We start from the raw sequence: 143,196 nt of genomic DNA on the forward strand, positions 1-143,196 counted from the left end.
GCTGGGCTGACTGCTCTGTGCTCCCCCAATCCCCATAACCACCCAGTTTCTCAAAACCTGCCTTGGGGTCAAATTATAATTTGTATTGACAATTTCTCTGCAGTCCTCCTCCAGTTACTTGGTTACAGAATCCCTCTGTCGCTCTCATGCTGCTGGCAGAGTGGTGATTTAATTTCATCAGAGAGATGGTGGCACACAAGGGCTGGATAAAAAACCTTCTCATGGAGGAAGCTACATGAACTACACTTTAGATGCATAAATTTTCAGGGGATGTCAGGCATGCAAAAGGGTAAAGCTGCTTTTGCACTTTTAATTGCATATGCAGCTATTTTTGTTAAGATTGGCTGACCTAACAGGGGATTGTTTTGGTTCTTTCTGAAGCAATTCAGACCACATCATGAAGAACAGGGCAAGGTCACCTACAAGGATATATATACAAAAAGATGTGTATTCCATCTGAGAAAATCAGAGTGGCAAGATACACATTCTTCATTCCAATTAATGCTTTATTTATTACCGACTTACATAAAACACTGGCAACTGGCCGATGACAAGATCCTAGATTATCTGCAGCCAACAAATGTACTAAAGAGTCTGAGATGGTTATAAATACTCTACTTTTTGTCCTCAGTTTGCCGGGATTGGTTATTTTTAGCAAATAGCCAGTCGACCTTATCAAAATGAAGAATCAAAAATAGTCTGGAAAAACACTGCAAGGAAAGGCTATTTTTAGCTCTCTATTCCCTGCTGCTATCCAGCAAGGTCTGATGGCACAGCTCATGCATGAGCGCTTAGTTATTCTAGGTGAATGCTTGTCATGACCTGTTCTTTCCCTGAATACCTCACTGCAGAAAGCATTCAATTGATTAAAGATTAATGCATCTGCAAACCGTGACAGCTGAAAGCTTTAGGGAGGGGGGGACGTACACTGACAGAGCGTTTCTACCTGCATGTTTCTGCCACATTATAGTTTCTTTGATGGGAACCCTTGCCTAACTGAATCTCCTCATGTCTCACACCCTTCAGTGGGAGCTATAGCAGCAGACCTCCGAAGTATATTTACATTTCTTTTTCCTTTCAATTCAGGAAGGCAGTAAAGGATGTAGAGTTACAGACGTCAGGCAGATCACTGTATTGACCAGTGCCATCAGTCACAAACCAGCAGCACTGGAGGTGTATGATGGACTGGCTCAAGAGATAAAACCATGCAATTGGCTGCTAGATACAGTTTATTGATCAGACTAATTATAAATTCAGCAGCTATAAATGAGGGTATCATTTGGTTGTAACCAAAACAGTGAACCGAAGCAATGGCCTGGCTCTTACAATATCCTGCTTTCTCTTATACTAGAAACTCTTTCATTTAGGCCAGTACCTTATATATTGGTGGTAGCCATAAATAAACCTTTCAGAAGAAAAAATTGAGCTGTGATTTTTTTAGTTATGCTATGCCATAGGTTGAAAATAAGGTGGGAAAGATGTCCCCAAGCCATCAGTTTTCCCCTTCATATTTGCCTTTTAAAATTATGTCCTTTTGTTATAAGGGTGTTTTCGGAATGTGCTGCTTCCAGCACTGCGTAAGGTGCAGCACAGAGTAAGGTGCAGCACAGCGTAAGGTGCACCACAGTCTCGCATGCAGCTGCTTTACGCGTGGGGAGACACAGTAGCAGAAGGTTCTCGGAGCATTTCTTTCTCTTCTGTATACTGATCATCCCAGCAGAAAATACATGATGCTGTATGTGACAGCAGGCAAGTGTATGGTGTGATGGTAAAGCCCTTAAAAACAAATTCCCAGATAACCCCCAAAGAGTCATATAAGGCAGGACATAAAAGGGCAAAGCAAAGAGAGGTAAAATATCTGATTTCTCTTGTGCATTTATAAAAATTGATAGCCCGTTATCCAGATGCTGATGAATACTTTTACAAGCTATAAATGGCAACGTGGAGTCTAAAAATAGACACTGTGCTGCAGACTTGTCTGGCTTAGCTACATCACTAGAATATAAACAGGCTCCCTGATGTGGTTTCAGGGAAATCTCTATCAAAACAGGCTACATCCTCCATTTTTCTTGCTATTTTGAAATAAAATAGCTGATGCTGCTTGCATTTCTTTAATTCTAGCTTTTAATAAAATTGCACTGCTTTCCAGATTTCCCTACAGGGATGAAACAATCATCAAGCCTCCGTGAATATTTCAGCTACAATTGATTCGATGCACTTTCTTCTCCCTGGCAGAGCAGGGAGGCAGAGGAAGTGCCTGTGGGCACTGCATGGGCTGGCACAGGCTGCGTTCGGCAGCCCCCAGCCCTCCTAGCCACACGTGAACCGCCAGTGTCCCTGTCATGTGACAGGGCTGTGGACCCTCTCCCCGGCTCAGTCACATCCAGGCACGACTCAAGCTGATGAGTCCCATGGCTGCAGAGATCCAGCGCTTGTCCCAGCAGCCTCAGCACATGAATGGTGCCCCTCCCGATTCACAAGATCAGACACGGTCCATTCACCCTCCAGAAGGAGAGTTCCTGCCTCTGATTTATGAAAGGGGCAGCTCGCAGCAATTTCAAGCTGATGAGTTAAAACCAGAAACATCATGTGCTATAACGAAGCCTAAGAACTTGTGCTAGGGAGGAAGAAAAAGCCAGTACCAGCACTCAGAAAGGATGCTTTAAGATGTGTGAGTCCTTTCTGTTGGCTTTGAATGATTCAGACAGGATGAAGAAGATAGCAGTGAGTCTGAGGAGAATGCTACATCACCTGCTATGCAATGTGTGTGAGAAGAGGTTGAGAGAAAGAAGAGAAAGCACTGCAGTGACAGCATTTCTCCTTTCTTGTGGGAGTACCGAGCTGTCTCTGTGCGTGCATGTGGATGGCTTTGCAGAAACCAGTTTTCCCAAGGGCAGGCAAAATGAAAGAGAACTAACCCATTGCTGACAGTCAAGACTGCTTAAGGACACCGTACTCTGTGTGTGTGTGTGTGTGTCCATGTGAGAGAGAGAAAGAGACTCAGTTTAGAGGTTTAGAGCAGGGACAGGTACAAACCCCCCATCTTTTCACAAACACACATTATAGGATAGTACACCATCACCTCACCATTGTACGTAAGATACAAATAAATAAAAACGGATACAGGAAAAATTGAAGAGGGGAATAATACATTTCAGGCCAGCAAAAGATGACACTGTGAGATACACGTGGTAAGAGTCTTTTAAACAACCAAGGATTACAGGATAGGACCAGAGCTGGCCTGCCTTGTATCCCAGGCAGCAGAGAGCAGGTAGCAGACTGGAGATAGTTCTGGCCCAGATATCAGACTGCTGATAGCTTCAGCAGCTATCCTGCTGAAGGGGCTGCAGCAGGAGAAGTTAGCATGGCAGGACGTTGCTGAGCTCTGGTGGCTCCATGGTTCTTGCAATGTTCCCTGGAGACCTGCAGCTTTACAAAACAGAGAACTTACTCCCCCAACAGCCCAGATCTGTCCTCAAGTTGGCAGGAGAGGAGAGCCAGTAAACAGGTGCGAACTGTTTACAGGTGGGAGATGTAAAGTCGTCCTTGTTTCCACTACAGTGGCACTGAACATAGTCAGGGTCTGCTGGTATCAGCCCAGAGAGCAGAGAAAGGTAAAGAACATGGGTGCTACATGCAGGGACACTGCACTACACTACACTGCTACTGCTGAAACGTCTCCACTGCACCGTTGCAGTGTGTGTGGTTCAGCTGCAGCATTTTACCTACTTGTTCTTTTTTGCAAAGGGTCAGTTTGCCTACAGACCAAGTCAGCTCCTGTTTTTGGGAATGAAACCAGTGTCTGTGATTCCCGCACAGCTGGAGTTTTGCGCAATAAATTTGTCCTGCTCTGTATGCTGTCAGGAGAGGGGTTGGTTCAAGTTACTCTTGAGAAGGGTTTAGGAAAGGTGTGGGTTTGCTTTTTTTTCCTCACTTAAGTAGTGTGATCCAGCAGGTTGGAAAGTGACACATGACCCAAAAGTCCTCGGTCAATGAGAAAGCCCAAAATAGTTTTCGAAGGGCGCACAGAACTGGAAGACAGTAAGCCAAGAATGCAAATGCACAGAATACCAGGGCGGTGGTGACTCATCGGTACACATTTTGTGCACCCAGATAATCACTAACATTGTCCCAGTACCCTTTCTGACAGTAGAAGCATCCCTTCAGTGGGGAGAGGCCTTCCCAAATCCTGCAGCCAGCCTTCAGTCACCAGCGTGGGGCTAAATCCGGCGCAGTGCTGGAAGGAAAGTCACCAACAGTCAAGAAAATTCCCCAAAATGTAAAGCAGGCTTCGGAGGGGAGCCAGGGCGAGGAGCCTGCACGGCGTGGTGGGGTTGTTATGCGGGTGTAGCTGCCGAGGCAGGGACGTGAGGTAGGGGAGGAGGACAGGGCACGGCCTTCGCTGGATAGTGTTTGCAGTTTGGCAATACTGGCTTTCTTCCCCTACAAAAGGGCTAAAGTCACAGGTAAATTCAAAAGGGTGTTAAGCCCCTGCACCCGGCGGGCGCTGGCAGGGCCTCGGCGGCTGAGCAGGGCCCCGGCGCCTGAGCAGGGCCCCGCCAGGCCCACGACCTCGCCGAGCCCTGACCGCCCCTGCAGCTGCGCCCTCCCGCCGCGGGGCGGCGCCCTTCGCGGTGGCGCGGCCGGACCGCGACGCTCTTGGCCGCGGCTGGGTGGCGGCACCGGCGGGCCGCGCGCGTGCGCAGGTCGCCCCTACCAGGTCGGGAGGCGGAGGCGGTGGTGGGGGCCGGCGCCGGTGGCCGGGCGAGCCCCGCTCCGTGGGGCCGCCAGCGAGCTGGCGGCGCGGGCGGTGGGGCCCGAGCGACTGCGGGCGGAGGTGAGTCTGGGCGGCAGGCGGCGGGGGGCCCGGCCCGACTCTGGCCCTGGCCCTGGCCCTGGCCCGGCGCCGCGTGGGGAGGCCGGGCCGGGCCGGGTTCTCGCGGGCGTTGCCGGCAGCCCCGGCCGTGCCGCCGCTCCGGCGGGCCGTGTCTCCTGCCCCTTGCCCGCGGCGGTTCCGTCCGCTGGGTGGGCAAGGGAAGCAGGAGGTGGGGGAGCCGCGGCGGGGCGGAGGGCCCGGCTCTTGCCGGTTGTGTTGCGGGCTGCGCGGCAGCCGGGTCAGCCTGGACCCTCCCAGGCTGTGGCGTCCCTCTAAAGGCGGCTATTACCGCGTCTGTTACATCTCATTATTTTTTTGCCACCTCTTTGGCTGACGTGTTATTCCTGTTACTTCTCCTACTCCAAATGGTAGTAGACCTTGTCTTGTGCCTGCAGGTTGCCCAGGAGGATTGTGTGCTGCGTAAAAGTGATTAAACGGTTCCATGGATGGAGAGTTACATTTCATTGAGGTTTTTTTCCCCCCAGGCTTAGGTCTAGACAGCTTTGCTGAGTGACTCAAATGCTTGCTGCAAATGTGTAATCTTTGTCATTAATGCAAGTGGTTTTGGCACTATATCGGGAAGGAGGAATAACATGGTTAACAGTCAGAAGCGTATGGAAAGTTTTTAGTTATAAAACTGATAGTAATGTAGCATCTGGCATCTGTCCTGATAACAGCATCATGCGCATATTGTCTTGTACAGTAGGCTTTAAAAGCTGTCTCCAGAATCAGAAAGTGAAGGTAAATGGATGACAGCAACTGTTGAAAGTGGAGTATTTATTAGCATCTGTTTGTGGGGCTGTATTGAGATTATGTTTGTGGTGCTGTAAGTGCAGTCATTTCATGTGTTAGCCACCCCATCCTAACAGTCTTTTGTTAAGAACTGCCACATAAACATAACCCAGTCTGTTATAAAGACCATTTATACCTTATTGATACTTCTTGTATTCATATGTGTTATTGTTGTGGTTTAACCGCAGTCGGCAACCAAGCACCATGCAGCCGCTCACTCGCCCTCCTTCCCCCTGGTGGGATGGGAGAGAGAATTGGAAGGGCAAAAGTAAGAAAACTTGTGGGTTGAGATAAAAACAGTTTAATAATTGAAATAAAATAAAATAATAATAGTGATGATGATGATAATAAATTGCAGTGAAAAGGAAAACAACAACAAAAAAAAGAGCAAGGAACAAAACCCAGGAAAAACAAGTGATGCAACTGCTCACCACCCACCGACTGATGCCCAGCCCATCCCTGAGCACTGATCGCTGCCCCCCAGCCAACTCCCTCACAGTTTATATACTGAGCATGACGTCATATGGTATGACGTCAATATCCCTTTGGTCAGTTTGGGTCAGCTGTCCTGGCTGTGCTTCCTCCCAGCTTCTTGTGCACCTGGCAGAGCATGGGAAGCTGAAAAGTCCTTCATTTAGTATAAGCCCTACTTAGCAACCACTAAAACATCAGTGTGTTATCAACATTATTCTCATCCTAAATCCAAAACACAGCACTATACCATTTACTAGGAAGAAAATTAATTCTATCCCAGCTGAAACCATCACAGTTGTCTACTGTACAGTTGACTGTCAGACTTTCTTTCTTGCTCACAAAGCCAGAAAACATCCCATTTGTCCAAAAGGAAAACACATAATTATACCATCCACATTCTTCTTCAGGAAAAACATGCTTACTAAATTTAAAAAGCTCCCACTGTGGAGAGTTCAAGTTGGATTTATTTATTATGGAAGCTTCAGCTGAAAACCTAAACCTGTTTTTGCAAGCAACAAGTAGCTGATTCTTCAATCTGTAGTTAATATAAATTGAACATAGAACACTTTTTTGCCCCAAAAGGCATATTGACAAAGGTGACAAATTAATTTCTTTTTCTTGCCAGAAGTAGTTTAGCATCATTCTAGTCGGATATGGTGGGGCTCCTGTAATATTCAGTTTGAAAGCACCTTTACATTAGAAGCAGTATCATGATCCTAAGTTGTGTGTGATGCTGTTATAAGCCCTTTGTGGGATATCCAGGTTGTTTCTCTTCACCTGTAGATGAGCATTTTATTTTTTTATTAGTATTCACTATGAATACACTTAGACCTAGATGGAGTGGCACCTACGAGGGCTCACTACTTCTGTATTGTCTGAGATTTCTTCCTCCCCTCGTTGCCCAAGCCATGTCCTTTTCTGATTTGTGGTTGTTAACTGGCCAACATCATTCCATTACAACCAGGCCCAGCAGATCAGCCTCATGTTGTCCTTGCCAAGTGGCAGTCTCAGTTGGCATCTTACGTTCTGGTGGGACATGTGAGCATCTGAAGAAATTTGACTGTAATCTGCTGAGGCAAAGAACCTGTCTTGAAAAGGTTAACTGGATGTTTCTCTGTGTTGTGATAACTATGTATCTCTTCCAGAGTTCAATCCTAAAACCTCTCTCTTTCTATTTTGCAGAGGCAAGAGATAATTGATTCCATTATGTGTGCGTCGGCCAAATATAACACCCGGGGTCCAGCCCTCATCCCAAGGATGAAAACCAAGCATCGCATCTACTACATCACTCTCTTTTCCATAGTTCTGCTTGGCCTAATTGCCACAGGTATGTTCCAGTTCTGGCCTCACTCCATTGAGTCATCCAGTGACTGGACCGTTGAAAAACGCAGTGTCCATGATGTGCCTGTGGTCAAGCTTCCTGCTGATAGCCCGATTCCTGAGCGGGGAGACCTCAGCTGCAGGATGCACACCTGCTTCGATGTCTATCGATGTGGCTTCAATCCCAAAAACAAAATCAAGGTATACATCTACTCACTGAAAAAGTATGTGGATGAATACGGGACGTCGGTGAGCAACACCATTTCCAGGGAATACAATGAGCTGCTAACTGCCATCTCTGACAGTGAATTCTACACTGATGATGTCAACCGGGCCTGCCTTTTTGTGCCATCCATAGATGTCCTCAATCAGAACGCACTCCGTATCAAGGAGACAGCTCAGGCTTTGGCACAGTTATCCAGGTACTTACTGAAACTTCAGTATGTGAATTTAAAGAACAGAAAGTGGAAAAAACTAAGGTTAATGCAGGAGGAGAGGATGCAGTGAGTCAATGCCAGAGCTAGGCTTTGACAGAACTTGCCATCCGTATGTAGAGAACACCTTTCTAATTGTTGTCTGTTTCTTCTTTTGCCTTAGGTGGGATCGAGGCACAAATCACTTGCTCTTCAATATGCTGCCTGGAGGGCCACCAGATTATAATACTGCCCTAGATGTTCCTAGAGATAGGTATGCGTTTTGCTGTGTTTGAATGCGCGGATCTGGGTTTAAATGCCATTGAAGAAGCAACAAGCTCAGAAGTGCAGTTGATAGCTAAGGATGTGCTCCTTAACCTTTACAAAGCTGGAATATGACTTCCTCTCTTCTCAAAAAAGGGAAGTAGAGAAGTCCCTGTCTTGTATAGGACAAGTGTTTGCTCCTGCAATCTGATGGTTTAGCCCCATCCTTAATTTTATATGGGATGTGGCTGACAGCGTTTGCTCTAAACTGTTGGGCTTGCTGTAAGGATGGCGAATCTTGAGGTTAGACCTGTATCTTGTGTGTTACTGAACCTGAATGCTTTACAGAATGTCCCGTTTGCTGCAAATTAGAAGTTCAAAGATGATTGTAGCTGCAACTTTCTGATAGAAGTCAAGTGCTTCAAGGACATTTTAAAGCAGCTGCTGTACTTGACAAAACTATGGTGAATTTCAGTAGTTTTTGTTATCTTAACAATTACACTGTATTAGTAATAGTTATTCTCTGGCAACTGTGTTTTGAAAATATTTGCCAGAAACTTAAAAGGTGTGAATCCTGAGCTCAGTTTTAACTTGCAGAATAGTTTACTTTTGGAAGAGGAAAGGAGATTGTAAGGCAAAGAAAACTGCAATAGGAGTAAGACAAACTTATTTAGCTTAGATACTGTTACTGACTATGTTTCTACTGGATTAGGCTGTATGTGCTTAGTTCTGCTGAGTTAGGTCCTGTGTAACCAGTCCCTCTCTTGAAGGTCAAGGTTAACTTTCTTCTGCCAAATGTCAACAAAATCTTGCCTGAGATATGGGATCTTTGCTAAGATGATTGTGTATGGAGTATACCTTGATTTCTTTGCACCAAAGACGATTTAAAACATCCTTCAGTGCCAGAACAGAACATGTTTTTTCTGGACATGTTCGAAGAGTAAGTTTACTTATTGTAATTACATCACTGACTGTGAAGTAAGGCGTTAGTTTTTTATTTCCTGTATGAAATGTTATATGCATGTGGGTTAGCCTGAAGAGGGCAGTCAAGCATCATTCTTACATAACCTAACCTGTTAATCTGTTAGTAAATACTTGTATTTGTTATCTTAAGATTTATACATCTTAAGGGGAATTTTCTTTTGACAGTGCTCTGCTTAATGGAATGGACTGTTCTGGGACTGCGTGTTTGTGAATGCATGTGTCTATCGAAGAAGTAGATTTATTAATTGAATGTAGTAGATTTCTTACACTGCACAATTTTTTTTTCTTACTTTTTTTGTGTCAAATGTCCATTTATATTTGGCCTTATGTGTCTTAGCTTAGTATGCAGGAAATGTATTATTTTGGTAGGTGTTTATTCTAAGCGTTTGTCATGCTAACATGGAAAGCTGAGTAATTTGAATTAAAAAATCAAATCTTTTTTGGCATACAGCTGTTGTCGTAGCTTGCTAAACTGACTTACCCTGCAACTGTATGGTCACTGGCTGTAATACATGAGAGAGGCAATAATAGTGCTTAGGATGGAGAAAACGTGGAAACTCCTTTTTGTAGGCAGCCAAAAGTTAGACTGTATTCAGTGTAGTGCAGAACCGGTACTGCAGGTCACAGGTGCAAAGACAAGGGATCTGTGAAAAAGTCAGTAGTGTGGACCTAGTCCTGGAAGGGCCTGAGTGGTGCAGTATGAGGTTACAGTATGATTCTGGAGACCTCTGGAGATCTTAGTTCATGTCTAACAGAACAAGTGACCTGGGTGTGTTTTCTTAATTTGAGAATGTCCACAGGTGTTACAGAATGGGTAGTTAACAAAGTGTGAAGGACAGTTGTTTGTAGTGTCACAGGGTGAGAGGCTGCAGGCCAAAATAAAGGTACATTGGCAGAGTTCAGTTGGTTTTGAATGACTGGTCTGAACTGTATCAGTACACCTGCAGAAAGACTGGATTTGTGGGATTTTGTGGATCGCTTGTGAAATACATGTGTAATATTTGTGAAGTTTGCACAAGGAGTGTGGCTTGCCTTCTCTGTTCGGCACATATCAGAGATCGTACATAGTTGAACGGTAGTGGATCATGAGGTTTGATAGAGTTGTGTTCTGTTGATTTGCTGCAGAATATTAATCCAGGTAAAATAAGACCTTATACACAAAGGGGAATTCAGTTATATGATATTTTTACATCTGGAAAAGCCTTTAGCTAAGTTACCTCACTTAAGGGGTTGTTCGTTTATTAAATCTTTAAATCTGATTTCCAAAGACAGTGTAAAAGCGCTTTATTCCATAATTTCAAAGATGGAAGTCTGCCTTGTGGGCATGGAGGCTGTGTTGCTGGTATTAGCTGCCATAACATATGTAATCTTCTGCCATAAAACTTAAAAAAATAATCTCTTTGTTATTTGTTAGTAAGTTCTACTGAATTTGGTACAATAATGAGGATGAAAGGATTTCTTTTGCAAAGCTACTCTGTAGCTGTAGAATTTAACATATGAATTAAGATTTTTTTTTTTGTTCTGCTTCAGTTGATGAATTGGGTTTCAGTGACGAAGTTTGGCAGAAAGCTGATGATGATGGCAACTGGGCAGAAACATTTAGAGTACAGACCAGTTGGGGCACTTCCTGGAGAGAAAGAAGGATCAATATCTGAAAAGTGGTGAAAAGTTGCTCAGGAACAGGCTCATTCTTCACTGACCAGTGCAATTTAAAGATTATTTGTCTTGAGTACCTTAGGAGTTAATATCTCTACTCCCTTACTGCACCATACAATGAAAATCTGAGTGGAGTTATTTAACTGGTGTTGGTTCCCTGTGGGTTTATTTAGGTAAAAGTCTGCATGACACACACCTGCTTCCTCAAGGCTGATGAGGTGCTGTCATGTTTTCAACCGGATCCAATTTAAAAAGTCTGGTTGTAGTTTCCCAATTGGGGGAGGTTAAAAAAAGAGGAGGGGGATATGAAGTGCAAGAACAGCAACATCCAAGCCAAATTTTTGTCCCTGCTTGTAACTGAGTTAATATGGATAAGACACGGAACATGTAGCTTCAAGGGTGAGACCTAGTCATAGCAGCATTGTACATGCCACCAAAGAGGGGAGCATTGGAAAGGAATCCAAAATAATCACTTTGATTTGGAACATAAATTATCACTCAGCGCGTACTTGATTTATCATCCTGTTCTCAAGCTGATTTTTGTTCCTAGCACAGTTTGTGTTCTGAGTAAAGAGTAATAAAGGGAAAGTTGTTTTGATTTTGTAATTGTCATCAAGCTGAAATGCATCTCTAATCCATATCCTCTAATCCAGAGCCTAGGATTTTCAAAGAGCTTCTTAAACAACACTTAAGCCTGCTTGCTGAACTACTTGGGTGAAGTCACATTTATGGCAAAGTGTGATCGTGGTGTTTGAACACTGAATGACTGTGCTGCAGGACAGAGAAGGAAGTGAAGTATCCCATGGGACATCTGACAAGGGTTAGAACAGGCAGAACATACTGGTGTTTATCCAGGGTGTCATGTTCTGATGGGAAAAAATGATAAGTCTTGGATGATAATTAGGTATAATGATAAGCTGTGGAAAAAATGGTTCTCCAAGCACTATACTAAGGATTTCATTCAGTGATATCTGAAAACAATATCAGTGAATGGATTGTCAGTGCCTTTTCCAGTCTCACCTTAACTTTTTCTTCTGATGTGTCTGTTCTGATTACTGATGAGACATGTGCCTGCTCTGAACTGTGACAGTATGCAAGCTTGTGATAATAAGGCTTTTGTCTGTAATTATAGCTGCTAAAATGGGTACAGTTCCTCAGGATCCTTTCTGTAGTGCCTAGTATAGTGGTGTATTTGTATTCGGCTTCTTTCCATAGAGAAGGAGATTCTCTATGGAATTGGAATTGGAATTGGAGAAACACTTTTCTCCAAACTACTTTGTATGGTACCTTAAGCAGACCCAGTATCTGTGGGTAATTTAAAGCATAGCACACCGTGCTGTTTGGTGACAAAGGACTGAAAGTTTGATCAGCTGTTTGCAAAGTCTTGCTAAAGAAGCTGAATCTGAGCTTCTTTTGGAAATAGGATGATGTGTTCATGGTGCCACCTGGTCACTGGAGTTGAAATGGCAACTGAAAAGCTGATGTCCTCTACTAGCATATTTCAAAGAAGCCTGATTTGGGGTAGGAGATGGTAACAAGCCCCTTTTTTCTGGCATTGTGAATGATGCATTGCTTTCTTCTGTACACATTGTTCTCTTCTGTTTCTTAAAGCTCTTCTGTGTGGCAAAAGGTCGCATCTAGGAAAAGTAACAATCAGGATCATCCTGTTGGGAGGTTGAATTACATCTTAATTTATCAATCTTTGATGATTCCCATGCTCTCTAGCACGTAGTGTCCCAAGCAGCCTCTACTGTTGGAAGTTAGTTTCAGAACATATAGAGTTCTTATTGTCATGTTTTCTGTTTATAGCATTTTTTGTGTAATATAAAAATGAAATAAATTTCACTATTTTGCATGATCACTTTGAAAATAGAGTTGCAAATAACTCCATTTTATTTTCCAGCCTGAGAAGTCCAGAGTCATTGTAAGCTGCCAAAATACTGTGTTATTGTACCTGGACTTGTATCTGAAATATAGCTTGTCTCTAACACTTTGAGAGCTGTGCTATACCCTATTTTAGCGCAGGCATCGAGGAATATGTTAACTAGCATAAATAAAATTGACTTAGGACATGTAAGCTTGCAAAAATGCAAAGTTATCATAATTACTACAATAGATTAAATTTCCCTATATTAATGCAAAAATGGTCAATTTGTCAGTGATCATACACAATCGTAAGCAGTCTGTTGATGATGAGATCCAACCTGGCAGTAAGCCCAGTTCACGAAAACTGAAGTGAACTGAAAAACTGCATGAAAAATACTACCGACAAAAGCTGAGGGAAAAACTTGTCTCGGAGCATGCATCTTCTTGATGTTCTGGTAATGACAATCAGTAAATCATGCTCTGAGTTTGAATGGTATACATACTCTGTTTAAAGTCGCTTTCTTGTATTTTTCAGAGCTCTGCTGGCTGGTGGAGGCTTCTCCACGTGGACTTACCGACAAGGCTACGATGTCAGTATTCCTGTTTACAGCCCGCTGTCGGGGGAAGTGGATCTGCCAGAAAGAGGACCAGGGTAAAGCAATTCCCATGAATTGGGCAAAGTATATTCAATATCGTGTTTAATGTTGATGCTGATAAAATATAAATATAGCTACTAACTTGTTGGTGGGCTTGGGCAATTTTGTAAGAGTTGCTTTTAATAGCTTTTGCTATTAAAATATATGATGGTTCCAGTGCTAATGGCCTTGGCTCATCTGCCAACGTGTAGTTTAGGTATGAACTGAGGATTTTTTTGGAGTGATTCTGTTTTTCCCACTCCAGAAACTGAACTGTGAAATATGACGGCATGACAGTGTTTCTAGTAGAATTATATTCAGTATTTCCAGTGAGCTGACAAGTTATTTCAGATATAAATAAAAGTAGTTGTTAATATGTTTGGTTTCTTTAAAGTGTAAGTAAAGCAGGGGAGTAATTCAAAGAAATATAGATTCCCTAATAAATGATCGCTTCAGACAATTTATTTTAAGATACTTAAAAGCAAAATAATGGCAAAAGATCACTACTGCAATGATAAAAACAGTGTGCTATACTTTCTTTGTGACTTTAAAGAGATAGAAGGGATCATGGGGATCAACACAAGTGCCTCAGGTAATATCAGCCAGTGCAAACTTTGAATGAATAACAGGAGAATAGGAGCAAGGATGTGATCTTTACCTCTGTATGTGTTATGGATACATTCTTTGTAAATCAATTTAGATGTTTTTGTGGTTCTGAAGTCCTTTCAAAATGACATTGAGAGTTTGGAACAGGAGAAGCCTGTAAATACAGCTCTGAAGGGAAGAAGTTCTTGCAGAATGAATCTGAAGGAGGTTAGTGTGGTTAGCTCATGAAAAAGAAGACTGAGAGCTGATTTGATTATGGCTTAGAATACTGATTTTATTTTTTTCTTTTTTAAAGTAATGGAGTAAGACATCAACGCAAATAACCCCCCCGACCTTGTAGTTGGAAGTAAAGCAAGACAAGTGGGAAATAAAGCACTAATTTTAACAGGGAATGTAATTAGACATTAAAATGAGCTACCCTGGAAAGTGGTGGTTTCTCTAATCCATTCATGTCTTCAGAATAAGAGCAGTTGAAGTCTGGAAGACATGTTTTAATTGATTATGGAAGACTGCTCTTTTAATATTTCATAAGCCTCTTAATTACACAGCTGAAAACATTTTGCTGTAGCAAGGTCTTACCTCTGTTATGGTATAAAAAATGGGCAGACTGAGCCAATGGGGTAAATGACGTGTCCACTGATCGTGAAGATCAAGTTTAGAAATGCAGAAACTTTAGGTCCTTTTTTCTGACAGCATCCTGTAGAGATTTATTATTTAGAGAATTTAGAGCTATTATTTAGAGTATTATTAAAGTTGAAAACTGTGATTGAAAGGGTGCTTGCACTATTGGACACAAAAAGTTATTGTACTTTGGCTTCAATTGTCTTCTCCTCTGGTAAGGGCAATGCTCTTGCTGTTGCTCTGGGCTGCTCCAAGTAAGATACTGCAGTCAATTACAGGACAAACTTGTGCAGCAGTGGTTTGCTTTGCTCGCACCCTTTATGTTCCTGCTTGTGATGCTCCTGGACCAGGCCAGTGTAAGGGATCTGGTTGCATCCCAATTGATTCTTCATAGATCTCAAGTATTATTACAGTCCGACACAGAGTGAAAGCACGCTTTGTATTTCTGTCTGGAAAGCATGAATGTGATGATAGGCTTCAGCATGTATAGAACCAATTGTAAAGAGAGATGCAGTCATATTGTTCATGTTCATGTAGTCAGCTAAATGCTATGTCTGGTTTTAGGTTGGATAAGAGAAACTTATGTGGGAGCTGATGCAATGCATGAGTCTGTGTTCAGTGAAGGTGTTGGAGCTTCTGTGTTCTCAAGGGTTTTTTTTTTTTGTGTGAGGAACAGACTGTAGTCTCCGGAGTACCATCTAGTGGCCAGTTAGCATTACTAATTGAAACACATTCACAAGTTCGATCGCTTTACGCAGAGTGTGACAAGGGAACGATGTTCAGAATTCAGGCTTGCTTGGGATAAATTATTACATTTTGCTGCAGTAGTGTGTTATTTCCTGGGAGATGGGATGCACTTTCTTTTGTAGCAAGATTTGATAGCTAGATTTTGAGTGTCATAGGATGATGACAGTTTCAAGACAAAACTAGGTTTTAAACATATACACAAACCAACCTGCATAATTTTTACCTGGTTGTAGGCATTTATTATCACTCATTTACAGCAGTATTTCCTTTTTTTAAGGCAAATCCTTTTTTATTCCTCTTACAGAGCTGAACTGAGGGATTTTGATTTACTCTCCTTTTTAGTTGGATTGTTTAAATGTTTTAAGTCCACCTCTGCTAAAAATATATATTCTGTAGAGCTGCTGGTAGCAAGTTGGTAGCAGCTGGAGGCTTGGGAAAAAGAATATTTAAAAAAAATTCTATGCAAGTCTTATCTGTTAATTGGAGCAACTAATGACCAGCATGAAAATGAGTAAAAGAGGTGAGAAGAACAGCAGGAGAGGTCTGACTTCATAAAGTGTGTGTTTGTATGTGTTTTCAGAGCTGTAAATTAAAGATAGCATCACATGGAGTAGGTTTCCTGTGTTCTTTTGGCAGCTTGAGGGCAGGCACTCGCTGTGTGATCCTTTCAGTGGGGAGTGGTGGAATAGTCTGATTTAGCTGACCCGTTTAAAAAGGAAACCAAAGTAGATTAGAATGAGTATCACAATTATATGACGTGCTATTTTCCAACATTAACACAATTCTTTAAAGCAATGAGCACCTTATTTGAGACTCTATTCCTGTGTGTTTTACCTCCGATGTTAAATAGGGTCTTGAAACACTTCAGTATTAAGGCACATTTTAAACATTCATGTTTTTGGAACATGGTAGGAGTGAGAGTGAATGGGATAATGGGCCTTCAACTTTGTCCTGGAAATGTTGCCTTTATGTTGCCCAAGAGTGACAGAACCGAATCACAGCTAATGAGATGAGCTCGTCCTGTTGCTGCTGTCACCGAATCAAGACTAAATAAGCACAGGGTAGCTGAGTTGTCAGTTCAGCATCTTTTTTCAATTAAAATTGATGAGAAAATATATGGGAGGAGAAACTAGCAGGAGCATTCAGTGTCCTATCTACTTTGTTATAATACACAAACACCAAACAAAAGAACAAACAATCCTGGCATCAGTAGCAAGCTGTTTTAATATGTAGCTAAATAATGTTTATTTCAGTTTACAATAGAGGTTATAATGCAAGTGCCTATTCTAATGTAATACGCACTCTTTCCAAGTACAAATTTATTCAAAGTTGTAAATCATGCTGAGCCACTTACTATCCAAGATTTAATTATATTGCATCATTAGCCTTTCCAGCCTTTTCTGAAAATACGGTCTTGGCAGTGTGTCCACATTTAGTTAATCTTGCTCTGCTTTTCCAGGATGGAAGGAAATGTGTTCTAGAGCATCTTGGAAGCAAACTTAGAGTGTGTCAGGTAACCTTGCTGTGGTTTTTCAGTCCTCGCAGGTATTTCATTCTGTCTTCTCAAATGGCTCTGCACCCAGAATACCGGTCTGAGTTGGAAGCTCTTCAAGCTGAGAATGGGGAATCAGTGTTGATCCTAGACAAATGTACAAATCTGTCAGATGGGGTCCCTGCTGTTCGCAAACGCTGTCACAAAAATCAAGTCTTTGATTATCCTCAAGTGCTTCAGGTAAGGCTGTCTCTCCTGCAGACTTCTCTTCCCCTTGGTGACTGTCGTAGCTGTGGAGCTGTTCCCGTTTAGCACTGGTAGGGTGCTTCCTTGTATTTAGTTAAGTTGCTGGCTATGCTTTGAAACTGCATAATTTGTTATGTTAGCTTGGATATTATATCCTAACTTTATTCTTAGTTCTTGGCCCTCTTAAAAATATGTACTCAAACTGATATGCAGACTACGCTGCAATTTGAAAACACTGCTTATGTGTAACAACTTCATGAGATTGGTCATGGTGGTCTTCTAGTAACACATGACAATGTCACGTAAACTTAAAAAATGATACGAATATACTGTCAAATCCAGCAGCAATGGGAGGAGAAACTTTTGGAGGCCAGACAAAATTGCTCACTTTAAACTTTGGGAGGAACATTGGAATCTGCACCCTCCAGAATAACAGGCAAAATGACCTTCAGCAGGCATTAATTTGGAATTGATTTCTCACATATGACAGTCCAGGCCTTGCTAGATGAAGCTTGGAACAGAGGATCGCTTTATCAATTGGAAGGAAGATTAAAATGAACTTTGAGGAGCTTATGTGTGGATTTATTTGGGGGCAAAAAAGAGTGCTACATTTAAGGAGAGTTGGTCAGATTATATTTTTTGTATGCAGCTTAATAGTTAAACCCTGCAAAATTATCTGTATAGATATGACAGACTGAGCTAGAAGACTTGTCAGCATGCAGCTATGAAAACATCTAGGTGAAATGTGTTTCATGGCCTTAGCTCAACTTCCAGAGGCCTTTTGATGTGTCAGTGAAGATAAAACTAGATAGCGTTCTCAGACCCTTGTGTCTCTTGGCAATTCACTAACAGAGAGGTGCTTTGGCATGCAGTGTGGTGAAGTGAGTTATGCCATAGGCCACTGTGCTCTGTCTGTGGCCACCAGCACATAATCTGTCTTTGAACTTAAGCAAATGATGATAAAATAACAAACAAACTGAGGAAAGGCAAAGTTTCCACTCCTCCTGTTATGTTTTGTAGGAAATATGTTTAAAATTCCTTGTGGCGGAGGGGGAGAGGGAGGAAAGGGTCACCCTGAGTCTTAAACTTTTAACCAAAAGGAAAAAGAAATATTTGTTTGCTTTATTTCTTTAAATACAGACTGGATTGCTCAAGGATAGCAAGTCAGGGAAATCTATATCTATATCTCGGTATATACGATTTTATAACTCAGAAAAGAGCTGGCACATGCAGAGATTGTTAAAATACTTTCCTTTGCAGAGCCCTGCATCTCCCTTTGGAATGTCTGGCTGATAACAGTGGTGATGCGAGGAGAAGTATTTATAGTAACCTTTGTCTAGACAGGAAAAATGGTTATCTGGGCAGATGAGCATGTGTGTCCACATCTGGGCTTCTTTTTTTTTTTTCTCTCCCAGACCTTAGTAGAGTCTCTTCCACCTGCTGCTGTGAGATCTACTGAGTCAATGGTTAAAATGTGTGTTCATTCTCTCAGCTCCTTCCATTCCCTGCACCCTTCTTTTCCTTCTCTTCCTGTCTGACAGTGGGGGAAGGGGGACTGCAATCACAGTTCATCCTTTCCAGCGCTGCCTTTACAGGCTTCCGACTACACAGGCTCTTGGGCTTCTGGGATGCTAATGCTTCCTGTTTGCAGTCTTCTCTTGGATGACATTTTCAAGGCTTTTAGTACTCAATGGGTATGAACACAGGTCTTACGATTGCATTAGGAAACAAGTGAAGAGCCAGCAAACCCCCTTGTATTTCCTAGTTCCATTTTGATGTTTTGCTGCCCTGCTGAGCCTCCTGGCTCCTTTTCCTCAGGCCACAGAATGCAAGCTGGAAAGATGTTTTCTTATCTGTGAGAGCCCCTGTATGAACTTTATAATTTTTCTTTCTTAGACTTAGGGATAATACTGACTTGGGCTTTTTCCTTGTTTGTGTAGCTGAACTCTACAAGCATTTATTTTGCAATCTTGAATCTGTAGCAAGATTCTTCAGTGGCAGTGAGAACTAAAGTCCCTATTTACAGGGTGAGTGCAGCATAGTCAAGAAGTCTTCTCTGCTGCAGTTTAAACTTGTGGCTTTTAGTCTTGTGTGTTATGGACATGAGTAAGTGGATTATATTCTTCCTTTTTGCAACAACTTTTTATATCTTTGAAGCTCCCTTTAGCCATCTTCCTCCTGCCTCACCCCTTCAGAATAAGTAGTATTGATCTAGTCAATCTTTCCTTGCAGATCATACTTTCAGGGTAAGTAATCATCCTTTTTTTTTTACCCCTGGAAGTGCATTGCCCAAGACTGAAAATACCACTCTGTCTGAGGTCTTTTATTACTGAGAAGAGTGAGTGATTCCTTCAGGTCTCTTAGATTGTACTTGTTTTTGCATTCTCATACAACCTGTGGGTTCGAGTGGTTTGTTTTTTCAACAGCACAACCGTGCTGACAGGTGAATACCCTTTCTTTTCCTGTCCTTTTGTAGGAAATGTCCTCTCCTGCAAAGTGCAAAACGTAGCCAGTTACTTCATGCTTTATATTTTTGCAGTTAGTTATTTTTATCTAAGTGTTAAACCCTGTATGTATCAGTATTTTTTAGTCAATTTATCCATATAATGTCAGACTCTAATCCCGTTATCCATTATGCTTGCAAATCCTACAAAATCATAGGTATTGTCAGATCTAATAAGCATGGTCTTAATTCTGCTACTTGGTTAACTAAGGGACACAATGAATACTGTTACACCTAGGAAAGATTATTTGGCCCATCACTGTTTTACCTGTGAGCCACCACTAACTGCTTTATACTTAGAGTTCTGTAACTATAACATGTGTAACTATAAAGCCTATGAGGGCTTTATCTAGCCCATGATTTCTTAATTTGCCTATGAAAATGCTATCAAAGATGTCAAATACCTTTTAAAGTTGAGATATGAAATCTACTACTTCTCTGCTATCCATAGAGCTGGATTGCCCTATAATGGAAGAAAATTAGGTTGGCTTCATACAGTTTGTACTCAATAAGTTCATGTTGATTGTTGCTCATCTTGTTATGCCAAACTTTCAAAATGTTTAACTTATTTTTTCCCTTGAATTTTCTCAATTAGAATTCTGAAGTTCAGCCATTAAAATAAAGCATAGAATAGTCCCATTAGCTGATTTCTCATCTCTCCAGTTATGATATTTTTGAGTCTCTGGAAGATAAAGTTGTGTAATTATTTTGAATTAGCTAATAATTTAAATACGTTGGTTGCACAGAGCAAGCCTGTTTTCCTTTTAACTTGTGTTTTTACAAGGGGGAGGGCAGGAAAGCATAATGCATATATACATACACACACACACACACACTACAAACCTAACATTTCCTATTTTTTGTCATCTGTGTGTTGGATACCATTTGTTGACAGGAATCTACGTTCTGTGTTGTTCTACGTGGAGCCCGCCTGGGACAGGCTGTGCTAAGTGATGTTCTTCAAGCTGGCTGTGTCCCAGTCATCGTTGCTGACTCCTACATTTTACCTTTCTCTGAGGTTCTGGATTGGAAGAGGTCTGTACCCTCACTGTTGTACATTGAACCACTGCATAAGAGACTTCATTGCATTCAGTGATTTGAATAAAATCTGTGTGATAAGTGAAGTATGCTGGGGGTTACAGGGAATAGAATACAGAGTGAGATACATGCAGTCCTTGCCCTTGGTATATTATGCATCAAAAATAGGAGAGGAAAACAAACGAGGCAGAGATGACAGAGCATTTGGTTATCCTGCAGCCAATCATATTTTTTCTAAAACAGACTTGCTTTATTATTTTGTGCTTGAATTCAGTGAGGACTGGTCTGCATTCAGGCTCTTTTAAGGAAAGTATATGCTAAAAATTGCATCACATAAATGCTAAATTCCTATATTGTATCATGATTCCTAAGTTCATCTGAGACTGAAAGGTATAATTATTTTGTAGCTGAGTACACTGTGTTAAGGGCTTAGATTATTTTTCCATGCCCGGTTATGTGATCTTAGGAGAATACATACAAAATTTACTAGTTTGTATACATAGCACTGTATATGCTATTACTGTTTGGTCACTCCAAAAATCTCAGCTGACAGCAAGTCAGTGGCAATCCAGAGATGAGAATTCAGGATTTCTGGGTCTCTGTCCCTTCCATATTTATTAGATTGTCTGTACAGATCAGTCCACAGACTTTTGTGGCATTATCTGTGGGCAGACTGGCTGATGTTGTGAAGGAACTGCTACAGAATAATTAATTACACTGAGAGAAGACTGCTTATTTCTGCTAATATCTTCTGAATGTGTCTAATTAGAATAGGACAAGATTCTGGGTTGGAAAAGCTGTTGATGTCTTTTAATGTAGAACTTCTTTCTTCTCGTCTTACCATTTGTTTTCTGATTTTTGCTTATAGGGCTTCTGTTGTCATCCCTGAAGAAAAGATGCCTGAAATGTACAGTATTCTGCAAAGTGTCCCCCAGCGACAGATTGAAGAGATGCAAAGACAGGTAAAATAATGCCCTGTGTTTAAATAATTTTCCTTAATTACAGTTGGAGTGTAGGTTCATACATCTGCCTTACTATGAAATTTGTTGGAATGCAGAAGCATCCCTTGTACTCTCATGTTAATATTTTGATTATTCAACCTTCTTCTTTCTTTATGCTAAACATACGCATTCACTGTTACTTTTTTATGTTGTGTCTCTACCCATCACTGGTGCAGCTAAATATGTTGAACAGCAGCTGTTGATCAGTACTACATTACCCATCAGGTCAGGAAGTAAAGAATATTGCATATGATTGCAATTGCAGAAGAACACTTAAGTAGGCGGACTTCAGTTACTCAAGAGTGGGTTTTCTCCAACCTACTATGTTAATGTACATGCTGTTGTGAAATATATTATAGGATCTTTAGCATCCACAGTGATCAATGCCTCCCCATCTTGGGTTGCAGCAGATCCCCTGAAATGTGAAGTTGAGGTTTTGACTATCTGCTTTTTCATGTAAAGATCTTGTGGTATTTGCCATGAGTGGAGACTGCCAGTTTCTATCAATGTAGTCAAAGTCCACTTTCATTAATTTCACTTTTTCTTCTGTCCCCTCGGCTTTCTTAATGCGCCCTGGGATGGAAGCTCTCCCTTAATGCAGGTGTACTGCCTACTCTTATATATTGACATATTTCTGATGAAATCTCAATGTGTATTTGTTTTTTTTTCTACATGGTATTTAAATTGTATTAAAGAAGAAATTCAAGAGTCTGTCTTTATCTCAAGAGAAGCTTTGGTTTGTAGATAAATTTTAATTGCTCAAAATGTGAGAGAAGCATTAAGTCCAAAATATTTTAAATAACTAAGTTGACAATTCCTCTGAGAGGGAAATTTTACTTATTTGTTGACTGGAAGAGCTGAGATCAGGAACTGTCCAAACTGATGAATGAAGTCTGTGTTGGCTGGGTATATAGTCGGAAGGAAATGTCTTCTAGTTTACTCCAGTTGATGCTGATTCCTGTTTAGCTTTGCTGTTGTGGGCACTATCATCATCGGTTGCTTTAATTCTAGAGTTCACACATAAAGTACAGGCTTAACAGATGAAGACTGTTGGCCGTGTGAGGATTTTCACAAAGCGTGAAGAATTTTGTTGTCGGATTACGGGGTACGATTCAACCACGTTGTTCTTTTGGTGATTGGAATATATAGATTACATTTTTGTGCCAGAGAAGAAGTAAGATGTTAACATATATTGTAAACTTGTATGTAGGATCTTTCATCCTTGTCACCTTATTGTACCTGAGTGCCTATAGTTATAACATAGGGAGATACTGTTACTGTTTTTCCTGATGAGGAACTGAGGCACAGAGAAAGTAAGAGCTATGTATGTAGGGGAAAAAGTAAACTATCTGATCTCAGTTGACTTTTAAAGATGCATGGGATTTCTGTAGTCGAATTTCTGCAAGAATTGTGAAGACATGTTTCTGAAATTCCCTTACCCAACCTTAGTGACAAAGTCCTCTTTTGTGTGGTCCTTGTAAAAAGTGACCTAAGGCGTGGTTTTTCAGGGTGTAGCCTACAACACTCTAGTTATTTCTACATAGACAATGCTAAAAGCTGTACAGTGTATATTAATACTGGATATGTGTGGAGAAAACAGACTTTCAAATTTAGCGGTAAATATCTTTTCATACCTGAATTCTGTTGCCAGCTTCACTTCATTCTCTGTACAGAGAGTCTGCAAATATCACAGCAGCCATCAGGGGTCTCCTTTCTCTTTAGTCCCTTCACACAAATGAACCATTTTAGTGGGGCCCACTGGCAGCACCAAGTTGCCACCAGGGATGTCAGGTGAAAAAGTAGCTTTGCTGTTACAGGTCCTAGAAACATGATTTTGCTTTATTCTCTTTTTTTCTCTGACATGAAAGTAGAGGTGTTAACACTAGGGAGTTTTGCCTAATAAAGCTTTAAAACTGACATTAATAGTCTGTTAAAGTGTGCATTGATTTTCTTGTTGTCCATTTTACTAATATCATAAAATAATCATTTCAGGATAGTGTTCTCCTACAGAGAATGCACTTGACATTATGGACAGCTTAAACAGTAATTTTCAAATATGAAATCAGGAAATAACACTAATTTGTAAATAAACAAAGACACCCCCCCAAACCCTCACCAACCAAAACAAAACCAAAAACAAACAAAGAAACAACCCCCCTAAACATTCACAATGAAACAAACCAAACCCCCCCCCTTAATTCAGATTATCTATAAGTTATCTATATTATCTGTAACTCCATAAAATTAAGTTAAAATAGAAGATATTTTAAAACCCAGAATGCCGTTCTAGTCTGTGTCTGGAGTGAATTTTGTTGGATTATAGGTAGTTTGCAGTAGTCATTGTCATTGGGTCCAAAACATCACTGAATATGTTGGAAACTGTGATTCTATTGACTGAAGGTGGGAAGTATGTTTTTTCTAAAGCTTCCTCTCTCATCTTGATGCTTTTGTTGAGAATATAGTTGTGTGTTTTGGTAGTAAGAGTATCAGGATGAAATCACAAGGTCTGTCTTTCTCTTGTCTTAGTGAATTTATTTCTGTCTGCATATTCAGGATACTTAAACATGTTATCCATACATTTAATGTCCTGTCAGCCTTATTTACAAGGTAAAGTCCCTGTGTAAGCATCTGTGAAATTCCCTTGCTGATACACAGTTCTGTGTTCTAGCTATCTGGTACGGTGAAAAAGTACTTAGTGACTGATATTGTGTGGACTACCAGTAACCTGATTGCTTTTCCTCATTGATAAATATGCAGTAATATTCCACCAGTGCTACAGATTTTTGTTCCCTTCCTCCTCATCAGTCTCACAGTAGGGAGCAGTTGCACACTTTACTTGCTGTCTTTCAATTTAAATGTTTGGGAAAGTATCTCAGGACTTTTTGGTTAGACAAAATGTCTTCCCAGTTTTTTTCAGTGTCTTCACTTCAGTGACAATGTCCAGGAATTAATGAATAAAGATTCACAAAATAAGGCTAAAGTGGTGATAGGGGAAGAGAGAATTTGAAGCAGGAATGAACCTTTTGAGGAGGCTGGTGCTAAAGGTAGTTCAGAAGCAAAGTGATTGTGTCATAAGTACTGTATTTTGTTTCCTGGACAAGGAATTACTAAAATGAAACTCAACCAATACCCATTTATAGAATGAATCTGCAAATGAACTGGAGTGATTTGTACAAATTTTCAGATGTGATCTATAGCAGTTGTTTATTCTGCTTAGCCATGGAAGGGCAACAAAAGCTTCAAAATATTCTGGTTTTGCAAGTAACCCTTATTTCTCAATAATATTTAAACCGCTTTCTTCTGCTGCTTCAAATTCAAGGGCTAATAACACTTGATATACAGTATTTTGATGCTTGTTTTTTGTAAAGTGGAAGAGGACTGACTGAAACTGGTCTTGTGGAATGTTTGTTTTTTTCAGTCCATTCTAGTTTTCACCATGCTCTTATCAAGATGGAAACAAAGATAGTTAGGTCACAATGATCATGTTCTTTCTTGTTTTTACATTGTGAAACGCTTGGAGTTTGATATAACAGTTACAAAAAGATTGGTCCACAACTGATGTTAAAATGATGAAAAAGTGATCTTTGCAAAGAGCTTTTATTAAAATTGGTATGAAAATTGTTTTACAACATCTCACTGTTTCCTTTTCAGTTAGGATGTGTTTAGGTTTTATTTAAAAAACTGTTTTTGTTGCACGTAAAATTCCACTAGGGGATACCATACGTTTTTGATAAAGACTTGTGAAACATGCTTTGCCAGTACCTGCCAATTAACGTGCTTTTCCAGTAAATTAAGAAAGCAGTTAACATGTTCTGACATGAGTATGGTTGAGATCATCCTCTTTTTAGCCAAACAGAACAAATCCTTGCTCTAAATTTCTCCTGGTTTTTAGTAGGATGAAGCATGCATTCATCATACCTATCAGACTTTCAGGGTCTGATAACCTTTGTGGGATTGGAGCCTTGCCGTCCGACTACTTTGGTTTCAGTGATTGTCTTGATTGTGACATAATTCTTATCCTTAGTTGGAAAACCTCATAATTAAAACAAATTTTATTGTAAATGTTAGCTTGCCAGTTTTCTTTGTTGATTAGGTACTTTTTTTGCAGTATTTTATTGCAGTTGATTCTCTGGAGATCATGCATCAAGGTTAAAATATATATACACACACACATATATATGTATATATAATTTTTTTTCAAGTTGAAATAGATTGTCTGCTTTTAATGAGTACAATTTTCTCTATGCTTAATTCTTGCTTTGTTTCTGGAAGGAGTTCTAGCCATACATCTGCTGGAGAAGAGAGGAAGGCTCTTAAAGAGAAGTCATTACATTTCAAATATATAAGAACTCGTATTTGAAAATATTTTCTTATAGTTTGTACACTGATCATGAGCATCACACAATACTGTCATGAAGAGAATGAAATACAGGTGCTTTAGCTTTGGAGTTGTCATCTGCTAGGATCTACGGCTGCTATGACCTGGGTTGTGATTTCCTATAATACAACTTTATTTTGCTCAGTTGTTTTGTCAGACAGTACATGGTATAAACCAGGAAGGAGGTTTATTGGTTTGAGCAGAGCTGGAGTATGGGAAAACAGAATTAATTTCTACTGTCCCGCATTATACCTGATTGTGCTGAGATCTCTGGAGATTAGCCATATTAACTTATGCTTTTATTGATCGAACTTGCAGAACATTATGCCGTCAACTATTCCTGGTTCAGTTTCCTGTCCTTCCTCACAAAAGGGAATAGTTTCTGTGCTCATAGCCTAGTCTACACTGTTGTGAAAAATTGTTACATATTTTCAATACTACATTTACAGCCTATGTCCATGAGAACTGGAGACTAGCATATGATAGCTCTTACAAACTCCAACATATTGACCATCAAAAACAGTCTGTGCTGGTTGAGCTGCTAAAATTAATAGCAGTCTGGATGAAACTTATGCATCTCTGGGATTGCTGTCTTGTCTGTTTTCTACAGTAATGGTGTCATTCTCATTTTCTTTGAAGCTTCCTTGAACCATCCCCCTCTCACAAATAGTTCCATATGGAGTCTGAAACACTGGCAGAAGTGCCCAGAGGCAAGTAGATAAGCAGCTCAGCTGCACAGCTACTGATCCAGCAGACTTCGTGCTGCATCCTTATGCTTTCATTTTCTCTGCACCACAAACCAGCACCCAGGTAATAGCAAAGTTCTAGAAGTGGAGGGGCAAGAAATAGAAGTAAATGTAATAGACCTATATGATAGTGAAATTTGAAATTTTGTCTTGCTCCTCAAGAAGAGTGAAATAGGTAAAGGAAAAAAGCAAAACAAAACTTTGCTGGTATCTGCTTATCCCAAGCCTTGTATAATTTCCCTCTCAATGGAGGTTTTCTAATGCTTTGCTTTGAAAGCCTCTTAATCTCTAGAAACATATTTCACCACTGTAGTTGATACATAAGTGTCTAACTTGTATGAAAGTTTTCCTCAACTTATATCTGAGCCTCTGTGCCTTTTTTCCCTTCTTTTTGTGAGATGAATCTCTCTATATACAGATGTCTATATACATTTTGTAAATGTTTTTCCTCACTAAATATCAACATACTTGCAAGTCTTTTAACACAGATAGGCTCATTAAGGCATAGGATCAGAAAATGAAACTACTATGCAATGAGAATAGAAGAGTTATTCTCTGTTTATTTAGGAATTCTTTCTCACTGGACGGATTTTAGGTAAGGAGTTTATTTTCAAAAGAAGGCTTTGTGTAAGTGTTCCTTTTTGACTTTATAACACTACCCACCTCCCAGAAATAAAATTTTTGAATTAATATCTAGTCCAGAAGACTGGGTGACTTTGTGCACTCTAATGGTACAAGAATGAAGAGCTAGTGTTCTTGAGTGCAGGAATTCTTTTCATCCTGGTTTCCTAGGGAAACAAGGGTATGATCACATACAATGTGCATGCTGATTTATCCTCTGATTTCTGGTATTGCCCAATTTCAACCAAACTTACAGAGAGGTGGAGATGTTGGAGCCAAGGAATTCCATAAAATTCTGTAGCTGTGTAGAAGGTAAGCACCCGAGAACAGCACAGCTTTTTAAGGGAAAATTTGCAGCTCAAGCTAACAGTAATAGAAAAACCCCTTGCAGTTACCCCTTATGAATGATTCTGCTTTGGGAAAGGTTTTATTTGGAACTGGCACATCTTAGGCCAAAGAAATTCAGGTACAGCATGATCAAATGATAAAGTGACAAATTAAATTCAGTATACAAAGAAAGGGGTATATATGCAATTTAAAACAGCCTTCTCGTAGGCAGTGATGGCCTCTCAGCTAGCTGCAATCACTTGGAAAAGAGTTCTTAGAGCTGTTATAAGTAATTATGTGAAAATATAAATTCCATGGTCAGTTATGGTCAAAAAAAGTAAAATAACGAATTTTTAGAAAAGAGGTAGAGAACAAAAGGGATAATACTATGCCACTACGTAATTCTGTTGTATGTCTGCACCCTGACTACAGTCCATAGTTGCAGTTCTCCCATCTTAAAAAGGATATAATAGAACAAGGATGATCAAAAGTTTCATGAGAAGAGTGATTATTTAATAATAGTCTAACACTCTTCATTTTGAAAATGAGTGTTTGGGGATGAGCAAGAATATAATACAGAACTATAAAATAAGAAGGTCAGAAGAAAGCGAATGGATATGACTGTACATTGTTTGATACAGTTTCATTTGATGTTTCCTAGGACTTGTATTATTTGGAATCTGGTCTAAAAAAAACCAAAAAAGGAGATGATTCTTTCCCGGAACTAGTAGGTAGTCTGTAGGACTCACTGCTTCAGCATTTTGTGTGAGTGAAGGGTTTTTATTGGCATTAAAGGGTGAATGAAGAAATCCAGAGAAGGAAAATCTGTCAGAGATCAGTGCAGAGATATGCCCTCTGGCTTGGAAGTTCCTGAGTTGCAGACTTCTGGAAGCTGGAGAATGCTTTGCGGAAGTGGTGGCTTATACTTGCTGTGTCTGTGTGGGGGAGTTCCTAAGGTACCTGCTGCAGACTATTGTCAGAGGCAGAATACAGGAGCAGAAGGCCATTTGGTCAGACCTGGTGCGGTTGCAGTGGTGCAACTTCAGGACTCAGGTTTGCAGGAGTCCTTGGTATTATAATGCCTTGTGGAATAACCTTGTCAGATCATCAGTGATTTTTTAAATGCATCTTAACTTCATTGGCTGCCAAACACTTCAGTGAGAGAATACTGACTGTGATGTATAGTTTCCTCCTTTGTATGAATGGATAATTCGCTTTCCTGAAGCACCACAAGATACTCTCTCAAATAGTGGCCATGCAGCATTCTTGATTTTTATTAATTAAAGTTTTAGATAATCACAACCTCTTGTCTTTTCAGCCCGTGTGGACAATTAAAAGCTAAAAAGAGATGTAAATTCAGTTTAACAAAATGTGGATAGTAAACATGTAGCTTGCAATGTTTGTTCCCACAGTCGGAATACCTGGACAAGCTATTGTGGTTTTTCTAGTGCATGTCCCATGTGCCTCAGCCCTGACCTGAAGAAAAGTTCAGACTCCGGGTCAAACAGAGCTGAAGACACATGCATAAATCAATGACTTGTTTTAGTGCCACGTTAAAACAACATGAGTGGCTGGCTTTTCTGACCCCTCCTCCCTTTCATTTAATGTGCTGCTTTGGCTCTTCTTTAAAGAGGCCTCTGTAGAGTAATTTCAACTCTTATCAGCTTGCTGACAGCTATATGAGCCTTTCTGCTGGCTCCAGGCAATCACTGCCGGCGTGTGAAACATCCCATTCTTACAGTGAAACGGTCCTGGATAGAGTTAAAGCAAATGGGTGGTGGAGTTTTCCTGTGGGTGGTGAAGCTCACATAAAAGAGATGGGATTTAGTTCTTGTTAGCCAATTAAACGGAACTTCATTTCAATATCTGGACACTGGAAGCTCTTTGAGCATACTTAGATTTTTACAAGTCCTTTTAATGAGAATATTCAACTTCCAGCTGCAGTTCTTTCCCTGACAAGGGACAGCTTCTGTCTCGGGGTTCTTTAGACTCATCATTATCAAATTTAAATGAACTTTCATCTGTCTGCCATTTGTAGCATTTTAAGGAGTGTGATTGGAGAGGCTAACCCTGCTTTAATCCTCCCAGAGTGCTTCAGTGGAGCTCCGGGTCCCCCATAAATGTCAGGCCTGGACAATTTGCCATCTTATCAGATGCAGTGAAGTTAGTTCCAGTCCTCTCACCCCTCCCCCAGAGGAAAGATTTGTTGCTGCAAACAGCAAAGGAAAGAGAAAACTTTTCCCTGGCTTACTGCCAGGATCACCAGGGGAGTTGTAGAATCCTTGGCATTTATATATAAGACTTTCATTGCTCCTCCCTCCTCTCTTCATTTGTTGCAGAGAGTATCCTTATTCTAGATTTTTTTTTTTATTGTTGTCTGTCCTGCCCTGTTGCTTTCCAGAATGAAGAAAACTGTTTTCATGCTTGTTGTATTACCAAGTGGTCTACATGGCATCTCTGAGAAAGAGCTCAGAAATTTGAGAGCAATCAGCACCTCAATGAATAATTTTTATAGGATGCAGTTGTGCTGCCTTTGTATCTAGGTTTGCAGCCCCTAAACAACAAAAGGTTAAGCTTCAACTGCAAGAGGGAAATTATGCTATTTTAAGACAATATTATTTTTTGGTTTTCAAGATTAGATTTTAAGAGTCTGTATTTTAAGAGTCTGTATGTTGTTGCAAGGTAGACTTTTGGTACTTACCCTTTGCAGTTTGCTATACACAGCTTGGATAGGCTACAGATAAACCCAGGTGATCCAAAAATTGGAAAGGCATGTACTTCTTTTAGAAAGAATATCTGAAAATACTCTGCGTCATGCGCATGAAGCAGTTAGCTGCAGATAAATAGATGGTTAAGCATCTCTCCTGGTGTTCCACTCATTCTTTGTTATTCTGTGCTGTCCCTCTGCTGCTGCTTAGTCTGTACCACATCACATTTCTTTATCAAATCCACTTGCTCCACTTACCCCTTCATTATTTAAAGTGTTACAAGTTTAGCATTTACCTTTATAGTATAAATACAATGCATTGCTGTACTAATTTGCATGTGAGTATATTAAATAGTTGTGGTAAACACACCTTGGTCTTGTATCCGTTTTACTGATGAGTGGATAGAGGCATAAATAACTTGTACAAGGTCAAATCATAATATTAGTAATGGAATTCAGAAGTCCTGGATCCTGTTTTAACAAATGTATCTTACAACACAGTAGGAACATTTGGTTTTTAAGTGACAAAGGTTTTACATGTTCTATAGAAACAATCTCCTTCCAGATAATCTTTAGATGGCTTTTCCTTTAATCTTTGTCTGTAAATTGTGCAGATATATCTAACAGTTTCTTAGATGCCTGTATATAGGAAAATTATGTATCTTTGTTACAAATTGAAAAGTGGGCTGTGCTAGGAATATACTGTAATGCCCTTTGGCTTGCAAATGGTGTAACTTGTATCTGGGGGTTGGCTCCTTTCTTTCCCCTGTGCTCCTCTTTTTTCTTTTTTTTTTTTTTTTGGTCTTTTTCCATTAGCTGACAATTTTGAATGCTTTTTAGAAATGAAAATGGCACCTGGCATTAGTTGTCTTTTAAGCCGCCAGGATAGAATACGTATTCAATCTGTACAGATGCTCTGGAGAGAAGGATTATAGAGGCTGTGCATATTCCAGGATACTAATAGTGGAGTAGGGAATCATGAATAAAGTTGTTAGATTACGGTTAAGCTTAAGAAATACAGTTTCCTGCAACCAGACTCAGCTGGTAATGGAGTTCTGGTCCCAGGGGGTCCACAGAATACTTCATCTTGGTTCCCCCCGCAGCACAGTCTACCATAAAATACTTCCCAATACTGTAGAAAACAAAAGGAAAAAATATCAGTGGTGCCTGTTGAGGCATTGGGAAAAACTTTTCCTGATCCTGAATCTGGTGGTTAGGTTAAGCCTGAGCATAAATGCAACACCCATTAACCAACTGTCTGAAATGCTTCAGTAAGCTAGCAGCACCAAGCCCAGGCTCTGCACTCTTCCTCTCACCCCTTGTTTTGTTTCTGATCAGTTGGAATCTGTGTTTAGTAGTCAGTGCTTCAGGGAATCTCCTGAGACATGAGTTCCATCTATTGCAGAGGCCATGTTATATATGTATTGAGGGGAGAGGGAAGACAGCTCCTTCCTCACATTTTTAATTGTTCAGCTGAAGCAAAAGATTGATGCAGAATAAATATGCAAACGCTGGTCAGTCGTGTGCTTTCCATCTTTTCTGGGGTAGCAAGGACTTCTGTAATAAGCTTCAATGTTTATCTTTGAGATTACTTCTCTTATTTACAAAATTTGGCTTCATGCGGTGAAGAATATTCCTCTTTAGCATGCTATTTCAGATGTTTGCCAAGAAGAAATAAATAACTTTTGTTGATGTCTTATCAATTATTTTGTCTATTATTTTCAATTATTTTCAATCCTGTTCTGTTGCAGTGTGATCACTACATAGTATTATCACAACCAGCAATTATTAATCACCTTATCTATTTCATCAGACAGCCATACAGCCATGCACAGTTTGAGTCAGGAAGGATGAGGTATTTTTACATAGCTTGAGCTAAGATCAGTTATTTTTAAGGTGTGGAGGAAAAAAGCAGCACCATGTCCTAAACTGAATTTTTCCCACAGATATGGAAAAAACCCCATGACTGCCAGTCCTTCAGCTTTTATTCTTATAGAAGTCAGTAAGATTGTCTGTATTCAAGCAATGCTGGCAGTAATGTCTGTGATTAAAGTTGTCCAATGTTGAGAACTGTGTGTATGGGGCTATGTGTATGTTTATGCTTACATAAAATAGAACTATATAGCTTACAGGAAACTGAGCAAAACACGTCTTCATCAAAAGGGCAAGTTCTTCCTGGTATAGAGCTTAAGCTCTGAAATTGAGGTATGTGCTGATTTTTGACTGCTATAATATGGTGGTAACCCTACCTACATTTTTTTTTCCTTGCTTCAAAAAGCTGTCCTTTCATGTGTGTGATTGGCACTGGGCTTGCTTTGTGTTTAGCTTCTCTAATCAAGGGAATTTAAGCTTCTATTCTCCCAGCATTAGTACAGCAGTCATGGGAAATCTCAAACAAGACAGATCTTGTTGCAGCAGTTGACACAAATAAAAGCAGTTGTGCCTTTTATTTATTTATTTTTGGTGCTTGATGCTGATTAAAAGTTTCCAAGCATCCTTTAGCCATGTTATAAAGCCAACCAGCAGAGAGCAGGGCAGCTGCTGAGGAGCGGAGATGCTGGTGGACATAGGACAAGATCACAGTGGGAAGCATCAGCGTATGTAACTCAGAAAGCTGGGAAAGGTGTAAACAGATCCCCAATTTATCTGTAGAGTGGGCTCTCCAAACACTGTTTTATTGGCCAGTGGCTCCTGCTTTACTAACCTCTAACCTCTGCAATACTCAGAGGTGCTGCCCACCAGCCAGCCTTGTCTTTGAACCCCCCTTGGCTCCTGCCACCTCAAAGGCTTGCAGTCAGATTCCTGTGTTTTGCTTGGGACCTCACTTCTCAGCAGGATGCCTGCAGCAGGGAAAACCGATCTACCCTGAGAACATAGACATATTTGAAGGCAATACCCCTGGGACTAGAAACCTATTGCTTTCAGTTTCAGGAGCTGTCCATCATTTGTCAAGAAATGTGGCTAAAATGTCCCCCCACCCCCCAACTTGTGGTCATATAGTAGCTGAATGTTCCCTGCAATTACATACACATACTTGTTTTCTATTATTTTCTGGACTGCTCTTGAATCAATGATAGCGTAAGTCTAGCTCACTGTAGGTCTGGTTTCATGTGGTTAACAGGGAGTCTGCAAAGGACAAACTTACCATAAAAAGGATCCAAGTAATTTTGACTACTCCTCAGGTTAGGTGTGCCTGCCCCTTCACAGAAACAGCCTGGTGAACTTGGAGTAATTAGGGAGCCCTACAAACTCCTGGAAACTGGAGGGAGAGAGAGTGGGCTATTTTTTGTGTCTTTACATCATTATCAATGATGATTATGTAGATATGACTGTCTGGAAGCCAGAGTAAGATCTATATCACTCTCTTACAGCTGTGTTATTTCTGTGGTGTCAACACATACCATTTGCCTGTAAATAGGAAGACAGAACTGAAAGCTCTTTGGGAGCAAAGGGAATTCAGTAAAGGGTAGTGATTTTTACATTACGTGTTTTTAAAGCTCTAAGTGCTTTATGAAACTTTGGTTTTTTTTCTCATCCTGCTCCTTTCTTTGCTGGCTCTGTCTCCGTGCTTTGCGACAGTATTCCCAGCCACAGCTGAGAACGAGGTGGTTCCTTGCTGCTCATAGTGCTGATACCTATTTGTTGGCCCCATAACTGAAATGTATTTTGGCAGTGGATTTGTAGGGTGCCAGGGCAGTAAGTCAGGTTTCCTGGCTGGTGCAATGTTGCCTTCTGCAACAGAGTTGTGAAGTTGATGTACTCATTAATCAAAGAAGCAAGTCTGAGGTGCAGAAATATATGGAGGGAGGGGAGAATGCCAGTGCTAAGTGGTATTTTTATCTATTCAAGTCTTGTGTTCTTGTTATTTTTAAAACTAAGTTACTATCACAAGGACTAGAAATAGCACAAATCTGTATTTTAGGGGTTAAGATAATGCAGGATTTCAAAACCATATAAAATATTACCATTTCATGAGAGAGGATGAGAACTATTCTGTTAAAAGTAGCTTCTTCTGTGTCATATTTCAGCCAGATTTTAAGCAGAATAAGGCTCTTGTTCGTAACAGAAGATGAAAACCTTAAAAAAAAAAACAAACAAAAAAACCCCCCACAAATTATCTGAAAGTATGGAAGAAAGACTCAAAATGTTAACTTTAACAGATATGTTTCAAAGAACCATTCTTATATATGCATAGTATGTGTTGTTGTACGTATGGATTACTATAATTGATAGAAGTGATTCTTTTCAAAACACTAAAAAGGAGAATCTAAGGAAGACTGCAGTGCAAGAAGCTTAAGATTAATACCTGAGCTTGCACTAACATTTTCCTTTACCCTTAGCTCTTATGAGTCAGCATTTGTCAAGTAGTTTACAGCAATAAAACTGAGAGCCAGTAGAAGTTATTCCCAGGCAGCTGGTATCTGAAGAGTAAGACTAGCATTTTGAACTCTGACCTCTATCCCCTTATGAATCAGCAGCTTCAAAAAGAAAAAGAAATGTGGATAGTGGAAAGATTTAGTTTTCACTCTCCATTGTATCTGAAGTAGGCAAATGTGCTTGTTTTATGGCTGAAATTACTACAATGGAGAATATTGAGCCAGGTGATTAAATCTACCTGCTGCTTTACTTTTGAAGAGGTATTTTTTGAGACTGAATTACAATAAAAACCAGCACCACAAATGTCTTTCTGGAATCTCTTTCTTAAAATGTAGGACTGTAATGATACAAATTATTGTTTTGGTTGTTCATCCTGCAGAAGCGTCTTGTAATTAAGGAATATTCCTCTATAGGCCACTCATAAGTTGTATAGGTTAAATAGATTAATATTTTCAGGGCTTTACTTGGGAATCATGCATAGCTCAGAAACAAGTGTTGAAAGATGGAATGAAAATTCAGAAACAATATTAAAAGAACGTTGTTGTGTTCCATTAGAAGCAAACCTTAGCTAAACTGGAAACAACTGTATGTGCCCCTGCATTGTTCTACTGCTCATTCCTCTTTTTCCCTTCTGGAGAAACTTCTGGTTTGAGCTTTGGGAAAACCCAATGTTGAATTATGGATTAGTCTTTATCTGAAGTGATCAGGCACCCCCAAAAGTGCAATTCCTTGCTACTCCTATTTTTTAGTCTTACAAGTGGCATGCTGATGTTATAAGCACTCTTTATACAATGCCTATACTACTGCTTTTCTTGGATAGGTCCTTGTTGACAAATAGACACAACACAACCAGCTTAGGTCAAATTTGAAAAGTGCTTTTAATCTGATCTTCTATAAAACATGAAAATAATTCAGAAAGCTTTTCAGTTGTAGGCAAGTTAGCATGATTTTACCAGTATTTCATTGATTTAATGGATTAACTTAAAATTCCTACAGAGTAGTCTGTGTATGGAGACAAGAATCTAATTTTTACTTTCAGTTTGCAATTTCTAAAGAGGTTACCTCCCATTTTGTGTAATTGTACTGACACCCCAAAAGTGAGCCAGCTTTTCAGAGCATGGCTCTTACATTTTTCCATAGCCTGAAACACATTAATTATTTTTGAAAAATGTACCCTACATTCTTGTTTGTTCTCATTTCAAATCTTCGTGCCTCTCTGGGAAAATGAGAGGGCCCTCAGATCATTTTTTTGAGATAGGGCTTTAAGGGAAAGAAGGGTCATGGCCCACAGCTGGTCACTTACTCAGTCCTCTTATGCTCCCTTAATAAGAGGAGAACGGATTGTTCAGGAGGTATTTTAAGGTACCAGAGCTCTAATTTCCTCTCAGTGGGGAAAAAAATGACCCTATTTTTTTCCCCACTGATTACAGAGAGAAGATTGAGCCAGCTAGCTTTAGGTGTGTTGAACTTGATTGTGTGACATTGCTAAGGGTCCTAAACCAAATAAGCACCTTTTTTTTTTTAACCCAAATTCTTATCACTTCCTACAAACAATAAATTACTGTCTAATTCTTAATAATATAAAGTCTTCTGAGGGTTTCTCGTAAGCCTGTGTAGAGAAATAAAGATGGCACTGGTTTTAGCTGACCCGGCTAGTATCATCTTTGCTGAAGAACTGCGTACTAAAAGTGAAATGTGTGATCAGCAAGGAAGTTGTTGGAATAGGGAAACAGCTGTAGAAACAGTAAGGCGGTCCAGAAGGAGGGGGCAGGCTACAATTCATAGGCAGAACAATGTGGGAATCTGGGGTTATAGGGTCCTCAGTCTGAACCCAAAATTTGTCTTGGGAAACTTTTTATAAAATGCTTTTTTCTCCAAAAGAAGAACTTATGCTCTTTCTTCAGTCCCATTTTACCTTGGGGCGGGGCGAGGGAGTACGGGGCTTGAGAGCTCAAGCTTGCTATCTGATTATCATATATCATCAGCTATACTCATATGCATCTTTAGTATGGGGCAAATATATAATAATTCAGTTTATCTTGAACCTCAGTAGCCTATCTAATCCTACTGTACAATGGAAAGAAGTTATGGGGAGGGTTGCCTGTGACCAGTTATAGTAGCTTGCTTGATGGGCAATAACTTGTTAGGTCTCAGTAACTTAAAAAACTTTTGATTGTATTACAGTATCACATGTAACTTAAGAGCCTGAAGGTCTTAGTGGACGAACTTCCATGCCCAGGGCTGTTAGATACACAGCAGAGCTGTAGGTATTTCTTGTAATATCTTTTGTATCTCTGCTGAAGGTACACATTTTAGCAAAGGGTTGCCACAGTCAATTACTTTGGTAGCATTGGTTAGCTAAATATTAGTTTTATTAGTTTAAGGTTTATTTTTACAAATAATGAGAGGATAAAGTTAAATTTTTTTCTCTTCTTCTATCCACCCCAAAATTTGAAAGGTCTAGAATGGTTAAGTCTCACAACATCTCTGTGAGGTGAATATCACACACATTGCTGAGAGGCTGAAGTAGAAGCAAGGAATCAAATGAATGTCAAACATTTGTCTGTAAATAAGTAACAGAACCAGGATTAAAAGTAAGATCACCAAGCTTCCAGACCAGTGCTGCTGCAGCACCTAGGCCATGCTCTTTTCTTTGGCCAGACTTCCCTAACCCAGCTGGTCAGGGAGTAAAAACCAGGAACACCAAGAGCCATTGAGAAGGGAAAGCATTTGAGTCACCCCAGCCAGTGTGAAAATGGTTATATTTCAAGGCCTCGTAAACCTTTTCCAAGGCATTTTGGAATCACTGAACTCCTGCAGTGGGGCAAAATCTTACAGCATCATGGCGCCTGACCTAAAAGCTGAGGGAAGTGGTGGTTTATGGGCAGTTAACTTTTACTACTCTTTTGCAAATCTTGTTTTTTTCCCTTTTGCTAACTTTACCAGCTCCCACCAAATCATGGGCTGTGAAAAGACAGGAGACTAGAAAGTTCCTTTCATGGACTGTTTTCCCCTTGGTCTAAATGTTACAGAAAGTATTCTTTTCCTTGCCTCATGCCCAGTGTTTTTCTTTTCACAAACTAATCAAAAGATTTACATTGATCTGTCTTGCACTCTACACCAGAGCACCATTAGTGGCATTAACACTAGAACTTATAAACATTATATGAATGGACTTTGTAACCTGATGCTATGCTGGCTTGTAAAGAGCTTATAAAGAGATGCTAGGCCCCCAAGTGTGTTTATTTCTAAGGAAAATAACACCTTACCTAAATAAATGTTACTTTCTGCGAGTAGGCTACCCTGTTGCTGTGTGCTGCTGCTTGTTGTCTCCTATGAAAATAACTGCAAATGCTTCCATCCCAGGCTCTTGCCTGTACCAGTATGTGCTGAATATTGTCAGTTTAGTTTCTTCGTAGTCCACCTGAACAAAATCCTGGAACTGAAAACAACTGGAATTGAACTTTTGGTTTGGATGCTTGCTTACTTGGTTGAAGGAACGCAAAATTTCCCATACCATCTACAGTTTCGAGGAAGAAAACTACACAAAGTTTCTAAACTTCTTCTTCTGTCTTACAGATATTGCTAGTGTTCCTCAAAGTGTGCATATGTATTTGTAGAGAGACATTAATACCTCTGCATTATATTAAGCAATTTTAGCCTTTACAGACAGTGGTGGGTTTTCATGGCCGATCTAATGAGGATGCACCAGTTGAAACTGAGATGTGGAGGAAGGAAGAGAAACAACTTAGAGCTACCTTCTGGCATGCCCATATTTGTGACCTTGGTCTGCAGAGCTCACCTCTTGGGGAGAGTTTGTTCTCTGATTCCTTCAGTCTTTGGCTTTCATGGTGAGGCTGTCTTGGCTTTGTAAAATTTTCTGCAGAAATTGAATTCAGGCAAATTGATTTCATGGGGAATCTATTGTATTATAAGAGATTCCAGTCATTTCCAACCCATTGGGCAATCCAGTAATATCACGTATTTCTCATTCTCAGTCAAGTTGTTCAGTACTCTACATTTGACTCTTCCACACATTGGTAAAACTGTTATAGAAAGTAATGCTTTTCTGTCTTTCATCTTGGATCTATCCTAGATTTCCTATTTATCTAGAAATTTAGAAGGGGAAGAGAAGCTGTGTTTCTTCAATACCTGTTTGCAATTCCTGGTAAGCTGTGCACCCAGAACAAGATTCCATAGGTTAACATACATTCATCTGTGTCATTTGGGGAGTGGTACAAAGTACACGTTTGATCTCTGTTTACAATTTAGATTGCCCATGACCTAAGCAATATTTAGGTGTATACAAAGTTAGCGTTCTCTACAAGTCTGTGGTCCACATAGTGTGTTTCCTTAGAAAATTCTGAAACCTCGTCAAGCAGACTACTAGAGTACTAGAAGTTAATTTCAGTTCAAGTTGAAAGGAATGGTAGCTTGACTATATCATAGTTGTAGACTGTGTATAATCAATGCTATGAGGAAGACAAGATCTGTAATTATGGATCACTTATTTCAAGATCCTGAAAGGCTTTCGGGTAGCTCTAATTAGTATGTTACAATTGCAGTACTTTGCAAACATTACCCATTGTAAACCTACTCTCGAGTATATAACCATTAGTCTTCTGAATTCATAGATACGGAAAAGAGAAATGGACAGCTCAGAAAAACTATGTAAGAATACTAAGAAAGTTGGCATAGGAGTCAGGAACAGATTTTTTTTTTTTTTTTTTTTTTGTGGTGGTGGTGGTTGTTCCTTTCTCCTGTATCCCAAATGTGTTCATGAGATTTTTATCCCTCCTAGGTATTTGTTACATTCCAACATAAGCTTTTCAACCACACCAAGTAGAGCAGAAAATACATTTCAAATGCAATTGACATACATCTTCCCAATAGAAAACTTTCCCAAAATGTTTAGTAACTTAGCATGCTGAGCAGCAGACACTAGCAAGCCATATTAATCAGTTCTGCTTTATAAAAGCAAACAAGGTGGGGAGGAAGTAATGAGACCCTGAAACATCTGTTTGGAGACTTTGAATCCCCTTAGAAGGTTTTGAGTTCTCCCTTAAAGAAACACAGCTCCAAAAAATTACAACCAACTGTGGGAACATTTTCTAGCTCTTTACAAAAATTAATTACATAAATATTAGTCTATAAAAAGTAAATTCCCTCTGCCCTCTTCTCCAGTTTTGCTTCTGCTATAAAGGTGTAATCTTGCCGGACATTGCAAACATTCTTTCGGCAAAGAGAAGCTAGATCAGATCCAGCCTCGTTTTGCCAAAGGAGGAAAAAGAGCTTTGATAGTAACGAAGCTAGATAATCATAGATGTTACAGTATTAATAAGCAATCTTAGAGTTAGAACAGAATAGGAATGCTGTCATTTAATAACAATGAAATACACAGTCCTGTATTTCACACAATAGCTACTTAATTGCTTTATAAAGTTATATGTTAAAAGGCTACATAAAATAATTTCTCCTTTCTACTTAGTGCTGCTTATAGCAGTGGTTTTAAACTGTTACCTAATGTGAAAGTGAAATTTGAAATCTGTTTTCTTACTCTTGTTTATTTAGGATACTTTAATAGAGAGAGGTTCACTGTTCTGGTCAGTTTTAATTCTTAATCTACTTCTGGTTTTCTTTTTAAATCAGTTGCTGCTGAGTTCTGGATAATACATTTTTCTTCAGAAATGGGGCATAGGGAAAGGAATACTTAGGTCTTTGCTTAGTATGTGGTGTTTACTTTATTTAGTGTCTTTTTGGTATTTTAGGAAGGCAGACATTATTTATTCTTACCTGTTTATATAATTCTTCTGCTTTTACAGTTGGACATAATATTAATTTTGTTTTATGTTCTTGGTAATTGGCCTGTTATCCAGCTGTTAAGTCCTACCAGGGAGAGAAATAAGGAGAGGGAAGTGATTCCGTTCTAGAGTGAAATTGCTTTGCGCTCTCTCTGAATGGCAGCCTCCAGAGAACTGTAATTTTTGGACATGCTCATCAGTCTCCTTAATAAAATTTTGAAATACTCTGAAGTAGTAAGGCTTATGGTTGTTAATGTTTTCTCACAATAAAAAGTGGTGCTCCAGAGAGCACTTATCTCTTTCCTAGTTTGCTTTTTTAATTGTAACATGGATTTTTTAAATCTTAAATATTTAACAGAACTAGTCTGAAGAACCTGTTTTACAAACTACCCACAGAGTAGAGTTTTAGGGCCAGTGTTTTGGCAACAGGTCTTCAGTTCTGAATCCCATAGCTTACACTCAGAGTAAAGTACAGGGTAGCATATGCATGAATACGTGCAAGTTTGCTTGTGAATTTGCATTTTCCCTACTTGTAAGCTTTCGTGTACACTGTTATTTAGCCTAGGAATGCTCCAGCACGAAGTGTACATGTAGGAATCACTCTTTGTCTTCTATTAAAAAGTAATGACCTGCAGAGTGAGACACACTGGCAACTTGTTAACAACAGCTAAACGAGAGTTATTTGTGGCTCATCTTAAAGTCTGTACCTCCAAAAGCTTGTTATTCCTTCAGTAACTTAGTATGCTAAATAATATTATTTAATATTCTCATAGCATGTGATTAAAACCAGCCTGTCTGTAGAGCCTTTTTGCTGTTTAAGGAATCCATAGCAAGAGTAAAATAGCACTTGCCCAAATTTGTATGTTTTCTTCAGTTGTATTCCGTCTCTGAAAGCTTCTTAAGCTTCCAAGTATTGAAAAAAAAGTCTTTTGTTTTAATTGTTCTACAATCTAGATGCAAACGCATACTCTTATAGTTGATAATGAACCATAGGGAGACTGCAAATTAAATTACCTTCTGGACACTTCAAGGTGATGGAGTTTCCTGAAGAAAAATTAGGTTGAAAAATTTCACATCTCTTGGGCCAAAACACTTGAACTACATTTATTGGCAAAACATGTTTCCTTCTGGGTTGGATGGGTGCCCTACAGGATCATTTGATGGTTCTAGGTATTTTAAAAGTATGTTTGTGTCTCTAACAGAGAATCGGATAAGTCAACATTTTCATTTCCAAAACCTTGCTTTTATTCCAGTGTTTCTGTCTTACATGAACTGGGACAAGATTAAAACTTGCCATACAGGACCTTAGCTTGAAAATGACTTATCTGTGAAATTCAGTGCATCTGTGTATAAGAAAACCACATGCTTCATTTCAGCAGTTTTGCACTGCCTGTGTTGTAAATTAGCCTAGATTAATGATTGTAAAAAATTGGCATATGTACTTTTATGTAAAAATATTAATATTTACTTATATAAACAATATTTGTTTTTTGGAAGACTTGGGAAGGTGTTTGGTAGAGTTCATGAGCACTGACATTCTCTAGCTGATCAGCTGTCTCCAATATTGATGTTAAAAGGTGACTTTTAAGTTCCACCTTTTAGGCTGTGTGCTTTTATTTGGCTATTTAGCTGCACTGTGGATTCCTCTGCCTTGGAAAACTGAGTATAACAGCAGTTTCTTCTCTTCTGTGGTCAAGCTGCTTTTGACATTTTTCAAGAGGAAAACATATGATAGAAGTGTGAAAGTAACTGATTCCTTCAAGTATTCTCATGCTATTGGATCACTTGCAAAGTAATGCTGCTGCTTCTTTTTATTGGCTGTAAATCTTGGTTTTTTGGGGGGTGGGGTTGAGTTTGAAGCCTTGAGGCTCTATGGAAATATGCTAGCTACAATAAACATGCCTCCTAATTTAATTTCCACCTGACTTGTAGACTGCATGGAACAGATTGTGCATGGTAAGCCAAAATTGATTATTAAACACTGGATCTGTGCAGTGTGAAAGTGAACTTTATTCTCTTTACAGGCAAGGTGGTTCTGGGAAGCATATTTTCAATCAATGAAAGCAATTGCTCTGGCTACTCTTCAGATTATCAATGATAGAATTTACCCATATGCTGCTATTTCTTATGAAGAATGGAATGATCCCCCAGCTGTGGTAAGTAAATTCGTTTGATTCACTCATAAAACAAATTGTGGGTTTGTTTTTTTTTTCTCATATAAAAGGTATGTGCTATGAAACTTGGTAATAATTCTGTGTATGTGTGTTTGTGAGTGTATGTGTTGTGTTGGTAACTTGCACAGATGAAGCTAATACATTTTATGACAGCTGGCAAAATAACTAGCGGTTCATTTTATGTCCTGGCAGTGAAATGCAAACTTTTAACTTTTGCTGTTGCACACACTAAATTGCTTGCTTGTTTATTTATTTATTTTTCATGCACGCGTACACACACACACTCTTCTTTATTTCTGTTGAATTTATTGTGAGTTTAGTGCTCTTAAAAATGAATAACTGCAGTGGAAATAGTCAGTGGAAATACTGAAGATCTTAAACAATCTGCAAGGCTCTTTCATGTAATTCTGATGAAATAGCTAATTATTCCTATACCTACAATTTTCTCCATATTATTTCTATGTAATTTCTCTTATACAGAAACTGATGATCAAAGTTTTGCTGTGGTTTTTTTTTTCTTTTTTTAAAAAAAAAAGTTTCACCAGTTGAACCCACTTCTGTTAAGAAGAAATACTGGAGTATTAATTAACCTTCTGCACCAAGCAGCTGGTTCTGATTTTTTACTATATAAAAGCCTGTGGATGATTTTCACTCATAATCAGTTAATTTTCTCTGTGTCAAAATATAAAAAATAGTTTTGTTTTACTAATAAAACCAAACTTGTTAACTGTCTCACTTTATGATGGTTTAGAGAGAGTTTCTCTGAAAGCTGGGTAGGAGTGCTCAGGAGTGGAGTGTGTTTTACTTTAAACTCTTCAGGCTGATAGAGTGTGAACAGTTGCTGACAAAGAGTTAGAAGCTCATTGCTGGGTTTCAGAAGATGGTTTTCCATTGCCTAGGCAAAGGCATTAGTAATCTGCTGCTGTCATTGCCTAGAGAGCAAACATGGCACTTTTCAATACTTAAGAAATGAAGCTGCACAAGAAGTAAGTATGTACTCCGCAAGCAGGGGATCAGAACATCTTAACACCTTCAGATGATGCTAGCAAAACAAGTACCTTGAAACACCTAGTAAAATGAAGAAAATGGCTTTAGGATTACTCAGCCTTTAAAGGGGACACAAACACATCTTCTCTTGGGTTCTCTCCTATACTGGAAACCCATCAATTTCTGGGGAAGCTAATCTTACTCTGAGCAACAAGCAGGCTCCTTTTTTTCCTTTTTTTTTCTTTTTTTCTTTTTTTTAATATACACTTGGAAAAAATATTTATGTTAGTCATTCAACCTAGAGGTTCTTAAGCAGAAGGTTTATAACCGCAGACACAGCAACATACAGAACAGAATTCTGAAACTGTGGAGGAACACGTAACAGCAGTACCATGTTAGGGCAGTACAAGGAGTAGGCAGGAATATTGTACCTGCAATTGCAAAGAAAAGTTAGAAGGCTGACTGCAATTAGGCAGGCTGGAATTTGTCCAGGACGTTGGAGTTAACACTTCATATTGTGCCTCTCTCATGCCACGAATGGCCAGTTCCTTGGTGGTTGTATGTCTCAGTTGAAAGAATTTGATGTTTATCCTAATCTATGAAAATTGCTTAATATGTGCATGAATTCATTTCTTGCTTCAATATGAAACAGAAATATCATTAAAAGTTCCTTTATGGCCTGTATAAGCTCCATATTAGCCAGCAACAGAGTGCTTGTGACCCTTTCTCAGAGGGTCAGTTAAAGAAAATAGAATTCAGACTGGGAATTGTTCAAGAACAGTTAAATTTGTAGAACATCAGTACACAATCCTGTGATATCTTTAACTGGGGATTTTGATAGCTACTCTGAGCATGTATGGAAACTTCTTTCCATGAGGCTCTCTTCTTTTTTTTTTTTTTGTTTTTTCAAACCAGCTAATACTGTTTGGTTTAGACCCTTGTTCTTTCATTTGAAGCAAATAACTGGAGCCTTCTCCAATTTATCTTTGACATTTTTTTTTCTGTGAATATATTTTATCTCTTTGAGGTGAGAGCATATTACAGTTGCGATCTATAAGGGAGCATATTTTTCAAGACTTGGCAGATTTCCAACTTCAGACAATTTAGAAGGTGATGATATATACAGTATCTGCTAGTAAATTTAATAAGTCAATAAATTTAACAATAGTTATTTTAGTGTTGTGTTTTTTTAAAATAATTGTGCTAGTTGGAATTCCACAGTTGGTGTCTGCTTGTCACGGGAATAATGATCCACTTGAGCCTGAGTATGTTTCTCATCTAAGCTCATGCCTAATGTCCACTCATAGCACTGTTACAATTTCTAGTAAGCCTGGATGAAACATTATAGTTGGAAAGCAGGTACATATGTACATTTGAGGTAGCAGAAGATGGCAACTGTATCCTCTAACTCTGGTAAGAAGACAAAATAACTAAGATGACTTAAATGTGTTCCTCATTTACAAGAAAGTTGCCATTTTCTTCTCTAAATAAACTCCAAGACTGAAGCGTTTAAACCAAATTATTTCAGGTTGGCCCCAGGGCCAGGATATAGGTAACTGTTAAAATGAAGCACCTGTGAGTTAACATTAATATTGCAGTTAAATGTGTGAGTAACTGTGTATCATAAATTCTTATGTTACTGGCCAGAGCTGTACCTCCAGAACCTGCCATGCGTATTCTGCCTTCAAACTTGGCTGGCTCAGCATCCAGTTCCTCTGGCTCTGCTTGTTGTTCGTTGTGACGCTGTGGTCAGTAAGGATTAAATGCAGTGCTCTTCTATATGCTCTTGTTCCCGTTATGTGGTTTAGATAGGAATGCGGAGTTGCAGAAAGAGTATGTAGAAGCTGTAGGCAGATTAACAGAAGGTGCAGAGGTGCAATCACCATTTTAAGGCAAGGGGCTTACTGCAATTAGCCAGTGATTTCTTTAATCAGTACAAGGCTGTTAATAGAGCTCAGATCCCTGTACTCTGAATAGTGAGGTTTTGAAAACGAGAGCATGGATTTGCCTATGGTATATTTATACAGAAAAGGCCAGCTTTAATGGGTTTATAAGCTTACTCGCTAGCACAAATACACCTTTCTAACAGAAAGAAGAGCTTGCTGTCTGTGCAAGATCATCATGCAGAGGAGACTCCTTAGCTAGAGAGAATCCTTGGCTGTGGTTGCTTACCTGCCTGTCTCCTTGGTTTAGGGTTTCTTTTTCTTTGTGTGCTTGTAGGGGTTAATTTTAGTATGTCACTAGGGTCCTGAGAAGTAACAGAAAAATAGAGCTTGGTAAAATGTCCTGGTTGTTAATTGTTTTGCTGCTCAATTGTTACAACTGCTTCAGGTGTAAAGTAAAGCAGTAAAAACATTATTTCTACTTTGACAATTAGGGGAGCACATAACTCTCCAAGGTGCATATTTTTCTCTGCATTTTGTTGAGCTATTGCAGTCTCATGAATTTGCTTCCAGTTTTAAGATTCATCATCTAATTTCAGTCTATTTCCTATGATTTTGTATAGTACTACCTGTTATTATTTTGATTATAGTACAGTAGAATTGAATCTATTTTGAGTTAGCAAACATTTAACAGATTACAGCCTGTAAGTATGCTAGATAAAAGATTTTTAGCAGCCTCAAATATACGATTAAATAAGTTTGTAACAACCCTACCTATGAAGAGAAAGCTGCATCTTTCACAAAAGGCTGCCTCAAGTTTGATGTCACTTGCAAAGCAGGACCGGTAGGGACTTATGGCTATTTTCTGAAGATTTTCTCTTTGCTTTATTTTGAACTCTGATACTTCAAATTAGGAATTAGGACATATCTGCAAACATAATAATTATTATTCTCTTTTCAGCAAAATTACATTGATGTTTGTATCTGAGGGGATGGCTATTATCTTGGACAGTCAGCATGAAAGTGATATTCACACATTTAAAATCAGTGAGGCATGCTCATGACTAGATCTGCGTATAGATAAGCTTTATTCCCGTTCCCCAGATATTCAAGTCTCAACCCAAAGAAACACCTTGTGTTGAGTCTGTAGTTTCCCAAACATTTTAAACCACTGTAAGCAGGTACTGTTGCCAAAAGAAGCAGTCCTGCACTCTTCTACAGTTGGATAACGATTACTTGCTCTATGTGCTACCTTCTTTTTTAATTTTCTAATTCACTTGTGCTGAATTAACTGAAATAATTTTCCTCATGTAAAACTTACCCAGCAAAAGAAAAAAAAGGGAGGACGGGGAAGCAAGGGAGGGACCAGGTGGCTGGAAGGCTGCTTTTTTTGGTGTTAGTTTGGCTTATATTGGCTCAAAATATTAGTGAGACTGTTGCCTGAGTATCTTCACCACAGTGTGGATACAGCAGCAGCAGTGCAGGAGGGTGTTTTTCCAGCAGGAGGGAGTATAAGGTACACAGAAGATAAATGCATATGCAGTTCATTCCATACTTAGTACATTACATTGAGGAAGTGATCCAAGAGTTTTATGTGTTTGTATGGGTTGACTGAAGACTGTTGGCCTTTTCTAAAGAAACAAAATATGTTATAAAGTGGATTATTTTCCTACTCGTCCACTATCCTGTTGAGGAAGTGGAAGACTAGTAGCATATAACATGCTAATATGTTATGGAATAGTACTTTCAATAAAAATATACTGCAAGATATTTCCTCCTTTTAATGAAGAGGGGCAAATGATGTTTTTGGGGCCTGAAATTCATTCCTGGACCGCTTGAGTCCTTTATATGTCTCAGACAGTCTTTTGCTGCAAGCATGAGAGTTTAATGCCTTTTGTATTTCTTGGCCCAGCCATTATCCATTAGGCAGGGGCAATCAGTTACGTTCAAGTAAGCCAGAAAATGACCGCTTCTACAGCATACATTCTGATTGTTACCAGTTTGGGCTGGATTAGAAGTAATGACCTGGGTTTGAGGATCTGTTATCTTCAGTTAAGTACTTTGTTATGCTCTAATAGAGGTAAATTAATTTCTCACTTGTGCTTCTTCATAGATTATTTAAATTCTCCTCTTACTTTGCTTCATACTGTGCTAACATATATGGGTTTCTGAAAAATGAGTAAGACAGGGTTTTTCCAGTTTTATTCAGTTACTTTTGCTGGAATTCTTTCAAGCCTGCTTATAATGTAGACCTATAAAACATTAGAGTTTTTTTTGTCAGGGGCTGCTTTTGAGCTTTGACCTTGGATGATACATACCATAGTTTAATAATCACTTGAGAATATCACTATGCCGAACAATAAACATACCAGATTTCATTTCTCCCAGTGAGGCAGAAAACAGCACCATCGTTTGGTTTAAACTAAAATAGCCAAATTAACTTAGTGCAAAAAGTGCCATTCATTTAGCAAAGCCTAAGTAGGATGTTCATTTACAGAATACTTCGTGGGCTTCTGCCAATTACCAGGCAGTTCACACTTGTTAAACAATTAAACTATTTCTAAGCTCTTTGACTAGTATTCTACATCCCTCAGTCTCCAGATAATGCCACTGTTACAACTGTACTTCCATCCTAGTACCACTCATCTTCAAAGCATTAAGAAATATTAACATATGTTTTTTTGTTTACCTGTAAATGAGAACTAGCTAGCACTTTTCTGGGCAATGCACATCTGGTTTTTTTCCCATTGAACAATATTAGTTTCTGTTCTTGCTGTATTTCCAGCTACCTTGTGTGATGGTTTGAATCAGCTGGGTGAAATTTTGCTCTATTTACCATGTTAGAAGATAGATATTATTTCTTATACTAAATAAATTTCAGTTTATCGATATATTTTTCCAGTGTTGATATTATGGAAAGTTGAATATACCACAGAATCGGAAACTGGATTTCATATATTTCACTTGAATGACATTTTAGTTCTTAAGACTACACCCAACCATTTAATACTGTTGGGTTTTATTTTCTCTAAAAGCTTCTTGCTTTGTCTTTAACTTAGAAGTAGACACCTAAACATACAAGTGAGAGACATGTTTTTAATCCTAGCAAAGCTGGTTGAGATGCACCCAAAGAAACTACAATTTTGCTGGCCAAAGGCGAGGGTCTCATCGTTGTTTTTCTTACCTTGTTTGTTGCACTGCCTGGTGCCTCCTGTGGCTTCGTAACTCTGCAGCTTTATTTTATGTAATGGGAGTCATTAACTTTAAAAAAAAAATTAAAATGAGGCTTTGTTGCTTTGGATTCCACAAGTCATCTTTTCAGTACTCCCTGTCTTTTCTGGCTTTGGGAGCATGAAAGGTATGTTAAACTCAATTTTCCTAATTCAGATTATGTCATACCCTTGGGTTTTTGGGTCAGGAGCTGCTATGTTCACTTACACTGCGGGTGGGGGGGGGAAGGGGAACCCACAGAAAAACGTGGATCATTTTCCTGGTTCTCTTGCCGGTTGTTTGAATATTCTTATTAAGGTTATAATGTTATAATACTCTCATTATTCTTATTCTTACAAAAGAATGGCAATAAAATTGATGGAGGGATTCCAAAAAGCATAAGTGTTACGGCAACTGTAAATATTAACTCAGTTATTGATAATTCTCCTCTTCTCACTGCAAATCTATTCCTTTGACATATTATTGAAATTCAGGAGTTGAAGAGATGAATCTAAAGCTGAGTTTTTATATCAAAGAATGTGTTCAGCCAATAGATTCTGTCAGAAGGGCTCAGACAGCTGACTAGATTTAAGTGTCTAAACAAAAAAAAGATGCTGAATAACTTAGTGTTATAGTTACGTGATGTATTTTGGCAATCAAAATTCATGACAGTATGAGATTTCATCACTCAAGAGGGAACAGGTAAAAACTCCTGTGTGTCTTGTGGCTAAAATGCTTTTGAGGAGGGTTTATAATCTTCATCAAAACATGAAATGGTGGCCACTGCAACTTGGCTTGTGATTCTGCAGAGTGTAAGCACTGTGGTTGGCTCTGGAGAAGTAGAGAGGGTTAATTCCTTTGGTTTTGCCCTGTGACCACTTGAGGATGGGAAGCATGATGAAATACTTTCTCAAAGTATTCAATAGAAACTTATGAATAATTGGAGCAAAATAGAATAAATCAAGGCGCATTTTGGTCTGGTAATTCATAATTGAAACCACATTGAGGTTAGATTGATATTCAGAACAACCCAGCTGAAAAAGCCTTACCCACAGAGGCAGAGGATATATATCCCTGCTTTGCTTAGATGTGTAGAAGAACTGCTTAGCTACTGTTTAAGTTCAACACATTGTTGTCCTTACCTTTGTGCTTATAAAAGTCAGTGAGTTGTTGTTGTTCAAACTGTGTGGTTTCACTAATATGTTAGTTACAACAAGCACTGAGTCTAGTTGTTGAAAATAAAATACACAGGGAGGAAAGCCCACTGTCTTGTTCATGGGAGCAGTGAAATCTTATTCTTCTGAAGTGCTGTTGCTGAGTTTTCCCACTAAATGATAGCTGGGAAGTTCTTGACTCTCTTCTATGATATGGGACATCTTACACAGCCTTGTTTTCCTAGAGACCATTCTGTGATGCAGTTTGTAAGGTGTCTGCTGTGTCTTTCTTCAAGTTTCTTTCAATGGTACTCATTGTACACCCAAATAAGTTTTGTGGTAGGACCCTGTCTTAGTTATGTCTGGTATTTTGCCAATACCTTTGAGGCTCTGTAGTATTTATAATGATTGGCCAGTTCTCAGTCCAGTTGTGTTCATTGATGTCCTGAAGCTCCTGTCTATCTCAGTTCTGTATCCTGCCAAGAACAGTCTGTTTAAAACTTCTCTGCTAACTTGAACCTGAAGGCTCCACATCGAGTCCAACCTTAAGCATCCCACATAATGGGAATTCAACTCCCTTGATACCTTGTCCTTAATGTATTAACTTTTCCTAAGATAGAATCAAGTTGTTTTTAATAACCAAGAGGGAGAGCAGTATGTGATGTATCTATAGTAAAGGAAGGTGCCTTATTTCTAAGGCATTATTACACATGCATGCTTGTGGAAAGCACGCACAGGACAGCTGCAGCAGTCTGAATCCTTCCCTATATACATACCCATTCCTGAATTCTCCTCTCTCCCCAGCTATCCGTAAGTTCTCACTGTCATTCAGGTCCCACTGCTTTGGCTTTTCATGTGAACTGCAAAGAGCTGTCAGACAACTGAGACTGCGAGACTTAAGTGACATGAGATTACTCTTAGGAAACTGGCATTTGAACTTGATCCTTTTTGCCCATAAAAATGATTCACAGCAAACAACCTATTAATCTTAGATTAATTATCCTGGCTCCTCTAATGTTATTAGCTGGGAGGGCAAGAGTGAGGGTTGTCTTATCCATACCTGAGTGTCAGCACTTTGTCAGAGAAAGGTGATGGATGATGAATCCACTGTTGCTGTTTGCTCTTTTCTCTACGAGTGAAAGTTCCCGTGAATTTCCGTCAAGAATGTTAATAAAGATGGGACTGGAGCAATTGTTCCTTCACTACTTGGTTTCTTAAGCAGTGACTGGGAGAACCCATCCCTCTGTCATTATCCATTTCATGCTTTGCTGCCATAATGGAGATTTAATTAGGTTGCTGTTGAATTAATTGCCTGTATAGTTTGCTTTTCCAAAGCAGAAATCTGGAAGACTTTAGCAAATTATGGAGGCTTGAATTTGCCCGATTTCCTGCAGAAAGTGGGGTCAATAGGTCTCAGACTGTAGACACACTCTTCAGGCAGGCAGCAGGGGGTTGGCTTTTAATGGCACTTGAGAGATGCTTAATTGCCTTTTTGAAATGTTTTTCGCAAATGAGAAGCTTGGTTCTCCCATCCATTAGTGAGTGTCTACAGGCTTTTCCCTCCCTCTATCATCCTTTAGTAGATGCATGAGCAAAAACACCTCAAAAGTTGCCTTATTTTTCCTAAGTTATAACCAGCAGGGGAGAATTTTCATGCCTTTCAGAAAGTAGTAAAAGTTGGAATTTAAGTCATGTACCTAAAACTTAGGTTTTTAAGAGAAAGCATGGTAATTTTTTAGGCACATATGCATGTGCTCGCACACGTACATCTGTATTTTTTTCCGTAAGTACCTAAAATAGTCTTAGATTATAGCAAAGGAATAATCCTTTTCCAAGGATGATATAGCAAGTAATTTTTTAGGAAATGCTGTGGCCAGAGAGAAAAAGTTGCTAGATAAACTTCAAGTGGGAGCTATTAATTTAGGTGGCAATACTTACCCGTAAGTAGTAAATACAGCGTTGTCCGTAGATTACTCTGCCGATTATTTCTTCTTGTAGGGCAGAAATGTAAGATTTTCTTGGCACTCTACTGAGTATGATGTTAAACCTCTGCTTCAAGTATTAATGAAAAGACATTTCTGAAAGTTATTTTAAGAAGCTGCTCGACATTACAAGGGTCATTTGGATAATAGCAGTCTTGGGGTGGGGGTTGCATGGAAATGAGTCTGTAAAGCTTTAATGAGATGGATTATGCTCTGGTAACATTTAGATTGTGATTTGCAGTAGGAATTATTGAAGGTGGAGCAAAATCAGAGGGCTGTCCCCATCTGCCACCAGTCTTCTTGTAAAATTAGCAAATGTATAAAAGCTTTAATTTTAGAAAATGTAATAATCTGAAAGCAGATTTGTCTCTGTACATGTCAGTTGCTAAAGTAAGGGATATATATTTCTCTGAATTACTGAGTGTAGTCCTCTGCTATCACAGGTAGCCATGTCCCTTTCATGAACCGAAGCTCCATATAATGCTGTTACTGTTTCTACATTATTCTATTACTCCTGTTGGATAAAAACTAGAACTTCATTCTTTCCATTAGGAACCTCACAAACAGTTTTTGTTGAATGCTACTTGTACCAGACTTGATAAAGTATACGTAGCTGAAGACTAGTCTGTCTTTCCAACTATTTCAGGAAGTCTACTAAAGGGTATTACTCCTACTGACAGATCCCTGCCTGGAACATACCCTTAGACCATCCTGGATAAAACAGTGTGCCAGTGCTGGGCTTAATGTTAAGTTTCCCTTTCTCACCTCACATATTTATACCCCCTTCAGTGTTGATGTGTTCATAGAATGAAATCATATTCACATCATTTTTTTTTCTCCTTTGCCAAAATGGTCAAAATGTTATGATCTCTTTTAGTAAATAGGCTCTCTATTCTTCTCATTCTTGAAGTTATTGTAATTAGAGGTGTCTAGCCACTAAACATGAGGAGGGTAATTGTTGGGTGTATAAAGTAACCCAAAGACTAAATAAGGAAACGGAAAATTGCAAAGTTTATTTCCTGCAAATATAAGCTGATAACTTTGAGTCTGTAAAACTTGCTTTCCTCCTGCTACAAGCAGGCTTATGGCATGAGTTTAGCTGGAGATTCTCGCAGTATTTCTGTAAACTGCTGGCAGTTACTAACCTCTTATGAGTGTTGATAGTTTTTACAGGCTAGGATTCAAGACTTCCCTGCAAAACAGCATCACTCGGTTTCTGCTTTCCCAACTCCCCTTTTCACCTCATCCCAAAAGGTCTTGTTTTTCCCTTTGCTTCTCTGTCTGATCCCTGCTTGGAACATCAGCTGGAATGAAGAAGTTGAGACTGAAATGCCAGCGCTTTCATTTCTGTCAAATGGTCCCTTCAGTGCTTCCTCCCCCATGTCATCAGCTCCAAAGGAGGTTGGCACATTCAGTGAGAATTTCGTTGTCTGTCTTGTCTTTTGCCAGCTGAGCTGGCTTCCTTATGCTGGCAGTATATTGAAGTAAGACCTTTAAAGTCTTAAAAGGGATGCCCTCATTAAAATTCACGAGGAGTAGATAGCTCTCTGAAATTCATCTTTGCATCTCGTGCCTCTTCTTTTTTTTTTTTTTAATGCAATAAGGTTGTTTTTTTTTCTACCATTGAACAAACACAGTTTTGTGGAAGCTAGTACATTATTCTTCTTAGTGCCCGCCTTTGCCTTTTTTGCTTGAGTACACATTTTATGCCAGTTTTATGTTTTTGCTGCTTTGGTTTTGTTGTTGTTAACTCTTTTTTGCTTCTGAAATTGTAGTGCTGATTAAGTTTCTCTTTGTTTATTGAGTCCTGACTATAGACATAAATGTCTTGAAATAGTGATCAGTAAATGAGAATTGACTCGTGCTAGCTGGGTTCAAAATTCACCTTGGTTTTCCTTCTCCACAAATCTATCTGCCTCTTCCACTTTATTTTTTACCTAAAGCTCCTTGTTTGCAATATTACAGTTAAGCAAAAATGAAAATTGAATTAAGAAAGGGATTGGAATAAAGGTTTTGAGAAATTGCTGAAGTCTGCTGCTCCCAAAATTGGAGAGTTAACCTGCCTGATCTGAGCAAATTCCAAATCTGCGGTTAGGTCCTGGCTATGTGAATTACTCCCTACTGTAATAATTACCCCCTGCTGTGATAAGTCACTTTAATCAAATTGTTTTCCTGTTTTCTTGTTTTCCTTAACAGAAATGGAGCAGTGTGAGCAACCCACTCTTCCTTCCACTGATCCCACCTCAGTCCCAAGGTTTCACAGCCATAGTTCTGACCTATGACCGGGTGGAGAGCCTTTTCCGAGTCATCACAGAGGTGTCTAAAGTGCCTAGTCTATCCAAATTGTTAGTTGTCTGGAACAACCAGAATAAGAATCCCCCAGAAGGTAAGACCCCATGGTAGGTGTGGTGGAGGAGGGTGAAACTGGAGGTAGCATGCCTACTTGCACCTGTTACAGAATGATTCTCTTCTACATCATTAATAGGTCTTCGAAAAGTATTTCATGATTACTTTAAAAATAATAAATTTGGGGGTTTTTGTGGCAATATTTTTGAAAGTGAAATGAGGAAAGCCAAAGTAGATTAAAAGACAAAAGCATACCAGTGGTTGTGCTGCTAACTTCTGAATCAAAGGTAACAGATGCAATAGTGACAGAAACGTTTCTGCCCTTAACTTTATTTTGGGGAGTGGTAAGGAGAGACCCATCTTTGATTTGTCAATGCTTGATTTTATTTCTCTGTAGACTCTCTCTCATCGCAGTGAATACTACTTCTGCTAGACTGTTTTCTAGGGCAAATGTGGTTCAAAGCAGCAAAGTAGTTTGAATGCTTGGAGTTATAAAATAAGTTAATATTTTGACTGATGATATGAAAACTTGGGACATTTTGGGTGTCTGAAAAGAAGTTCCGACGCCACCAGAATATCTTGTGAAAATGCTACAGCTAGCCCAGCAAGACAAGACATATGTCCCTTTTTTCAAATGTTTCTGTTTCCAACACATATGGTACTATGTTGCTCTTTATAGTCTTCATGAGTGAATCTGGTGATGTCTGCATGATATTTTAAATTTTTTTAATTCATGGTTATTGTAAAATGAGGGCAGATTCACAGACCTTTTTCCCAAACAATTTAAATGTGTAGGTTTTTGGAAGAAGATTTGGTTTCAAAAGTATATTAATGACTCCAGTGTGAACTCAGTGCTGTAAATCTCTGACTTAATTTGTTTAATTTTCAGTAGCTGAGGTGTGCTTTGCTGGCATGGGTATCTGCTGGCCTGGCATGCTGCCGTACTGTATCCCTTCATGCTAGGACCTCAGTCTCAGGCTGCCCAGTCCTCCCAGCTTACTGCCTACGTTTTCAAACCCAAGATCCTAATCCCATGTTTCTCTCTCTCCTTTCATATAACACTGCTGCATGCAGCGTGGCTGCTCTGTCTCCCACTGGCTCCCTTTTTTCCCCAGTCCTGGGCTGTCTGCCTCACGAGACCATGCTGCTCTTACTCTTCTCCCAGGGTCCTCAGCTGGAAGCATAGGTCCTGACATCGGTGAATTCCTTTACGAAATCACCATGGAGTAAATGGGAGAGCCAGGAGGCATAACCTCATGTAAAGTAAGGTAGCTAAGCTTGGCCTGTGGTAATCCTCTCCAGTGCCAGACAGCCACTCCAGTGCTGCTCACTTTATTTCCATGCTTATTGCTTCCTAGGATGAGCTTCTTCCAAGTTCTGAACACTAATACTAAAATCCTGAGCATTGTTCTGGGCAATTAAAGCCTTCTCTTCTCATTTGTGATTAAATACTATAGATACAGTAGTTGTAAATGAGTTTGTTTCCCGTATGCTGCACACATGAATCTGTCATTCTCATGTGGCAGAAGACGTGTTGCCTTCTAGGAATATGTGTTCAAAAAAATGCTGTATTTGGTAGCACAGAACCTTGTGGATTCTTCTGTCTTCTGTAGTGAATGAAGCATGTCATTAGGACTCCTTGCTTTGTAATTCTCTTTTCAGAGCTTTCAGCTGCTGCTTTTTTCCACTCTTCGAAGTTAGCTATTCTGCATAGTAGCAAGATATGATATAAAAATTAATCCCTGACCACTTGTCTCAATTTGCCATCTTCTAACAGCTTCTCAGAGCCAAGCTATTGCTACCATTCACTTGGCTCATTTGCCATTTTGGCAACTTGCTCCAGCTTAAAGCAGAGTAGCTTTATTGTTTGCTTTAAAAAGTGTTCTGTAATACTGCTGTGCTCAAGTGTTTATTAAATGTTTTGCAGTCCTTTAGAGTGAGAAGTGTTGTGTATAAATTGACAATAACTGGAATTTTTGCAGTAAGAAGGTTTTTCTAAAAGCAAAAATGCTTAGTGTTATATTCAGTTATGTGAGCACTGAATGCAGGTGGATTTAACTCAAATGGATTGTTTCCCCATTTCCCTTGAGTGAGTCTGAGATACAGGAGAGTTGAAGCAAATAAATAATTAGAATTATCTTTTTTATTAAATCATTCTATTAATCTTGCATTTAGAAATTCTTGAAAATTAAAGTGTGTTTAATTTTTTTTCTGTCTCGATTACCACTAAATCATGAACTAGTTTAAAAAAAAAAAAAAAAAAAAAGCCCTTTGCCTGTAGAGCTTAAAATTGTGGATTTGAGAGCATAGTTGAAAGCACGGGCAGTTTTGCCCTTACATTAGCCTAAGCATTGCATTGAAGCAAATAACTATTTGTTTCTAGTGTCCCTTGTGTCTTTATTGCTGTTATAACCATTGTAATCTCTTGGCCTATGGCTAGAGAGAGGTCAGTTTGATTAAATTAACTTGTTTTATTCCAGATCCATGCAGGGCATTCCACTTGGCTCTTCAGACAGTCTCTCGTTCAGTCTGTTTATTAGTGATCCTAATCCTTGGACTTCAAAGCTTCTGCTGTTTATAGCCTGTTAAAGCCAGGAAGTTTCTGATGGATTAGAGCAAGGAATGAGTTTGAAGTTTGTAATGTGCACCACTGTCACTGATAAAGTCTGGTTTATTACCCTACAGTAGTATCTGCACTTTTATGGCTATTCGCTTTTAATTGGTTATGGTAAAGCTGAGGCGCTTAACCTCCTAGAGCATCAAGTGTTGTATTTCCTGGTCCTTTCTGTGTAAGGGACACGTTTCGGTACAGAAGCAAATCTTGGCTTTTGTCGTTGCAACCTTTTGTGTGTTTGTTTTGTTTTGCATGTGTAAGTGGGAGGGCTGGGTGAAGGACATCCGAGTTGTCTTCCTTGGTGATTATATGTGGTAAATTGAGAATTGGATTTAGGTCCCCTGAGATGTAGCTGGCATAGTGCCACACAAATATGACATGTGGCTGCTCCTTTCTTTCCTCTGTCAACACCATAAAAATATTACAATTGAAAATGACATTGTTAATGAAGCAATATGTATTGGAAATAGAGGGAGTCTGTCCCTAGGAATGGAAGGTTTTGAATGCAAATTCTAAGATTAATGTTGGTTTTTGGTTTTTGTATTTTGTTTTGTTTTCTAAATGAATGCTTATATACTTGTAATAATGCCTTTATGTAACAAAACTCAGCAAACTCAGGACTTAAGAGGAAAACAGAATAAAAATGAAATATTCTATTCTAAATATCGTACAAAATTTAAGATGCTGCACCCCAACAAATGCAACATTCCATAAGATAAAAATCCTTTTTCGCTTGTCCTCAGCATTTAGTAAAGTTTGAGTGAAAAGGTGTATTTGTCAGCACGACCTGAAAATGAACTAATGGTGATTTTTGTCAGACGGATGGCGAGACTGAATTGTGGTCACTCTGCCACCAGTACTGCTGAGCATCCCTCAGTGTAGGTAGGAGGCTGTAGCTGATCTCAGCTGCCGTGCTGTGGAATAGTAACAGGTGTGGGGAGTGTGCAAGGTGTATGGAAAACAAACTCCTTGCAAATCTAGGCCTGTCGAGGCAGATGCAGCTCTGATATGACTGACAATTTTTTTGTCACATTGGCTGATACTAAATAAAGTAAACAGCTAAGAGGGCAGCTGATTAAATGAACACCTGACTGGTAAGTTTTCACCCAAATAATATACAAAAGTATAAAGTTGGAGAAAAAGTAGCTACATGTATATGGGCTAGAAATCAGTAGCAATTTAAAGACTATTTTTCCCTTTGTCTTATGAGTTTGCGAGGTCTACTCTCGTAACTTAAAATGTTTGAGAGCTGCTTGTTCAAGTCTGAGCACATTGCTCTGTGTTTCCTTTAGAACCAGTGGAAAGAAACAAGCATCTCCATCTCACCTGCATTAGGCATTTGTTTTAGGGTGAACTAAATCATGCCTCCAGAAGTACCCTTTTTTCCTCCACTAAGTATGAAGGAAACACAAGGTGACTACTGCAGGCTTAAATGACTGATCTTTAGTCACCTAACTGTCTGTTCCGAGTTCCTACTTGTTTTACTATACTGGTACCTGAACACAGTGAAGGGCACATAGGCTATCTCACAAGGTTCTTGAGAAATAAACAAAAATTAATGAGCACTAAAAAATCCCCCAATGTTTCAGTTATTTTTCCTGGGCAGATAGTTCTTATAGCTGGGGCACTTACCAGACACAACTTCTGCCTGCTGAATGGGAGCAACTCATTTCTTAGTGTGCCGCAGTTTCCATGTTTATAAGATTAATACAACAATATTGTCTTAGATAAAATACTTTGAGACCTGTAGTTTAAAACTGCTATATAAGTAGCATATTATTCATGGCATTATTATTAGGTAGATGCCGAGATTTTTAATTAGAAAGTTAATGTCTACTTTGAAATCGAAGTAAAATATAAATATATTAAAATATAAATAATAAAGGAAACTGCTTTTTATAGGTTTAATTTAATCTGGGTACCTTCAAAACATTTACTAATATGTATGTATCCTGGCTATATAACCAGTAGATTAACTGGTTATTCCCATTTTGCAGCTTTAGAAACTGGGGTACACAGAGGTGAAGTCTCACCATCATTCAGTAATTCAGCTTCAGGGCAAGGAATTGATTCAAGAAGGTCCTGTGCTTTGGCTTTTATTTTGCATAGTTCAACACGCTGCCTTCCCATACTTTCTATTTGAGAGATATTGTAGACATAGGTATGTGTAGAGGGGTGGAAGCTTTACTGTGTATTTTGAGGTCATTGCTGAATCTGTGCACCAAAGTAGGAACACTGCTTTGGGTGAGACTGGAAACCAAGGGTCTAATCTTTTGTTTTTGAACTCAAAATATGAGCAGTATCTTAGGAAAAAAAATACAACTGCAACAGAAGAGTCTATGAGCAACACAGATGTCTTGTGCAAACATTTTGAAGTTTTCAGAGTGCTTAGGATGGTAACATCGTCGGATCTTATATGTGAAATAGCAGAGAGAAAATATCACATATGATGATGATTTTAATCTGGAACCTTAAAGCTTTATAGAAGCATCTTGCTGATCTTAAGTGCTCTCTGGATTTAGGGGATGTGATCTCTCCTCTGTGCCTTTGGCTGAGTTTTGCATATATTCTCAGCCATACATGGTATGCGAGAAGCCTGTCAACCCAGCAGTAGTGTCAGCAGGCCCATGACTGTATGTATAATATTAATAAAAAGATTAATATCTTTGAAGTATTATAGGAAGAAAACAATTTTTTTTCTCACTTGCCCCGCATCCATTAAAATAAACATTGTGGTCCAAGTGTCTGCTGCTGGGAATATTTGTGTAGACAGGATGTTTCTTCACTTTCTCCATCAGCCAAATACTTTTGCCCTTTCATTTGTATTTGTCTAAATTGCTAGTTCTGAAATTCAAGAAAATAGTCTGTGATAGAAATTTCCACTGACGTTTCATCACGTTTGTTTCAGACAATTGAAGAAACCATTTTGTCTACCACATAAATGGTATAAAAATATATAAATGTATTACTGTTAGTAAATATGCAACAAGCTACAAATCATGTGTGGTAGCTTGATTCCTTTTTAGGTTCAGTTTTATAAAAATGAAAAGTGTATTTTAAAGAACGTGTACTTTCTGTGTAGTTGTATGGGTAGCGGTTCCTGGAGATAAGTTGCTGATAAACTTAGAATAAGATACAGATTATAAGGCTTATGGGTATTACCAAAATAATAATCTTTTTATTTCAATTTGATACTATTAATGAGCAACATTGATATAAAACACCTGGGGATAAGGAACCTGAGTATCCTATGGATGACTGTGTCTTAAGAAAGTGTTAACTTTAAAACAATAATAAAAAATCTTCAGTGGCAGGTTTTTTTGCATACTGTGCCTTTAACAACACTGATAGGAATGCTTTTTTGAACTTCTCTTTAGGTTTTGAATTAATTCGGCTTCTTGACGATGGACTTAATGCCATTTTCCTTGATTAGCTAGAGAATGAATTCATTATGGTTTTAGTCTTCTGTGAATCATCTTATGAACATTTTGCGATGTTATTTCCCAAGGAAGTATATAAATTTATCTTAACAAACCCAGCTTAACAAAACCAGGCTCTAAATAATGTCCTAGAAACCAATATTCTATTTTTTTTAGAATTTATTTTTTCTGTGCATTACTGCCCGTAGACCAATATAAACATTGTAATGTAAGTAGAAAGCACCTGTTTTGAACAGATAGTTCTAAGTTGAAGCAGTTGAAAGGCCTTGACAGACTTTTTCAGTCAGCCATTATTAAAGGAATCCTGGTAATAAATAGATGTAACATGCTTGATGTTGTTGTTTCTGACAGTTTTTTGAAACTTCAGATTCCAGCTAATTTCTGCCATTCAGTCTTTGAGGCTGAAATAGTACTTGTTAGGCTTCCATCATCTGTGTTCAATTAGTTGAATTCATACAGCCTACTGTAAACCAATTAGAATGAGCATCAAATAAAGGATTTTATAAAAGCTCAGGTATGAGAGTTGAGCGTGGTGTATGGGATTCTGTACAACTGCAGGTACATACAGAGGAGGATGTTTAGAGATGTTTTCTGCCAGTTTTTTATTGATCTTAGTCTACCTTGCACAACTTCTGGAAGGGTTTTCCTTTTTACAGTTCCAAGTGGACTCCATAGAAGTTGTGGGAAGTCTGAGCTTAATATGAATTAATACTCTGGTGCCAGGTTATCAGAGGTTATCAGCAGTCATGAGAGATTCCTAGCTGTTGTTACTGAGGAAGTAAAACAGGAAAAGCATGTTTGTATGAGCGTCTTTATATGAGTCATCAGAATGCCATTATTTTAGCCAATAAGTGGATCTTTTTTTAATTTTAATTTGTCATATTGCTCTTAACACTGGCAACCATTTAGTTCTTGCCATCAAGAGTGTACAGTGTATTTCCAGCTCCTCCTCATTATCCTTACCTGCTGCTTCTGATTGCAAATGCAACAAACCATCTGCATTCAAGTATCACTTGCTATTTTTGAACTTGGTACTACTTAGAATGGGTGTCCCCAGAATATTGGTTAGCTCTGTACAGCAGCTGTATTGTTTCTCACTTTCCCTAGGTTGAATGTTGAAACTGGAAATGGATGATTAATAATTAGAGCAAGTAATTTCCTATATAAATACACTTCTGTCTGCTGACTAGATAGATAATAATGCATCTGCTGCTAAAGGACCCCTTCAGATGCTATTAACTTCCCAGTTTCTCAGAAGCAAGGATACAGAGAATCATGCTATTTAACAACAAGACGGTGCCATTTCTCTTTGAAAAGAGATAATACACTCCATAGAAATATTACTCTCTATTATTTTTAAAGATCCCTCTTTTATGTATGATGTAACAGCTCATTCAGAGCTGAGAAATGGGGCTGGATTTCAGACTAAAAATTCATTTTTATATATAAGCATTTTGCATTCTTATGCAAAATAACATTTTTGTTACAAACTAACATTTTGTTATGAACTAACATTTTTGTTACAAACATCTGATGGCAAGCCTAGGGAGGTATGGAAAGTGAAAGGGTTTTTTGGTGTGAGAGGTATTGTTTTAGGTTATAATGAAGTTGCCTCTGTCATGATGGTCCTCCCTTCTCTTCCTTATGTCTTTCATGTAATTCACTGGGAGTTGTAGCTGAGAAATGGGTATTTAGAGGATGGGGTTTTTTGCTGCTCTTCTGTATATGAGTGTTTTAAATGGGAATGTAATTATGGCACTTTTTTGACCCTGCAGTTTGTGGAAATCATGCTGAAATCATGCTTGAAAAATTTGCTGTGAGACGTGGACTTGCAGGACTTAATGGTGGGATTGTGGGCTGCCCAGAAATACAGCCATTTATGTGGTTGTTAGGGATTGTAAGCCCATTAGAAGTGGAAGCTGCATTTGGAAAAGTTGGGAAACTGCTCTTTTTGTGTTTAGAAGACCACATGCTTTTTTCTGTGGGCAGCTCCTGCAATTGGTGCATCAGTAGTCCTAAATAGCACAAAGTGCGAAGAATGCCCTGAGTCTTGTTGCCAAAGAGCAAGTGTGTTATTCAGTCTTCTCTTGTAATTATTTCAGTACGATGTGCAATAGGAGATGCCTGTCATTCTCTTCAGACTCTGTATATACATAGATTTTTATACACTCCAGAGAGCTTTATTTTCATGTTTTACCTCTGTCTTCTAATGCATCACAGAAAGTCCTTACTGCTCTTAAAAGAAGAAAGAATAATTCCTAGTCCAAACATGCATTTTTACTTTTGTATGCTTAAAGGTTCTCATGCCGTCTTGTAAGACTTCATCTGCCTTCTTGTCTTGGGCTTTTTTTATCTTTGGCATACTCTGTTAAATGATGCAGTGCCCTCTTACTGTAAGATTAAAGCATGTGCTTTTACCTTGGTTATAATAAAGTCTACTAAACTGAGAATTTCTCCCATATATGTTTTGCTAGTGCAGAGGTTTCTCGTAACTTTCCAAGTAGTATCTGCAAATTCAGAGCATAGTATTACAGAAGTGCAGATCCTGTCTCTGACTTTTCTTAAAGCCACATTCCTCCTATGTGTAAAAAAGAAAAGTACAAATACTCTTCTTTTGTGATCTTTTAAAATAAATATAGACAGTTTTAACCTTTCTGATGGATTCTAAAACTTTGACTTCTGAAGTAGCTGTTGTCTTTTTTTATTGATTATATATTTCTTTTGGAGTTCCTGCAGCAGAGCTAATTTTGAATACTTGGATCTCTGAGTGGAGCCTGCTGTTCTTTTTGATAGTCTTTTTTGCCCAGGCTGCCAAAGCGGCTACCCAGGTGTCATTGTGTCATGACATCTCCCACGCACTTCCATCTCTGTAGGTACAGCAACCAACCGTCAGTATCAGATCAGCCTCTAGGCAGCAAGTAGTCTTATGCTTTCTTCCATTTTCCATGCTGCAGAGTAACTGGTACCCTGAAGCCTTACTCAAAGTTTCTCCAAAATGGTAATATTTTCCATTCCTTAATTTAAGTCCAAATTCAGAAACTTTGTTTCTCAAAGCACAAATATTTTACAGTAACATACCTCTTTTTGAAAATTGGTCATTTTGAGAGACTTTCCAAGACCTTAGTAAATCATGTAGATTTAACAGGATTTACTGACATCTGAGATGCATGCTGATTATAATTAGATTACACCTTCATTTTTCATACACTTTTCATTACTTTTTCTTCTGTTACCATATTTTTATGCAAGTGGCATGTCTGCTATTAAGCTATCAAACAGTTGATTTTCCAAAGAGCTAGAAGTTTAAAGCATCCATGCTTGCTTGCTTTTCTGAATTATTATTTTTCAATCCTAGTGACTTTTCAGTTTCAATTTTTGTTTCAGTGTATTCCTGCACTGAAATAAGATCTTTGTTGTAATTTGGTTGTCTTTTGTTATGTATAGCAGATGTGGAAGGAAGAAAAGCCTGAATAAAAGAGTACTTAACATGTATAAAATGTAAACTTTGTTGATACTTATAAATACAAATTTACAAATGCATACATACCTATGGCAATTCTGATTGCTACTGAAACACTTGTGACAGTGGAGTCTTTTAGGGATCTAGCAGGCTGCTTAAAATTATTTGGTACCGATATTGGGATTATAATTGGATAATTGTAGGCAATTAGCCTAAGGTCTTTAAGTAGCTTGCAAACATTAAACAGTCTACAATCTTTATGAGGCCATGATATGTGTCTTTGTGAGGTACCTGTAACTGTCTTATAAATATGGATACTTGCATATTGTATGGTAAACCAGTAAGAAAGCAGTAAGTTGACTTGAGGTACTAATTTGCAATAAGCTGTTCCAGTCATTCAGTGTTACTGCCTCCTGAGGTTAGGATGACTAGTAAGATGAAACTTTTGGAATTTCAGTGGTATCCTACTGGAATCTTTGTTTCAGATTATGGTTCAAGCAGGGGATTTCAAAGACCTTACAATGCTGAGAATAGAATGAGCTCATTGCACTGTAATTAGAATCCATGGCTCTTGAACATTTTTGTTGTGTCCCCAAGGGACTTGCTGTATCTCCCCAGCTGCTGGCTGACTGTGACTTCCCTTGGAGCCCGTCAGTAGCGTGGTTGAATCCTTCCGACTGGCTACTAATCAATATTACAAGCCACTGAAATGTGCATCAGTGTTTGGGGTGGTGCCTCTTGCCTTCTACTAGAAGGAAAAGAGGTGAGTAAAACTGGCAAGAACCTGCATACATGTCAAATACAGGCCATGGTGTACAAGACCACCCAGATAAAGGTAGATTTTACATTCACTTTTTCAATCTCACAGGAAAAACCTCAGGGTAGGAAACGGAATACAAATTTTGCCAGTAAATATCACTCTGTATTTCTTCTCCTTTCTTTTGGCCACCCATGCATGCCAATCCTTCTTTCTAAAATACAGCTCCAAGAAAAACTTACTTTTGAAGATTCTTGGTGTGGTTTGGAAAGATGGCTTTGTTTTCACAGTGAAGTAGTATTTGGACTCTGGTGTCTTAAAGCAGTGTGCAGCTCTGTGTTTTATTTAAGGGTGTTGTGTGAGCTGTTAAATCTGAGAGGCCCAGTGGCAATAAGGATGTGGACACGTGTTCCTGGGAGCAAGTTTTACTTGTAGGCATTCATAGGTTCATAGAATTTGAGTCGGAAGGGACAGTAAGATCATGTGGGTTGACCTGTAAGTCACGAGTCACCACATCGCCTTTCTTTTCAATCCAGTGACTTCTATCAAACTTGAGTGCATCTTCTGTAATAATACCCAGTCATGTTCGAAGACAAGATGTACAGAATCAGCTGCTGTCCTTGTTAACTTCCTCCAGAGGTTAACCACTGTTACTATTAAAAATGTCTGTCTTATTTAGACTTTGAATTTGCCTGGCTTCAGATTCCAGTCATTGTTTTTTGTTATGTCTTTCTCTAGTTGGTTGAAGATATGTGGCATTTTTCTTCCTGTGTAGCTACTTGTACACGTTAATCAAATCCACTTTTTGTTCCTTCTTTTAATAAGCTAAACAGATTGATCTCCAAGTTCCACCATAAGGCATTTTCTCCTGCCCTCAAATAACTTTTGTGGTTCTTTCCTGCACCATTTCCAGTGTTTTAACATGCTTTGAAAAACACACCAGAATCAAACAGTATTTTAGGATCTATCTGACTGTGTCTGCATACAGGGAAAATTGCCCTCCATTCCCCTTGTCCCATTTCTTATTACTTACCCATCTACATACATAAGAATTACATTAATTCATTTTGCCCCAGCAGCATGCTGAGAACTAAGGTCCACTCTGAGGTCCCCTTAATCCTTTTCAGCTGCTGCTTTTGGGGGGAAAGTTGCCTTGGTCCTATTGTTTAACCGTGTGTTGAGTTGTGTCAGTCTGGTTTTTGTTCAAATGCACCTAGTTTACTCAGCGGTCCGGAGTGCTCTGTATGACCTTCTTGTCCTCACTATTTTCCATGTCTCCAGGCTTTGTGTCTCTTGCAAATTGCACTGGCAATTTTTATGTATTTCAGATCACTGATGAAAATTTCAGTGGCTTCAAGCCCAGTGTCAGTTCTTATAGACTGCACTTACCATGGATCACAGAATGGCTGAGCTTGGAAGGGATCTCTGGAGATTATCCTTTCCAACCCCTCCTGCTCAAGCAGTGTCACCTAGAGCAGGTTGCACAGGACCATCTCCAGACGGCTTTTGAATATCTCCAAGGATGGAGACTCCACAACCTCCCTGGGCAACTGTGCTGGTGCTCAGTCACCCTCACAGTGAAAAAGTGTTTCCTCATGTTCAGAGGGAATGTCCTGTGTTTCAGTTTGTGCCCATTGTGTCTGGCCCTGTCACTGGGCACCAGTGAAAAGAGCCTGGATCCCTCTTTTTTACACCTTCCCTTCAGGTATTTGTACATATTGATGAGACCTTCCCTGAGCCTTCTCTTCTCCAGGCTAAACAGTCCCAGCTCTCTCTGCCTTTCCTCATAGGAGAGGTGCTCCCGTCCCTCCATCATCTTCGTGGCTCTTTGCTGGACTCTCTCCAGTATGTCCATGTCTCTTGTACTGAGGAGTCTACAACTGGACACAGTACTCCAGGTGTGGCCTCACCAGTGCTGAATAGAGGGGAAGGATCACCTCCCTCAAGGTGTATCCCTATACACGTTTTCATGTGACACAGAGAACAACTTATACATTCTCTGAGCAGTCACTTTGCAGTTGATTTAAAGTATTTTCACTTATTTTTCTTATCATATACCATTGTCATCCTCTCCATTTCACCAATGTAAGAAACTCAAGTGTTCATCTATCTACTATTCACAAGGTACTTAGACTCATCTTACAATGCTCTGTTTTCCCTTAAATTTTCATTGAAATATGTTTATTGTGAAAGCTGGAAGAAACCAACAAATCACATGTGTACCTGTTTAGCTATTTGTTTAGCTATTAATTAAACTACTTTTTGATGAATTGGTGCTTTCAGGATGCATTGTACTGTAATAATGACTACTGTTAAGCTTTGTGCTAGAAAATGTCTATGGTTAAATATGTGCATTTAGAAGTAATGTTTAATATTCGGTCCTTAGTTGTGTTTCTTTTAGCTTGGTGCTCTATACTTATGCCTGCAGTTATACTTTTGTAGGCATAGAATAAGATTTTGAAAATTTTTGAATATATGCAAAAGCCTGCAGAAACTGTTCATGTGACACTTAAGGTGCTACATTTTAAACACATAGCAAGAAATGGAAATCTAATCTCATTGTAGGGTGAATTGGATCCGGTTTTGTATCTACAGGGTTTTTTTGTTGCTAGTTAAAGCATGATTTGACTTGTGAATTTTCATGATTATGTACTCCAGTGCTCTGTTCTACTTGTAAGGATGCTGTAGGGCACAAGTAGAATCCTTTTGCATTTATCTAGCTTAATTTATCACTGTCACTTAGGACTTTGAAGATGAAAGAAATTACTCATACACAGAATCTACTCCTTAACTGTCAATAGTGATAAACATTTTAGGTGTATCTAGATATTTAATTGATATAATAAAATTTATTTTTCTCAGCACTTGATAGAACTAACATTCTTCTTCAAATTCTTTATGACCCTAGACTTGCAGTCAGTGTTTGTATACTGCTGCTTGAAATTCTTTTAAATAGTTGCAGTTGAATAAAATATGTTTTTTTGCCGTGTGTCCAAAATAATACATAGTATCACTGACTCTTGTTATGTGATTGTTGCAGACTGCTGTTTTGGGCAAGCTATCCCCCATATAGCTGTCTGTGAAGCCCTCTGTAGAGAGCAAAAGAGGGAAATGTAGCTGAACTTCTGTCTCTTGCCTTCATATGCTTATATGTTTGCCTCACTGAAAGTCAGGTGTAAACCAACCGTTAAGAAGCTTTTGTTTAAGATGTGAAGAAAAAAAGAGTAAAGAGAAGCTAAGACAGATGTGCAGACTTGTTCAGAAGTAAAGTATAATAAGAATTCCATTTCTTTTAATTTTTCTCTCTAGATTCCCTCTGGCCAAAGATTCGTGTTCCCCTGAAAGTTGTTAGGACTGCAGAAAACAAACTTAGTAACCGCTTCTTTCCCTATGATGAGATTGAAACAGAAGCGGTGTTGGCTATTGATGATGATATCATTATGCTAACCTCAGATGAACTCCAGTTTGGCTATGAGGTAAGATAATTGTTTTTTTCTTGTCTCTTAGGCTGTCCACTTCAACATTGCATGTGTATATAAAGTGGAGGGATCACTGCACAGTCTGCTGATTCAGATTGTTGTATCTCTCTTTACCACAACAGTTCAATGCTGACTGAAATATTTTTATAGATAGTCATTACTTTATGGAAAAAAATGCCAGCTAACAGAAAATTTTCGGTAACCGGCACAGTAATGCCAAGAGACTCCAGAAAATGTTCTGTAATTGGTGTAATGGAAGCAGTCTGGAGACTGTGAATTGTGTTCTTCTTAACAGTTTCAAACCGTTTTCAGACAAATCAGAAGTGCTATCCAAGTTAACGTGTCTTGATGGACAAGACAAGTTTCAGGCATTAAGTGTTGGGAACAGACGAGGCCTCTTGAGGACATGCCGAAGTAAGGTGGAGTGCAATGAAAAGAGGAACTGAAGAATGTCAAGAGGGGATGCATGTATCATATGCTTGAAATGGCAAAGCTTCAACAGCTGTTGTAATGAGAGTATCAACAAAAAGAAAGTTTGTCCAAATCAGTTAGCTATGGCAGTACAAAGAGGTGAAAGTCTTCATAGGCATTTGAGTTGTTTGTTAAAAAGTGCACTTACTTAAAGCAACACTGTTGTCTTCCTTCCAAAACTTTGGTTTGAATGAGTTAATTTTTGTCTTCCATTTGTATTTGAGTATGTGACCCAGTCCATAATCTGACATTACTGTTATATGTGTGTATTTAAGACAAATATGCTATATTGTAAATAAATCAGAAACATTAGAAAATGTAATACTATATTTTAAGAAAGGTTTGAATCATTTAGTCGCACCTGTACCTACAATATCAAGAGCAAAACAACACTGGACTTTATACATGAGAGCTAGAACACAAAACTGTTATCTAAATTGTGTGAAATAATGAAAACCACTTTTCTAAAGGGTAGAAAGCAAACTAAATGTGATAGTTGTCTCATTTTTAACAATCTTAAGTGTAGTTGTTAACAGAAGAAGATATTTTTTAAGAGATGTTGGAAGTATTTCTTTAACGTCAATATGTATGTGGTAAAATATGGCTCTTTCTCCCTATCAAGTGAAAGAGACTGTTAGCAAGTAACAAGCTTTTGGACTCAAGAAATGACTTGTGGTAATGTAGGTATGCTGATGTAATAACAAAGATGTTAAGTAGTGGAGACAGAGGCTTAATCTATCATGTGTGTCTCCAGAAAGGAAATACTTCCCTTGCCAGGTTAAGAGTAACGGGTTAGTACATGAAGTGTGAAAGATGGAATGAAGAGAAGACAACTGAAGGAAGGGGTTTTTTTGGCCACATATGCCTTCTCTATACTCCATTGTCTACACTGAATGTTTTAAGCACTGCACTGCAACAGCAGAGCGATCAAGTGTTGGCAGTTCTGCAAGCTGACTTACTTTTGTCTGTGTTGGTGCTATAACTGCTGGTTTTGACGGTGAACTGATGGGATGAAAGATAGCAAATCCATAATGTGCATGCTTTGTAAATCCTGACTCCATTTGCAGTTTGATTTTAATTTTCATCGAGCTGTCTCAAAGTAAATAAAAATAAGTTTTATAAAAACCTAAGTGACTGTGTAAGTAGTTCCAAATGAATCTCGGCTACTGGCGAAGCAGGCTTGGAGGGCTTCGAAGCAGAGATTCAAACTGCAGCTGAGTTTCAGCTGTGTCTGCCAGAAGTCATGAGAAGAACTGTGGTGCTCGTGTGTCTGAAGCATTAGTTTAAACATCCTCAGTGGAGAGTATCTGTAACTTCACATATATTGAGACTGGTCACGTAGGCAGGAAAGGGTTATCCTCATGAAAAAAAAATGAGGCAAAGAAATGTTGAAGTGAATTCCGCTATAGTCAGTGTGATTAGGTGGCAGTTGGGACTTACAACTCTTCATCCCCAGGTCTAGCTGTTGGACTGTGCTGGCTAATTTATTGGCCTTCTGTGGACCATATGCATTGGTTGCAGGGACTATCTGAGTAACAGTCCTTATATTCAGTGTGTGAATGTAACTGTTTGGGCACGAGATTGTTTAGTCTGGCAGACTAAAAACTATTGCTTTTGCAGTTTTTTGCATTTTATTATAAATTCTATTCCTTTTTTATTCTGGGAATTCAGCTTACTACACAACCACATTGATGGAAAATTAAAATGCCTTATTGAGCAGATAGTTGAGACAAACCCGTGGGTAGCTTGAATCCTTACATTTTGAGATTGCTCCTTTTTTTTCCCCTGTAAAATAAATGAATAGAAATGTCTTTGAATACAGAAGCACAGTGGATTATTTTATAAATACACGATTTTCCTCGTATAGAGGGTGAATGATGTAGTTCCTACTCTCTGGCACAGAAATCAGGGGCTGAAGATTGATCTTTCCTGTCCCTGAGTGTCTGTGACTTGCTTGACAGGCCTGAGCTGGCTCCCAGATGTTTAAATTGTCCTCAGCCTGTGATAATTTATTTATCTGTTTATGTGTGTTACCAGAAAAGTATCTCTCAAGCTCTTGACTCATTTGCAGGGGAATCCAGAGGGAACAGTAGCAGCATATAATGTTACTAGAAAGTTTTCTTTTAAAAGTATGTCTGCTTCTGCTTTGGTCATAAGGAGGGCTGGAAACGTGACATTCAGTAATTTTCTTTTCTCCTCCTGACATCCTTGAGACTTTACATTTAAACATGTGGCAAAACCCTCTCTGTCACGGACTTGTCTGAATGTATAGACCAAGCCTAAAAAAACCAGAAAACTTTGATCTCTGTACACTTTCAGCGATAAAAAATTATAGTAACACTCAAAGTGTCAGACATTTTTTACTTGTTAAAAGTGAGCTATTATGGTGTAGTGATTTATAACATTGTGTAAATCTATTGGAGCAAGCAGAAAAATAGTCCCTGTGTGCTGCTGTATTAAGGTAGCAGAAGAATAGTCATGACATTCTGACTTTGAAAAAAGTATTTCTGTTAAGTTACATGATGAAATCACAGGCATGACTTGGGGCACTGGAAAAAAAAAACTGTTAGGGCTAGACAACTTTTTTCCCACTTACCGATCTCTGTTGTTCACAGAGGGAGTATCAGAGAGACCCAAGACAAGGAGCGAGTGTTTAGATTATTATAATCTTTAAAAATTAAGGTAGAACTATTGGCTGCTCCTAAAGTGTTTGGTGTTTGAATGTGGGACTGAAAGCACGCGTTGTAGTATTCCCATGTCTGCGTCTCAGCTGGCTCAGGACAGATGGCTTAACATTTCTATCACCCTGAAAAGCAGGGATAACAGTTTCCAAGTATGAAGTTCATGAAGATTTCTTATTAGGTACTTATGCAGTACTTTGTCCTTACAAAGATAAAGTGTTTTTATTACAACAATAATAGAAATAATCTAAATTTGGTTTATTGCTCTGAGTGCATGTTTTCTGTTCATAGAAAATATTGTTTGGTGCATTGCTAAGTTTGTGTTTTTTTCTGTTGGAAGCTTTTTGCCTCCTGCTAGTAGATGATCTTATTCTGTCTCAGAGCTGTTTTTCAGTGCTGTTTTTCAGTAAAAAACTGTTTTTCAGTTTTTCATGTGTCTGGCATTCTTAAAAAAAATCAACTCTCTTATGAATTGCATATTTCACTAGGCTAAAATCATCATAAAGTTTGAATGCCTTCCTTAGAAGTATTCTATACCCATTTTGACTGTTAAAATGTATTTTTCAGCATTCCTTTATAGAAGGTATAATATAACTCTGCTTACCAAAAGACTTCTCCATGGGTAACTGCTGGCCACATTCAAAGCTCTTCTTCAAATTGAAGTTATCTTACAAATTGTGTGCATCTGAAGCATCGCTTATCTTTTCATGGGCTTTGTGTTTACATTTTGCTTTGTTTTTTAATAATAGCACAAACCATCTCTTTGAGGACCAGGGAGAATTAAGAGTGGATGAGGCTCTGGGAGGAGAGAAAGAATACTGATTGATTGGGTTTTCTTTCATTTGTAGAGGATAGTCAGTGTTTCATTCTTACAATGTTGCCATGGTAGCTTTGGAAATGCTGATTATTTTTCTGTTTATTAGATTTAAAATTTTTCTAGTTGTAATTAGCCAGTTCCTGAAGTTGCATGTGACTTAATATAGTCTAATAAATTTAATGCATAAATGTTGGAGTATATTCTGGGAAATGAAGTGCTTCTCTGTCCTCTGGCTACAAGGAGAATGAGCTGTGGCAGCTGTTCTGGTGGCACAGCAAAACAGCACAGAATAGTTGAGGCTAGGAGGCAGAGAGAACTGTGGAGAGGTGAGACTGGAGGGTGTTTTAGCTAGGCTGTTTATGTCACTTGGGGAACTTGACTTGGAAACAAAATTACTGCCACTTTCTCTTGGTGTCTTTTACAAGATTTTTAGTGGAACTACCAAGTCAGAACTTCTTTTTGACTTTTCATCTGGGAGGTGCTTTGTCCAAAAATATTTATCTTCAGGGTTGTCTAGCAGAGTCATTGGAATAGTGCTGTCTGCAAAGAAGCATACCTCCTCTTCACTTGGCAATATGTTTTTTCCTTGGATGTGTCCCTTACCAGTATTAAATCAGGCTATCCTTCTTTAGTCTGAGAAAGCTAATAAGATCACTGGCTAAAATGGAAGGTACTCCTAACAGACTAATAAATTACAGGCAACCATCAAACAAGAAAGTGGACGGTAGTACAAAATAGAGAGTAGTATAAGAATCATTACCACTATTTTTATTCTGAAAGCTTCCTTATAAGCAGTAGCTGTATATATTAATTTTGGCACAAAACATATGTATGGATTTGGGCAATGAGCTGGATGCAGCTATTTGGAGCCTTTCCAGGAATTACCATTGAGTGAGCTAGTGATGAACAGTATGAAAAAGCCAAGCTTTTCCACTGACTTTGATAGCCTTACTTTTAAAAGGAATCTTTGTTTAAAGCAACAAAGTTATTTTTTAGATGCGTCAAACTGACAATTTTCAGGGGCCAGAGTCAGGGTAGGGTTGAGCTTTACAGTGATACAAAGAAATCTGTATGAGTAACATGCATTATAGTTGGCTTTTATTTTATGTCGTTTAGACTCTTGAAGATGACACCGAGGGCAAAAACTAGAAGGGATATGAATCTACGGTTCTGTGTTGGGAAGGCACTGAAGTCTCTTGGGAAGCAGTAGCTGAGTTTAATCTTTCTTTCAGCTGCCTTTAATACGCATGCCATTCCTTCTACGAGAATTCTTAACCCAGTATGGTGCAGATCTGTAGTGTTCTGTCAAATCCTTTGTTGAGCCTCAGTAGCTTATGTGGTGGTGCCTTCCAACAGCTGGGAGATGGGCATTTTAATAGTCAGGTTTAAAAAAAAATATTAAAATGAAATCATTAATTTTTTTAGTCCTGGAGAGTGAGGAATAAAATTTTGGAAGAGGGGGTGGCCATACCTTTGGGTTTTTGTTCTTTATTAATGTTTTTGACATCATGTCAAAATAGGTATCTCAAGCCCTCACTGGCTTGCCTGCCAAAAATCTGTATTTTTTTTTAATTACCTGATGGCAACAGGTAACAACGTCCTATGAATTCTATTCCTTGAGTTCCAAATCATCTCTGCTTTCAGGAGCCCTCTGTTAGAGCATTGTCCTATCTAAATACTATCCCAGTACTTGTGCCCTAGAACTGTCTAGAAAGATTGATTTCTGAATAAAGTACAAGTCAGGGAGTCAGAAGATCTGGTTCCCATTCTTGTTTCCTGTATGATTTTTGGCAGGTTTCCTCATCCGTACGTTTGAAATAATAACTGCTCTCATCATGGGATTCTGAAGCTATATTAACTGACAGCAATAAAATGTGTTGAGATGTATAGATGAAAAGGTATATAGTAATGCAAAATCACAGAAATGTAGATACAGAAGCAGTAACTTAAAGCTGATTGTTTTATCATATTTACTTTGACAAAATACTTGTATAGAGTCCTTGTAGTCCACGCCTCCCAGCTGAAACATACTGGCACATAAAAAGTGCCCGAAGTGAACTGCTGACGAGGTGAGGTTTGCAGGATGGTGGAATTCCAGATAACGCTTTCTTTACTGCAAATTCAACTGCAGGGTTCCCTTGCCTTTTGTACAGAGAAAAGAGGTTTGCTAGTGAAGTGACCGTTGGGGATTTATGAGGTATTTTGTTGTTGTTGTTGATCTTGCATACACGATGAAATTTGGGTATGTGTTTGTTTATTTATATGCTACCAATCTGAAACAGAAACTCTTGTGACCTAACACTGTGTGTGGGAGAGTCAAGACTCATATTCTTCCAACAAACCTAGCAGTCATTTGGATTAAAGGACAAATCTTGAGTAATTTGTCTGCGAATAATGCAGATAAATACTAACTTCATTACTGATCAACAAAAAACCAAACTGTGTGTTTAGCAAGGAAATAGTGTTCAGACCCTTCTAAATAATTATAATCCTTTCTCCCTTTTTTTCCTAATGCAAAAAATGTCCGTTATTTAATGTGGCCAGCAGTGCGGAGAACTGGGGTTGCGTTAATGATGCCCTTCTTGTTCCTGTCTACTGTGTTTGATCCTGTAGTCAGCTACAAAATAATGTATGGAGTGACAAGGATGGTATCTTGATTGTATCCAGCTGTCTGGAACAAGTCAAGGGCAAAAAGGCCTTCCATGTAGCAGCAGATCCATCCAAGCACCCACTAAAGAATACCAGAAATATTAAAATATAAACCTGTTTTAAGCCTGTTGCTATCAAAGGAAGCAGGTTGGTTAGATCCAAAGCCAGCTGTGAAAGTAGTTAGGTTGTAGCCATATCTACTGAAGTTAACATCAAAAGTTCCGTTTTAATCATGCTTGGTTTTAGTTAGCGTTAAAATCTTTTTGAATAGTCGATTGTATTTCTCTACAACAAGGAAGTTAGTATTGCTTTAGTGGCCTTTTGCTCTGGGGGCATGGCTTCCCTGAGTTGTTGGGACCTTCCAAAGCAAGCTTGGGCTTTTTCATACTTCTTCCAGGCAGCTTCCTGTTCCAAGATTTGGGACTTAGACGAATTGAGGTGGTCTTTGCACCGCTGTAACTCTACCCTCCCAAAGCAGATGTGTTGTGTCCGCACATTTGTGTTTGCTTGCTGTGAAGGCCTGGTTAGCAGTGCGTCACATCTTTTTCTCTTCAGGTTTGGCGTGAGTTCCCTGACAGGTTGGTTGGATATCCAGGCCGCCTGCATCTTTGGGACCATGAGATGAACAAATGGAAATATGAATCAGAATGGACCAATGAAGTCTCAATGGTGCTCACTGGGGCAGCATTTTATCACAAGGTAATATACAACTTGTAGTATACTAATGTACAACATGAACCTTTTTTAAAGAGCTGTATGTGTTTCTGTCATTGTTCTGTGAATGTTTTGTGGTGCCATGATTGTTTTCTACAACAATCAGAGAACTAATTGCAAACTTTCCCTAAGCCTCTTTCAGTTGCTGTGAAAACAACTGATTTGTCTCTGCCTGTAGAGTAAAACCTCTACCTTCATGAACTTACAGAAGAACTCTTGCAAGTTTGCATGACCTGTAACTACATACTGAATTTTGCAGTGAATGTAGCTTTGTAGCTAGCAGTTTAAGAAAAGAAAACCGATTGTAAATAAATTTGTTTGTTGGTCAGAAAAGGAGTAATTATGCAATTAAGCACCCAAAAATGATTTCCTATCTGCTAAAATAGTCCTTGGCTGAAGGCAGTATCACAGTTTGCCCATAATCTATCCTTAGCTGCCTGCTATTCAGTGACTGAAATATTTAGAATGTTGTAGTTACTGCATCTGTATTTAAAATTATCTTCTCTCTCTCTCCCCCTCTATCCTGCAGTATTTCAACTATCTTTACACATACAAAATGCCTGGAGACATCAAGAATTGGGTGGATGCTCATATGAATTGTGAAGATATTGCCATGAATTTTTTAGTGGCAAATGTCACTGGCAAATCAGTCATTAAGGTGGGACTTTTCTGCAGTTTAGCTTTACAACGTTTAAAAACATGATGTACATGCTCATATAAATGTATTTAGTAGGCTTCAATATATTACTTAATCTTCCTTTTTTCTCTCATTTACCCCTGGTATGGTGTCTTTTTCTCCTTCCATGGTAGAAAAGCCCTTTTAGTAAAACTTTTATGCTAACTGGGAACATAGAATTGTTTTTTACCAGTTGTTTCTGGTCGTTATTTTAGCCATCTAGATGAGGTATGAAAATGGTAATTTAAATGATAGCTATATATGTGTGTGTGTATATATACATGCCCACATACATATATTTTAACTATTTGAGATCAGTAGAGGAAAGAAATTGCCAACTGTCCACAGCTTGCTCTGTCATTGCCTGGCAACAGCTGATTTATAGGAATGTTAATTGCAAGAATGTTAATTGCAAGATCAGCTTTAAATGAACTTTTTATCCCTGAATTAATTTCCTGACATGTTTCGACACGTTTTCAGGTCTGGACATTCACTCTGTACATTCATTTCAAAGTGTGTCAACTTGGAATGAGATTTAGAGGCCACCAGGCGTTACTTCAATTAGCAGGGTCCATTTTCCCAACTGTCCATCATCATTTACTGGGACTGGTGGCTGCATTTCCTAGAAAAGTCTTTAGAAGATAAAGTGTGTGTTTTTGCTGAAAAAGTTTTTGAGCTGTATGAGGGCACAACAGAGTAATTTGGCACCTCTGTGTGATTCGGAGAGTCTTGTAGAGTTTGCCAGTCAGCTATTAACTGGAGTGAGCAAAAGAGCGTCTGTTGGATTAACGTTACGGTGAAGTATGGGAAGCTATATTTCATCGCTGTTATGGCTGCAAGAACAAATGGTGTTTATACAGGGACCTTGGCAGTGAGAAAACAGTCATTAAACAGGAATTAAGGAGCTTGTCATCGCCACTTCTTTTCAGTTACAGAAGGAAAAACCCCTCCAAGCCGTTTTTATTGGGCCCCTGTGAATTTTGCAGTCAGCCGGGCCAGATGGAGCTGAATGTAGGAATGGAGTGGCTTTTTTTTTTTTTTTTAAACACCCCCCCCCCCCTTTTTTGAGACAGCTCAGCTTACACTGCAGGCATGTTCAGAGGTATTGCACTGCTCTCTGTGCAAGGAGATTAATGTCCCTTATGTTGATATTTGATGATATCTGGTGTGCCTTTCTGCAGGTGACCCCACGAAAGAAGTTCAAATGTCCAGAATGCACGGCAATTGATGGGTTATCACTGGACCAGACACACATGGTGGAAAGGTGAGTGACCACCCTTTATTCCTCTGATTGCCTTGTTCTGATCCCTAGAATCTTATCCTGTGTCTCATTAAATTAGGATCAAAAATGCTCACTGATTGTATTTCTGTAAATTACTAATTTTGAAAGGATGTCACATGGATTTGATCAGCATAAGTATTCCTACAATGGATGATGTGACACTGAAAAGTGGACTATTACAAGAAAGGACTTTAGAAGGCACAATTTTTAGCAGCTTTGCTGTGAAGCAAATAGGACATATATATGAAATTCAGGTTGTTGGCAGTACTTTTAGTAATACCACATTTCTGTTTTACTGTGAAACATCAACTGTAATGAGTATGAGATTTATTTTTTTTAAACCAGACAGTTGCTAGCTTTCCAAAGAGTATCAAGGATATAATTTATTTATAATGTTATTTGAATTTATGTTTGTACTTTGTCTTTCCTCCAAAGATTGTGAAGCACATTGCTTCCACTAATGAAGGGCATTTGCCTGCACAACTACATGTCACATTTTTTAACAATGGCAGCATTATTATATTTTTGTGAGAATTTAATTTTGAGATTAATTATGTATTTGGAAAGGCAGTGAATGTTTAGAGTGAAATACTGAAAGTTGGTAAGTATAAGAGTTGCATTCTCTGCTTTACAGGGAAATGGCTTCCCATCCTTGATCAAGACACTAAACTTCCCTCTGCCTTGGCTTTTGAATGTGTAAAATAAGGGAAAGTTTCTTCATTTTTCCAAAGCTATTCAACACCCATGTTTGAAAAGGGCTATCTGACAATAAATGTACGTACTAGTTATTAGGTGGAATTAACCTGAGATCTAGGACTGACAAAGGCATTTCGCCTTAGACTTCTTGGGCTGTTGCATCTCTCCTGCAAACTTTGGGAAGAATAATTTGCAGCCATAGAATTGATGGGGTAGGTAAGCAGGGGCTAAGCCATAGTGCTGGAAGAGACCACCAGAAGAGCTGACAAAATAAAAAAAATCTGACCTGCATTTAAAATAGGCCATTTCAGATTTGGACTGAGACACATAACATGGTTATCTTACCAGTTACCATGGTTATCATCTTAACAGTGTGCTTTTTTTGTCCTTCTCTGCAGTTCTCAGTAAATTTAAAGTATTGTATACATTTACATGCCTTTAGCAATGTAAATGATACTTACGTATTGTAATATATGCAGTGAACTAATGCAAGACTGATTAGTAGGTTGGGGGCTTATTTAGAAGAAGAGTGCATACATATGTCTGTCTGGTGTGTAAACACACATTACACAACACACAGAAACACATACGTAGTTTGGCTGATTGATCATTAACCAAGCATCGTGCCAGGCATTGAAGAGCATAATCGTCAAGGTTAGTGACAAAGTATTTAGACTGGATGTATAATAAGACTGGATTAAAAAAAGGAGTATGCAAGTCAGAAGTAAAACGTACCCCATGAAGATGGTAAAAATTACTCTGCAGAAAACTTCTTAAGGAAGGGGCTGGAAGCTTTGTAGATCTTAAATGTTAGCTGAAGGGGAAGCACAAGAGGTTGTCCTGTGTCTAGCAATTTTGCACTGGCTTACAGAATGGACTACCTGAAGCCAGTTGAGCTTTCTTGTGATCATACTAGTAACGTTACAACAGCACATAGGAATTTTGGTCGTGAACTAGGTTCTCATTAAGGTAAACACTATAAAAACAGAAGATGAAAAAGTGCTTTTTGCTCCAAAGTGCATTATGATGCAGGGTAAAGGTCATGTTTCTGTGTCTATAGCAATTCTTGTATCCTCAGAGTAAAGTATCATTGACAGTTTATTGAGAACATGTTTAAACTGATGCTTTGCTTCTCTGTAGTTTCCAACAGTGGAGATAACTGGGTTGTGGGAAATGTTAGATTGACTGCAAATCCACATACTTCTCTTTGCCCGGCCAAAAGAGTAAATGCTGGGATAGAGTCTGGATGCAGGAGAAAATCTGGGGGGATATACAGTTTTGGTGTATTCAGGCTTCATTTTGAAGATCATTAATATCATACTGAAACTGCATGCTACACCTAATACCTTCTTACCCTGTGTTGTTGTTATCTACCTTCACTATAAGGGAGTTATTTGAAAATCTGAAAGGGTTTCTTTTTTTGAATCTTCAAAGCTAGCTATTCATTTTAAGTGGATAATAAATGATAGCAACTCCTAGAGCAAATTTTCCTAACTTAGCAGTGAGTAAGGCTCTTACAGCTCATATATACATATGTATATATACACACACACTAGCTATTTTCAGGGTCAGGAGAGAAGCTGAATGGAAAAAATTCATGCATCAGGGAATCCTTGTCATATTATAAAATAATAACTTTGTACAGATAACTTTACAGTGTTGGGTACCAAGAATGATACCTGGGGTATCAGGCAAAGAGCCATTATCAGCTTCACTTGCAGCTTCCCAAAGTGCCTGACTCCTTGTTTTTTAGTATTCAGAAATAGTGAGCAGGTAGTCCAAGCTAATTACTTCCCTAGATATCCAGGGATCAACCCTACTGTTTGTGAAACAAACAGTTCATCAGGGTTGTCATGGGCATGCACAACATTTAGTGTTAGGTTTCTGGTTCAGAAATAGCCCAGCAACTGCCAGATGATTGTTTTGTGAGTGTAAAAGGTTTGAGAAGTCAGTTGTGGAGATCTGTCCAGGAGAGACATGTAACTAACCACTTCTGTTGGGCCTTTTGACACTCTCAGCAGAGACAAAGGAAAGATGGTACAGTTGAACTCTGTCTCTTATTAAGGGATTTTTTTTGACCAATACTGAAGGATATTCACAGCGAATCATGGGAAAGCCAACACTGCTATTCTTCCTGCTGTGTAATTTCTCTGAGATAAATATAAGACTTCAGTCCGCAGGGTTATCAAACTCCATCATTAAAATACATTAACTAAAGAAAGCTTTGAACCAAGAATCCTCTTCTTGCCCTAGGTTAGTCCTTACATCAGGTCACAGAAGAAGCTGTAGGAAGATCTCATAATCCCTGTATTTACAGGTGCTGTTTAAGTAGCAACAAGTTTTCTGCCTTTAGCATCTTTGCATCTGGCTTTCAAAAATTGAGAACTCTCTAAAATGCAGCCTAGAGGGAAACTGCCTGTACAGTAAATACAACGAAGGGTTGGGCTGCTTCTGTAGCAACATTAACAGCAGCGTCTTATTTTAGGACATGTAAGTATTTGTTAGAGTCAAAATAGGAAGCCATTCCCTTAAGAGGCAAACTGACCAGGTAACAGTTGGCCAAAGGCTGCAGGTGCAGTTACCCCATAAAAAAAATATTTGGGTTATAAGGGAGAGGAAACTGATTAAGAGAGACCTTAACAGACATGAAGTTCACCCAGTCTGCCAGAGGCAACAGAGCTTTCAGTTTCTGAGTTCACACAATCTTAATTCCTTGTTGAGCACAACTACATGTTGTCAGCAGAGTAAGGAAAAAAAAGAATAATTCTTGGAAGCAAACATGCCTCTGTTAGTACGAATTTGCAAAACTATCGACACAGCCAAGAAAAACACCTTCCCTCCATATTAAGATAACATGTTACATTCTCTTGGCTACCTAGCTTTGAATGTTTAATGTTCTAGATATCCTTTCTGGTTTATATTGTCCAAAAGTGGCAACGGCTTTGGAATTCAAGTGATTTAGTTCAGTGCAGGAGATGAAATTTTTGGAAGGAGGCAACTTTCCTTTGAACACATTCTGTGGTTTGTGTATGACATTTCTTTCATCTAAAAAAGCCTGTTTCTGATTTTTGAATTTGATATTTCCTGAGGACTAACTTTTCCGATTCAGCCAGAGTGATTAGAACATACTGATTTTTCCATTTTTCATTTTTTCATTTCTTTAACAATGAAGTGGTTTCTTGGTGGTTAAAGAGGATATACTGGTATGTTTGAATGGACTTGCCACCAGAATAAGTTTGGCTGTAGAAGGATTCCATCTTGATATTTTCTCATAAGACCTCATCTTTGATTTGGGAGTATAACCTCTGGAGGGAAGAGGTCAATTTTGTCTCCGCTATCCATTTAGTTTTGTCTTTTGCTCTGAGGGTGCCGCTTAGTTCTGGTTGTGACAATGGCTGATCTGATGTGGACACCTGCCTACCAGGCAGCAGGCTGAGATAACTAATTCATTTCACACCGGCCACCAAGCAGCTGTTACATTACAATGCCTTTCAGTCAGTACTGGCAGAGGCAGGGTTTGAACCAGTAGACTAGAAGTATTCTTGTATTCTAGAAACCAATGAGGGCCAGCAGCTGTGCAAACTTCTCACGTGCACATCTCCCAGTGCATCTACCTCCTCGCCTGTGAAGTTTGTGCTTTTCCTGCCACGAGACTTCTCCAATACATGCAACTTGGATTACAGTTAGCCACATTTCTCAGAAGTAACTGATGGTTTGAAAGTCTGACCTTATCTGAAAATCACATGTCTTTCAAGTGTCTCATGTTGGGCATCTCATGGAGAAAACAGAAACTGCTTACTGTTCCTGGAGAAAATACTCAGTTCCTGTTCTCCGTGCAACTTTTCTGTGCCCAGGGCCCAAAGCTTACCCTCCTGATGGTTCGCCTTGTTATTGCAGACATTGAACAGCCACTTGAGCCTCTTTGCATCAGTCCTGACTGATGGCTCCTTTGCTGTTTCAGATCTGTGCTACCCTGGAGCAAATTGTGCTTGTGCCAGGTCTAGAGGTTGCTTCCCACTGCACACAGTTTCCTCTTACACTCTGAATTCCTTCTGATTTATTTCCTAGTCCAAAGATTTTAATCTGGAGGTAGGAAGAAGTATGAGGGGATGAGAAGGTAGCAGAAAGTGAAATATCTGCATTTACCTGTGTAAATATTTTATTCGAGTATCACCCATATGAAGTAGTTTTCTGACACTTCTCTCAGGCCAGAAAATGGTGTGAAATATGACCATTATAGGTTGAAACAGCTATGTAGAGATGTAGCACTTCAGCAACCTGGGCTTTGTGTTTTCCGCTCATTTACTGTAGTTAAGGAGGGAGCCATGGGATGGCTCAGAGGCTGAGGAATTAATTTTGAAAACTGGTCTTGCTGTCCCATCTACTTCAAAAGAGTGTTTGGGGCAGTGTTGAGCAGTCCCCATCACAAAACTGTCACACTCAGTTGGTGTGATTGACCGGGTCTGCTGAGGAAAATGATCCTGGAGCCGTCATGACCCCTTAATGCTTCGAAGGGGTCGGGAGAGGGTGCAGTGGTTGGAGAGCGAGACACCTGCTCTGGGACCGCCTGCAGCACATCAGCCTCTGTAGCTGAGTCAAACTACTCATTTCTTTTTGTTTTGAATGGCAAAAGACATGTGACCTGTTTTCTTGTAGCTGTCTCTGTTATGTGTTGGGGACTGTTGTCACGATTCTTGGTGTCTGAAGTTCTTAAAAGCTGTTCTGTAAAGTACGCAGCTAATGTTAGCTGAGTGCTGGCTGAGGTGAGATGAGCCAAGTTTTCCCTGCCTTGCTTCCACAGGTACTGTGCCTTTCAGTGAAAGAGTTAAAAGAGCGATGTAAGGTTGAACATCTGTTTGCTTGTTTCCTGAAGCACATGGCTGTTCCCTTCCACAGCATTACTGACACTTGAGATTATTAAAACTGAAAGAGTCGTCAGTGCTCTGAACCTTTTTGTGCTAATGTGATGCCTTACTGCTCAATATCTCTTTATTTAGATAAGGAAAATAAACTAGTTTTGTTTCATTTTATAGGTTTTTTTCAGCTTCACTTTTAAGTTACAGTACAATCAGCACTGCCTATACACTGAGGCATGTTTACTTTTGTGGGAAAAGATAGAGCTTCTGAAGAAGCCTGAAAAAACCTGAAAAACTTTTCTTTTTTTTTTAGGAACTCCATTTTCACAAAGCCTTGGTTTTTGCAAAAGCTTCGTTATGAGCCAAATTGACCCAACAGTGGCCCTTTAAGAGACATGTTGGCAGTCAATCTGTTCTGGTTTACAGCATGTACATTGCTTTAAGAATGACTGGAATTCTAGGGGGAGGGAGAAGGGAAGCTTTGACCTCCATGTGCACATGTGCTGCTGCCAGCATCCCCTTGCTCTCGTCTCTGTGATTAAATGGATAAATCAAAGAACACCAGCTTCTTTTCAGTTTTCTCTGCAGTGAGGCTCTCTTTTTATTTAGTAGTAGCCAGCATGGCTGAAGTACTTCCAAGTGCAAGAGGGAAGGTTTCTACCGGTTATGTTGGTGTGGGAGCTGGTAGCCAGCCCAGTTGTTGGGGTTCTTAATTACACTGCTTTCCCTTTCACCAGATCTGAATGCATCAATAAGTTTGCCTCTGTCTTTGGGACCATGCCTCTGAAAGTGGTGGAGCACCGTGCTGACCCTGTCCTGTACAAAGATGACTTTCCTGAGAAATTGAAGAGCTTTCCCAATATCGGCAGCTTGTAAAGGCAGCTGTGAGACAAACCTGAGTGATAAAAATGACGGGTGAAAAGGTGCTATGAGGAAAGGTGCTACAAGGCCCTGAAGAAGAAAAATTGGTAGAGTGTGGGTTACATCTGAGCGAGGTGGGAATTAATGTTGTATTCTGGTATGTTGTCTTCCTTTTACATTGCACGAAGATGTAACGGAAAGCTGAACAACTGCTTCTCTGTTGCTCACAGAGGATTGAATCTATTCATGGGTCCTCTCAGAAATGTCAAACACACACTTTTCTCCAAAGGAGGCTATGCACCTGGAAGAATAAAACAGAATCTCACTCTCTGTGGTCTGACTGGCATGACTGACCTCTTCTGTCAAATGTGCTGCAGTTCTCTGGTTTGTAAGCATCCAGCCATTCAAAGCAACTGTCTGCAATGTATAGCTGGTCTCTTTTGGGAGGAGCTTATTGCCTGTGCAGTTGGTGGGCCTCTGTCTTTTGAGCTTAATTGTTGGCCTAACTAACTGTGTAACAAACATTTTTTTTTTCCTGCCTAGTGAGATAAATGTTTGTATTTCTACATCAGCAACAAAAATCTGTGTATTGTCACATGGTTTAAAGGGCAAAGCATTTTGTTTTACTTAAATTATTTTGATGTGATTTGAGACACACAGCAGCTGGGAGGATGGTCTCCTTCAAAACAGAGACCTGCAGGACAGAACTCCAATTGCTGCACTTCTTCCTGCGTAAATCTCGGGTTTTCTGCTGTGTCCATGCAAGAGACTGTGACTCTGTCAAAATCAGTTGTATTTGTACAAAAAAAAAAATGTACCTTTCAGTCTTACTTTATTTTTGCTTTTAATTATCAAAACAGAGCAGTCACATTACAGTTTTACATTGTAGCCATACATTGGAACAACTGCTATGAAGTAAGCTTTTCACATCTGAATCCTCTTCAGCAAGCAAGGTGTTGTAGTATCGATTTGTAAAACACTTCAATTTACAGAAATTCCCAGTTACAGCTTTGATGCGCAGAGTTATGTGTACATGCAAGACACTATTAACGCACACTTACAAACTCCTATAAATTACCATTGTTGGAAAAACTACTGGGTCTTTGCTTGTAATTTAACTAAGGAACCCATTGCCACAGGCTGCCACTGAAACATACAGCTTAGGAAGGCTTTTGGAGAAGCTTTACATTTCTCACAAGCATTGGAATTGTTTCCCAATACTGAAATTAACCTGAATTAGAAAATTAAATGCAGTAAAATTGGAAATAAAATTGCTTGGACTGTTACCTCTTGCCCTTCAATATTAAAGATGATCCCTAGTTAGGCTGAGAAAGGAACCTCTGCTCCAGCTCCACTGATAAAATATTTGTTACCAGATTTGGTAATTGACTGATATCACTGTGGGTGATTTGACTGTCTTTGAAACCTCCATTGCTGCCAGTTACAGAGACATCCTACTCAATGGGATGTTTTTCTGTTACACTGCAAGCAACCTTATTCCTCAGATTTTGCCAAACCCCAAACAATAGGACAAGTGTTAGGCATCACGGTTCACCCCCTCTCCTGAGCTGGATAGGCAGCAATGTCAGAAACCAAATGAAAGTCAGGCTAGAAACAGGAAACATCTGCTCCTATTTGTCTCACCCCCACTAAGACTTATCTTATTGCCCAATGCAGTGGATGTGCTGTGAATGAAAATCATATTGGAACAATAGCTCTGAGGGGATGCTTCACTTCATAACTCCCCTGGGATGTGCCTGTAAACTGTATCATCCGATTCTCTGGGAACGTTTAATTACTAGTAAATGTTTTTTGCTGCAGTCTTTGTTTCATTCCTAAGTTGCTGTGGGAGGTGGGTATTGGGGAGCTAGAAGGATAGCTGTTGCAGTGACAACAACCGCTGTCTGCACAGTGGGTATCACAAGATAGAGGAAGGTTTGTCGCTCACTATCTCTCCTTTGCAGCCTCTCAGGTTCATTCACATGAACTTTCTTTCTGAATCTTCCTGTTGATTTATGTCCTGGTGCTTCAGCATCAGGAAATACCAGCATATTTCCCTTGAAAAGTTTGCTTTAAAAGGGTAGCTGTGACAGTGTAGTAGTCGCTTCAGTTTTGGCCGTTCTTTTGGGGCTGATCTCAGCTTGGCAGGCCTTAGCAGTATAATTGAGTTTGTAACATCTTCCTTGCACAGCGTTGTGAAGCTGCGGGGATTTCTTTGTTCTTTCTCAGTAAGCCAGGATTTTTGCACAGAGTCTTAAAAGACATGGAGGGTTTCAAATAGTTGGTGGAATATTTTTAGGTGAAGACAGCCTAACCAGCCCTCCTAAACTGATCTATAGTCTCAGGTCAGTAAAAGGCAACAGGTCCTCGTGCCTGCATCCCAGAGTATCTGAGTGGATTCCCCTTTCACAAAATGCCCAGTGACCCATATCAGTCATGTTTTGTCCTTTGGCGTTTTACAGTTGCTTTATGGAGCCATCTCATTTACATGGTAATTTGTCTCTGTTTTGTGCCATGGAGAAAATCGGGCAATTGACTGTAAAAAAAATCTGTAAAATGGCCTACTTCCCCTCTACATTTATAATTGTGATGTTCTTGATGCAAAATCTGTAAAGTTAAGATGTACCTATGTGATTTGGAATGGCTTTGTTGTCAGTCTTTAAATTAAGATAATTTTTAACTTTTCATTGTATATATGTTATCAAAAAAAGGTTAATATTGGTATATTAAAAAGCAACTCCAAGGAGTGTTTGTTGTATTTCACTTCTGGAACAGCACAAGGAAACATGGATGCATTTAGAGGGGATAATTGCAGTGACAGGCTGTTTTGCTACATAAGTCTGTGTTAAACTTGAATATCCACAGTGTACTTTAGAAAGGTCTGTCAATATTTTGTCTTTCCCATAACTGGAGTTGGATGGTTGTCTTTGAAGTAGAAGTTTTCTCTGCACAAATTCATCCCAGTCACCTTTTTGGAGAGAGTAGTTGTTACTCTAATTTTCTGCCAAGATTTGACAGTAGCATTTATCTTGGAGAAATAGGGAACAGATCCTTTCTCTTTTTGTGAAGAGAGACAGCAAATGTTGAAGAATTGTGCTTTTGAGAAAAGAGCTTTGGCTGCGTCACTGAGATGGTGGAATTCAGTGTGGTGGCAGCTCTTTGATTCCAGAAGCGCTGCAGTACGGTCCCTGCGGAGCATGCTGCAAAAGGGCAGTGTGTGTGCATGGAGCACCTTGCTACTTGTGCACAGCAAGGCGTGTGATGTGCCGCAGCGCTTGCTCTGCCGGTCACGGTGAGTCTTAAGGATACATTTATAGCATCACCAACTCTCCCTACAATGAGTTGACTCTTTCCTTCCTCACAGCTCCACTGTCTCATTACAGGACATGCCAATTCAAGCCCTAATGTTCTGAATTACTCTCTCCTGCCATCTCCAGCTCCTGCTCTTGAACCTCCTGCCGCCCATCATTCTTCCGCTGGTGTGGTTCAGATATGCTTTACTGCAGCAACTAGTTTATCCCTGTCGATTATCAATTCACAGGCCTTTTAAACTCAAGGGCATTGGAGATACAGATATCAAAATAATTGTGAGGTGGGATTTAAGAGGTGCTCAGCGCTTCTGACTCGTTTTGCTTTTAGGTTGTATTGGTGAGTGTTGAGCGCTCTGGAAAAACGCTATACTGAGAGACATGCAAATGGATTTAGGTGGGCAATTTTAGTGTTAAAAATACCTTCAAGATTTGGCATGAATGCCTTCCATAATTGGTGTCTGGTACCCTGGGTACTTCTCACAGGTAGAGCACTTTTTGATCAGGAAAGACCTCAAAATGCTTAATTACTACCACGTAAATCTTCTGTCCAGCTCTTTCATATGGAAGCTGCTGTCATAACAGGACTGCAGCACAACATGGGAAAGAAAAACTAAAATTGACGGTGCTGATGAGAAAATAGATTTTAAATGCCCTAGCCAGAGATTAGACAAGAGTGAGTATGAATTTTTTCATCATTCTTCTTAAAGACTTGCATGTTTAAATTTTACTAGGACTGCTGCAAAGCATGTTCTCTTGTAAACTAAAATGTAAACTACAGGTAGGTCTTGCCATCATGGATAGTCTCCTCCAGGTACTTAAAGCAAGAAAAAAAAAAATCTGCAAAGTTGTGTTAGATGAAATATATGCTAGAAAGTGAGCCGGTCCAATTTCTAACTTCAGTCTAGTCCTGAAGAGTTGGGAAGAGCAGAGCAAATACTAGGCAAATGTTCCACCTATATTGTCTTTTCTTTTTAATTTTTAGGCTGAAAGAAATAATTTCTGTCAAAAACTGCCAGGAAACTCTGAACACAGTATTCTTTGCATCTTTCTGTAGGATCTGAGAGTTATCCCATAAGCAGGTAATCACTTCAAAACCTCTTGCTAACGTTGATATGTAGAGAGAGATGGCATTTGCTTAACAGATAATTCAGCTAGAATGCTTTCTCTTTACTGTTGAGTCGCAGATCCTTCAGTTGTATCTCATGCTGTTGGGAGTGCATGTTCTTTCTGTGATGTTTGCCACTGCTGTATCTGAGCGCAATAAATTGAGCTTCACAGTCCTCCTGCTTGAGTAGGATCAGCCTCTTACCTGTTACTGCAGGTAAGCAAATGGAGAGAAGCTGTGATATACCCAAGGCCTTAGGAGTTGTGTGGGTAAAACCAGGACTGAGCACCAGTATCCCAAGCCTGGGTTTTAGCAGAACGGCAACACTTTGTCTGAACTGTTGTTTGTTTGGAGTTTTGGGTAGCTCAATAGCAAGGTAGAGGACCGTTAGCCTTGACTTTCAGTGTCAGCATGCCCTGGCTTGAAGCCATTTAGAGGCATTCCTGGTGCATTCTGTATAATTTCAGCCTGATGGAAATGGCTGTAAGGCAGTCCCACCTCTGCTGATCTTCAGGATTCCCCTGTCTGCAGCTTCTTGTGGTTGCTTTGAAAGCGAGTTATGTTTCCCATTAAAGGATAACAGCAACAATTGAGGCAATTAAGTGCAGTGGCATGGAGCTAGCAGCGTGCAGGGAGTTTTCCGACTGAAAACAGCACAGCTCAAAGGTTCTCCCTGCAAGGTTGCCTGTTTGCTGTCTTCATTTGTCTGGAAAAGGATCCAGTAATAATTCTTCAAATTTCCTTTACTCATTCTAAAAGCCTGTTTACTTGCATAAATAGGAAGTGCTCCTGCTCCGGACAAGCATGACAACTCTGCAGTAACTGTGGACTGAGAACAATGCAACTTGGTCATGGTTTCATTACGTCTATGAACTTGAATCAGTGCTCAGTACCAGACCGTATGCAGAGGGGAAGACAACAGATAAGATGGGCAAGGGGAGAACCGGATGTCTATAAAGAGAAATAATCCATGTTGTGACTATTTCTACAGAGTCATAAGAAAAAGAACATATCAGTTTAGTTACTAAGTCACATCTATTGGATTTTTCCTAAATTTTACTTGGCGGGGGACTGGAAGAAAGTGAAAGCTGGACCATTTGTCCAACAAAGGTGTGAAGAACTTGGGATATACAGACCCGCATGAGGTTTTCCATGTGTGATTATGAGATTTCCATGTGATTATGTGTGGTTGCTGCTGCACCCTGTGCTTTTAAGGGTGAACTTAGCTCTTCTGCTCCCCACCCCCATTCTGTGCAGCAATGGGAACCTGTAAAACTAAAAGCCAAAGCCTGGGACTGACTGAAAAGTTCCACTTACAGATATCCACCCACCCAGTGTGAACATCTCATGCTCGTCCAGTAGATAAGCCCATAGTCCCTTGGAAAGATACCTGAGTCTTTGGCCTGAAAACCTTTATGTTCCCTTCTGCATGTCCGTATAGCCATACACTCAAGAAAAACACTGTTTCTCACCTGCTGGTCTGGCCATTTGAAAACTTACAGGTCCTTCTTTTGTGAAACCGTTCTTTCGAAGGGAGGGCCAGGTCTCAGCTGTGTGCTTGGTGCAATTAGTGCTGGGTGCCTTCAGCCAAAGACTGATGGGAACAATAGCCCCTTTGCCACACTTCATACAAACAGGCAGGGGAAGAGGTTCGAAGCAGAAAAGACCGTAAAATGAGATCCAGGAATCCAGCAAGGCTGCAGCAAAGGAGCAGATTGCTAACTCGGAGCATCTGTCTTTGCCCCATGAGTAAGTTACGAACTGAAAAGCAGGAGAAAGTGGAAGAACCTTTCACAAATAATAAACACTTGTTTGTCTCAGATTAAATGCAACACCTTTACATGTGGGCTCCAGCTGGCCATAAGTAGATGCACCTTGCATGGCTGTTGCCTTCCTTGCCAATGAGAAGATTATTGTGTATCCATCTGCTTAAAGGTTAATAACCTGCTTTTAAAAAGAGGAAGAAAAAGGGCAAATCTGTTTAGTTTACAGCAAGAAAAAATTGTTTTTCATTAAAACTACCTGAACTTTGCCCTGCCTCAAAGTCGTATTCTCCAGTGGAGAAGGAACATGTTAACCTAGGTGCTGTAGCCACATCTAGAGAGAAATTTTTCCATGTGTTTTAAACAACTCCTGTAATGCCAGTAGGAAAGTGCAACTTCAAGAAAAGAATGTGCATTTCTAATTTGGGTTCTGCCACTATCTAGAGTTTATAGAGAGACTTTTTAGCTCTGTGACAATGTTCAGGCCAGGAGCAATTTCTGATGTAAACCCATACAACTAGGATCTTACTGAAACTGGCTTTAGGCTCTCAACAGCCTGAGCTTTGCCAACATCTGGAGAATCTGGCTTTGAGTGCTTGGGAAGGCAAGGAATTTTTTCTCCTACAAGTGAGAAGAATGGATAAGCTTGCAACAGCACCTGCATTAGCCATTTCTTTGTGAGATGGAAAACAGCCATGCTCCATCTGAACCAAGCTGATGTTCCCAGCCAACTGATGGAAAGGCCAGCGGGGCTCTGTGGGTCTCGGTGGGTTGCTGACAGCTGCGGGGCACCTTCTCAGCTCTGCCTGAACACAAAGGGCACTTTCTGGTTCACCCAGCGTCTATGTGCAGGGCCTTGGGCTCTTACTGGTGCCGGTGATTCTGTGGAGTCTGAGGGAAAGGCAGTCTCAGCTGAGTTTATTCATGGGGCGAAAGCAGCAGAAAGGGCCCTCCCAGAACTCAGTTTTCTCCACGCTGAGATGGAGCAAGAGACATCCCCTGGGAACCCGTGGGGCCCAGACAAGCCCTCCCCTCGGTGGGGGGAGAAGCGAAGCCCAGAGGGCTCGGTCTGCCCCGCAGCCCAGTGAGCAGTGTCTGGCTGCTGGCAGGCACCCCTGGGGAACCCGGCAGAGCCATGGTGGAGGAGAGAGGGGGTGAGGCTTGGAGGCCTCTGCCAAAGCGGAGCTGGGAGGGGAGGGGGTGTGACTGGACCAGGGGGAACATGGGAGAAAGGAGCGGTTTCAGGAGGGACGGTCCCCTCACTGCCAGCCCTGGGTGCCTTCTAAAGTCTAGGGACTTCTAGTCTAGTCTAGTTTAGTCCCTAGTTCTAGGGACTAAAGTCTAGTCTAAAGGACTTCAGGAGACCTCATGCCGCAATGCCTGGAGTGTGGCTGTGCTGTGTAAAAGCGATGGTGCTGCAGCACAGGGAGCCAGGTGGCTGAAGATCCCCAGCTCCTTGGCATCTTGTTGCCAAGTCACTTCTCCCTGTGTCAGCCGTGATGGATTACCTGCTGTCTTGTTGTGGACTGCTTGGGAAGGGCTGGGAGACCCGCAGGAGCCCTGCAAGGCTTAAACTCTGCCAGAAGCAGCAGCTCCTGAGCGGTAAGCAAGGGAGACCATCCTTCTCTCTTCCCTATGGCCACGGTGCCCTCTGGCCTGGCTAGCGGTGATGCTCTTGGAGGCGGAGAGGCCCTCCGTAGCCGGGAGCTGGCTGGCAGGATGTTCCCGCTGCTGGCTGCTAACCATCTCTTTGTACGGGGAGAGGCAGCGGGCCCGTGAGCTGCCACCTGTTGTTAATCTACCCCCGGCTAATCCATTCTGCACTGTGTCAGCAGTTCAAAAGGGCACTGTTAGTATTTTTTGCCAACTTCAATTAACGTGAGATTTTGGAGGCCCCTCTGATCACATTTCATCTGTCATGAGTCAGGAACAAACCAGACAGATTGCAGTTGAGAGGAGAGAAGAGAAGGAGTTTATTGCAAACCAAAACAACAACAGTGTTTGTGCCTCCTTGGCCAGGGCGGCTGGGAAGCAGGGTACTTCCCAGCGATGCCACTCCTTTCAAAAACTGGCACTCAGAAATGCCAGTCCCTACCACCTCCCCCCAAAAAAAAGAAAACAAAAAAGCTGCAAGTGCAATAACTTACTTCAAAAAAAAAAAAGGTAAAAAGAACCAAGCTGCAAGACTGTTTGTTCTTTTTTAATATTCCACTGTAATAAACTGGTAATACATGGCTGCATAGGCAATAACATTGCATGGCACAAACCTCACATGGCAACATTTTTAATGATTTTTTTTATTCTTTTTGTTCCTGAACTTTTAAAAAACTTTTTTATTTTTTTTAATATGTTCTACCCCAGGCCGTTAAGCTAAAGAAAAAAAAAAGTTTGCGTTTATACAAGGTTACAATATTTTACAACAAAAAAACAATAATATTGATTGAGGTTTGTTTTCTTTCTTTCTCCCAGTCTCTCTTTCAAACACTGCACACCTAAACCGATATATTATTATACATTGAAAACTGTCCTTCAAAATCAGTAGTATAAAAGTCCTAGCTCTACCTACCTACCTAGCTATGTGGGGGGAGTGGGGAACCGTGTTACCAGCAAAGAGTTAAGGGGGTGCAAGGCCGCTCCGTCCCTTCGGGAAGCTGCAAAGGGCTGAATGACTTTCCATCCGATTCTGCCCCCCTTCCCATTTGGGTTTAATTTCTCCTTCTGTCTGTTTGCTTTTTGCTGTGTCAGTCAGAGCAGCAAAATAAACACAGGGCTCTGCCTCTGCTTGATTATTTTTCAAACCTTTTCCAGGAAACTACCTTTTTGCCTTTGTTTGGAGAGTGTTTTACCACGTGCTGCCTGGTCTGGGTGTACTCTGGGAAACAGGGAAACATGCCTCCCCAGCCCAAAACACCTCCATAGCCAGAAAAAGCCAGCCGGCAGCCCTACTCGGGCAGCACACCAGGACACCTGGCCCAGGTTGGTGCTGCGTCCCCATGGCTGATGGGGCAGGTAAAGCCACGTGTGCTGCAGCTCTGCGACCTCACGTGTGACGTGCTGTCCCTGCATGTGGCCTTCCCCTAGCACCCTGCCCACGCTCACGGCTGAGGCCAGGTGTGCTCCGGCAGGGATGCATGCTCGCTCATGCACTGCCGTGGGCTCTAGACAAGAGGGAAGCTGGTTCTCATTCACCTTGCTGTCTTGGTCCTCTTTCCCATGGGCTCTACCCAGGTAGGTGCTAGGGCAGTGAGACCTGAACTGAGTAGCATGTTCAAGAAGAGGCAGTGGCTGGAGAGCCTGCTAGGAGCGCGGGCGGGTGGCAGTGCTGGCGGTGGGCAATGCGTCTCGGGGCTGACCCTGCTCCCTGTCTTGCTCTTCTCATGAGCTTGTTCAGGCACAGCAGCCCTTAGCGCTTGGACACTGCAGGACCCAGCAAACCCCAAGCCTGGTTTACCACTGGTGTGCAGTTGCTACCGAAGCACTAACTACTGCTTGTAGGCAAGAAGTGCCTCTGAGTACTCGGCAGCGAGTGGCACCCAGCTGCCTGTAAGCCAGTGCTGGGAACCTGTGCTGCCCTCATCACTTGCCTTCTCCTAGTCTTAAAGCTCTGGGACATCTCTCTGGTGTTTCTAACCACGGGCAACATAAGGCAGTGCCCTTGTAGGGTACCTGCTGCACGGCTGGGGCCAGGACTGCTTGGGAGGAATGTTTTGCTACCTCTGTGAGGCTGGAGAGGGCAGCTGAGAGAGCCCAGCTAGCCAGGTGCTGTGGGTGCTGCACCCACAGAGGATGCCACCGCAGGCACTAGCATGGCGGGTGTTGGGGCAGCCAGGGCTTGTGAGACATTTTGGCGGTGGCTGGGGATGAAGCTTGCAGATTCGAAGGCAAGTCCAAGCCAGGGAATCGCAACTCAATGTATGGACAGGAGTAAAATACTAAATAAGAAATAAATAGAGAAGAAAGTCATAAATAGAGTTGAAAGGTATTAAAATAATAATAATAATAATAATAATTAAAAAAGGCATCATCGTGGTAACTTGAGATTGCGAGAACAGCACTGACCCTGTGACCCTTAAGAAACGCAGTAGCCGCAGGTTGGCTAGATTGATACATATATATATATAAGTATATATATATATTTATACACTTTTTCTTGTTAATTTAACAGCTAGTTTAAAAAACCTTTTAAATTAATTAAAAAATGTGTGTAAATACAGATGCACGTAACTTAAAAACTGCCTGAATAGCTGCATTCCAAGGCTTTTGAGGGGAGCGCCTTCCAGCATGACCCACAGGTGTGGGCACGAGGGGCCATGCTGGTATGGTGGCAGCACCTAGAGAAGCGAGGCAGAGCCTGGCAAGCGGCGGGGCCGCCCACGGCAGGCAGCGGGAAGGAAGCCCTGCGGCAGGAGACTCCAGGGAACAACATCCCCCCTCGCCTCGTGATGCTTTCAGGCAGGCTCAGGGCTGGGCATGTGCGGTGGCGTTTAAAGTAGATTGAGTGAGTCCAACATGTGCTTTGCACATGGATTTTAAGGTGAGAGAAAGCAGGGGCCAAGCCTCTGTAAATGCCAAGTCTGCTGCCAGGAGACTCTCCTCTCTCTCTAACAAGACAAGGGATACAGCACTTAATTCGCTGGGCTGTTAAACAGCTTGGGTGAAATCCTGATCCTGTGGAAGTCCATGAGGAAAAGCTACCCTTTAACTTTCAGTGGAGAATGCAGCTAAGCTCCTCCTGCTTGGCCCTCCTGCCTTTGCTAAAGGCAGCTATGGCCCTCCTGCCTTTGCTACCTACAGGCCACATGGGACCCATCCCCATGTGCCCACCTGCCCCACCGCCCGCTCCTCAGCTCTGCCTGGTGCTAGTTTGCCTTGTCAGTAACATTACTGGGCTGTTGGGGCAGCAGCCCTTCACAGGATTGCCTGCTGACCGTGGGAAGCATCACGTTCCCTGGTGTACCTGGGAAAATGCCCTTGGCACCACGCTCAGCTGCCCTCACAAAATCTGCTGGAGAAACCGCCTCCTGCCACCCGTCCCTGGGTGGCCTGGGACCCTCGGTGGCTTCTGGGGCGCTCAATGGGGGTGACGTACACCTCCACCTGGTCAGCGTGATCCTGGCTGGTTCAGTGATCAGCATCACTTTTAGCACCTAAGCCATCCTGCCCGAAGGCTCAGCGGACTGTTTAGGCTGGGACGTAAGTCCTGGCTGCTTGTGATGGGAGAGGCCCTGGTTGTACACATGGTGTGGTTAAATGCGTGCTGGTTCCCTGTGAATACCAAGGCAGGCATTTCTTAGCATTTCTGAGGAGAGAAAAGAGACAGTACTACTGGTCTTTTCTTATTCCAGTAAATATATATTACATTTGATCTAGCAACGGTGTATCATTTACATAGCGTATGGCAGTCTAGGCACTATAGAAATACTTGTATACCTTGTTAACCTGAAACCTGACATTTGGTTGTAGCTTATTTGGAGCCTTTTCCAGGACCACTAAATATACCTGGACCTTGAACTACAAGATTGTCTAACACTGAGCATGAGGAGGGAGGGCAGGGTGACACACAAATTTTTATGTGAGTAAAATCCCGTGGTTCCCTTGCGAATCTCGGAGATGGCTGCCCCAGCTCAAGCTGAGCCTGCATAGCCATGCTGTGTGGGTGATAGTGCTCAGCTGACCTTCAGCTTCTCCTTGATGATAACTCAGTGGGGTAAAAGGATGTTCCAAAATTATTCCTAGCACTGCGAGGTCATTGAAAAGCTTGGAAAAGATTTAGCCTTGTGAAGGAGATCTTACTTAACAGTGCTGTGCAGGTAAGAGTGCTGGGAGGGAAAACCAGAGGACGCATATTGGTTCAGACAAACTAGGCAAGTTCTGGTGTCTCCTCCTTCCTCTGCAAGGTGAAGAGGATCTGAGGTGTCTGGAGATGAGGCAGCATCACCTCATCCAGCCTTGGGTCCCTTCCCAGCTTGCTCCCTGCACTGTCCCCCACGCGGAGATGCCCGCAGCGGCTGTGTGCAGCGGGGCCCTGGTTGAGGGCTGCAGGGAGAGGCTGTCATTGCACGTATCTGACCCCCAGGACAAGGTGTATGAGGAATTTGATGGCCTCATGCAACCATGGCTGTGTGCTAGCACTTGAGCTGTTTCTCAGAGCAGTCTCTTTGGGGACCTGTGGATTTACACAGCAGCTGTACTCCCCTCCCATAGCTGCTGTCTCTAAATTGAGGATAGTAATTCCTGACCCAGTGAAAGCCAGAGGAAACGTTTTGCTGCCCCACCATGCACATGAGCCTCAACATTGACGACAAATGCAGCAAAGCAAACCCCAGGTGCTCCTTGGGGCAGCCAGCCATGCTGGGAAGCTATCGTCTGCCAGGGTGCACCTCCAGCAAGGGGTCCAGAGAGCTGGCAAAGACTCCCAGCATGGTGGCACTGTGCCGTGTTGGAAGAGAGGCATCCCCTTCACAGGCCGCTACGGCTCTGTGCTTCACCTCAGACTGCAGGATGGAGAGGAAGCAGGGTAGGAGGAGACAGGATAATGTTGCTTTCTTTCTGTCCTCAGGTATCTTCCCAGCCCTGTTCCCCGTTCAGCTGTGGGAAGTCGTGGCTCCTGCTAAGAGGACGGGAGCAGCCTGAGAGGTGTCTCTTTGCTGGTGCCAGAGTCCCCATCCAGTCCCCTGCCCAGGGCAGAACAGATCTGAGCAACACTGTCGACAAATTAGGAGGGGAAGTCGTGTGTGTGTGTGTGTGTGTGTATGGAGGGTGATGGGATGGGGGAAGCTGCTGAAATGCCAGCGGGCTCTTGCTCTTTGGAAAGGCAGATCTGGTGTCAGAAAAAGGAGCAGGGAGAAAAAATGCCCAGGTTATTGGGGAGGTGGCGGTGAGAGGGGACGCATCCCAACCCAGATCTCACTGGAAGAGCTGCTGCTCCACAGCCTCCCTCTGCCCGCCTGACCCCAGGAAGCCGGGAGCTGCCACGTTCATGCTGGAAACACTCCACTTACGTTAACATGTGTACTTTATATACCTAGGGTAGCTAAAAGTGCTGCATTCAGATCCCCGAGGAGGCAACTGCTGTCTGGAGTCCAAGCGGATGGATTTATTCGGCTGTCCTGTGAGCTCTCTCCGTGTCTTGTGGGCACTGGGCTGCAGCCCTGTCATGTCGCCCAGGAGATAGCGGCGCTGTGCTCCTTCGCTTTCATCCTCAGGGCAGCGATGCTGGAGGTCTTGCGGTCCGGCTCGCTGTTCAGCTCATAGCCGTTGAGGCCGGGGCTCATGCCGGCCGTGCCGAAGAGGCCACCCATGTGAGTCTGTCCCACGTGGCTGCCGGGGCCAGAGACGCCGAGGAACTCAGAGACGCCACCGGTCGCGTGAGGGTGAGCATGGGGGGACATGCAGGAGGCCACTGTCTCGCAGGGGACGACGCAGGCAGGCACGGGGGAGGCAGCGCCGTTGTTGCCGATCCAGGAAGGGTTCTGGATCTGGGGATGGGAAAAGAAGCGTCAGGGCTGCCCTGTGTGGGACGCGGCCGGTGGCAGACCTGAGGGGAGAGGGCTAGAGACTAACTCACAGGGGAGCGGGACTGTGCCTCTGCTCTGCCATGTTGTCTCTCTGTTTGCCCGTTCCCCCCCTCCCAGCTATTTCTCCTTTTTTTTTTCACTGTGAGCACTTTCTGGAGCTCTCGGCACAGGAAACGTGGTGTCGTCCACAGCGTTTCTGTGGGCCTACCCACTATAGAGGGAATAGGAAGAAAGGGATGCTGCGAGACCACCAATCCGTCCTGCCCCAGCTCAGGGCAGCTTTGCCTAGGCAAGAGCCTTTCTGCACCAGATGGACATGCCTGTCGGAGCTGAGCTGCCCGCAGCCCCCAGCACAGGCAGTTTCCCTGCCCCTCTCCCCAGCGGTGCTCGTTGCCCGTCAAGGAAGCATCGCCTGCCCCGCTGCAGAGCAGAGCCCTGCGGGGCCACCTCGCGCGGCCGTCTGGGCTCCTGCAGCGTCACTCCTTAAATGACATTGCAGGAGAAGAGAGGGGGGCTCAGTGTTTGCCAGCAGGAGTAGGTGTGCTGCGGCAGGGGGGACAGGCATGCAGGATGAAAGCGGGGAGGAGGTGAGCAGCTGTCTGGAGCAAGACAGCAAAGGGCCCTTCATCCCACCTCCCCGCTGCACCACTTGCCCTTGGGCCCTCTCTGATCTCTTACCTCCTGCAAATTGCTTTTAATTTTTTTGATCTCTAGGGCTGGGAGAGGAGGGCAGTGTGGAGGGAGGGAGCAGTATAAGTTACAAAGGCAAGAGAAGGGAGTGCTGAAAAGGCTGCTGAGAGTGTCCTCTGCTTGAAAAGCTGCTTTGGCATCTCTCAGCTGTTTCATAAGGGCTTCTTGTTCAGTTTGGGGGAGATGCCAAGCAGAAGAGAGGCCAAGCAGAAGAGAGGCTTGGCTGCGGGGGAGCTTTGGTGCGGTGCTGGCTGGGGAGGTAGCTGACAGCCAGAGTGTCGGGGGGGAGGGCTCCCGGCAGATCTGTGAGGACAAGTTGGGTTCAGAGCATCATGCCTGCAAAACTGCACCCTCGAGCAAATTCTGGGTGGCAGGAAGACGAGTCGGCAGGATGGAGGGAGTGCTTTGTGGGGGCACAGCCTAGCCCTCCAGCTAACGAACGCCCGTCCGCCCTGGCAGCATCTGAAGGCAGCGTTGTGAAACGGGGGCTGGCCCACTGCTTAGGAGGCTACTGTGGTGGCAGGTTTCCCAGGACGGGAGGTTAAGGAGAGAGGGAGCTGTGTCACCTGCCTCTTGGGCCAGGGCAGGAACAGTCTTGACAGTCCCTGGGAGCAGCCCCAGATACCCCAACAAGGCTGCTCCCACCCTTTCTTTGGAGCACAAACCCACAAGACCCTTGGGAAGCATCCCCAGATGTCACTGAGTGGGCTGCGGGTACCACAGCCACTGGGTACCACTGGTACCACTGGGAGACAGCTGTGGGAATTTGACAGGGGACAAATGCTTTTGTCCAACCTCCCAAAGAAGGGGCATGGAAACCTAGGCATGGCAACAGGAAGCCTTCCTGGGAACTGCTGGTTTTAAGGCCTTAAATAGCCTTCAGGACCTTTTCCAAATCAGTGGGAAGTTAGTGGGCAGCAGCACACATGACGGGAGGACAGTGTAACAGGATGTGCTGAGCAGGGTGACCTGTGCCCAAAGGCACTAAGGCACACAGGGCTGGGCTTGGTGCCTGCTTTAGAGATGGCTGCACCAGGCCAGGGCATGAGGGAGCTGGGCAGGACACCCAGCTAAATAATTCTTGGCCCTACAGTGTTTGCTAATGTAACCCCAGCCCTGGCGCTCTTGCAGCCTTCCCTGAGGGCAGGTGGATGAACCCAAGAAGCGAAGTCCCCAGTTGGGGGGGGACTGGGAGCAGAGGCGGTGTGTCCAGCAGGCATCGGGACAGATGGACCGGGGCAGGGGATGCGCTCACCTGGGCATAGTTCTCAGCACGGGTGAGCAGGGGCAGCTCGTAGGCGGTGGAAAAGTGGGTCCGGACCTGCTGCATCTGGCCGAACCGCTCCCGCTTGCGCCATTTCGCTCGCCGGTTCTGAAACCACACCTGGGGGAGAGGGTGACAGGGGGCTGTGAACAGGGGGGCCGGTGCTGGCTGGGAGCCCGGCAGCCCTGGGGAGCCCCCTGGCATGCAAGGCTTTGCCGGGCAGGTGGTTGTGCCTGGCACGGGGACAGGGCGCTGCTCCGCACACAAGCTCCTGCAGGAGCAGCAGTCCTGCCCCATATCCCCAGGGGGGCTGGGGCCAGCCTGCACTCCCAGACGGGGAGCACCCCGGGCAAAAGGCAATGCCCAGCTTTTGGTGTCCTGCCTGTCTGGGGACATTCACAGCTCTTGCCTCCCGCAGCCTGGTTTGCCCTGGGATAATCCATCTTCCTCACACCCCTAAATCACCTAGGCACTGCCCGCAGCTCTCGTGCTGTCAGCCAGTCTCGGATGAGAAATGCAAATACATCCAAGTGTGCTGCTACCAGACTGAAACCAGCAGCGCTGGGGCTTTCCCCAGGCCTAATCCTGGCTATGAAGGTGCCATTGGCTGAGAGCTTGCATTTCTCACTGAAGTCTCAGTCTTATTTTTCTTAACTGTTAATAAAAATAAAAAGCGTAACACCCCTTCCCTTCTTAGCTGCAGGAAAGGACAAGTGCCCTCTACAGAGTTACATGTCCTTTGCTTTATACCGAGGGTTTTTTTGCAGGGTTTGCAGCTCTCTGCTTCACAGTGCTGCTCAGATCCCTTCAAGGCAGAGGAAAGACCAAAACACTGTTTCTGCTCTTATTTTTACTGGCTTGACATCAGTGTGGATTATTGCACTATTGTCAGCACCATTGCTCCTGATTTGCATCAGCATAAGAGAGATCAGAGCCTGACCCAGTGTCTTCAAAGCGTCTTGAAGCTTGTGAGTCAGGGAAACACATCAATCAAGAGCCGCTTTGAAGGCACTGGGAGATGCAGGCGATCACCAGGGGCTGGGTTGTGCAGGTCACGCCAGTGCATGAAAGGAGCAGTCCAAGAGCCGCTCGGTTCTGCTTCGAGTTTTACACGGTGACTCGCGGGGGGGCACCGCTAACGAACAGCTTGGCCCTGCCTGCGCCCGGCCGCAGGGCAGCTCCGCTGCGTCGCAGGCAGCTGGGGAAACCAGACGCCGCTTTCGGTTTCGCCAGCTCGCATCTTTGGAGGATAGCGGGGCGAGCTGGGTGCTTGGCACAGGGGAGGGCGGCAGGCCGGCTTTCGGGGGGGCAGGAGAGTGGTGGCATTTACAGCCTGCATCAGCGCAGCTAGAAGCTGCTACAGGGAAAGACAGGCCCAACCGTCTCTAGTTTTTGGTCTGAGATAACCTTCTTGTGCTGGAAGAGTCATTTCAGGCTCTCCTGCTTCAGTTTCCCCCTCCCCTCCATGTAGGCAGCTTTGTGCTGGTCTCTTGCAGCTCCCCACCATGGCCGGCCCGACGGTACGAATGGGCCGCTGAGGGTCTGGCCATGTGCTGTGGTCTGCTTGGTGCAGGGAGCAGATGGTGCAGTGCCCGGGCATTTCCTCCCCATGTGGGCTGCGGATGGTGTAGGATATAGTACCCTGCACCGCTGTCACAGCAATGCCACTGGCGTGGGCCATCCACAAGCCGGCTGGACTAACCATACCCACAGCAGCAACCTGATATTAACTCCCCACCCTGAATCAAAAACCCTATGAGGATTTTCAGTGGGTGCAAAAAGCACCAGCAGAAAGGTCCTAACGTTATCCCAGCTGAGCACACGCTGCGCATGAAGAGCATCCTACTGGAGCGGGTTTGATGCCCGAGGCATCAGCCTGCTTTTCTTCTACCTCTTCTTGGCACAGCTGCTCCAGCCCAGCTGCAGGCCAGTCCCAGGTCATGCCGCTTTGATCTGCAGATTCAAAGTTAGCGGTGGTGACCCGGTTCCTCCTCGGGCAGAGGAGGCCCCGCTGTGCACAGAGGGGTGGAGAGCAGGTAGGGAGCAGAGCGCTGGCTGTGCGCGAGGCCGGGGCGAACATATGCCAGGCATATGCGGCCATTCCCCTGCCTGGCGAAGGCACCGGCTGGCCTGCCCGCCAGCCCAGCCGCACGCCTGCGCTGCCCCGCAGGGGAGCCCACCTGAGCATCCCACCCGGGGCACCCGCCCAGGAGCTCCCGCGGCGGTGCCCAGCTCTGCGGCGTGACCTCCGAAGCTGTCAGCGCGGGGTTTGTGCGCTCGGCTTCCCCGGGCCTGCTGGAGCCGCGGGGAGGTTTCCTGGGGCCAGCCGAGGTGGAGCAGGGTCTCCGGCACAGGCTTTTCCTCTGCTGCTCCTCATTTACACATTGAATTGAACTGGTGCTGGCAGAGCAAAATGGTTTAAACTGGCAGTTCCCAAACTGCAAGCCCCACGCAGCTGGTGGGCTGGGAAGCTGTGGCAAACCATTGCGTTAGGCTGAAAGGAAGAGTGTCTTCAGTCCAAGCGCTGGTGCCGGGGGCACTGGAGATGCTCCAAGGGCTGGCAGTGAGCCACTGCTCCGAAACGCTTGCAACAAGGTTTGGACCACTTTTTAAAGTTCTCCTTTCTCCTCTGGTCCAAGTCCTTTTAGGCTGCTTGTTATCTTGCAGTCGGGTTTCTCCAGGCCTCCACAGTGCTCCAGAGAAAACAGGGCAGGCAGGGCAATGTATAATGTGAAGATGTCAGAAAAAAACCCCCAACTAATCCTGAGTATTTCCTGGCTTCCTCAATCTTAGAAGACACCTGCTTTTAAACAGCAAATCTAAAAACCAGCAGAAGTCCATTTTCCTTTCATTGCCTGTCACCTTTAGTCAAGAGAGGCTGCTATGGGATGGGGATGTGACAGTGGAGGCTGCAGCAGTCAGTGTCGTGTGTCCTCTGGGGTCAGGATGGGGTACTTCGTGCAGGGATAAGCAGTCATTGTGGGCTGCATCTCAGTGTTAACAATTAGAGTGGGAGTGTAGGGTAATGTCATGTATCGGACTCCTGCAGACAATGCTTTGATAAGCCCTGATGTACCAAATCAGCCCTATAAAGATCTACAGAACAGAAAATGTTTCATGTCTCCATAAACATTCAGCCATATGCTGGTACCTAAATCCATATGCATACACAGCTGACGTGCTGCGGGGGGTGGAGAGGCCGCGAACGGCCTGAGACAAAGAAAGCAGGAGGCTCCTGCTCGCTGTCTCGCTGCCGCTACCCTGGCACCCAACCGGTGCTGCCGGTCTGCCCCTGCCACCAAGTCCCATGTGCCCCGCACAGGGCGCGGGTGGATCGGCTGAGTCAGGACCTCACCCAGGCCCCTCTGGCCATGGCTGGATGGTTGGGGACTGCACCGCTGCGTTCGTCCTTCCTCCAAGTTAAAGAAAAAGGTGATTTCCCCTCTCTCCTACCTGCCCCGGTGTAGCAATGGAGCGTGAGGCTGGCCTCTGCACGTGTGATGGTGGGCTGGTGGCAGCCACGGCACCCCACGCCCTGTGCTCAAGCCCCCTCGCTGCATCGCTGCCCGGAACCGGGCGAGAGCTGCCCCCCACGTTCAAGCCTCACGTGCTCCCACTTTCCCCTGGCAGCTTCGCAGCATCTGCTCTGCCCACCCCTGTTCCCTGGCCCCGCTGCCCTCCTTCCTCAGCCTCTGTCTGTGTGTCTGTGTGTCTGTCTGTCTGTCTCCAGGACCCCACCACTCTGCTACAGGCCAGGCCGTCTCCCCTCTTCCCGGAGATGGCCACCAGCCCTTTGCTTTCCAGCCTGCAAGAACAGAGCCAGAATTCATCCTTGAGCGCTGAAACTGGACACCATTTTATCAGTGGCCTGGAATGGGAAATTGGAGCCTGGGATGAGAGAATTGAATAACTTGAGCTTGTTTTCATTTCATGTTTAATTTCCTGCAGGCTTAGCTCAGTCTTTCCGCTCCTTCCACCAGCCTCCCAGGGTTTTATGGGGGAAAAGGGATCAAGATATATTACTTCTTGCTTTGCTTTGCTTTGCTTCTTTTCTTTTTTCTTTTTTTTTTCCAAGGCAGTGATTTTGCTACAGCGGAGTTTGACATTTCCCTTTCACTTTCATGCCCCTGCCGCATCACAGGGTCACCGCCAAAAACATTTCATTAACAGTCCCAGCAATCATAAGGCCAGCTCTGAGGGGGGGCTGGCTGAGGGGTTATACTCCCTGGCCGCAAAGCCTCCTTCCAGCCCCATTTCTTTCTCCTCTGCCATAGGGCAGGCCAGGAGGCAGAGATACTCACAGCCCAAGAGAGATAAGCAGCCAGGGCCGGGCTGGTGTGGGCTTGGGGATGTGTATGTGTGTGTCTGCATGCAAGGGGAAGGAGCCATGTGTGAATACACGTGTGCCTACCATGTTTCGCTAGTGCCACCGCCTCAGACATCCGCTGCAGCCCTGCATGGGCTGGAAGAAGCTCAGGCTGTTGCTGGTACCGAGCAGGAGCTCTTTCTGGGGCTCTGCAGCCCCAGACACGGAAGAGGAGGAGAAAGGAATGGGATATGCATGCTGTGTAGGACCTACATGAAAACAGTGCCCGCTGCACACCCTTGCAGGTTTGTTTCTGAGCCCTAGCAGCCTCTTCGTGGCTGGGTGGCTCTGCCTCTGTGCAGGGCTTACTCATGGCTCCCACTTCACAAAACAGGGACGCGCAGTAGCTTAACAATGCTTGGTGACAAGGGGCCAGGTTGTGGGGGACAGGCAGGGAAAACGTTGCGTTGCATCGCAGGGGGAATTAGCTTTGGTGTTGTCGGACACCAGCACTGATGGCTGGAAACCAAGGCAGGCAGAGAAATGGAGCAGGAGAGGGGCCAGGTTGTGGGATGCTACTGCTCTGCAGACAGCATAGCCCGCCCATGCCCGCTGCTGCCATGAGCTCTTCTGCAGGCACTGAGATCTCCAGCAGCTATTTCACTAATGAAGCATGTGCTTGGGAAAGGGATGGAAAAAAACCAGAGCTGCCACTTGCCTGTCCGGGCTCCACATCTGCTCCTGCCTGCAGCGTGGCAGCTGGTTGCACTCCCCAGGGAGCTGAGCCTGGCCAGAGCGGACAACCTCCAGCCAAAAGCTGGCTCAGCTGTGGGAGGGAGCATCACACCTCAAACCTGCTGGGTGCCTCACCTTCCTGCTGCTCTGCTTTGCCTAGTTCAGCCTTGCAGGCAGCTGAAGCTGGCCTCCATGAAATTATCCCAGGGCACTCGCCATCCCTTAGAGGACTGTACCTTCCTTGGTAGAGGGACTGTTGAGCTCCCCTCAAAGCCCATGGGGCTGCAGTAGGTGTCTACGCAGACACCCCACAGCAGCCAGAGCCCCTGCCAGCTTGGTCAAGGGCGTCTGAGTACATAGTGGCTATTTGGCTTGCAGGAGGAAAGAATTAAAGGGCTCATGGCTTATTTGTGATTTCTGCCTTCTGGCTTGGCCCTGGTTGGGCCCTTGGTCCTTGCAGTAGGGGTTTGCTTCTCCACCGGTCTCCCAGGCTGCTGCCCCATGCCCGTGCCCGTTCTTTGGCTGTGAGCTGATGGCCCTCGGTACTGCAGTGCTGGCATGGGGAGGCCCCCGCAGAGCAGAGCTGCCCTGAGGGGTGGGAGGCCAAAGCCAAGCCTAAACAAGCTATAACACAACCCAGAGCTGGAGACAGGCACTAGTGTGATTCACTAAGGCCCCATCCCTGAAAGCCTCCCTCGTGGGAAGTGCAGCCCTGTGCCATCAGCAGAAGAGCCCTGTGCCACCCCAGGCTGCATTCCCATGCCTCCTGGGGGCCGCCACTGCCATGCCAAGGCTGAGCAGCTCACTAGCTGGCAGCCCCAGCCCACTGGGAACCCACGTGAAATACCTGGCACCTGGGGCGCCCCTGAGCCTGCCCAGCCAGCACCCACAGCGCTTGGCACGAGCCTGCTAGTTCTCACTCTCCAGTGATAGGGAGTCTGCATTTCTACTCACGGCACAGCAGCCCTTCATCACGAGGCAGTGGCTGGGTGCCAGCCCGCAGCCCAAGGGATGGGGTCCTTCCCAGCGGGGCTGGGGGAACGAGTGAAATGCAAGTGCTTACCCCTTTCACCCCAGGGTAAGTGCTCAAGCGGCCAGGCCACTTAGACAAGTCCTTCAGCTGCTCTGCTACATGAGCCCTGTCATCGCCATCCCAAGTGAGAGGTGCGAGCTAGCGGTCGCAAGAGGAGAGAGGCTGTTCTCGGCTGCCTGTGGCGGCGGGCTGCTGGGACGCTTATCTCAGGGCAGGGTGAAACCCCCAGGCTGCACCCTCCCTCTGCCAGATTTCCTCGTGGCTGCCTGGGGAGGTGCTTCTGCCTCGGCCACAGTGTTACCCAGTAGTAAAGCAGGGAACAAAACCCTGAGATCGTGGGTCATATGTAATGAACTTGTGGATTTCATCTGCCTCGCCTGCCCTGGCTCTGCTAGCCAGCCCTGCACGCTAGCTGCGATGTGCTAGCTGCACACCCTGGCTCAGAGGAGAGCAGGAGGAGCTCGCCACTCTCCAGCACCTCATTCTCATTCCTGAGCGCAAGGAATTTCATGCACTGTGCAGTTGGTAATCCAAAGCTGTGCCTGGCCTCCCAGGAGACCCCATCAGCACCTGTGATGTGTCCCTGGGAAATTAAGGGCTGCATCCAGCAGCAGAAATAAAGAGCTGATGTTTGTAGTGCTGCTTTTCTCTGCCCATCCTGCAGTGCTCAGCACACTATGCACAGGACCAACGGGAATCGTGCTGCTTTCTACTGAAATGCAGCCGTGTCCGGCCTGAAGAGAAACAGCTGTGGGGAAGAAGAGCACACCAGCCCTGTAAAACGATTTAGGCAAGCAGACAAGAAAAATCCTGCAGCTAATTGAAACTGGAAGTAAATGTACAGAGAAAAATGGACTTATGCAAGGATACTGGCCTGACTGCTTCGACTGTTTGCAACAACTGCTTGTAAAGGTTAGAGCAGAGGGCAAGCTGTGCTGCCTGGGACCTGGGAGTCTTCCTGGTATAAAAGGATAATCAGATGCCTCCACACGCCAGCTATTCTCGATGCTAATGCAGGTTCTGGGGGTGGTGAGCTGATAAATGCCTGCAGACGGAAGTCACAGGATTAGACTGGAGAATGAGAGCCTAAGCTTCAGTGGGACCTTTGATGGCCATCAAGGTGTGAGCTGCGGATGTCCGCTCCAAGTGATGGTGCTCCTTTTTGCAAATGCTTCTGAGCTCTGCCAGGCCTTCAGTTTAACCTTGACTCGGAGGAAAGAGCAGCATTCAGATAATCATTCACTCCTTCAGTGTGGAGTTTGGCTCTGCTGGACCCCCAGGTTACTTCAGGGGAGCTAGTTCATGGGAGCTGGCACCTGTGTGGGTGGAGGCGGTGAGACTGCAGCCCGTCTGTTTGACTCTTCTGCTACTCTCAAGATGGTGGGAGCACTTTTTTGCTCCAGATCACCAGGCTTCATGCAGTCTCAGTGCCTGCTTAGCCACGCAGGCAGCAAGAGCTGCCTCTCCTGTATCACCTCATGCTCTCTGGTACTGCACGTCCTGGTCACCTCCGTATCCCCATCTTGCCAGAAAGAGCCCATACTGTGCGAAAGCTTGCTCCCACTCAGACTAATGAACCTGTGTGCCCTGCCGAGTCTCCTGAATAAAGTAGTTTTTGTAATAGCTTTGTTTAGGGTGTCAGTGAGGCTTACCTGCCTGCTGCCCTGCTAGCTCAAGGACAAGAGACCTCAGTGTGAACACTGCAGGTCAGGACACCAGCCCAAATAAAGGAGCTGACACTAGTGTCAGGCATGGACATACCTCCCCATCCTGTCCCTGTGCCTCAGCATACTGGAGAGGTGTGCCAGCCTCCGGCACGGGCTCTGGGTAGGGCTCAGCTGGCTGCAGGCTGTGGTGGGGCTGCAGGTGACCTCAGGCACAGCAAGGGACAACAAATTTGCAGGGCTCGTTTTCATTCCCCAGAGAGCAGGGGCTTGTTTGCAGCTCGCCCACCCCTCGCCCAGCCCCAGGGCATCTCCCGTTACCTGTACACGAGCCTCAGTGAGGTCTGTCCTCATGGCTAGCTGCTCCCTGGCATAGACGTCTGGGTAGTGGGTCTTCTGGAAGACCTTCTCCAGCTCCTCCAGCTGGTAACTAGTGAAGGTGGTGCGGTTCCTCCGCTTTTTGCCTTTGTTGCTCTCTGAGTCGGCCTTGTCCATGGGGCTGGGGAGGTCTGTGCTGGCCCTGTCCTGGGGCACTTTCACCCCGGCCTCTTTCACGCTGAGGTAGCTGCTGTCCATTCCCGAAGGGTCGGAGTTTGGCTGCAAGTCGGCCTCTCCCAAACTGCTCTCCTTACCTATTTGAGTGGGAGGGTGGGGAAGAGAGAGAAGGGCAGGTTTGAGCAACGTGGGGAGGGGGGGGGAGAGAGAGAGAAGGAAACAGATGTAAATCTTTTGACCAATTAATTGGTTCAACCAATTAAGCTGGCCATGGCAGTTGGGCAGCAGTCCCCGAACACAGGCAGAGAGGCTGACCCCTTGCCGAGCAGAGGCAGAGGAGGGAGGCGAGGCAGAGGGCTGCCAGCCTTGGCCTCAGAGGGTGCTGGAGCTCAGCTCAGGGGCGACATGGGTGCCTGGCCAGGCTGTATTCAACGGAGGAGGTGGCTGTTATGCCAGGGGGGCTGATCGCAGCCCACGGATGCCAGCACAGCCGGGGAAGGGGAGGTTGGGGCAAGCTCTGTCAGCTCCTCCCAGTCCCCTTCCACAAGCCCAGCACGCTCACGTGCACACATCCCAGCAAGACCCTCCTTCACCTTCCCACTTCCCACAGTGGGACTGAACGCCAAAGAGCACTACATTCCTTGATCCTGGCCACAGGAGAGGTCTTCTCTGAGGACAGAGGGACCCAAACCCAGTGGATGGGTCACCAGCCCATCTGTGCTCCCCTACTGAATAACACATGGTAGAAAACGAGTGGCACAGAGCAGCCACATGTGGCACTCGGTAGGATCTGTTTTCTGCTCGTGCATCCCCAGGCAACGGTGGTGTGTCAGCAGAGGTGTTCCTGACTGACACCCCACAGTCACCCCACAGCCTTCTGTGAGGACTTGCACTCCTTTCGGCAAAGAGGCTATGAACGGCGCTCAGTGCCACAGAAAAGGCTGGTGTGAGACACCAATGGAAACGCCCCAGCCTGTGTGCAGGGCAGAGAGAAATGAGAGGAGTCTGATAGCAGCCTGGGAGGCTGTTCCTGCCTGGCTGCCCTGAGCGATTAATAATTAATGGCCCATGACATACAAGAGCAGTATGGCGAAGCAGGAGGTGGATGTTTCAACCACCGCAGTGAGCTGGTTCCTCTCTAAGGCTTAGCAGCTACGAGTGAAACCAGGTGTACGTGCCCTCAGGCACAGGCAAAGGGTGCTGTGATGGGGCGTCCTCTCCTGCCCACCTCCTGCCTGCAGCAACGGTGATGTCCCCTTCATTAGCAAGACCACTGCCATGCCAGCAGGACCCTGTTGGGGACCCAGTGGCACGTAGTGCCTCTGGTGACCAGTGGCCACGGCTCTCCCTTGCCTGCTGCCGCCTCTATGTGCAGCAGGCTGTCCCCAGACCAGAAAAAGAGGGATTTGTGTGAGTGGCTGGCCCACCCGGCATGGGCTGCACAGCCCAGTGTCACACCTGCCCACGTTTTGGCTTGGGATCTTTGGACAAAAAACATGGTAGTCCTACTGCAGGGTTTAACCTTGAGCTGCTACGCTCAGCTCCTAAAGGTCCAGGAAGGAAAGGGTGCACCAGTACTTCCTATCTGTACTCTCCTTACCAAGCCAAGATCATGCCAACTGGCTAATCTTCTTTTAAAATTTGACATTAGCTGATTTTTAAATGTTCTCAGTCCTGGATCAGTCTTTCTGGGAAACAGCTCCACCATCTAGTGATGTCCCCACAAGGAGATTTCCCTCAGCAGTGTCATATCCAGGGTCATTAATGCCAGCTCAGGCATCTTAGCCCATGTCTTTGGAAATTCCCATTTTTTGCAGCATTAATCCCTCGTTACAACATCCTACCACCTAATTCACTGTATATTTACAGTTTAGCCCTTCTGTGAACAGCTCTGTCACGGCTTCACAGCCAAAAGCCCGCAAGCAGGCTTGTGAGAGGGTATATGTATCCTCGCCCTTTTCTCACTCTCACAGCTGAAAGACTGCATTGAGGTGACTGGGATGAAAACAGGAGGATGAAATGTAGCTGTCACCCTCAGGCACAAGGGCAAGGAAGGCCCAGGTTTAAGCTTGGGAGGATGAGAAAAGAATCGCCCAGTTAGTACAGACGAGTCGAGGGCAGGACTGGTATGAAGGCACTGGAGACAGAGGAGCTATCTGCCACTACCACCCTACTGTATTTTCAGATTTATTGCTTTCTCTAATACTGTTCCCTCAGGCATTTGAGGAGCTCCTTGTAAAGCTCAGCAAAGCCTGATGTTGTCGATCTCAACTCTCTTCTCTTTGATCCTTAGGAACATTTTGTCAAGATTTATACGCCCTGGGTGCCGGGGCCAGTGTCCAGGCCAGTGGCTGCCACCCTGCCTCCTCTTTGCACCTGCACTCTCTGACGGGCTGAGCTGCTCCCCTGCTCCTTGGGGACGCAGGTGGATAGGCCCGTCCAAAATGTGCTTGGACAGTGCCCTGCCCCACAGCCTGGGTAAATTGTATGCTATGGCCATGATATTTATTATTTTCAAACCTAATGATAATAAAACAGTCCCAGAAAGTCTGCAGCAACTGACTACCACCTATGAGAGTCAGTAGAGATGGAGTACTAAATAAATAGAAGTATTCCAGGAAATTTTTCCTCCTTTCTTTCTTTTTTTATTGTTTATGATATTAGGAAGCTCAGTACATTTTCCCCCGTGCCTTTGTGCTGGCTGCCTCCTAACTCCCAGGTCCCCTGTGACTCCAGCAGCAGAAAACACAAGACCTGAGGCCTTTCCTTGGGAACACCTCTGCCACTTCTTATCTGCGCGAGTGGCTCAGCTAGCTGGGGAAGGGTCTGCACAAACACACACACACACACAGAGACAAGCTCTGGGTCTGATGTAATTTCTGATGTAACTGCATAGCTCAAACTGCAGCTGGGAGCTGGGCCCAGGGCTTTCAGCAGCGATAGTTATCTCTGCCGCAAGCCATCAGCCTCAAGAAGCAAGGGACTGTCCCCGCTGCACACGTGGCAGGTATCCCCATGCCTGCCTGCCACCAGCCCAGAGCCCTCCTTGCCAGCTTGGCCATGCTGCTCTCATGTTCCTGTGCTGCAGCAGACACGAACTCCTTCACCTCCAGCCCCTGCAGGCACTGGCAGGGATGAGCTGTCTCCATGAGAAAGGCAGCGAGAGTGGGATGGAGGACAGGAGGCAGAGAGCACAGACGGCAGCACAGGGGGGGGGATGGCGTGCATCCACCCTCGGCTGAGCATCCACGGGAGTAACTCTCCTTCCCTAGGAACAGGCTCCCTGACCTCAAAACATCATGCTAACTGCCGAAGTGAAACAAATTGCATACATCTGCATATGGATATGCCCCGACTTCCTGTAACTGGAGATGGCCTCAAAGTTTCAGTGCAAAGTTTGGGGTTTCTGTTTCTAATCAAACCTAGAGAGACCTTGAGTTACATATTGTGAAGATCTCCATGACAAGGAGGTAATGTGAGTATCATTGCACCCTTACAAGCCCAACAGGACCGCTTGGTGCCTCCTTCACTGCTTACGACTCCGTCCTTGCCCTCACAGCCATTTTCTGGCTTCCCACGCTGATACCCTGCTCTCCCAGTGCCTTGGCTGCCTGCTAGACCATCGGCGCTTCCGAGGCCTTCCCTGAGTCACCCTGTATCAGTTGCCAATGTGCTGGGACAGCCTGGGACAGCTGGGCACGTGGGCCCCCATCATCATGCTGCTCCTTTTGGGGCAGGAGAGCTGCCTGCATCCCCAGTTCACCTGGAGGGGAAATGCCTTTCCGATCTCACCGTGTCTGTCCTGGGAAACCCACAGAGGAAGAATGGGGTGCAGAAAACACAGACCATGCTGCATGCGTGGCCATGCTGTGAGCCCCCGAGATGTCTAGGCAGCACATTGCTCTACCGACACCCTTGCTAGAGGGAACGGGCATTTTAACCACACCGTCACAACCTTTGGATTCACAACTCATATCTGTGTTTTTTCTGAAGTGTGTTATTTTGGGAAGCTGATGAAGTAAAATCTTCTCTATGTAGAATCTTAACCATGAAATTTAATTTAGTGCGATGTCAGCTCGGTGCATCCACATGGCAAGGGAGAGTGGGAGGTTTCAAATACACAACTTTGGGCTCAGCTTGAAATGATGGGTCTCCTTTGCACAGCACATACATGACAAGCCGTGACTCCTTTGTGATGGACTCCTTCACGTAGATCCTGTGATTGCAGCCTGTAAGTCAGCACAGGGCTATCATTTAAAAAATATCCACATTTTGGGTTATATAGGATAAAACGGAGCAGCTGAATTTTAGACGTACAAAGGCCCAAATCTTTAGGTTTATTCCCGTTCAGGGAGTGAGCTCTCTTGCAAGTCTGCAGTCGTATAGAAGAATTTAAAGATTGAGAGAAGACCCAGAATTCTGTGACTGTATCTGGCATCACTGTTTTTATTAGCAATGATCAGATACTTAATCATACTTTCACTCTTGGGCCCAACTGAAGTGTAAAACTGGGCATTCACCTCAATTGCAGGTGGTAGAAGTCAAGACACAAGCCATTGGCATCGTTCTGGAAGCTGCAGTTACCCTTGCTGCTAGGCGGAAACTGGTTGGAGCACCTCCATTTGAAATCTGGATGACGACGAACACATCTCCTTGTGTCCAGCCTACCAGCGGTTCCCTTGAGTTTGCATAAAGCAGGGCTGGTTCCTGTACGAAAGCACGTCTGTCCATTTATCCAGCCAGCGAGATCATTTGGTTCATCCTGCAGAACCTGAAGGAAAGTTGGAATATGCTCCAGGCAGCTCCTCTGCTCACAGCATGGCACGCACCGACTTCCCGCTGTGCTGAGGAGACCGCTGCATGAATGTGCTCATCTGCATGGACACCATCCACCTCTGCTGAGCCTGACCAAAGCTGCTGGCTGCCTACAGCCTCCTGAGGCTCTACAGAAAAGGAGGGACATAATGAAATCCGCAGACGAAAAATAGCTGTGAAATACCTGGCCACCTTGGGGAGCTAATTACAGACAGAGCAAATTCCTACAGAAAAGCTTATTCATAGAAAGATGAAAGGCAGAGAGGAGTGTTTCTTTCTACTGCGCTCCTCCTGACCACACCTAGAGCCCCTCTGTTCAAGACGACACTTATTTTTCTGAGCAGAGCATACAGCAGGAGCAACGCTAAGGCCTGGAGCAGAAAAATCTCAAAAACTCCTTCTGTTCCTGAAAGGCAGTCTGGGGACAATGCCAAAGGTGCCACACAGCACCAGTGGGTCCACAGGCTTTTGGTGGCCCTGCAGCCAGTGTATAACATAAGTCACCGGCACTGTCTCCACTCTGCATGCCTCGGAGATGCTTTCCTGGGAGTCAAAACCACCTCAGCCTTGGCTGCACTTAGACCCTCTTGTGCCTGGCTGGTTACGTTCCCCTCAAGTAAATCACTGTGTGGGTTAAGGGACAGACAGCTTGATAAACACTAACTCCAGTGCTGCTGAGAAGCTACGTCACAGCAAGCCTGGGGAACGTGTGCGCGTGTGTCCGCGTGTGTGTTATTTGTTTGTGGGAGTTGCTGTTCCTCTAGATTTTTTTCTGCACTAGCTTTTTTTCCCCACACAAACATCTGCTTTCGAGGGCACGTACTGCTTTATTGTCTGATTAGCTGAATTCACACACCCTGTGGCTACTTGGGGAGAGCTCAGCACCATCTGTACAAATGCAACACGCGCTGCTTGCTCCTCTTTCATGTTATTTAAAGGACACTAACAAAGCTGGCTTTTATATAAACAAATCAATTCTGAAAACTCCACATAGAAGCTGTGGCTAGAGCAAAAAGGCACAGTTTATGCCCCAAGTCCTTCTTCATGTGGCACGTTCATTTGAACAGCAGGAAAGAGCTGACTAGCAAATTTCAAAGGCACAAAAATGCTTCTAGCAACCTGCTGTAATTGCAGCTCGCTTTCTGGCTCCCAGAATGTGATATAGGAGAAGAGAAAGAGCAAGAAAATGTACTGTCATTGCCTCCATGGGGAGAAAATTAAACTGCTCTGTTGGCTTCCTCACTACTGAATGTGAAAGATTATTGTTTATGCCAAATATTCTGAGGCTGGGGATCTTGGCTTTCTCTGAGGAACCCATGAATTTCTTAGTGACCTCCTCTCTGCTCTCTCCTCTCTGACACCTGAAGGTCTTCAGTGCTTTGGGGATGTGCTCTGCCGTGCCAGGATCAGCCACAAGATGGCTTTTTAAGTGACAGTGGAGGGAGGTGACAGTCACCTCTGTGCAGCTCAGTGGCAGCCAGACCCTCAGTAGATCCCACGGAGGCAGCCCCAGGCTTAGGGCTGAGGGTGGTCAGCTACAGGTTTTCAGCACACCAGGCTACGTGCAAAGTCCTGCTTGAAAGTATGACAGTCAAGATGGGTCAGCTACTGCATTTTAAAATGTCTCTTTTATTTCCCACTGTAGGCATGTCACCAACGGCTGGGAAATAATTGTGGGTTTCTGCTATGTCCTACTTGTGTCTCTGCCTGAAACAGTGCATGTGAGCCAAAAGCCACCTAGTACCTCTGAACTGATGTATCACCAGTGCTTGTCTACCAAGGAAGATGGACAAGGTCGGCAAGGATCAGAAGGGGGCTTGAAAGGGCTTTCCGTTTCCCTTTAGCTCTGAATTTGATACCTTTTGGGTAAGTAGTCTACTCCTTCCAAAGCAATTCGGCATTGCCTTGCCATGGCCATGGTCACCTGAGGGTCCTGGATTTTCTCAAGTGCCTCAGAGCCAGATGTGAGCATCTAACTGCTCTGAAGACCTGTCTCAATGCTGAATAAGACAAAATGTGGGAGCTCATAAAAAAAAACCCCAAACCAGCATCACTAATACAGAGCAAAGTATTGAATGGGATCATCTCGGTCGTAGACTCATACCTACACGCAGGTCAGTAGCTGTTTATTGAGAGTTAAGTCCAAAAGGGTCCACAGAACCCTGGGTAAATGAAAGGCAGAATAGGCAGCTGTTTGCTGAAGACTTTCATTCTCCGCAGACAAGCACTATAGGCAGCTTAGGGTTTTGCATGCCCTGATGACTCAACATGGGGCCTCTGTCCCACTCCCGTCTGAGCTGAGTGTCACTAACTGGCTGTCAGCATCTGGTGCAGCATCTGCCCCATCTGCCTGTCTGCCTTATTTTAGGATCATCCAGTTCTCTCAGGATTGTGTTTCCTTTAGAAAATCTAGATACAGCAAGGTTGCTCCTCCCCTGTTCGGAAATTATGTCCAGCAGAGTTACATAAGGATAGTGTTTAAGGTAGGCAGGATTCAACCCCTTCCCTACCCCGAGGCCTTATAAAGTCAGGCCCTGTACCTGCAGCAGGGAAAGGTAAGTGCTGGGGAGCTCTGAGGCTGATGGCAGGCAGTGGCAGTGGAAACACTGAGGGTTGTTCAGATGTGAGTGGCAGATGAGGGTGATGCAGGGCTTAGGGCTAAGCTCTCACTCTGAAAGGAAGAGCATAAGCCTCCCCATCGGATGCAGATTTATGTATTCATCTTAACCTCACCCATGCCCTTTAGCCACCGCAAGGATCTGAAAAGATCCCTTGCCTGAGCACTGCAAGACAAAAGGGGACTTTTCACTGCAAGTTGTCATCTCCTCCGGAGCTTTCCCCCGCAACCAGTCAGCGCTCCCTCTTCCCCACAACACGCCCCATTTCCCCTACAATTTCCGTCCAAGGCTGGGCATTGGGTGAGCAGGGCATCTGCTCTGTCGGGGCAAGAAGGAGGCACGAGGCACTGGTGCAACCTTCCACGGTCTCAACACATGTTGCCTTCCGTGTTAAGCACACATCAAGTGAGGCACCATCAGCCGTCACGTATGATAGCAGATATAAATCAGCCATTGAGTCTGAGGAGAGTGGGGGATGCTCCTTCCAGCTGGTGGGGAGTGCTGGTGAGGCAAAACTGCCTGAAGGGAGTTGAGCCTTGCTCTAATGTCTGGCTACGGCACAGTTTAATTCCCTACTGCCAGGTTGGAGAGTGATTCACCCCATCCTATGTGTCTGTGCCTGCCTGGACAGTGTTCACGCCATCGGTCGGTCGGTCTGTCCATCAGTCTGTCTCTCTCTGCATTCTTCTGTCTATCTGCTTTGCAAAAGCAACCTCTTCACAGCAGAGGTAGCAATGCATTGCTGAAGTTCAGCTGCCTCCCAGAGGTGACTTCCAGTTGCCTGTTTTGTGCTGCGGGTAACATGGCTGGAGCTGCAATCTGAAATAACTGGCAGAGCAGAGGGGCAGGAGGAGGGAGAGTAGAGCCATTTTGTCACGAGCTGAGCAAGAGCTCAGCTGCCTCTGCATTATGGAGTCCTGTTTCAAATTAGTGACAGACGAACTTCAAAAGGCTTGCAGGCACCGGACGGAGAGGCGTCTGAGCGGGCTCTGCCTAGCTGAAGCAGCCAGCCCACAGCCCTAATCCAGCAAAGCGCTGCAGCATGTGTCCCTGGACTACCCTTACACTTGAAGCAAAGTGTTATGTACTTCAGACGGGCAGTCAGACAAGCCCCAACAAATCTGCCCAGCACAGCTCCTGTGCTGCTTCTCGTGCTTCTCGATTTGGGCACCCAGGTGCCCCCATGGAGAAGAGCTGGGGACACCGACTCTGGATGACATGCTGCGGCAGCCCCATTGCTACCCAAGTACAGCACATTTCAAGGGGATTTGGGTGCTACCATTTTCGCTTGGAAATTGGAAAGCAGTAGTGATGGGAAAGATGCAGTAAAAACAGAAAACACCCAAAGTTGGCTGAACCTCACTGAACCACTGAAAGGGTTGAGTTTAAACATTGGGCCAAAGTTTGGGCCAGGTTCTTTAAGAAAATAGTTCTGCTGTTCTTCACTTTTATACAGCTGATTGGTAAAGAAAGGCCCAGACGAGGGAAGAAAAACATTCAACCTTCCACAAACCTGCTAGTTCTTGGAAGCCCAGCTAAAAATAATCCATCCTGACTGCACATTGCAAAACTCAAGGCTGGCCAGGTCTGGGAATTGCTAATGTTCCTACGAGCACTAGGCTTTTAGAAGTATTCCTGAAATAAATTAGGTTTCTGGCTACCAAATCCACCAATTCCCAGTCACTGGGGCTGGGCAACAGGCTGGCATCAGCTTTTACTGGCAGAGAGAAAGAGGGCAGCAAAATCACAAACTGAAGCAAAAAGCAGCCCAACCAAACTGGGAACTTGCCAACCAAGAGCAAAAACAAAATAACTAACAGCAAACTTGACAGGGGCACATTGTTTCCCCCAACCTCTACACCTCTCCTCACTCCATTGCTCAGGTCACCCGCTGCAAAAAATCTCCTTGCCATGGAGTCAGGAGATGGGGATGGTGCTGCAGTCCCACGAGGTTTTCCGGCTGAGGAGATGCTGGTGCCCAGGGAGAGGGGGAAGCCTGGAGTCCTGACAGGGTCTGAGGGTACTGGCCACCCCAGCTAGCCAGGGGCTGTTGTCCTTGGTCCTCATGAGCCCCCCATGCAGTACAGGGGGTGCATGGCGGCCTCAAGGTCTCACTGACCAGAAAGCTGTTTTGGGGTATTGGGGGGGCATAGCTGCGCTGTGTGGCCTGGCTGTGAACTGCAGCATGTCTATGCTATAGCTGGGGAGAAAAGGCAAAGAAATAAAAATCCATCTAAGACTGACCTGCCTGGAAATTCCAATTGCCCCTTACACAGTCTAAACAAATATTTATTTAAATTACTCAGAATGCCCCAGTCTTCTTATATGTATCCCCAAAGAGTGTCATAAAAAGTCTGCAAAAAGGACTCCATTAACCTCTGCTGCCCTGCGTTAGAGGAACATATTTCAGCTCCAGTTAAACTGAAGTTTAATAAACTCTTGGCCTCGGTAGGATCCCTCCAGCCTCTGCAACAGCCAGTCCTCCCTTGCCCTGGCATGGCTCCAGATCTACGTCCACTGCTGGCATTTGCCATGAAGAGCAGCCACCAAGGTGGGGAACCATCAGCAGCACTCCAGCCTCCGATGGGAGCCCACCATCAGTCATGGGTGCTACATTCTCACACCTTGCATTTCTTTGTGTTGGGGCCATGGGGCGGAGGGAAAGGATGTTTGAAACTCTCCCCCATTTCTCCTTGGCCTCGAAATCTAACACCCAGCTTAGTGCACTTTTATCTCTGGAAGGTTAGCTCCACGTCCTTCCTATCACAGCAGAGAGAAGGTGCACGTTCCCCATGGAAGCCAGGGTAATCTAAGTCTTTTGAATTATACCAACCGCTGATGCAAGCTGCCATGCTCAGGAAAATACTGGGAAACCCTGCTTGCTTCACGGTTTAAGTGCAGTGCTTTCTTCATCCAAAAAATATATATATGTGCAGTTCAATAATCTCCTCCTAAAGAAGTTTTGCCAGCTTATCAAGGAGTAAAAACGATACTACATGACTTGGCCAATTACTCTCATGAGACATTTGTGCAAAAGCCCAAGCACATGGTTCACAACGGAAAGGGATGAAAATTATTTACAGAAGCAGCAAGGCAAAGGTTTATTGATAATGAGGCACTAAGAGGAAATGGGATGAATGTGGCTGAGATTCCTCTGCTAAATGAATAATGAATAGTATTCACAGCCAGCAACTTACGTTTTTCATTTTGAGTTGAGAATAGCAAGATGCAGAGTAAATGACAGTTATTAAGAAAAAAAATCCATTAGGTAGTACTGAACAAGGAAAGCATCCACAGAAGTGTGATCTTACTTGCGAAAGGGGAGTCATGAATTGCTCAAAGGGTAAACTGCGCTTGTCAAGTAATTCAGGGCGCTACGCACTTCGAGGCCTGAGAAGGGGGACTTCATTTCTCTTGAGGACTACTTCACCTTGCAACACATTTAATTGTCACCAGGGGAAAAAAAGAAAGAAGTAGGTTTGCATGAGCCAAGAGAATTTGACCTTTACTTTCTTCTCCACCTCTGTGGTTCGCTTCTCCCCATAGACTGCCCATGCCCGGTGACCCACACTCCCACAGCGTCCGCCCATCCTGCGTGTGCTCTCCAGCCACTCGACCCTGACCACTGAAGTTACTGGGTTCTGGCCACTGCATTTGGTGGTGACTGAACCAGGCCAAGATTCAGATCTGTCACCATCACCTGCAACATTGAATCCCTTTATAAAGCCACTCTGGGACCAAATTTTTCTGGGGACAGACTGGACTGGAGAGGACATTTGTCCCTCACGCTGTTGCAGCTGCAGATGGAGCCCAGAGCAGTGTGGCTCCACCAGCGCTGATGGACTACAGCCACCTCTGCCAGCTGGGGCTGGCCCCTGGCTGCTCGGCACCACGATTACACCCAATGCAGGGACCAAACATGTCTACGGGACACAGGAGGATGAGCAGTGAGAGCACCATGCAAATGGCTTTTGTGCCTTTCCCCTTATTTCTTTTCTAAAATATTTCTTGTTTCCAGGGTCTTCAAGTCATATATACTGCATCCCTACCGCCAGTGAACAGAACACATCCAGCGTGAAGGCAATCCTTACTTACTGCACGGCATCCACACCCTGTTCAGCAGTGTCCTCTGGGTTTCCTGCAGCATCCACTGAGCCGTATCGGAGGGTCGCACAGAGATGCCTGAGCCACAACGAGCCCAGTGAGATGAAGCACCACTATTGCTCTTGTTGTACAGATGGCAAACTGAGACAGAGAGCCACCAAGCGCAGAACAACTGCTCTGAGATACCTAAGCCTGAGTTTTAAAAAGTACTTAGCATTGTCTAATATTTTTGCACCTTGGAGATGAAGGTCCTGTTGGCCTCAGTATGCTTCTCAGATGCCCTGAATAATGCAATACCTTTGTATCTTTGCCACCCAGTCCTAAGCCCCTGTTCAGTCCGACACACAACACGCTCCCCCAGTCTTCAGACTATTCTGCCACATCCAGATTTCTTATCCCAGCCCTCTGCTGCTTCCCCAGATACAGCTTTTCTTGTGTCTGTAGTTATATCAAACAATGTGCTCCCCTACTTTGTCTGGGTCCAAGGAAGGCTGGACCATCTACTGGGGTAAATGGCCACTGCAAGAAGAGAGAGTTCAGACCTGGTTGGAAACATGCCCAGAACATGGGAAATCTGCAGTAGATATTTAGGTGTGAAAATCAAAGCTGTTGCTACTGAGTGAGTGAGAACCACAGCTCCTTAAGGCTTGTTCTTAGGCAACTTTTCAGAATAAAGGCATGAAGCTCATTTCCTACCCAAAGCCCAGCTCCACTGTGAGTCTGATGTTCTTGCTCCACAGCACAGTGCACCAGAACTTTTGAAAAAAGACATTGTTGGTTTTTTCTGACATGGAGAAAACAAAAAATGTGCTTAGTTTTAGCTACATTCTTGGAAACAGCTTAATTGATTCAGATGAACCTTAGAAAAAACAGTATTATAAAAACAGCCAGAGGCAAACAACTGCTGTGGGAGCTAATAGGCCAAATCGTTAAGTTTTGATTAAGGTAGAAGCAACTGGAGGCAGGATTTTGGTAGGAGGTGTCAGACAGTAGACACAAACAACAGTGACTCTGGTAACACACTTCCTAACAGAGGACAAAAAAATCATGACTCTTGGAAACCGTGAAGCTCCTGGAGCACCACTAATTCTCAGCAGAACTGGATGGTTACGTGAAAGATGATGACCATGAAAATCAGCCTAAATTAAAAACTGTATCCACATCAGCTGAGCTCATGCCCACTTTTGTGTTTGTTTCCAGTTAACATTCCAGGATGGGATCATGTTGACATGAGTGATTGCAAATGTCAAGTAAACATTAGCAAATATTTACAGAAATCATCTTTAGGAACTTGTGAAAAAGAGTATCTGCCCCAGAAACCTACTTCTGCCAGTGATGCTCATCCAACCAGGGAACAGAAAAGGCTCTTATCTCATATGTCCACCGCCTACCTACCTTCCACTCACCAGCACAGATCAACTTTCTGCTGCCTACTTCTTGCACTGGTTGACACACACGCACAATCTGCTGACCAAAGATTACTCACAAACATCATCCCAACAACAATCCTGGGTCCCAGACAGACCTTGAAAAGTCATACCTTGCTCACAGACAATTTGCAAACGTAACGCAAGGGGCATTCATTCCTCCTGCCCGCTGTCTCCCAAAATACTCCCTTAGGGGAGCCCTTGTTTTGGGAGATTTCTGATCTACACGTGGGCATCCATCTGCTGACACAGCCCCCAGCTCAGAAGGGATCTGCCTAAAGAAGGCGCCATCCCCACGCCAGTGCCACAACCAGAGCTTTGGTGTTTAAAAGTTGCCTTTTCTAGCAAGGTGGGAAGCAATGGGAGGCCTTAACAGCATGTGGAAAGAGCAACTGCAGGCAGGACGGCCTAGAGAGGAGAATAAAATACACAATCATAAAACATAGTCTGGAACCAAAATGTGTCAAAAGCACCAGTCTGAAAAGTACATACTGTTTCAGAGTTTCCTAGCTGAGAGTAAGCAAGACCCCTTTTCACTTGCTCCGTCTTCCTCCAATCTTTAGAAATAAGCCTGTCTGCAAGGGTCTGGAAAGAATGAAATTTGGGAAGAACAGATAAACAGTTTCCAATGTCTGAGTACTCCCAGCATTAGTGGGGCCACTAGGCATCAGTTGGCCTCCGCTTCCCAAAGCATCTCCAGCTCTTGGACTCAGAGCATCTGCAAGGAAAGCTGTGGACTGCAGCGGGCTGCTTTCTCCTTCCTTTGAATCTCAGACTAGGCTTCCTGCATGCTGTCTTCTCAGATTTACTATCTCACTGTATATTTGGGTCATGATTTTGCAGACTTCATGAGAGCCAAACATGCCTGTACGGGAATGTGTGATTTCTGCTGCAATTCATTTTGTTCATAAGGCTCTCAGGAGAAGAATACACAGTCAGACATAAATAATGGAGCTCCAAGCAGTTACAGGGTTGTAGCTTCCAACAAGACAGGGCTTTAGAGCCAAGGTTTTAGTGCTAGAGGAAACTGTGGAAGCTCTCCATCCCAAAGAAGGGGGTCAGAGAGCCCCTGTGCTGCACCTGCCGGTACCGAGAGGCTTGCCTGGAATTAGAGACTCTCTGAGTATTTGCAGCTCATGTCCTCTGTTTTCCAAAGCAAAGATGCAGCTTCCCGAATCAGCTTAAATCACACTTGTTCTTCCCCATTGACACCTCCTTCAGCTGATGAAGCTGAGGCTTATAAACAGGGATAGCACGACTGCTATACAGTCCAATTTGCTTCAAACTGTAGTACATACTGGACTAAATAACCTTCCCCTGTAAGTAACTCTTTTGTAAAATAACTCCCAGCTGAGAGGGATGGGGGATGTGTCTGTGTGTGACTTTGTCAAGAACATGATCTGACATAAACAGAAAAGAAAACTTTGGTGCTCCATCTCCTGTCAGTAGATGGACTGCGACATTCAGATGCTACTTTATAGATTATTACCAGCCGCGGACAGTCCAGAAGCCAGTGTGTCGTCTCTTTATTTAATGGGTCTTGCCCCCAGGAGAAAGCTCTGCCAGGAGAGCTGGGGGCTCTGGAGCAGAGCTGCCTGCCTGGGGAAGGGGTGGCCTGGCGCAACATCCCTTTGTGCAGGACACGACAGGGCGAGGAGTGGGCAGGGACAGCCCTGCTGGGCTCAACCATAGTGCTACGCTGCTATCACTGCCACACCGCCAAGTCCCCTGCTTACCCCTGCTCCCGGTGTACCTAGCCTGCTATGGGGTGTGCTTCGAGCAATCTTTGGTGCCTTCATCTGCTGGTTTAATTGGCTTGGCCATGCTCACACTGCTGTGTCAGTACTTCTGGCTCGGGGCTGAGCAAAAGGGAACTGCTTCACTCACCACCACCAGGCACCCCTGCAAAACCAGCCCCTGCTCAGCCTCCTGCCAGCAGAACCCAGACCCATGGACCTGCTTCATCTCAGACATATGGGGAGGAAGAGTATCAGAGCAACCAATTTAGCTATTTACGCACTCGTATTGTGTTTTCCCATCGGGCCATTTTCATAAAGCCAGTTCAGGCTGATCTGCTCCCATGGGGATGCCACTGCAGGCTTTCAGCTGCTGCTCCCTTTCCTTTTGACCCTCTGAGAAGGAGTTCTCAGCAAAGTTTTTGGTTTTAATGAAATCTTTGGGCTAAACCAGGCCATTCCCTATTTTTCCCCAGTAGGGAACTAATATCTGTCAGACTCAACATCCACAGCTGTATTCTTCACTTTCAGGGCCCACTCAGTTCCCCTCATAACTTCTCCTGGGCCAGGACCCACTGGCCTCTTACATGTTAATGCACGTGTGTGGTCACTGCTACACACCATGGTTTATCTGCTTTGGGCTCCTAATCTCTCCATCTCCATGGGATGTGGAATCAGCCAGGTTTCTACACATGAGCCTACATCAGAGAACATGCATGTTGCCTGAGGCAATACTCGCATTTGTTCTTCTCCAGAAAAACCCAAGCCGTTCCACTTGATTTTTGCAGAGTCCAGATAGGCCAGACCAGTGCATACCAAATGGCCCAAATTTACGAACTTCTTGCAAGCAGTGTGCTATGTTTTCTGGCTGATGTCTGAAAAAGAGAACTGGGGTCAGACTGCACTTTCCCTTTCTACTTCTCTGAAAGTCATTAAAATCAACAGAATAGACAAAGGGCTGGGATTAGTCCTGGTCTTTTTGTCTTTCTCTTGTAAAGTATCTGGGGGGTGATTCAGTTGCCCACTCATAGGTTTCTGGTGCCATGCAAGACACACTAATGTCTCTCAGGTGCTGACATGGGGCAGGCAGATACCAAGGCCTTGAGGAGCAGCACTGGGAGACCAGGCAGTGTAAATGGGGGCTTCTAGGCCAAGCGTCATGCAGTTGGCTCAATGTCTCCTCCCAGCACCAGCCAAGCTTCCCCTCTCCACCATCTGTAGGATGCTGGGTACCTTCTATTGCATTTACTAGAATCTGACAAACCTACTGAAATACTTTGGCCTCAAAGCCTCTGCCTTGTTACACGCTCTTCGTGTCTAGGTCCCCAAATATGGTGAAAAATTCATCTGTTAGAAGCTTGGTTGCAATCACAGCTTCTTGGTTCCTTTTTGGGTAAGCTTCAGGTCATTTTCTAAAGAAATCCATAGCTACCAACAAATATTGTCTGGCAGATTCCATCTCAGGCAAAGGCCCAACAACATCAACAGCAATGAATCGCAGTAAGGTCCCCAGGAGACACTGCTCAGTAGGGCTTCTCCCCATCTTTCGGGACCCACTTTTGAAATACAACACATGCAAGAAATGCATCACATGTCCTGTAGTAATTTTCCATCTTCTCTCTGCCTTTTCCTGAAAACCAGTTCTCTCTTGGCTTGACTAAGGATTTTGCAACCTCAAGATGTCCAATGGTTTTGACATCATAACGAAACCTCAGAACCTCCTTTTTGAGTGTTTCGGGTATAATGAGCTCTCATGAATACTCATCACCCATTGTTTTATTTCTCCATCTCCTATACAACATTTCATCTTTAAATTCCAAGCTTTCTCACTATGACCAGAGAGCTTTTGCCCTGCTACTCTGAAGAGAGTCTATACTCCAAAGCAGACACAGCTGCCAAATGAGGTTTTTTTTCAGTCACACTTTGTTTTGATACCAGGAGCCTTTTTGAGGGATGCTTCTAGCTCCTTGAACTCTGCTCTTGCAAACCTACATCTACTGGATGAAGCAGGAGCATTTTCATTTGTGCAGACTGTGAAAGAAAGGAGAAAAAAAAGGATGCAGTCTCAATCTTTTCTTGCTGTTCTGCTGGGGGAGGTGTCTGCTCCCAAAAAGGCATTTGAACAAGACGTTGGCAGAACTAGCCTTTGGTGACTTTAGTCTCGTGTCAGTGCTGTCCCCACCCCACAGGTACCCCCAGCTGTGTTCAGCAGAAACTGCTTCAGCTCTGAAAATGCCCAGCTGCTCTCCTCCGGCCACCGAGGTAGATTTCCCTTCTCACAAGGAGCATGTGGAGCTTTTGTAATCCTGGCAAGTCTGCAGCTGAGCCTCCAGGAGGCTGACAGTGCCCTGCTCCCTTCCCTCGCATCGGGGAAGTGCTGTCCCATCGCCCCTGGCTGAGTGTTTGCCCAGGGTGTGTGTTACATCTCTTTTCAACGGGTCATCTCACTCTGGGTTGAATTTCAGATTGGCAGCCTAGAGCTCATGACAGCCTGCTTATAAAATATTATCAGTTCCTATTAAAGGGTTTACCATATGCCAGGACATCCTCAGCTGTAACGGAGGGATTGGATGGCTGGCCGTACAATACCTGCTCTGTTGGTCTCTCGAGTGAGGGCTGCCTTACACAGGTGGTGGGAGACCCATGCTACAGTATGCTGAGGACTTGTCCTAACGCGAAAGCCATTTTTACCACCAGATATCCACAGTAGAAACCAAAATGAACCTAGTAAGGCACATCCCAGATATTATCTATTTATGGTAAGGCACAAGCACTCTTTGATTAACATATTACACAGCAAAGCTCTTGCTAGCCTTTTTTTCTAACCAGGACAACAGATGAGGTCCAGGAGCTGGCTACAAGCTCAAAGAGACAGCTCAGGGGCCTGTGGAGGCAGGCACCGCAAACAGATTGCCCAAATCTCTTTTTTTCACAAGCCGTGTCTTTAAAGGAAAACACCTCACGTTGAAAGCCCTGGTGATCACTGACCAGGTACCAACCACAGTGATGTACAGGCTGAGTGTTATTTCATCTCCCACCTTAGCTATGCTGGCATTTTCCTGGATCCCGGTGGTTCAGTCTCCCGCAGGCATTTCTCCCCAGCAAGGACACTTTTCCCAGTCCCTGCCTTCCCTTGTACCCATGGGGTGGCTCCATTTTGGACTGGCCCATCATCTCCCTCTCTGTCTAGTTTCAATTAGCAACTGCAGTACCTGAACAAGCATCCACGATGCCTATAAATCACACATGCAATAACCCCTCTCTTGCTGCTTGGCTTCCCCCGTAGCCCTCCTTCTGAAGTGGACTGCTGCCAAAACGAGGCAAATCAACCAAGAACTCCATTTTTTTGCCACCAAGGCCAAGGAAAAGGGGATTTCCAGTACAACAAGCCACAAAAGTACCCTTCCCAAAAGCAAACTAATTAAAGGCTTCAAGGGGAGAGTGGGCTTCTCTGAACACCAACTTAATATCCAGCTCTGGGCACCACAAAGCCTTGCTACAGCCTCAACTCTGACTTAAAACCAGTATCACCCAGCTTTACATGTGCAGCTTCAGGTCCCTCTGTTTCCTGGGTTGAGTTTGGGCCTTTCAGTAGATTTTTATGAGGCTCTGCCCTGACTAGCCATGTATTTATAACAACCCTCTCTGTGGATATTTCCCCTCCCCATCCAAGCCACACTTAACTGAGCTGCTGCACTCATGTTTGATGTTGTAGCCAATCCCCCATTGCTTTCTATCCTGCATAAGTCCCTTTTTCTAATAGCTTGAAGTGGTATGAACTGGATGGAAATACTCCTCTCTCTAGTACAGGACCTTATACCTATATAAAGCAACCAGCTTCCCTCGCTTCCAGTAGCGGCTTTCCAACTTCTGTTCAAGGGCTGAAGTGCAATATTTAAGCTCCGCCATAAATCCCACAGCTTCATGGAGTGTTTCTGGCCTCCTGCACAATCTGCCTAAGTGTCTAGCAATTGGTCCACCGGCTATTTTTCTTGGAAGTCCTCACTGGCATCTGGAGACGTGAGGAACACAAAATGTCTGCAGGTTCTCTGCCAATTTAGGTGGGTCTCTTCTTCCTCTTGCCTTCTAGCATTTGGCTGTGTCCTGTCTAGCTCAGACTGATATCTGGCTCCAATCTGCTTACGAAGGTTCAGACCAAATCTTGATAAGCCAGGTTATGTCTATAACACAGTGCTTCTCAGCTTTCAGGTATGGGTCCTTGCCACAGCTGTGCTCCTGACTCTGTTCCAGGATGAGGTCTGGGCATGCACCATCCCAGGGAAGGCTGGAAAAGAACCACACAGTGCTCCAGAAGGTCTTGCAGCCTCCCAAACCAGAGACCAGCACTGCAGTCCAGGCTACAGAGCGTACCCCTGCCCCAGCGTTTGACCTCAGGCTCTTTGCTGTGAACAAGTGCTGCAGAGCAAGGCTCCGTCTGGCTCCTCTTTCCAGCTGGCCATACGGTGGGAACGGACATGCGTCAGCCTCCCGTGGGGTCCTTTCTCTAGTGACATTGCTGGGGCTGGAAAAACCTGATGCTGCAGGCTTCCCTGTGCTTGTGTTACAGAGCACGCACACTGGAAATGGCCAGTCCTACGGGGGACCCAAGCCCTGCCTGGCAGACCCAGCAGCCTGAGACCAACTCCACGCCCAGCAGGCTGGTACCCTGGTGAGCCTTTGGTTTCCTTTCTGAGATGGTTTTCTATTCTTTCAGAAACCTTGCTGTGGCTCAGGCCTCATATTAAGTTTCAGGCTGAATAACATTTTCCCGTTTCCTCTGTTTTGTGAAACATCTTCTTGCCTGTGTCACACACGTTCCCCAGCACCTCGCAGAGTTGGGGTCTTGCAGCTGGGCCTTCAGATCTCTATGGGCACTGTCCCAGCACAGAGTCATTCTCTGATTGTTTTTGGCCCTTTCTGGGAAAATTCCCGATATTGCCCTCTCTCCCTGTGCAGTTTACAACTTTGTTTTGTTTTGATTTGATTCTGGTGTGAATTCCTTTCACTTTCCACTGCTCCTGAAGAGGTTAGATGTCTGCAAGCACCTTTGTTATCTGATCCCTCTTGCATCAAAAGAATTAATATAGTTCCCCATTTCCCTCTTTGAAAACTGCATCCTACCCTGACACCAGTGTTACCGCTCCCGACTGAAGCAGTCAGCCAATATCCCAAGTCCCAAGGAGGCCGTTTTCACTACAGGGAGGAACTGATGAGACCCAAGGTATTTGTTTTATGCAGCAGTGTTTGCCCAGAAAGCACTATCTCCCTAAACACAGTAGCAATCAGATAGGAGTCATTTCAAGACATTACAAGTTTCTTTTATTTCCCCCAGACAGAAGCCTGCCCAAAATGTTTGTTCTGTCGCTTCCTCAGGTTCCTTACTTCCCACTGATAGGACTTCTCTGATGGGCCTTGACTTTCTGTTGACTCCCTCTTTTTGGTTTCATAGTGTTTTCAGACTTTTATTGAATAAAGGCGGTTGCTATCTTCATAAGCCCCACAGAGTTTTCACCCAGCCTCAGCGTACAGCATGTCTATCAGTGACTAAACCAGCTTACCTTTCAGGCTCCATCACTAGCTAAAAACCCACTTGCCTGACAGCTAATGAATGCAGTTCTTGCTAATAAAGAATATATTTAGAAATTATACTGATTCAACCATCTGTTTCCAGCAAGCAGATTAACTGCATCGGGATAAACCCTTAAACCGCATCTTCACAAAAAAAAGAAAAAAAATTATCAGATTTAAATTGGTATTTAACTGTTGAGTTAGGCGATGCAATGGTCTTCAATCAGTGCAGATAAGGACAGACCATAGCTCATGACATACCAGCTTGTCATGGCTAAATCCTGCTGGGACCTGAAGATAGCAGCTACTAAATGTTGAATCACAGCTATTCTTAATGGAGAGAGAATTTGATGCTGGTGGATTCATACTTATATAGTCCATAAAATCAGTTGCAGACCACCTTCCGTAATAGTGGTGAGTCTGCCACTGCTCATCACCCCTCCAAGATATCTCCTCTTCTTCTTCCCCTGCCTCTTCTCATTCATCTCTGTTCCTTCCTCCCTCCATCCCTCTCCTCTATTCCTCATTGACCCATCCCTCCTTCATCAAAAAATGTCCCTAGAAGTATCATGGTGATCACAATTGCTCTTTCACATCATGCCTACTTATGTGACAGTCAAAATATGAAGATGATGTGCAAGTATGAATGAAAACATGGCCAAGCAGAATCACCAGTATGTATAATAGCATTGCTTCATCTGAACTTATACAGAAAATAAAGTGGAGGTCATTTATTTAATATATATAAGCAGCTTTCCTCCTTTACTTATGAACTTTCATTTACAAGTTGAGGCAGCTGAGAGACATGTAACTATGGTAAATTACTCTAATGCTTTATTCATGTGAAATGTTCCCATCCATCTCTTAGTAAATGATTCTCAAGTCACAGGAGTCCTATATTAGCTATGTTACTGCTCAGGCTTCTCCTAATCCAGAACTATTTCTCTTTTCCTTTTTGAAAATTTATCTACATGAAGATATTAGACATATGCCATCCAAGCTGATTACCAATTGAGATGGGATTTTTTTTTACAAATGTGTAGGAGTAATACCTCAGAAACACATGACTTTTGGGGCAGGGATTTCTCAGCATTTTCTGAAAAGCAGTGCCCAAGCCATATCTTGTTTTGGCCAATACAGGTTGCCCACGCTGATGAGTTGCTTTTTAAAGATGAGACCGTTCATGTGGATTGACAAGTTGAGCCTATTTTATATACTGAGAGACCTGAGCATATGCGAACACACCAGTTGCTACAGCTTCTTGCACCGAATAAGGACCTGGCCGTCAGGAAACCTAAGTTCAGTCCCCTCCAAAATCAAACACAGGACCTCTACTCCATGAGTTTTCCAACTCCGGCAGTGGGCTCCTTCTCCAGCCCGCTGAGAGCCTCCTTCTGCCAGAGACACGGCCCTGGGAGGATCACACTGATGCCACTGAGTGGCGACAGCTTGACCTTGCACAAGCCACTCGCAGGTTCTGAATCTCAGTTTTTCCGACTGCAAAATGGGAAGAAAAGTCTCTTACTGCCACAGGATGCGTCACACTTTTTACCTGAGAGTTGCTACAGCTACCCAAACGCCCTGAACAAGACTTAAGGACTCCCGGGAGTGAAACTGGCTAAAGAGCCGGGAACTAGGGTGACTAGGACAGGGCTGTGGCTGGAGATGTCCTTTAGCAGCAGACCTTGGCTCTGAGCCTCCCAGACACCACCTCCCTCTTACAAGGGAAACTCATCACAGCTTTGAACGAAGGGCTTGGAAAAGGAATAAATCTTCAAGATCTGAGGGATTGAAGTCTGCACATTAGCTCCCCTTAAACCCTGAGTGCATTTAACTTGGGAGGTTAGAAACCACAGCCAAAGAAATCTCTTTTGATTCACAACTTGTTTTGAGCAGTCACCCATAAAGCAGCCAGTGAATCACTCCAGCCAGTTAGTCATGCAACCACACTGAACGTATACTCAAAAGGCAGCACAAAATAAACAGCCTGCAGCTCCAGATAACACACACACACAGCTCATTTGCGCTATCTGGCATCAGCATATATTGTTAATAGGACTCCTACACCAAACCCTTAGGAAAAGACGCACTCAGTAAGCATCTCCAAATCTCTCTCCCCATCAGTATTTTTCTCGTCTGCTTCGCACTGTGTTGCTTTCAAAACAATTAAGACTAGTAAAAGTTTTAAGACTCTTTGTCTCTCTTTCGGCACCCTTCTCGTTGCTGGTAACGTCCTGCTGGGGTTACAAGCGTGCGCTGCAGAAGTGGAGGGCTAAAGCGGAGTTAATCCCAATCAGCAGCGGACAAGTCGAAAATAAACAGCCCTAGTGCGAAAAGAAATCTTCCTGCAAGGAGGGAGCGGCAGGAATACAGGGGGAGGGAGGCTGCCGGTCCTTTGACACATGAGTGTTATAAACAGCTCGGGTCAGGAATCCTATAAAAGTCTCCAGCCAGATCTACCGTCCAAGTCAAGAGAAGCGCAAAACATCTTTGGAAAGAGCCGCGAATAAATCTTCCTGCGCAGCCGGGGTAAGGAGCGTGAGCCCTACCTTCGCGTCCTGCTCCCTGAGGAAATCCCGCAGGTTTCCGCGGAGGAGATCCCGCACCTCCGAGTGTCTGTTCAAACAGAGGCTTAGCCAAACTCCTGGCGAGAGCTCCCTCCCCTCCCTGGGAGGGTGCCGGAGCCCTTGAATGGCAGATCTGGTGGCCCTATTGTGGAAAAGAGAGGGCGATTGCCAGGGCGGCGTCAGCAGCACGCCGGGAGCCGGCGGCCGAGCCTCGCCGGGCAGCCGGCCCTGCAGCACCCGGGAAGGGGCCGGCCCTGCCGCCCGGCTCCCCTCCAGCTCGCCTCCCCGCCTTCGCTGGCTCCGCTCGCCGCTGCTTCTCGCCGGTGCCCGCCAGCGTCCCGTCCCCCCTTCCCCCGCTGCCCCACTCGCGCCTCCCTCCCGCGTGCTTCTCCCCTTTATACTCCTCTGTTGCCCCCCGCGGGGATCAGGGCAGCGGCACCCCCCACCCCCGGCCCCCCTGCACCTCTCCCCGCCGGGGTGCGGGGGGAGCCCGCGCACACCCCGCCTGCCTCCCCGCCGGCGCCTTTATCCGCGGGAAGGAGCCCGGGCAGGAGCCGAGGGCCCAGGTCAAAGCTGAGGGGGGAGGGAAGGGGGGCAGGACCGGGGCGGCCGCCGCAGCCCCGGATCCCCCCCCGAAAGCCCTCTGCACCCCGCGGCCGGGCGAGGGGCAGCGGCCGCCCCCCGGGCCGGTGGCGGAGCGGTTCCCGCGGAGATGCGCACCGGGGCGGGCGGAGGCCCGGGGGGGCCGTAGCAGTCCCAGACCCCGGGGGGAGGCACGGCATCGCCCGACGTGGAGGAGTCCCGAGGAGAGCAGGCGGCCCCGGCTGCCCCCTCCCGCCCCGGGCTCGGGGCTGCGGCTGGAGCCGGGGGAAGGGGGCGGATGCCGCCGGTCCTCCCCGGCGCACGGCGAGCTCCGCAAAGCCCTTGAACATCGGCGGGGACTCTGCGCGGCGCCGCGGGGAGCCCCGAGCGCCTGGCAGCGAGCGGTCTCTCACGGGAGGCGGAGGGGCGACCGCCAGCGAGCTCGTTCCTGCCGTGCCTGCAGTTTACATTACATTAGGGGGAGGAGGAGGAGGAGAAATGCATTAAAAGTGTCAATTTTAAAAAGCACGCAGCGAGCCTCTGATTCCTACGGCAGTTGCTTTCTGCACTTCTATTAATAACGCACTTTGGGCTGCACTTTTTATTTGCTCGCTAAATAAAAGAAATGGTCGCTATTTGCATAACCCGGCACTTCAAGAATTTCCTCTGTTAGAGAAAGCCCGTTTCCTTTCTCCTGTCTCCTTTGAGCAAACAGCCCCATCGCATTCGCCTTCACTCCCCAAAGGATTTTTTTCCAGCCCGTATTTCTGGACAGCAATATACGTATATATTTGTGTGTGTGTATGGGTATACGCATACATACGTTTCAAGACGTATAACTTACTTCAGCTCCACGCAGTAGAAATAGCAAGTCGGATTACTACAGCACATAAATCATTCGAAAGCTTTTTTCCCTCCTAAGCCAAGATATGTAACCTGTTCTGAGGGCTTTTATTTAAGATTTCGGCTTTAATTGCCGGTGCCGGTCTGCGGAATAACCCGTACCCCGTTTACGGCAGGGAAAGCGGAGGAAGCCGTGCGAGGCCGCCGGCCCGTCGGCAGCGCGCAGGCGGGGGGCGAGCGGCGGGGGAGGCGGGGAGCCCCGCCGGGAGCCGGGGCCGCCCGGTGGCACCGGCCCTGCCAGCAGCCGGGCTGGAAGCGCTTCGGCGGCTGCCGCTCGTGTCTTCCGTGTATTGACGGCCGCAGCGCTCCCTGGCCTATATTTATCCGTACAATGCAATGGAAGGGCTTAGATCTAGAAATAGAAGCCGAGAGCAATAGATGGCAGGCACGGGCTTTTTATAACTCGAAACGACTTGTTTACCAAAGAATTAAAATAAAATTTAAAAAAAAGGGGGGACGCTCTCTCTCGCCGGCTCGCGGGGTGCCCGCCGTGCCCCCCGCCGGCCCGGGCCCCGCCGCACTGCCCGGCCGCTCCGCGCTGGGCTCGCCCGCGGCTCTACGACCGAGGAGGGGAAAGGCGGAGGCGAGAGCCGGCTGCGGGACCGCCGTGCGGGGAGCGGCGTCCCCCGGCAGTGCGGAGACCGGCCCGGGCGATGGGCCGCAGCAGCTCCGGGCGCAGCTCCGGGCGCGGGGGGGAAGCCGTCCGTCCGAGCGCTGCCTGGAGGGAAGGCCTGCCGTTTTGTCGGCCTCAGGTTGTTTGTTTGTTTGTTTTTTCTCTTTTTTGGGGGGGTGTTGTTGGTTTTTAAATTGAGGGACTTAGGGGCACGGCGTCCCACCACAGCCCCCTCACCCTCCCACATCCTCCTCAGCCCCGGGCGACCGGGAACGCGGGGAGCCAGCAGTCGCCGCCGCCGCCTCGCTCCTTCTCCTTCTGCACAAGGCGCACGGCAGTACCAGCACCGGAGCGGCCGCGGGGGCTCGGCGGGAGGCAGCGGGGCAGCCGCCGGCTTCCCGAGCAAAACCCTCCTGTAGCTCTCCCCACCCGCCCTGCATCCCGCCCGCGCGTTAGCTGGCCGCGCTTATGCCCGCTGCGGAGAAAGAGGACGGCTCTCTCTTCCCCCGCTCTCACCCACGCCGAGGGTATTTACCCGGCCTCGGCGATTTCCCGGTCCCGGTCCCTTGAGCCGGGCGCGGGGGGTCCCGGGGCACAACGCCTGCGCCCGGCGCGGTGGGTTTAGCCGTTTGGGAGAAGGCGGCGAGGCGCCCACGGGTGCTGCAGCCGCTCTGCGAAACCCCGATCTGGCTATTATTAGCGAGTCTCTCTCTTCAGTCATTAACCATTATTATTGCTATTAATTATCCTCGCGGATCCATGTGTCTCTTATTACAGCCCATCGTCCCTAGCCACATCACACGGGGCTCGCAACGAGCGCGGGTCTGGGCCGGGCCGGGCCGGGCCACCCGCCGCCCACGCGGGGCCCCACTGAAGTCAAGCCGGGAGCCCCGCTTGAAAATAGATCAGGAGGGACCCCGGCAGTGTTAAGGAGGGTGATAAAGTCGTGTGGCTCTACCGGGGGTTGTAAAGTGTCATCACAGGCTAAGCCGGCGCCCTGGGCTTTGCAACCTACAAAAACAGGAGAGCCGGTTAGCAGGGAGAGGATGGCAGGGCAGGGCAGGGCGGCCGGGAAGGCACCGCCGCGGCCCGGGAAGGCACCAGGGGTTCCCCTGCGCTCCCGCTTCGCCCGACGGAGATTCCCCTGCGCTTCGGGAGCGGAGAGCGGGTCCCTCTCGGCCGGGGCCGCGCGTCCCCGCGGGGCTCCCCGGCCCCACCGTGCCCTTCCCCGTGGGCCCCGGCCTGGCCCCAGAAGGCCTCCGCGGGTGTGGAGCGGGCCTTGGCGCCGAGGTGGGGTTGTCCAGCCACGGGGAAGGGGTAGGGGAAGAGAGGGAGCGGGGGAGAGGGAGAAAACCCCAGCCTAAGCCCCGGCCAGAACAAGCGCGAAAGCAGCCCCCCAGCCAGAGCCCTCCTGCCACTCGCGGGCCTGCGGGGAAGTACTCGCGGGAGGCGGGTTGTGCCACCCGGGTGCGGGCAGGAGCCGTGGAGGCCGGGCAGGAGCAGAGCGCGGCCCGAGGCGGGGGGACGGGATCGAGCCCGGCCCGGCCAGGCCCGGCGGAGAGCGGGCAGCGCGGCCGGGCGCAGGGCAGCCGGGCTCTGCCTGCGGTTGCCAGGCACGGCTGCCGGGCGAGGACTTACTGCCCTTTCCCCGGGAACGGAGTCACCTGCGTGGGGGGGAAAAGGGTCTGTGGACCCGGATCCGGGAACAGGGAGGGGTGCGGGGGTGGTGGACGGCGCCTGAACACGGCCCGGCACGCCGGGGTTTGGGAGATGGGCAGAGGGAAGGAACCTCGGCTTCCTTTTGAGTCTAGAGATGGGGGAAAGTGAAAGTAAAGAGGGCAAAGAGTGCCCAAAATGACGGCGAGAGCCGGCCTGTACGAAAGAGTACCCACAACGACTGTGGGATTGCCGGCCTGACCCGGGCCTCTCCCGGCTTCCCTGCGCCCCCACTCCGCAGTCGCCGCCCGTCTTTGGGGCTCCCTGGAGACCCCGGCACGGCCCTGTCGTTGTCCCTGCCCGGCGGGGTCACGGTGGACCGGCGCATCGAGGATGGGGACGCGGCCGCCCCCCGGCAACGGCGACGCGCTGAATCCAGGCCGGGGCAGCCCCTCTGTGCCCGCACAGGGATCAGCGGGAGGGAGAGGAAGATTTCATTTCCACTTTCGCTTCTTCGGAAAAATAATTGGGGGGGGTTATTTGTTCGGTCGTTGGCTTTTTTTTTTTGGGGGGGGTGCTGTTTGTTTGTTGTTTTGGGATTTTTTTTTCTTTTTTCTTTTCCTTTCCCCTAATCGCCTCGATACAGCGGAAACCTCCCGAAGAGCTTCTTTTAAACCCCCGATCGGAAACGACATGAGAAGCGACCCCGTACCAGGTTGTCCTGCCGAGCGCCAGCGCAAGGGACTGTCTTAATTGTCGCTAATGACCCGCAGAGACGATGCGAGTGGGTTATCTGCAGCCGGGCAGAAATCAATTAGGGGAGTGGCAATTAGGGGAGAAAGCGAGAGACAGGAAAGTGGGAGACACCGTTACAGCGGAAAGTGAAGATTTCGGTGAAATTTTCCAGAAATTCTCCCTCTGGAAGAGGGTCCCCATAGAGAATGTTCTGCGCAGCCCGGCGGTCCACTCTTTCTTTCTCTTTCTGTTTCTCTGCCCGTTTACTGCGGATTTCCCTGCATTGCTCAAGAGCTAGCGCTTTCCGGGAGCGCATCGGCCCGGCTCAGAAACTACGATTACAATCACCGCACAGGGGGACAGGGGGGAAACGCGGCTTCCCGGGGGCATCGCGGGCGCCGGACCCGGCTGGGAATAAAGCTATTCGGGGGGCACGGCGGGCCCCAGCCCCGCACCGCTGCGGCGGGAGGGGGCTGCCCGCGGGCGCGCTGCGCTCCGCCGCCGCGGCCGGCAGCTCTGCTCGGCGCGCCGGGGCCGGGCAAGGTCTCCTTGACCCCGGGAGGACTTGTCCTGCCGGGCAGCCACCCCCACCCCCCCGCCCCCGGGAGGCCCCTTCCAGCCCCGGGCGTCTCTCTCCGGTTTCGCCCCCGGTGCTTCCCCCGCCGCACGCCAAGGACTCACCGTAACAGGAGACCTGCAGAGCTCCGTTGTGGCCGCTGCTCTCTTGCAGCTTGAGGTTGCTCTCCGGGGGGGTTTTGCAGGGGCCTCGCTGCATGTAGAGGTGCGGCGGCTGCTGCTGCGGAGGGTATTTGTTAAAGGAGGCCGGAGCCCCGGCGGAGCCGGGAGCCTGCACGCTGCCATCCAGGGACTGACATTCCTGCTGGCTGTAGCGGCTCCGGCACTTAGTGCTGCTGTCACCAAAGCCTTGTCCTTTGCTGGCCAGGAAAGTAGGGCTGAACTTGTCACTTGCTTGAAATGCCCTAAAAGGCGAGGAGCCTTCTGTGCCCTGGGAGGCTGCGTTGTAGTAGGAATCCATGGCAGCCGGATCACAATAAGAAACACAAGTATCAGCATTCATTCCTAAAATTAAAAGGCCCGAGTGTCCTTAATGCGCTTGGAGGGGCACCAGGAACCTCTCTTTCTCTCTCCCTCTCGCATACACACACACTCACAGCTGGGCCAGGGAGCTCTAAGAGGATTCAGATGTTCTTGAAAGCTGACCAGATCTCCAAACCCCCTTAAGATCTTGCACAGTAAAAGGGGTCTTTTTCTTTCCCTCCCTCTCCCTCTCTCTCTCTCTCACACACACACACTTGCGCTCCGTCTCTCCCTCCGAACTATCTACATGCTAAGAGGCTCTTCTCCGCGCTCCCCCCCCCCAAGTTTGGGGGGGGGGGGGAGAGAGAGAGACCTCTCCCCCAATTAATATGTAGATGATGACAGTGGAGGGGAGGGGGCCCAGGAAGGGGGGTGTGTGTATGGGTATGGGGGTGTGTGGAAGCAGAGGGGGGTGGAGGTCATATCTTTTGCGTTAAAAAAAAACAACCCCAAAAGTTTTTATGATTAAAAAATAGAAAATCAAGCAGAGGACACGAACGCCACGAAGGGATGGCCGTGGGGTCCGCGCGGGCGGAAGCACCGGGGACGATTTAATGGTCGTGACACGCTCGGTTCGCTCCGGCCCTCTCCGCTGCCGACTGCCCCCAGCTGCGGGGACCCCCGGCCCCCGCCTCTGTATTAAAGGCAATACGGATTTCCCCCGCAGCTATATGCCTTTAAGCCTCCCCCACATTAACCCCTTCAGGGCCGGCAGCTCTCCTAGCGCTGCCGTGAGCCGTTTGCGTCCCCTGGCACGGCGGTGCCGCGGTCGCCCCGCACATCGCCAGGCAAGCTCTCCGCGGCGTCTCGCCGCACGTTTACGATCGTCATTATTTATTTACCTCTAAACCCGTGCTCTCTCCAGGTGTAAAACAACTGGATCAAAAGCGGAAGGGCAGCAGGGAGGGATTTTAACAGGGTCGCCAAGCACACAAAATTGGCCCCGACTCCTGGGACCTCCAGAAGTGAACTTGCAAAGGGACAGAGGCTAGCAGGAGCCCTTTTTGGTTTGAGGAGTCAATTGCAACCCAAAAAGGGCTTGAAAATAAATCAATACTCACCTTCCGTCGTCCCCCCCTCCCGCCATTCAACCTGATTCCCCTCCTCCCCCGGTTAACTCCTGCTACCCCTTACACTTACTCTTACCCTGCCTTCCTCCCATCCCCACATCTGGTTTCTATTGCTCGCTTACCTTGAAGTTTTCAGTAATAAAGATATTACGCAAACTACATCCACAGTTCTTCAGTCAAAAAAAAAAAAAAAAGAAGAAAAAGAAAAGAAAAAAGAAAGAAAGAAAAGAAAAAAAAGAGAAAAAGAAAGGAAAGGGAAGAAAAGAAGGCCCTTAACCCCTTCGGGAGCGCGGGCCGCGGCGGAGCCGGCTGCGGGCGGGGAGCGGGGGCACCGGCGGCGGCTCTGGGCTCCCAGCGGGCTCCCCCGGGGCCCGGCTCATGTGTCCTCCCTTCTCCCCCCCGGCTTCCTCCCCCCCGTGCAGAGACGGGGGAGACTTGTGGCTTTCATCTGTGTGTGTGTATCTGGGTGCGCGGGGGCGAGCGGGATGCGGCGCGGGGGCGAGCGGGGCGGCAGGGCGGGGGTGCGGCCCCGGGGGCGACGGCTCGGGGGGGCCGCGGCCGCCGTGGCCCCCCAGGGCTTTGCTCCAGGAGCAAGACCAGCACCGCCGTTTTCATTAGCTCGGATCTGACAAGAACAGCCCCCCCCGCCCCTCGCCCCCCAGATGCAAAAGGGATTTCTAGCGAGGTCGTCGTTAAAACCAGCCAGAGACGGATTCATTTACTAGATTTCAAACCATTTTGCGAGTCTCCCTCAGAGCAGCGCTGGGCTCGCTCCGCTTTCTGGTCCAAGAAAGCTTTCAGAGGATTTGCCTTCCTTATTCTCTTTATTACCTTGCTTAATTCTTTCCTCGTCGTTTCTCTCTCCCCTCCCAAACTCCCCCACCCCACCACAGCCCCCTCTCTCTCCCTTCTCCACGACTTAATAAAAAGCAAACCGACTCAATGCATGGGAGTCTTTCTAGAAACCACTTCGGGGCGGCCAGCGGAGCCGGGGAGCTGCCGGTACCCGCAGCCTGCGAGCGGAGCCGCTCGCAGGCTGCGGGTACCGGCAGCGCCCCGGCTCCCGCATCCCCCGCTCCGCCGCAGCGGACTTGCCGCCGCGCTCATGGAGGAGAGTATTTGGGTGTGTGAGCCCGTTAAATACGGGCTTTCCAGCCAGTTCCTTCCCGAGCAATGATTTTGGCGAACGAAAGAACGGGCTGAAAGAAATGATGTGAGGGCAGCCCTCGATGCTGCAGCGTTGTACTCGGCCTCGGGATTTCTGTTCGGCAAAGTTAAATAACAGCAACTACAACAACAAAAACTAAGGGGAAGATTCCGGGATCGGGCAGGAGATGATTTTTTTAAAATCTTTTTTTTTTTTTTTTTTTTTTTTCCCAGAAGCGCTGCGGTGCAGGGGCTCGCAAGGGCACTCCGGCTTGGCCGAGCCGAAGGAGGGCTGCCCGGGGTCTGCCTCGGCCGGAGCGCTCCGACAGCCCCTCCTTGCATTAAACTGTAACGAAAAGTCCATTAGTTCCCAATCAGGGCTAATCCGCAGCCCCGCGGAAAGGACCGCAATAAAACCCTCTCTCTAATGGCCAATTTGTGTCCCTGGAAGCGGGAGGTTAATTCGGGAATCGTTACCGAGGGAAAGTGTGCTCGCAAATACCTGGCGATCTGGCGGGGGGTGGGGGGGAATAACCCGGGAATCGTTTTTCTCAACGGCTTTCGTTTGCCTCGGTTGGGTTTTGCCTGAAGCCCTCTCAGCAAGTTTGACGGGGGACTGCCCCAGCCCCCGTTAGCTGGGAGCGGAGCCTTGTGAACATAGCAGCAAACAGGGAGCCTGCAGCCGCCCTCCCCGCTAAACGAGGCGGTGGGGCTGCGAGTGGCGGCGCTGCCGCGGCGGCCGCGTCCGTCCGGCGGGTCCGGCGATGGGGCTCTGCCCTCCCGGTCCCGCCGCATCGCCGCCGGGAGGGCTGCCGGCTCCAGGGCGAGGGGAGCATCCCCGCCTGCGGGAGCGAGGATCGGCAGAGCAGGGGCAGAAAGGGACACGCACCACTTGAAACCCGATCTCACAATTTTTCCTCCGAGTGACCCCAAACCTGCTCTGCCTCTACATCAAATGCGTCCAAAGGGGAAGGGCGAAAGAGCGGCCGAAAGGTCTGCGCTCCGCAGCAACCGGTTGCCGATTCCGTATGTATATGTACTTTATATCGAGACCGTTTTCAGCTACAGTCGCTGTTGGTTTTGGACGGGGTCAGTCCCGAGGGTCCCTTCCCACACAGGGCTGCGGGGCTGGGGAGCCCCCGTGAGAGCCAACCGGTCGCCCGGTTAGGGACGGCAGCTCTCACCGAGCGAGTCACTGCTGCGGGAATCGCCCCGGGTCTCCAGCTCCGGGCGATCCAGCTGTCCCCTCCCGGAGACACCCCCGGGAGAAGGGAGCAGCCCAGGGCAGCCCTGCCTGGCTTGTTTTCGAGGAGCCGTTTCCTTTCCACAGGGGCAGGAGCGGGCATCGCTCCCGGGTGAGGACTCGGTGCGAGGGGCAGGCGATAGCGGTCGGGTCCTACATCTCGACCTCTGCAAGAAAAAAAAAATCTTATTCCCGTGCGATTTAGACACTCAGGCTTGTGTAACGTCCAGGGAAAAGGCAGAGGTGTCCGCTGGTCCCTGCACACGGGGCGCGGAGGTGCGGGGCTGCGGGGAGTGGGCAGTGGGGAGGCGGCGGGGACGAGCCCGGCTCTCGCAGGGGGCCCGGAGGAGGAGGCAGGAATGCGCTTCTCTGCTTTCCCAGCCACCGCCGGGAGAAACCCGCCGTGTCCCTCCCAAGCCTCCACCGTCCTCCCGGGGGTCCGGCCGCTCGGGGCCGGCCCGGGGCTGGTGCCGGTGGCTGCAGCCTGCGCGGCGGCGGGGCGGCTGGGGCGAGGCGCGGCGGGGCTCCGGGGTGCCTGGTCCAGCACCCCAGGTCCTCCCCGCTCCATCCGGGTGGTGGGAGAGTAAATAGCTCGGTTCAGGGAGTGGGCTCATTTCACTGGGGAGGGGGATGGAGAGAGAGGGGGATCTTTCGCACCGTTCCCTCCCGGCTCTTTGGCAGAGCCCTGCTCTTGGAAAGTGCCTCCAGTTTGTTTCCCCGTTGGGTTGGTTTGTGTGGTCACTTCAGAGCTGCGGCCTCCTTTTGTACCAGACCGAGATCTGAAGGCGACCTATTTATAACACTGCTGTTGGGGGGGAGAGAAGGGAAAAAAGTATTCGTGCTAATCTCCCAAACTTTTTTTTTATTTTTCCTTTCCAGCGGGACGAAGGTCACATCTTTATTTCACGAGTGGAGCTTGCCTAGCGACAGTCCTGCTGGTACCTGCCGCCTTGCGCCAGGCTGGGGCCTGAGCTGCGCCGGGGCGGGGGCTTTGCGCTCCTGCCCTCGTCGCCTTTCCTCGAGGATAAACGTATATATATTTATATGCGATGTCGATTGTTATTAAAACATGTTCTTCGTGTCAGGAAGGAGCTTACAGAGAGATGGAGCTGACCCGCTCCTCTCCTTCCCGGGGAAAGCGAAGGAGGAGGCTCTGAGTCGGGCCTGGCTGGCCCCTGCCCCTCCGGGCTTGTGCGGGCAAAGCTCTTCTCCCTCCGCCCTCCGAGGTCCCCCCGCTGCCTCTTACCGCCGCTTCAGCAAGGCATCGAAGTCTGCTCCCGGGCTCGGCTTCCCCCGGGCTCTCGCCCCGCGGCCCCGCTGCCTTTCCGCTGCGGCCCCGCTGCCCCCGGCTCCCCCCGGCCCCGCTCCGCAGCCCGGCCCGCCCGACTGCTGTGGGGACGGTTTGCTCCGTGCGGATCCATAGGTGCGCACAGCCATGTGTGCACGTGTGTCTATGCAACTATACGTTTTCGCCAAAACCGGGCACCTGCTTGGTCCCTCGGGCGCCGGGTGCGGGACAAGCCGGACCCGGGCTGCCCTCCGCGGCCGGTGCCCGGGCCGCACGGCGCAGGGGGAGGGCTCCGGGCTCTGCGGCGAGCCAGGGCCCCCGGTGCCCGCTCGGAGAGCAGGGGAGAGGCGGGGGTCCCCCGGGCCGCTCCCTGCGGGGCACAGGGGGCGGCAGCAGGAGGGGGTCAGAGCTGCCAGGGCCTGCTCCGCTCGCACGGCCCGGGGGAGTCCCCGCCTCCCGGCGCCGGTCGGGCTCGGCGGACCGCTCCGGGCCGCAGCGGCTCCGGTCAGGCTTTCTAGCCAAGCTTTTTTTTTTTTTCCCTTTAAATTTTCCTTTTTGTTTTTCTTTTATTTTTTTCCTTTTTTTTTTCCTTTTAATTTTGTTTTATTTTCCAGGAAGGGCCGCGCTCGCTTCAAGCTGCTGGCGGCGGAGGGCATTTATTCACCCGCTTCTGCACGCAGCCCCCGAGGCCGCCGCGGCCGGAGAAGGGCGGCTTGGCCCGCTTCGGCCAGGGGCGGCGGCGGAGCCCGGGGTCCCCGGGCAGCCCGAACCTCTCGGTGCCGCCCCCCCCCCGTCCCCAGAAAAACATGGAACTGAAAATCACTGCTTTTGGCATCGCGCGCCCGGGGCCCCCGATGACGCCACTGCGTGAGAGCCAATGGGAAGGCGGAGCGGGGGCGGCCCCGGCGCCCCCCGCGCCCCGCTCCGCTCCCGGCCCCGCCTCGGGTCCCGCCGGGCGCGGCGGAGCGCAGCCGGCCGGCACGAGTGCCCCGGCCCGGGCTGAGGCGGGCGGGGAGGCTCAGGCCGGCGGCCTCCCTCAGACTCCGGCCTGGGCTGAGGCGGGCGCGCCGGGCTGGGTTAAAGCGCTACCGCGCACTTCGTCCCCCTTCCAAGTACCCCGAGCACGACCGAGGGGGGGTGTCTATATTTAATACGCCATCCCAGGACTGAATTTTTCAGTGGCTATCTGTAAATTCCTTCCTGCGGGGAACAACCCACTTGCTGTTCATTTCCTCGATACTCTCCCTTCGCGTGTGACCTTGCCAGACCTGGCTCTGAAGTCCGGGGCTATTTTTGCTTGAATCAGAAGCCCCGGCGCAGGGAAGGCAAAGCGGCCCGCAGGCTCTCCGGGCGGCACGGCGGGCTAGCGGCCGGGGTTGCCCCGCGGCTCCAGCCGGGGGCTGCCCGGGAGGGTGCACGGGAGAGCCCGGGGGAGCCGAGGGAGGCGACGGGCCGGGCGGCTCTGCGGCCCCGGAGCCCGAGGGATGCGGCGCCGCGCTCTGGGTACCACCCTGGCTGTCCCGGGGGCTGTGCTACGGGACCGGCGGGACCCGCCGCCCCAAGCGCCCAGCGCCGGGCTCTGCTCCCGGGGACAGGACATGGGCAGCCCCCGGCGCCGGTGACCTTTCCGGGCCGGGGCCGCCATGCGCCGCGGAGGAGGCATTTCCCCGTGGGGTGCGCCGGGATGGGAATGTCCTCTTTGCCCTGCGCACGAAACAAAGAGGCCAGGGAGGAGGGGGGTGCGAGCCGAAGGCATCCAGTGGCATTTGGTGCACCTGTCAGCGCGGCGAGAGCGGCTCCCCTGACCTTTACGAGCAGGGCAGAGCCGGGACAGCCCGCGGCGGCGGGGGGGACAGGCTGGGGCAGGCGGGGAGGCCGAGCGAAGGGGGGCTGTAGGGGAGCTCGCCCCCAGGCCAGGCACGCCTGGTGCTGAGAGCCAGCCCCGCCGCCCGGGCCCCGGGGACGCCTGTGCCCCAGGCCGGCGACCCATCTCCAGCATCCCTCGGTGAAGAGCAGCTGGTGCCTGCTGCCGAGAGCGGACGGAAAGCGCTCCCAGGGAAGCGTGGATATTTTTAATTACAAATATCAGGGCAAGGCGAGCCCCCGGGCCGCCGCGATGGAGAGGCCGGCTCAGCCCTGTCCCCGTTACCCCCCGGCCGCTGGATTTCGTTTGTTCCTCTCCTTGTCTTTCGCTCTGACAGGTATTCTCACCCCGGGTCGTTTGTAAGAAATTCACCTTTCTCGTTGTAATCTACAAGCAGCTCCCCCAAACCATCCCTAAACCAAACAAGAACAGATCTTTTCAAGTAAAGCAACTCCTGATCCACTGCTAAGAATAGTAACCGTTATGATTTTTTTTTTCTGAATATAATCGCGTCTCAATTACAGAAATCACAGCAACATACTAGGTGGTCAGTGCACCACGCGCAAACTTATTTTCCGCGTGATTTGCGCGATATCTACT

The 143,196-nt window shown here is 44.9% G+C and overlaps 2 protein-coding genes across 5 annotated transcripts; one reads left to right on the forward strand and one right to left on the reverse strand.

Annotated features, from left to right (window-relative positions):
- The first annotated feature begins 4,688 nt into the window (after nt 1-4,688).
- Nucleotides 4,689-85,435, forward strand: EXT2 (exostosin glycosyltransferase 2). The gene is made up of 14 exons (XM_072863856.1): nt 4,689-4,837; nt 7,325-7,884; nt 8,060-8,149; nt 13,181-13,297; nt 16,791-16,986; nt 20,391-20,530; nt 21,402-21,495; nt 42,516-42,647; nt 54,078-54,267; nt 67,808-67,974; nt 75,151-75,294; nt 75,839-75,967; nt 77,167-77,249; nt 83,557-85,435. The coding sequence occupies exons 2-14, from the start codon at nt 7,349-7,351 to the stop codon at nt 83,693-83,695; spliced, it is 2,157 nt and encodes a 718-aa protein (XP_072719957.1). The 5' UTR covers nt 4,689-4,837; nt 7,325-7,348; the 3' UTR covers nt 83,696-85,435.
- A 6,397-nt stretch (nt 85,436-91,832) lies between these two features.
- ALX4 (ALX homeobox 4) lies at nt 91,833-135,965 on the reverse strand. Of its 4 annotated transcripts, XM_072863904.1 has the most exons (5): nt 130,381-130,716; nt 112,084-112,334; nt 107,390-107,700; nt 99,322-99,450; nt 91,835-97,337 (listed from the first exon to the last, which is right to left on the reverse strand). In XM_072863904.1, exons 3-5 carry the CDS (start codon nt 107,642-107,644, stop codon nt 97,014-97,016), a joined length of 708 nt encoding a protein of 235 aa, XP_072720005.1. In that variant the 5' UTR covers nt 107,645-107,700; nt 112,084-112,334; nt 130,381-130,716; the 3' UTR covers nt 91,835-97,013. The 4 variants fall into 4 exon arrangements, with proteins under 4 accessions (XP_072720003.1, XP_072720005.1, XP_072720006.1 ...); XM_072863902.1 differs by lacking the exons at nt 112,084-112,334; nt 130,381-130,716 and adding an exon at nt 135,569-135,965 and having other exon boundaries at nt 91,833-97,337; XM_072863905.1 differs by lacking the exons at nt 112,084-112,334; nt 130,381-130,716 and adding an exon at nt 121,020-121,039.
- Nucleotides 135,966-143,196: the final 7,231 nt, after the last annotated feature.

The sequence above is a fragment of the Ciconia boyciana genome, chromosome 6 (assembly GCF_034638445.1).
Source record: "Ciconia boyciana chromosome 6, ASM3463844v1, whole genome shotgun sequence".
Classification (NCBI taxonomy): Eukaryota; Metazoa; Chordata; class Aves; order Ciconiiformes; family Ciconiidae; genus Ciconia; species Ciconia boyciana.

Bases quoted from the DNA above. Each gene is read 5' to 3' on its own strand.
- EXT2 (XM_072863856.1), top strand. From the start codon at position 7,349: ATGTGTGCGTCGGCCAAATATAACACCCGGGGTCCAGCCCTCATCCCA. The intron at 16,987-20,390 runs GTAAGGCTGTCT...ATTTGTTGACAG, and splicing joins ATTATCCTCAAGTGCTTCAG to GAATCTACGTTCTGTGTTGT. The intron at 20,531-21,401 runs GTCTGTACCCTC...TTTTGCTTATAG, and splicing joins GAGGTTCTGGATTGGAAGAG to GGCTTCTGTTGTCATCCCTG.
- ALX4 (XM_072863902.1), bottom strand. From the start codon at position 135,965: ATGAATGCTGATACTTGTGTTTCTTATTGTGATCCGGCTGCCATGGAT. The intron at 107,701-135,568 runs GTGAGTCCTTGG...CCACTCAAATAG, and splicing joins TCTGCAGGTCTCCTGTTACG to GTAAGGAGAGCAGTTTGGGA. The intron at 97,338-99,321 runs GTGAGCGCATCC...TCCCATCCCCAG, and splicing joins GTGCTGAGAACTATGCCCAG to ATCCAGAACCCTTCCTGGAT.